General features: G+C 43.6%; 2 protein-coding genes and 1 pseudogene across 6 annotated transcripts; 2 read left to right on the forward strand and 1 right to left on the reverse strand.

Annotated features, from left to right (window-relative positions):
• The first annotated feature begins 4,030 nt into the window (after positions 1-4,030).
• On the forward strand, positions 4,031-94,701 carry TARBP1 (TAR (HIV-1) RNA binding protein 1). Of its 2 annotated transcripts, XM_042907750.1 has the most exons (30): positions 4,031-5,014; positions 10,610-10,707; positions 12,208-12,277; positions 14,504-14,652; positions 15,546-15,598; positions 17,110-17,207; positions 20,376-20,511; positions 21,112-21,208; positions 22,375-22,464; positions 28,767-28,908; positions 34,490-34,589; positions 35,562-35,734; positions 41,496-41,593; positions 45,486-45,647; positions 51,795-51,982; positions 52,207-52,468; positions 52,587-52,775; positions 54,084-54,274; positions 54,688-54,759; positions 56,432-56,552; positions 63,455-63,565; positions 67,218-67,367; positions 74,934-75,020; positions 83,228-83,424; positions 87,918-87,999; positions 89,866-90,037; positions 92,936-93,127; positions 93,306-93,430; positions 93,860-93,996; positions 94,308-94,701. In XM_042907750.1, the coding sequence occupies exons 1-30, from the start codon at positions 4,075-4,077 to the stop codon at positions 94,474-94,476; spliced, it is 4,851 nt and encodes a 1,616-aa protein (XP_042763684.1). In that variant the 5' UTR covers positions 4,031-4,074; the 3' UTR covers positions 94,477-94,701. The 2 variants fall into 2 exon arrangements, with proteins under 2 accessions (XP_042763684.1, XP_042763685.1); XM_042907751.1 differs by lacking the exon at positions 67,218-67,367.
• A 6,884-nt stretch (positions 94,702-101,585) lies between these two features.
• Positions 101,586-111,597, reverse strand: LOC122202105 (cytochrome c oxidase assembly factor 6 homolog). Of its 4 annotated transcripts, none has more exons than XM_042908306.1 (4): positions 111,558-111,597; positions 108,458-108,594; positions 107,622-107,781; positions 101,586-101,902 (listed from the first exon to the last, which is right to left on the reverse strand). In XM_042908306.1, exons 3-4 carry the CDS (start codon positions 107,763-107,765, stop codon positions 101,807-101,809), a joined length of 240 nt encoding a protein of 79 aa, XP_042764240.1. In that variant the 5' UTR covers positions 107,766-107,781; positions 108,458-108,594; positions 111,558-111,597; the 3' UTR covers positions 101,586-101,806. The 4 variants fall into 4 exon arrangements, with proteins under 4 accessions (XP_042764240.1, XP_042764241.1, XP_042764243.1 ...); XM_042908307.1 differs by lacking the exons at positions 108,458-108,594; positions 111,558-111,597 and adding exons at positions 107,919-108,066; positions 108,276-108,427; XM_042908309.1 differs by lacking the exons at positions 108,458-108,594; positions 111,558-111,597 and adding an exon at positions 108,276-108,427.
• An 8,451-nt stretch (positions 111,598-120,048) lies between these two features.
• On the forward strand, positions 120,049-120,947 carry LOC122202535 (annotated as a pseudogene).
• Positions 120,948-133,012: the final 12,065 nt, after the last annotated feature.

The raw sequence follows: 133,012 nt of genomic DNA on the forward strand, positions 1-133,012 counted from the left end.
GCAGCGGGCACGGGTTCGAGTCCCCTCTGCTGCTTTTTTGTTGCGTGACATTGGGCAAGTCACTTAACCTCGCCCATTCTTGGTTTACTTTTCTGTAAAGTGAGAAAAATAATAGCGCCTCATTTATGAGTTGTTTTGAGAGTTAAATGCAACAACACATACATAAAAATGTTACTATGTGTTCTTCATCGTAAGGATAATGGACAAATTATTATTACGAAATGGAAGATTTGGATAATACAGAACTGGGCATTGGGAACAGCTTTCCGGAGATGCCTTGGAATTTGGGTCCTCGTGGAGGAGTTGGAGATGGCTAGTCAGTCAGTGAGCATTTCTGGAGCGCATTACAGCGAGAGATGCAAGGAGCCAGATTAATGTGATTAAAGACATAACTCCATTCCTCCTCCCCACCAATTGCTCATGGTGGGGAAGTGGGCAGAAAAGTGAGCCTGCGATGATATCACTGCATGACAAATGCTGTGGATGTGCCAGGGTGTTTTGGGAATTTGGAAGAGGGTCACCTACTTAGGTGGAGTGGGTGTTGTTGGTGGGAGTGAGGTATTAAGAAATGACTTTCTGGAGAGATGACATTTGAACTGTATCTCAAAAGGGCTACAGGCACCCGATGGTTTGATTTTAGGAAGATCATCATGGTAGCAACATGGAGTATGTACTGGAGTGGAGGGTGATGCTGGTAGGAGGTTGTCGCTGTTATCTTAGTAAGAAATGACATCAGTCAAAAACTCAGGTTATTAGTCGGGGACAGAGAGGCGGGGACACTAGAGATTTAGAAAGATCCACGGATAGATTTGAGCAGTGATCATACGTGGCAGTCAAGGAAAGGAGCGAGAAGTCTACAGGGTCCCGGGGTTTTTGACTTGGGCAGCTGACTGAAAATGGCCATTCCCCTAGATGGGAAATACCTGGCGAGAAGTAAGGATGCTGGGGAATGAGGATAATAGGCTGACGTCTGAAAAAGTGGAAACTGAGACTGATGCCCTGGTGGTAAGCCAAAGGAGATGTCTGGTAGGCAGTGGATAGACAGGTTTGGAGCTCAGGAGAGAGATCTGGGTGGGAGATATAGATTTTCCTCCCCGCATTGTTAGCATGTAAATGGGAGCTCACTTTAGTTTTAGTGACGTTATTCAGGGAAGACTTATAAAGTGAGAAGAACAGAGGCCTGAAGATGTAACCCTGGAAACAGGCCAGGAAGAGAAAGAGGAGTCTTCCTCCAAAGAGGTGGAGACGAAACAGCTGGAAAAGTCGAGAAAAGCAAAGAGGAGGAAGAAGTTAGGTCATGAGAACCGGAGAAAAACAGTGTTTCAGGAAAAGGAAGTCCTCAACCGTGAAGTACCACAAGGACAGAAGAGGTGGCTTTTGTGGTGAGGAGACCCCTGCCCTCCTTGATGAGCCAGGGAAGCGGTGACTGGGGGAGATAATTCGGGCAGAGAGAATAAGTAGTACAAACATGTGGCAACAGAGGAGTTCCATGTGTCTGGAACCATGGGCAGAGTAGGGAAAATTAGGTTATGAGGCTGGTTGGCTTTCACTGGATGCCCAAGAAGCCACCAGTGTGCTCTAAAGTTGGGCGTTATTCTGTAGGTAATAGGGAATGAATACATAGGCCAACTTATGAGTGTATTTTTAATAAGTCATTTTTTTAAAGGTTGTTTTTAAAATTTATTTATTTTGAGAGAGAGAGAGAGAGAGAGAGGGAGCGCTCAGGTGGGAAAGGGGCAGAGAGAAAAGAGAGAGACAGAATCCCAAGCAAGCTCCATGCTGTCTGTGCTAAGCCAGAATGGGGGCTCGATCTCATGACCCACAAACTGTGAGATCATGACCTGAGCCGAAACCAAGAGTCTGTTGCTTAACCGACTGAGGCACCCAGGCGCCCCAGTAAGTCATTTTTAAAAACTGAGGTAGGGGTACCTGGGTGGCTCAGTCGGTTAAGCGACCGACTCTTGATCTCGGCTCAGGTCATGATCTCACGGTTTGTGAGTTCGAGCCCCTACACGGGGCTCTGACAGCACAGAGCCTGCTTGGAATTCTCTCTCATCCCCTCTCTCTCTCTCTGTCTCTCCCCTGCTCTCGCGTGTGCTCTCTCTCAAAATAACTAAATAAACTCTCAAAATAAATAAACTTAAAAAAAAAACCTGAGGTAAAACTTACATGCAGTGAAATGCATAGATCTTGGGGATTCAATTCAAGGAGCTTTGACAAGTGTGAAACCTGGTGTAACCAGCACCCTAATCAAGATAAAATACTTCCACCACCTTAGAAAGTTCCCTTGTGTCCTGTTTTAATCTCCACTCCCTACAGGTAACTACCATTCTCATTTCTACCCAAAAGATTACTTTTGTCTGTTCTTGAATTTCATATACCTGGAATCAGACCGTATGTAAACTTTATTCTCTGGCTTCTTTTGTTCAGCATGAGGGTTTTGAGATTTAGCCATGTTGTTGCACGGATTCGTAATTCATTCTGTATTGCTGAATAGCATTGTTATATGAGTAGGTCACAGTTTGCTCATCTGTTCTTCCATCGATGGACATTTAGGTTGTAATAAACTTTTGGTAACGACTAAGGTTGGCAAAAACGTTCATGCACAAGCATTTTTGTTGGGGTATGTTTTCATTTACTTCAGGCAAATACCTAGGGGTGCAATGGCCGAGTCATCAAGGAGATACATTTTAACTTCATTAGAAACAGCTTTCCAAAGTGATTGTCCCATTTACACGCCCACCAGTAATGTATGGGAGTTCCAATTGTTCCACGTCCTTGCTCTTTTCCGCCTTTAAAATTTAGCCATCCTGATGGGTATGAAGTGGTATCTCTTTGATGGTCTAATTTGAATTTCTTTAGCAGCCAATATTGAACACCTTTTCAGAGGTCTACATTTGCGGTTAAGTGTCTGCTCAAGAGTTTTGCTCATTTTTGTTTGCTAGGTATATGAAAAATGTAGATTGAGGGAAATTGATATTTACTGGCATGTGATATGTCGAAGGCAATTGATATTTACTGACACATTCTTAGTGGGTTTACAACAGAACCATTTATGCATTCTATTAACAGAAAACTGAATGAGTCTGAAATACAGAAAACATCTTGCATATAGGATGTCCGGTAACTTCAAATTATGGAAAATCAGAAATGTAAAAATAACTCAAAATTATATACAAAAAACCTAACTTCAAATAACTTTCTACCTCATCAATTATGTTTAATACACGTCAAGCTCTTTGAAGATGGGCTTGTGTCCTCCCCCATTGACTGCCAGAGAGATCTTTATGGTTAGAAGGCAAAGAAAACCCATGTGATAGATCGTTTGCCTAGGATTAAGCCAGGAACCAAACCAGTAAGGTACATGCTAAGGCGCGGTTTTCTGTTTTTGCGGGTAGCTCTAGATGCACAGAAAATACACAGATGGGCAATTTTTGAGATCGCTCGTTGGAGCACAAGCACTATGTGGAAACATCTGCATGTTACATCAGCTTGGGCATTTACCGCAAAGGCTGGCGTTGGCATCGTTTTCTGCCCTGTCCCTAACACATAGCTGTAGTACTTTTCAGGGCCTCTGAATCATTCTCAGTTTTCATTTTACGGCTTTTTGGTTTGGTTTGGTTTGGTTTTTTGCAGGTGTCCGGAACCCATTTCAGACCCACTGCGTCAGTCTCTTTGTGAGCGGTGTCAACCTGCGCCTTTTTGCAAACGAGCTTCTAGGAGACTGAAGTACACCGAGGTGTGCTTCTGGCCCACGGTCGCAGGCACGCCTGCTTGATTTAGGGCCCTGGGGCAGGCCCATCCCCAATTAGGAATTGATGGAGCTGATGCCCTGACGACAGTGACGTTTAAAGAGGGCTTTCTTTCACTACAAAATAGTAAGGGAGGGGCGAGAGGGATCGGGTTGCAGGCGGTGCTGCTGGGGGGAGCCCCAGAGCGCGCAGGGCCGGACCTGGGCGGGCTGAGGGCCCCCTCCGGGCAGGCGTGAGCCCGGGCCAGCCGCGCACGCGCACGCACTCGCGCACGCCGGCCCCTCATTTGGGCGCCGGGTGTCGGCGGCGCGCGCGGGGGCAAATGGAGTGGGTGCTCGCGGAAGCGTTGCTGTCGCAGAGCCGGGACCCCCGGGTCCTGCTCGGAGCGCTGTGCCGCGGGGAGGCGTCCGCGGAGCGCGTGGAGACGCTGTGCTTTCTGCTGCAGCGACTCGAAGACGAGGAGGCGCGCGGCGGCGGCGGCAGGGGCGCGGGCGCGCTCCCGGAGGCGGCGCGCGAGGTCGCCGCGGGGTACCTGGTGCCGCTGCTGCGGGGCCTGCGCGGGCGCCCCGCGGGCGGCTCGGACCCCGGCCCGCCGGCCCGCCACCGCCGGCGCGTGCTGAGGGCGGCGGGCGCCGCCTTGCGTTCGTGCGCCCGCCTCGCCGGGGGCTCGCAGCTGGCGGCCGCCCTGGCCGAGGAGGCGCTGCGCGACCTGCTCGCCGGGGGGCCCGCGCCCGGCGCCGAGGCGGCCGTGGAGGTGCTGGCGGCCGTCGGGCCCTGCCTGCGGCCCCGCGAGGACGGGCCGCTGCTGGAGCGGGTGGCGCAGGCGGCCCTCGCCCTGGCGCTGGCCGCCGACGGGGACGGGGGCGAGGCCGGGCCCGCGGAGGACGCGGCGGCGCTGGCGGCCGGGCGGCTGCTGCCGGCGCTGGGCCAGTGCGGCGGGGCGGCGCTGCGGGCCGTGTGGGACGGGCTGGGCGCGGCCGGGGCGCCCCCGGGGCCGGGCCGCGTCGGGCCGCGGCTGCTGGTGCTGAGCGCCCTGGCCGAGAGGCTGCTGCCGGAGCCCGGCGCCGACCGCGACCCGCGCACGCGCGAGGAGGGCCCGGACGCGCGGCGCTGCTGGCGCTTCTGGAGGACGGTGCAGGCGGGGCTGGCCCAGGCCCAGGACGCCCTGACGCGCAAGCGAGCGCGCTACCTGCTGCAGAGGGCGGTGGAGGTGTCGGCGGAGCTGGGGGCCCGCTGCGCCTGCGGCCCCCAGGAAGGAAACGGTACTTGCCTCTTTGCCCCCGGCCCCACCCCGCTTGGCTTTCCGCTGGGGGGGAGGCCCCCCGCTTCGGAAACCCAGCTCTCCGCCCTCCGTGCCCGATGTGCCTTCCCTTGACCTTAAAGCCCGGACACCTTGGGAGGGAGCCTCACCTCGAGAGGATGTGCTCCAAGTGTCACCAATCACTGCAGCTGACAACAGTCAGCGTTTCTTAACCTTTCTGACCCAGAGCGGGGCGGAGCCCTGCGTCCGTGGAATAATTAGGAACAGGACTGAGCCCCTTCAGGATTTTACAGACCACGTTTGCGCGATCTCGTGGTAGGTCCATCCTAACAGCAAGGAAGGGTTCGCTGCCATCAGACTGAAAGAAAAATTATTTCCCTGCCCTGACCGGTGCATTGAGGTTTGAGTGTTAGAACTCTGAAGCCGAAATCGTCACACTCTTTGAAAGTTTCTCTTGGCGATTCTCTGTCCGGGAGTTACTGAAGTTGGTTAAATGTGTAGTCCTTAAGTCGACCTTTTGAGGGTATTTTTGCTGTTGATTTTAAGTAAATTTTTTTTTTTTTTTAAACCTTTTGAGCCTGGGCTTCCTACAAGAGTAGTTGAAATAACCAGGACTCCCTTCCATTTGGTACTTACTGTTAATTGGTTTGTTCACTGAAATGGGTGGACGTGCCCTTCGGTCATCTTTTTGAGGTCTCCAAGACCGGAAATAGATTGATTCAACATTGTCTCAGTAGACAGAAAATTTCTACTTTGTCAGCTCTAGCTGCCTATTACTGGTAAAGGATTTTTGTTCTGTTGAAGTTGCGAGTAGATTTTCCTGTTTGTCTAAAACATTAGATGGTAAATATTTTGACAGGCCACGAATTGGTGATCATCTAATTAGAGTTTTCACTGGAGCAGACTTTTTTTTAAAAAATATTTTATTTGTTTTTGAGAGAGAGCTCAAGGAGGGGCTGGGCAGAGAGAGAGAGAGGGAGACAGGAGCTGAAGCAGGATCCGAAGCAGGCTCTGCGCTGACAGCGAGCTCAATGTGGGGCTCAAAGTCACAAATGGTGAGATCGTAACCTGAGCTAAGTCAGATGCTCAACCAACTGAGCCACTCAGATGCCCCTGGAGAAGACTTTAAAAATACCAAAATTAAAGCCATTTATTTTAAAGAATCATTCTGCAGAGTTTTAAAGATAAGCAATAGTTTTTCTCTGCTCTCCCGCTTCTAGTTTCCATTTCAGAAAACAACGTCTTGTACCCTTTTAATGGATTATTTTGGTACTTACCTCTGTGTCTTCCAATGATCTGGGTAAAGCAGCATCCATTGTCATAGTTACCCTTTGGTTAAATGTGAATTCAACATTATAAAGGTATGACTGAAATTACTGTTCACAGGTGATCTATGTAGTAAGCTACGATTTTTTTTTCCTTCTTGCAAGTTTTTCCTGGAATTATGTCATTTAAAAATCTGGTTCTCTCTGTATCACTAATTCAGCCTCAGATTTTGAGCTAGTTGTCTCAGTTTTTCTTGTACAAAATTTTCCTGGTTTTTCTCTTAGATTTCTTTGACACTTTTTTTTTTTGTTTTTTGTTTTTTTAATGTTTATTCATTTTTGAGAGAGACAGAGACAGCGTGAGCAGGGCAGGGGTAGAGAGTGAGAGAGGGAGACAGCAACCAAAGCAGGCTCCAGGCTCTGAGCCATCAGCACGGAGCCCGATACTAGGCTTGAAGCAACGAACTGCAAGACCACGCTTAACTGACTGAGCCCCCCAGGCGCCCCTTGGATTTCTTGATCATTTCTTGATCATTTCTGTTAGATGCCTGTAGAAGTTCAGCCTGGTGCCCAGCTTGCCATTCTTAGATCTGCCTTCACCTGAGTCCTGTCTTGGAACTCTTGTTTCCTGGGGTTCTTACCTTCTCCCTTTTTGATTTACTCACTTGTTTTGATGTACAGCATTTTCCAGAGATCGAAATTTTTTTTTAATTTTTTTAACATTTATTTTTGAGACAGAGAGAGACAGAGCATGAACGGGGGAGGGTCAGAGAGAGAGGGAGACACAGAATCTGAAACAGGCTCCAGGCTCTGAGCTGTCAGCACAGAGCCCGATGCGGGGCTTGAACTCACAAACCGTGAGATCATGACCTGAGCTGAAGTCGGACGCTTACCCGACTGAGCCACCCAGGGGCCCCCCGGAGATCGAAATTTTTAAGAGCATATCTGATGAATCCATCAAAGAATCCGTTGTGTCTGATATGTTTTTATTTCCATCATTCCTATCTGACACTTCCGTTCACTGGGAATCCCCATCTGTTCATACATGCTCGCTGCCTTCTCCACTAGGTCCTTTAACATCTTCAACTTACTCGTCCTAGTCATGTGTGTATGCATGGGCCATTTCTAAGTTTGGTTTGGGTTTTTGTTTTATTTCTTGGCGGTGGGGTCACTCTCTTCAGTAGAGACTGAAGTAAATATTTATGCATAGAGAAGGCCGCTCCTCTGTTAGGCCATTAGTGCTGGGGGTTGAGTCACACTAGTGTGTATTTGGATCTTGTTGTTGCTGTGGTTGTGGATTATTGCTGGCTTACGTTCAGTGGGAAGTCGGGAGTACCCAGGGGTTTGGTCAGTGTACTTGTTTTTCTGAGGCCCTTGATGCTAACACCACAGCTGGGGTCCTTCCCTCAGGGGTAGACCGCTGATGTTTGTCCCTCGGTGCAAGGCTGGAGGTGGAGGGTGAAGAGGGGTGGGACTTTTCATATCTTCTGCGCCAGCCTCTTCTCAGGCCCCATGTGCCTGAACCTCAGGGTTCCAGCTTTCTATGCCATCTCTGCCCCCACCCCCGTGGCCAATAACCTCTGTCTCCTACCCTTTTTAGTCTGTGTGCTGCCGAAGCTAGCACACCTCTGCCTCCCGCTTAGTGGAGGGTTTAGAGTTCCCTTACCCTGTCCTTGGGTGGCTTCGTTCTGCTTGTATCTGCTGTCTTGGCTGCTGGTTTCCTGCCCTCTCCCAGCAGCAGACCTGCTACCGGTCCCAGTGCAGGACTCTGGGCATGAGACGGTCTCCTCCTGTCGGTGCAGGTTTCTGTCCATCCTTCAGGGCGGCCAGCTTTTGCCTGGTATCAGGACTGTGGCAGGCATGGGGACGTGCGAGGCTTTCCCCCAGCGGCAGACAGGTGTGGCCTCTGGTGTGAGGGGGGGGTCCAGGGCGCAGACAGGCTTAAGCAGCTGACCACCGTCTTGTACCCTTGGAGGGCTAGGGTGGGCTTCTCCAGTTAGTCTTGCTGCCCCTTCAAACCTGGGTGGGGCCCGCATGCTTGTGCTGCAAAGTCTCTTCTTGCCTTTCCCACAGTCTTTCTCAGAACAGCTGGAGGAGGCCTAAGGGAACTGAGCTGGTGAATGGTTGTGGATTCCCTTTGCGGTTCTCCAGGTGCTAGGCTGTTAAACTAGCCCACACCTGGCCTTGAGAAACTCCCCAAACGTTCGTTGTTTCTTTGCCTCTCTATTTTTCAAGTTCCTTTATTTATTTTGAGAGAGAGAGAGAGAGAGAGAGAGAATCCCAAGCAGGCTCCGTGATGTCAGCGCAGAGTGGACGTGGGGCTTGATCCCACGAGCAGCGAGATCATGACCTGACCCGAACTCAAGAGTTGGATCCTTAACTGACTGAGCCATTCAGGTGCCCCTCGTTGTTTTTTTTAAACTACTTTTTGGTGACCACCTCTTCCTGCACTTGGCCAGAGGTAGGTCAGTTTGCGTGTCCTGTCTGTTCTTGGAGAGACTTTCTGCTCTTTGGAGTTCAGATCACTGGGTTGCTCGACAGCCTTAGGTTTCAGGAGTTCAAGATTCTGTGTGTTGTCCAGCTTTTTCCCTTTGTCAGTATGGCAGGAATGTTCTTCTGTGGCTTTCTATATCCTAAGTGAAAGCTAAGACCAAGCATGTCTAAATGCCTTTGTTTTCCCATCACATTTGATTTATGGTTTGACCGGGGGTAGGATTCTAGCCTGGAAAACGTTTCCATTCAAAATTTTGAAGGCATTGATCTATTGTCTTCGAAGCTAGAGCTTTCGTTGTTGCTCTTGCGCAGTCTGAAACCATTCTGAATCATGTTTATTTATATGTGCTGGGTTTCTTCTCCGTGGAAGTAGGGACTGTGCCCCCATCATTCTGAAATTTCACAGTTTTGGCTTGGGTCAGTTTTCATCCCTGTGCTGGCCACTGGTGGACCTAGTCAATCTGGAAATCATGTTCTTCAGTTCTGCGAACTTCTCCTGAATTACTTTATTTCCTTCCTTCCTTCCTTTCTTATTTCTGTTCTCATGTTGGATATTGAAGCTCCTGGACTGGTTAGCAAAGCATCTTCTCTCCTGTTTCCTATGATTTTGTCTCTTTGTTCTATTTCTTGGGTGACTCTCTCAGCATGATGTCTGGTCCTTTCTCTGTGCTTCTTGTTTTTTGCTATCAAATTTTTATTCTCACGTGATCTTTCTTGTTCTTACAATGCACCCTTATTAATCGTATCCTTTTCTCACGGCAGCCTGAGGTTTATCTTGTTCCCCCTAGTTGTGTTTTCTCCAAATCTCCTCTGTTTGGTCTTGATCTTTAATGTGCACGTTCCCGCAGACATCTGGTGATCCTTAGATACCTGTTTCTATTTAAGAATAAGGAGCCAAAAACCAAGTTTAAGTCTCTAAGCACATGAGCAGAGCCTGCATGAACTTCACTGCAAGGTGATCTCCCATGACAGGTCTTTCCTCTTGGGCTGGCCAGATTCCACGGAGACCTTCTAGTCTGCTGCTGCATAGTGAAGTCCTGGTCAGCACTCTGGGACCTGAGGGGCTCATGTGGTAGAAGGGGCAGGTAGAGGGGGATCTCAGCACCCGGGTGCTTCCATGGTCACTTAATTCCCGGCTTCATACGGCACTCATTCCTGACCTCAGCAGAGTCCAATGCCTCTCCCTTCAGAGACCCACAGTTTTACCTTCTCCGGAGAATCACTTCCAGGCTTTTTCTGGCTCAGAGCACAGGAAGGGGCACCAAGGCTCTGTTACTTAAACACACTGAACACATCCTCTTTTAGTTTATCCTCGGTTTTTGCTTCTACTTACAGAGTTAGCTTTTGCCGGCAATTCCTTAGGTCTGGGGAAATTTTTAAAGTAGAAATCAATTTTTTTCTTGGCTTTCCCCGTGGGTACTTAATACTCAACTTTTCTTGAGTCTGCTTAGTTTTTCTCTAATTTTTCAAACTAAGCTTCACTGCTGTTGTCTGCTTCCCTGTTTTCTCCACACTTCTGGGCTTTTGCCTCTGAAAAATCTTTGGCTGCTACGGCGAGGTTCTCAGGGAGAGAGAGCAGGGTTTATGACTCTTACCCAGAACTCCAAAACAGTAATCTTATTTAAAAGCAAAGGAAAGAAAAAAGAACAAAAAACACAACTCCTTTTGAGATTCTTGTTAGCCTGAGCTTCCTCTCTAGGCTTTGATACAGTGGTACCCTGCATTATTAGAGGATACAGTGTCTGGTAACAGTGGCAGGATTTTAAAAATGACTGTCATTAAGAAACCTAAGAAATACGCAAAAGGAGGAACTAATTTTCCTTTTTAAACCACATCAGGCCCGAGTCTGTTTTGGTGGTCCGAGAAGAAAAAGGATGAACTTCTCAAGTTTTGGGAAAACTATATTTTAATTATGGAAACTCTAGAAGGAAATCAGGTGGGTGTTTTCATATTTTAACAAATCCTATGTAGATGCAGTTTTAATTTTTTTTTTCAAATGTTTTGTAAAAGCAGCGCAAAAAAGACGAATTTGGATAAAGCATAATGGGATACAAGTGCCCTTTGTTCTCTGGCATAAATGCAATTTAAAACTGTTAACTCAGGAAATTAAAGCGTATTTTTAATCGACTTAAATTGTGACTCAGAGACTTTTAGCCTTGTTTATTCTTCCCTTGACATTTCCTTCTAAAGTGTTAGTTTTTACTTTCTCAGTGTTCTGAATAATCTCCAAAGAAATACACACTGAGGAAAATGTTACTTAAGGTGATTCTGAGATGAATTGTTGTTAAATAAATAATTGCCCTTTAATTTTGTAGGCCGGTCTCCCTTCCTTTCTTCCTTCCTTCCTTCTTTCTTGTTTTAGTTCTTATATCTGTGTGTACCTAGTCATGCAAGTGGAAACTTGAAAAGTCATTTTCAGTTAACTTTGAGTTAGTTTTTGTAGAATCATGGAATTTTTAAGGTGAGAGGAATCTCTCAGAGAGGGAGAGATTGTGCATGTGTGTGGGAGGGGCAGAGAGAGAGAGAGAGAGAGAGAGAGAGAGAGAGAGAAAATCCCAAGCTGGCTCCGGGCTATCGGCATGGAGCCCCAAGGGCCAATCCTGAACTGTGAGATCATGACCTGAGCCAAGATCAAGAGTTGGATACTTAACTGACTAAGCCACCCAGGCACCACTAAATTTCTAAATTCGGGGCATCTGGGTGGATCAGTTGTTTGAGCATCCAATTTCGGCTCAGATCACAATCTCCTGGTTTGTGAGTTCGAGCCCCGCCTCAGGCTCGCTGCTCTTCATGTGGAGCCTGCTTTGATTCAGATCCTCTGTCTCCCCCTCTCTCTGCTCCTCTCACATTTGCTCGCACTTTCTCTCCCTCTCAAAAAAGAAATAACCGTTAAAAAAAAGCATTTCCAAATTCAAATCAACTTTTATGGTTTTCCTTAATCAGTATATACATAAGATCCCTATAATTTGTTTAGAAACTCTGATTTACCTACCGTAGTCTAAGTAGTTGAACACTGAACTCTGAACTGGCCCTACTTCTAAATGTATGGCCTTGAACAACTTGAGCGACTAGAGAGAATATTTTTTCCCTTTTTTGTAATCTGTTGGTATTACCAGCTCTGCCTGTTTCCCAGCACAGCTGAGGATTACATGACGTGGTTTATGATTCTCACTGTACAAATGTGACGGTCCCGTTACTCTCTCCTAGGCTGTGATCGTTAGCCTTGCCGTACTCGGTCTCATACACCAGAATTCATATGATTTAACAACTGGAAGAATCTGGCACCTTCTGCATAGTTTTTCTACGGGGAGAAAAAACAGAAGGGCTACTGTTCTATAAACGGATGAAAAGCAGATATATTTTCTTTTTTCAAGTTCACCTCGAAGTTTTCAAAGGTGAATTTTTATTTCATATGGTGTTGTGTTTTTGTTTTCAGATCCATGTTATAAAGCCAGTTTTACCAAAGCTCAACAGTCTGTTTGAATATGCGGTGTCCGAGGAAAATGGTAATGATTACTTTTATTTTGACTCTTGTGACATTTAGAGTTTCTTTTTTCCTCCTCGTTTGTATGCCTGCCTCTTACTCATTACAGAGAGTTGGGAAAAACTTTAAAAGTGTAAGGAGGATGATGTGAATCTGCTGCCACCAAGAGAACGGCTGTTAACGTTCCAGACCCACGCCTCTGGATTGATTGATCATAACGTTTGTCTCACTTAGGCTTGTGTCCAGACGCGTTTACCTATATCCGTAAATAGTTTTTGAGAACATAATTTTAAATGACTGCAGAGTTTTCTGTGAGTCGGAGGTATGGTTAACTCTGTAAACTTTTGGTGACGGAACACTTCAACCCTCACAGAAGGAGGAGAATAGCGTGTAAGATGAACCCCCTCTCCCAGCTTCGGACAGTGATCAACACGTGGCCAACCGGTGCCTTGTATCCTCTCTCAACCTGTCCTGCTGCTTCCCCACCGGGGACTGCGAAGCCACCCCAAGACAGCGTATCATGTTGTCTATAATTATTTCAGCGTATAGCCTTAAAAGATAAGGGCTCTTCAGTAATGTTTTGATGTCGGTGTGGTCTACGTTTTTAATAATAGCTCCTTGGTATTATCTATTTTAACTGCTCTCCGTTCTTATTCTCCAGATCCGTTTCATTGTTTGTTGGTTACTTTTTGGGGGGGTTCAATTACTACTCTGTCACTTGGACTTCTTAGGAAGATTCCAAGACAGAATTTGGAAAACGGTTTTTTAAGCCCTTCCCTAGTACTGTATTTTGAGAGCCTTTTAGGAGACACAGAAGGAAGCGGAGCTTCCTGAAATTATTTTATGAAATGAAGTTTGAGTCAACAAAACCGCTAAATGCAGGCTGACAGTAGTTAGTATGCATATGAATGATAAACTGTTACATTATCGTGTTTACCCGTGAGAATTAACCTAGGTAAATGGGTTTTAGTGCCTTCTCTAGATAATTACAACTTTGATAGTTTGACCCCTTAGGAGTTGAGCTTTTATTCAGCCAAGCGCTGTAGTTGTTTTTGGATACACTGGGATTTTTCACGGAGCGAAAGAATCTGTAGTCACCTGGGGCTAGAATTTAATTGAATCCCGTTGTGATTTCACTTATGCATTTACTATTAAAATGATTCTCTTATTACCATGTTTTGCCCACAGCTCTTGGCAAGCCAAATCAAATAGCAGTGACAGATTTTGAAAAATTACCATTGCCAAAGCATTGAACAAGCGTCTTGGCGTAAATTACAAATAATGGACCAATTTATTTCTAGAATGCCAGGAGTTAAAAATGCTGAATAATTTTTTTTCCTAGAAGCATTAAAGAATATTTCAAAAGAGTTTAAAAAAAAATCTCTAAGGTACATATTTATTCCATTTTTTTGTGTGTTTTTGCCCTCATTTATATATTTAACAGAAATTCCTTAGTGTCCAGTATATGCTAAGTGCTAGGAAAAAAGCGGTGAGACAGATGTACTATTTTTGATTTAACTTTTGTCTCTTTTCCGTGAAAAAAAAGTCTCGTGATAAGTTCTGTAAAGGTACCAAACAAAGGACTGAAATGGAGTATATAGTGAGCGGGGCAGGGAAGGCCTACCTGAGAAAGGACGTCCAACTTCAGAGTTGAGGCGACACTGTGTACAGAAGCCCTGAGATGGGAACAGGAGAGAGCAGCAGAGAGAGAGAGAGAGAGAGAGAGAGAGAGAGAGAGTCCTAAGCAGGCTGCACACTCAGCGCAGAGCCCGACACAGGCCTCGATCTCACCAACCGAGAGATAATGACCTCAGCCAAAATCAAGAGTCGACTGAGTCACCCAGGTGCCCCGTTAAGATTTTATTCCACGTATGAGAAGCCACTCAAGGGTTTTAAGTGGAGGAGGGACAGTTTCAGGTTTCTGTGTGAAAAATGGACTGAAGTAGGGTGACAGGGATTGTTTGAAATGGCCCCAAATCTAAAGTCCCAACCCTGTGCACCGTAGAGGTGGTAAAGTTGCCTGTGGTCTCTCTAAGTGAAACTATCTGATCATGGAACACTGAAGACTGAAGTCCTTTTGGTCACTCGGTGAGCACCCTTGGATATGATTTAAAAACTCATTGCTGTAGTGTCCTAATGAAGTTAACGTATCTGTGTGTAAATGTGTTTATTTATGAATCTATAGTCTGTGTGGCACGACATAATGTGAGAATCAGCTGTCAACAACATCAGGTGTTTATTTCCACAGGAAATTGGCTCTTTCACCCATCCTGGCATATGTGTATTTATAAAAGAATGTTTGAAAGCGAAAATAAAATCCTGACCAAAGAAGGTGTTCTCCATTTTTTGGAGCTATATGAGACAAAGGTTCTTCCGTTTTCGCCAGAATTTTCTGAGGTACTGACAGCTTCTCCCCACCACCCCACCACCCCCCCCCCCCGCCCCCGCTCCCTTTGTCAAGAGATGAGAGGAAAAGGCATTTGTTGCATCATAAGTGATCTTCAAAAAATCTGTATATTGGGGCTCTCACATAGCGAGTAACACTTTATAGATTTGCATAACGATGCTGCTTCCACAGTTCTGAATCCCTGAATTAGTCTTAGCTATTGTATTAAGCAGAGATCGCCTTTTGAGCTGTATTTATTAGCATCTATACGTCCATTGATCAGAAATCACACAAAGCGGAGACTGAGAATTATAGCCGTGATTTAAGTCTTACGGTGCGGTGAGTCACGTGATCACTGGGTGCACAGTGATTTACCCCTTATTTGGAGACACCCTAGTAAACTTTCCTAATTGAGGACCTGCTGTCATGTTTTGAGATGTCTCATTTTCCACATTCTCCTGTCCTCCCTGCGCTTCCTAGACTCTTGCTTTTTTGGCCCTATGTCGGGTAATATTTTTGAAAATATAATTTTCCCCCCATTTTATTTTCCAGGCATAGGAGCCTACATTTTCTCTTGAGTATCTTTTTTGTTTTTTTCCTCTGTAACTGTGCTTATTTTCCATCGTGTATTTCTTCTTGGGGTTTGTTTCTTCCTTCCTGGCCCTATATGAACGCTCTTCCTAAGTTTTTATCAGGTGGGAAAATTCTGTATTTGTTGTGGCAGTGGACTTAAGGGACCCTCCGAGGTTAGCATGGAATTAGCCTACAGGGTAAGAGATCAGCTTTGCATAGACCAGCTCGTCTGCATCGCTACTGGGATATGCAGTTAGGGCAAAGCTGACTTTTCAAAGTTGCAGCTGTAGCTTAACATTGATTACTTTTTTTCTTTTTTCTTTTTTTTTAGTTTATTATTGGACCATTAATGGATGCACTTTCAGAGAGCTCTCTATACAGCAGGTAAACAGGCAGTATGTAACCTAGCAGCAATGTAGGAATATGTACTTGATGTATAAATTTAACGTGTTTGTGAAATAGGACCAGGCAGTTTAATGCATTTGGTACATCTTACGTGTTGCTGAAGAGACATGAAACTTTTTCTTGTTACAACGTCCCTCTGTGTTTGTGGTTCTTCTTGTTCTCTATTAGCGTATCAAGTGTTCCTTCTTTTTCTCTTATTTCTTACCTTGAACCCTTCCACTCTTGGGCTTCTGGAAAGTATAGGTCACAGAGTTTATTTACTTTCTTCCCCTTGCTCTGTTTTCCGCCCTTTTGCAAATTATAGTGACTTTGACTAACCAGCAGCTCTGTCTGCTGGGCGGACTTACCCATCTGTGTCCTTTTCAGGGTCGGTCTGTCAGTCTGTCTGTCCATTTGCCTCTCCATCCACGTGAAAAGCCAGGAGTTCACAGCAGCACCTCCGATGCCAATCTGATACCACAGGGCTCACTAACCTTGCCGTTTCCAAATCTGACAGCGGCTGCCATTGTCCAGAATATATCACTTCCTGCCCCCTCTCCACTTTGAAAAGTCAGACAGCAAAAAGTTTGTCATTGTGCGATGGCCTCAGTTTTTCAGCATTATCTGTACTCTTGAATTATACCTTCAGAATTTCCCCTTGCTTTTGAACTTACGTTGTCTTTCCAACATCGATGAAGTAAATTTATACTTGCAGGTCTTCTGTTCGGTGTACCTCTAAACAGAAAAACACCCACTGCCAGTCTCTTTGAGATGTTTAAGTTAGTTTGTGCTGCTGTTAATATTTAATCCCGTTTAATAAATATCAAAAGAACATAGCAATGCTTGATTTGCCAATTAGTTTTCAGATAACTCATTACTGTTGAATAGTTCTGTGAAGCAATTAGACAGCTGGAGAGCAGTAAAACCTACTTGGTGCCTCTAAAGGAGCCGGCAGACACATTTATTACGAAATGCCTTCAGTTTTCGCCCACCCTAATGTGTTCAATTAACAGATAATGTCCCTGGCGGAAGCATATAGCAAAAAAAACCCACGACTTTAGTAGATGCGAATAGTTAAATGCTCTTGCAGAAGTAATTAATTACCCATATATGTTTTTCTGGGAATGTTATTTCTTTTATTTAATACTTAAAGATTTGAAATCATTGGATTATATGTTGGAAACAATGAAGTATAATTGAAAATGATCATTTTTAGACTTTTTAAAAACTGACGCTGTTTAGCAAGATTCATATATGCGTGTCAGGGAAATTATCGCAAAAAGGAAATTCGCGGCTACTTAGTATGTTACGTTATTAACCCATGTCCGTTTTCCTAGAAGACCCTGATGTTTCTGTAATCAGAAGGAGCTTCAAAATTTCACTGAAAAATAAAATGCAGGTTCAGAAAAAGATGTTTGTTGTTGAAAGACTTTTGAGCCATAGTTCATCTAGTTTCAGTATCCTTATTTGTAAATTTTAAATATTTGTTTCTTTCCCTCATTTGTCTATAGGTCCCCAGGCCAGCTGATAGGAAGTGGTTCTCCATTGGGACTGAAATTACAGAAGTTTTTAGTCACTTATATTTCTCTTCTTCCAGAAGAAATAAAGAGTATGTGTTGGCAAAGAGTTTTTTAATTTATTAGCTTTAAGGCTTAAAAAATTTTTTTAGTATATTGGTGATAAGCACTATCCTATGACTATTATAATCAATATTATCAAAGTAATTTCCTTGTTTCGGAATTTACCTATTTTGTCAGAATTATACAGGTGTTTATTGTAATTGAGTGCACACTTTTGCCTTTATATATAATACGTAATTACTAGCATTGGCATGAGTAAAGTGGAAGTAATTAAAAAAATTTTTTTGTTTATATTTGAGAGAGCGAGAGAGCAAGCACGAGTGGGGGAGGGGCAGACAGAGGGGGAAACAATCCGAAGCAGGCTCCAGGCTGTCAGCACAGAACTCGACACAGGGCCCAAACCTATGAACCGTGAGATCATGACCTGAGCCAAAGTTGGACGCTTAACCAACTGAGCCACCCCAGGCGCCCCAACATAGAAGTAATTTTAGAATGGGTGCTGCAGTTGGCTGTCTTTTCTAGTTTTCTCTATTCGTTTTCTAAAAATCAGTAAAATTGTTTGAAGAAAGAGAAGCCTGGGTTTAGGAAAAAGTTGTAAACAGAATATCCATTGTGGCAAAACTGCCCATCTATAGATAGGATCTTAAAAGGTCACAGAAACATACAGTTGTTTTATGTAAGACCTTATATCTTAGAAATACCCGTTCACATTGGGGTTTTATTTTCCTTTCTGAGGAGTTAAGTTGATAAGCAAAGATCAAAACCAGTGTTCTTTCGTTTGCTGAGCAGAAAGACTTAACTCTACTTCCTGGGTCCTTTTCACTCGTGGCTTTGTGGCTTGTAAAGTGAACCTGGGTATGAAATATATGCACGTTTCCTTTTGTATTTCATCTGCAAGTATAGTGAAACAAATGACCAATGGTAATATCTACTTAAAAGTCAGGAGAAAAGGGAAAAGATGATCTGTATATCTCAACTTCAGATTTATGGAAAATTGATTACTTTGATTGCTTTTGTAAAAAATCCGCTCCTGGAGAAGGTAGCTCTGAGACGCTCTGTTGTTTGCCCGAAGTCAGCCATACGGAGATTACTGTGCCGACCACATTGGCACATCCCAGATCAGCGCCGAGCGAGGGAGGGCATGGGGGTCAGCGCCCCCGGGGTTTCAGTGCCTGCTGTCTGTGGCCATAGCCAGCATGCAGAGGATACCTGTAAGCATGTCGAATGAATGTGAAATGGAAGCGTGGCCATCGCCATCTTCTGTGCTGTGAGTGAGGTGTTAGGCAAAAGGGGGAACTTAATTAGTCCCACAAGAGGGCAGGTAAAGTGTTTGTTTACTCAGGTTTTACTTGGTAGTTTTTTAGTCAACAATTTCCAGTGAGTATCTTAAATGTATCTAGTTTTGTGCTAGATACTTTGGAAGATACAAAGTGCATGATATTTTATAAATAAGTAGTATAAAGTATTATTTTATAAGTAAAACATGAAACACAAGTTCCTTTCAGCAGCTTCCAAGGATTTCTTAAGTCATTCTATAGGGATGATCAGAGGAAACAGACATTTACGCTAATTGCATGACTTAAGGGTCCTTTAAGAAATCACATATTAGCAGAGAAGGCAGGACAGAGCACCTGATGTTTGTATCTCAAAATAGAAAAATAAATAGTGATTAGATCCATTCTTTTTTTTTTTTTGAAAGCTATGAAATGTCTTTTTTTTTTTTAATTTTTTTCTAATGTTTATTTATTTTTAAGAGACAGACTGTGAGCAGAGGAGGGGCAGAGAGAGAGGGAGACACAGAATCCAAACAGGCTCCAGACCCTGAGCTGTCAGCACAGAGCCTGATGTGGGGCTTGAACCCACAAACTGGGATGATGACCTGAGCCGAAGTCAGATGCTTAACCGACTGAGCCACCCAGGTGCCCTGATTAGACCCATTCTTACCCTGTTTTTCTTTAATATCTCCAACAGAAGAATGGCTTTTAACAGTAAAAAGTTGATCTTTTACCTTAAGCTTTTTTTTTTTTTTTTTTTTTTTTTTTTTTTTTTTTTCTATAGCTGCATGGTTATCAGAATCTTTACAATAGAGTAGAATACTTATAGGAATGCAATTTTAAATAACATTGATTTTTTCCAACAGGTTTGTTGAGCTAAAATTCACATACCATAAAACCCTTTTAAAGTGTTCAATTCGTTTATTTTTTAGTACATTCACAAAGTTGTACAACCATTACTTCTAATTCCAGAATATTTTCATCACCCCCAGAAAGAAACTCTATGCCCATCATCAATCAGTTTCCACTAATCTCCTTTCAGTTCCTGTCAGCCACTAATCTCCTTTCTCTACAGGTTTGCCGATTCTAGACATTTCATATAAATGGAATCATACAGTATGTGGCCTTTTATTTTATGTCTGGTTTCTTTCATTTAGCATAATGTTTTTAGATTAATCCATGATGGGTCATCCAATAATGACCCATGTATCAATATTTCATTCTTTTTTGTGACTGAATAATACTGTACTGTATAGATATCTCACATTTTATTTATCCTTTTATCAGTTGGTAGACATCTGGATTGGTTCCACTTTTGTTTTTTAAGTTTACTTATTTATTTTTGAGAAGGCGAGTGAGCACAAGCAGGGCAGGGGCACAGAGAGAGGGAGAAAGAGAATGCCAGGCAAGCTCCACGCTGTCAGCACAGAGGCCCCACTCAGTATCAAACTCATGAACCCTGAGATCATGACCTGAGCCGAGATCGAGAGTCAGATGCTTAACGAACTAAGCCACCCGGGTGCCCTGGTTCCACTTTTGAATATTATGAATAACTCTTCTGTGCATATTCAGATACACATTCTTGTATGAACGTATGCCTTCAGTTCTTTTGAGTATATGCCCAGGAGAGGAATTGTTGGCTCCTATGGTAATTCTCCGTCTAACTCATGGAAGAGCTACCCAGCTTTTCCATACTGGCTGCACCGTTGTGCACTCCCACCAGCAGTGTGGGAGGGTTCCAATTTCTCTGTGTCTGTGTCAGCACTTGTTACTGTTTATCCTTTTGATTGTAGCCCTCCTCGTGGGCGTGAAGTTCTGTCTCATGGTTTTTGATGTGCATTTTCATACCTAATGACTGCTGACGTTGAGAAGCTTTCCAGGTGCTTATTGGCAACGGTGATATTTTACAACTTTTTCTTTCAGGCAGTTTCCTATTAAAGTGTATTCAGAAGATGTCAAGTAGACATTGGTGTGCCATTCCCATTTTGTTTCTGTCAAAGGCTTTGGCAAATGTCCCACGATGTAAGGCCCTGGGTATCGAAGCTCTTCTTGCTCTCAGGTAATTTACTTTCTGCTCACGTACGTTTGTGTGTTCACATATGGTTATCTGCCATAACTGTCCGTCAGTAAATTTTGTTTTCCCCCCTGCTTTCATCTATCGTGAGTGGTTTTGGTTAATACTGACTGGCCTTGGGACTTCTGAGCCCTTAATTTTATATTAAGTAGTAAAAAAAAAACCTGTGTATGTGGTTGAGCTTGCTTTGTTTTTATGAATTACTGATGTAAGTTTGTGCCATGATACATGCTGTTGGATTTTGATGATTTTGAAACAAGGCCAGTAAGGTTCTCTTCAATTACATTGATAATGTAGGAAACTAGGACTAAAATATCAGACGGTAATATTGATTGTAAAGTATTTCAAAAACTGTAAACTTCTTATTTGAAAAGTGTCATTCAATAGTCTTTGAAAGAGGCGTGTTTCATAGTAAATTGAGTTCTAGTAGAGACCTCATGGAAAATAATAGCCTTGAAGTTGCACTGACAGTGACTTTCTGCAATGGGAATCATAGATACTAGAAATCAACTCGTCAATATTTACGAGTTATCAGAATTGTCTTTGAGAACATGGAAACGCATTGTTTTTGTTTTTTGACGTCAGGGATGTTCTTCAGTGTACCATGATCACCCATCAGATTCTCTTGAGAGGGGCGGCTCAGTGCTACCTTCTTCAGACAGCCATGAATTTGGTAGACGTGGTAAGTTTGTCTTCTTTACTCACGATACTTCAATTTACAAGTCTTTCTCCATGAGCAGGTGTGCAGAAAAGTGTCAACATAGCAGGCCTGTGGTGCTGTCATTAGAAAGCCCTGCTCATAAGGTCAGCCCGGCCCTCGCTCATGGCTGGGAACTTGGATTTCAGGAGGTTTCCCCCTATCCTCACTGGTAAGAGCGATGTACTGTGCCTCAGGTGTTTACACACACAGTCGTCTATACTGAACACCTCCTCCTTCTTGGAGTCTGGGGTTTCGGTAGGTGCTCTGGAGAGATGGCTGTGTGATCAGCTCCCAGTAAAAACCCGGGGCCATAAGTCTCTTCCCTGGTAGACAACATTTCGCATGTTGTTACAGCTTGTTGCTGGAGTAATGGATTAAACCTGTTTCGGGTGATTTCACTGGGGGGAGAGGGGTTTCCTCTTCACATCTTCCTATAAATCCACCTTCAAGGAATGTAGGGTATCTTTGTTTTTTACAGAGCCACACCACTACGATTGCTAAAAATAGGGGTTAGCAAACTTTTCCCGTGAAGGGCCAGAAAAAGTCCCATTTTTTAAGGTTCTGTATGTATCTGTTACAACTTAAAAGCAGCCATAGACAGTTTATAAATAAAGGGACTCTGTACCACTAAAACTTTATTTACAAAACAGCTGCGAGTGGTTTTGCTGACTCCTGGCCTAGAGCAAGGTATCTTAATTCAAGATGTACAGTCTCAAGAGAATGAAAAGACTTAGGTGGTTTTCATAAGGCAGGGTGTCGTTTCATAAAGCAGGGCTTAGAAAAGGAAGCATCACTTTTCGACTTAAGTAATTTCTTATAGAATGTTTTTGTTTTGCTTTTAGACTGTGACCATCTTGTCTTTAAGGTAGTAGCCTTGACTGTAAGGAAAATAGATGTATAAAATAATCATTGACTTTATATAACGATGTAACGTTTGTAGTCAGTATCTTCATTTCTAAGGTTGAGTATTTTCTTTTTAAAAAGATAGCTTTCTTTTGATTTAGCTAGTAGTATTCTACTTTAAATAGTATGCTTTGCTTTTACAGTGATTTCATTTTATTTGATTAAAAATTTTTAAATGAGTGATTTTTTTTTTTTAACTGCCCTGACACCTTCTCCCTGACTCCCCCCTCCCCGCCATCTTATAGGAGAAGGTGTCACTCTCTGATATTTCAACTTTTCTCATGTGTCTGAGACAAGAGGAGTCCTTAGGACGAGGAACCTCATTGTGGACAGAGGTGAGATTGAAAATAATTTAATGATAAGGTCTTTGAAATGTTATAAAAATTTTGTTCTAATTCACTATTCACTACTAGTTTCTTACGTAACATACAGTGATGGCTTTGTTATCTACCAATAGAGGTTTCCTTTTTCTTTTTTTTTTAATGTTTTTTTTTGAGAGAGATAGAGTCCGAGTGGGGCAGGGTAGAGAGAGAGGGAGACACAGAATCTGAAGCAGGTTCCAGGCTCTGAGCTATCAGCCCAGAGCCTGACGCGGGACCCAAACCCACGGACCGTGAGATCATGACCTGAGCTGAAGTCGGTTGCTTAATTGACTGAGCCACCCAGGCGCCCCTACCAACAGAGCTTTTAAAAGATTGTATATTTGCTTTCAATGGACCTAACAGTGCAGCTAGGATTCTTATGGGGAGACAGGAGAATGTTGGGGATAGAGACAGACTTACTTAGAAGAGAAGGTAGGGCTCGTGGGCAGATCTCGACTCTGGATGAGATGTATTAGGAGTCACGATAATTCAAAAACAGGAACACAGACCTCCTCTTTTGGTTTTTGTTCTGTTCGTTAATGGCAGTTCCATCTACCCATTTGCCCAAGTCTCACATTTTGGTAATTCCTGATTCTTCCTGACTTTATGCATCGAACCCACCATGAAATCCTCAATGCCTTTCCTTTTCTGCCACCCTTGCTCTTGTGGAGACCCTCAACTAGTACTGCCTCACCCGCGACAGCCTTGGCAGCCTCGGGGTGCCACTGTGGCCTCACGGTGCTCCTTTTGTCCGTGCGGTCTTCATTGGTCTGTTTCCTCCTCTTTGCTTTGTCTGAAACCATGGGACTCCATCCACACTACTCACGTCAGCTCATATGATGGGTCTAGCTGGTTGAATTCTAATCTTATACAGTTCTGCAGTTGTTTTTTTTTAAATTTTTTTTTTTAACGTTTATTTATTTTTGAGACAGAGACAGAGACAGAGCATGAACAGAGGAGGAGCAGAGAGAGAGGGAGACACAGAATCTGAAACAGGCTCCAGGCTCTGAGCTGTCAGCACAGAGCCTGACGCGGGGCTCGAACTCACGGACCGTGAGATCATGACCTGAGCCGAAGTCAGACGCTTAACCGACGAGCCACCCAGGTGCCCCACAGTTCTGCAGTTTTTGAGGACAGGGAGCTTTTTATTTATTTATTTATTTTTCAACGTTTTTTATTTATTTTTGGGACAGAGAGAGACAGAGCATGAACGGGGGAGGGGCAGAGAGAGAGGGAGACACAGAATCGGAAACAGGCTCCAGGCTCCGAGCCATCAGCCCAGAGCCTGACGCGGGGCTCGAACTCACGGACCGCGAGATCGTGACCTGGCTGAAGTCGGGCGCTTAACCGACTGCGCCATCCAGGCGCCCCGGGAGCTTTTTAAAAAAAGAATTATATTTCTCCCAATTACTGAGATTACCGAGGGCAGGGATGTGATTAATTTATTTTAGAAAGCAAGTTTGTCTATGTATGCTCAGAAACAAGAGAAATCAACTTGAACCATGTTAAAATAATTTAGGTGTGAAATCACGAGGGCATAGAGTAGGGTAATGCAATGAAGAAGGAGGAGAAAATCGGGGCCTTTAAAAATTAGAATTTCATCGTATTTTCTTGATCACACTGCATCTAATTAGGTGGAATCTGAAAAATACAGAAGCATACAAAGAAAATAAAAATAACCTGTAATGCCTGCAACCAAATTAAATCCATAATTTTTGCCTTAATTATTAATGTTTTCAGTATATGTATTCTCAGTCTTGCTTTCTCACCTCATATACATATAATAACATAGTAGGGGCGCCTGGGTGGTTCAGTCGGTTAAGCGTCCGACTTGATCTCAGTTCAGGTCTTGATCCCAGTGTTGTGAGTTCAAGCCCTCACACTGGGTCCCATGCTGGGCATGCAGCCTACTTAAAAATAAAATAAGATAAAATAAATATTAATATGTGTGATTTTCTAAACAAAGTTACAATTATGCTGTTCCGAATTTTATTTTTCATCTTCACGTACATTTGAGCATTTTATTTTATTTTATTTATTTTTTTTTATTTTTTATTTTTTATTTTTTTTTATTTTTATTTTTTTTAATATATGAAATTTACTGTCAAATTGGTTTCCATACAACACCCAGTGCATTTGAGCATTTTAACATGTTGCTAAATAATCTTCCACCATGTGATATTTAAAATTTCAGGTGATTAAATCTTTTAGAATTTATTTAATCAGTTCTTTTTGTTGGACTTCTGTGTCAGATCTTATCATTTCCTCTAGAAGTATGTGCTGCTAAAAGATAAGACTTTAAAAGGGGCTAAATAGGGGCACCTCGATGGCTCAGTCGGTTAAGCGTCCGACTTTGGCTCAGGTCATGATGTCGTGGTTCATGGGTTCGAGCCCCGTGTCAAGGCTCTGTGCTGACAGCTCAGAACCTGGATCCTGCTTTGGATTCTGTGTTTCCCTCTCTCTCTGTCCCTACTTGACTCACACCCTGTTTCTCTCTCTCTCTCTCTCTCTCAAAAAATGAATAAATCATTAAAAAAAATTTTTTAAAAAAGGGCTGAAATAGGCTCTTATCATACCTAAAAATGTTCATGATAATTTCTTGATTTCAAATATTCGGTGTTTAAATTTCTCCAGATGCCCAGTAAGTGTGTCTGTACTTTGCTTTTTGTTTGTTCAAATATTCAGCTTTGTTCAGATATTCAAATGAGGTCACTTCATGATGTGTACAGTTTGTAAATTGTGGTGGATCCATCTGAAATTTACCTTGGGACACGGTATGAATGGTAAGGTTTCAGTGAGAAATGCTTGATCCACACTAAGTCTGACACACTCTACCATTTTTGTCCTTTCCCCTCTGACCGGCCGGATGCTTGTTTTATTTGTCAGCGAGGAGCCCCCCTTAGATTTCTTAATTAGTTCCACTTATTTTCTCCATTCTCTGAGTCATTCCTATGTCTTCATCTTTTTCCTTCTTTTTAACTTTCTTTTGGTCTGTTTGCTTATCCCTTAATGTCTTGGTTTACTGAAGACTCTCGTGTGCACACTTTGCACACACTGGACTCCGTGCTAAGTTTTGGGAATTCGTGGTCAGCAAGATACACATGGCCGCTGTCCTCACAAAGCTTACAGGCTGGTGGTTTATCTGAACCTGAACTTTAATTCTTTCTGTTTAAAAATAGAAGCAAATATGTATATATGTACCTTAGCTTAGTTCTGGCTATAGTGCATATGGGGTAGTGTCCTCACTGCAGTAGCAATCTCTATTATGTTGAATCACGTAAAATCATTGATATTCAGTCAGTTTTAACCTGTGGAAATGGCATTTCCCTATAGCTCAACCTAAGTAATTTTTAAAATTCAAGGGCAGTATTAGGTTCACAGAGAAACTGAACAGAAGGTGCAGAGAGGTCCCTACACCTCCTCACCAGTCCCCTCCTCCTCCCTCCCTATTATTAACATCTTGCGTTAATGGGATATATTTGTTATGATTGATGAGCCAGTATTGATACATGATTATTAATTAATGTCCATAGTTTACATTGGGGTTCACTCTTTCTTTTGTGTATTTCATGGACTTTGGGAAGTGTGTAATGACACGAATACCATTACCCTATCACACCGATGAGTCTCACTGCCCTAAAAATCCCCTGTGCTCCACCTACTTGTCCCTTTCTTCTCTCCCCCCAGCCCCAAACCCTGGGCAACCACTGATACTTTCTCTGCATCCAACGTTCTGCCTTTTCCGGAATGGCCTCTAACTGGAATCCTGTGCTGTGAAGCCTTTTCCGATTAGCGTCTTTCACTAAGAAATATGCATGTCTTTTCATGGCTTGATAGCTCGCATCTTCCTATCACTGAATAACATTCCATTGTCTGATATACCACTGCTCATTCATTCATTCACCTCCCGAAAGACACCTCGGTTGTTTTTAAATTCTGGCAATTACGAATAAAGCTGCTCTAAACATTAACATACAGGTTTTTATATGGACATAACGTTTTAACTCATTTGAGTGCATACCAAAAGGCACAGTTGCTGTGGATTATGTTAAGAGAATGTTCAGTTTTTTAAGGAGAGCCCAAATTGTCTTCCGAAGTGGGTGTACCATTTTGCATTCCCACGAGCGGCGAAGGAGACTTCTGTTGCCCCACATCCTTCTCAGCGTTTGGTGTTGTCAGTGGTTTGAACGTTAGCCATTCTGTGAGGCGTGTGGTGGTATCTTGTTTTTTAATTTGCAGTTCTCTAGTGATGTGATGCTGAACGTCTTTTCATATGCTGTTTGCTCTTTGTGTATCTTCTTTGATGAGGCGTTTGTTCAGATCTCTGCCTATTTGTAAAAATCGGGTTATTTGTTTTCGTAACGGTAAGTTCTTTGTCTATTTTGGATACCAATCCTTTACCAGAAATGTGTCTCTTGCACATAGTTTCCTCCCAGTCTGTGGCATCTTCTCATTTCCTTGACAGTATCCAAATAAACGTTTGAGACTTGTATTTTAATGGGAAATCAAGGGAACCTGTCTCCCAGAGACTGCTAGGTAGATGCCATTTTAAATCATAATTCTGACATGAAAACTCTTTGAAGAAGACAACATTCTGAGTCTTGTGACATTTGATGGAAGGAAGAAGCAGATATGAATTTGAGTTTACTTGTCTGTCGGTTATTTTGTCATAGTAGGATGCCGCTTGTGGGAAATGCAAGATTTGGAAAACCTCACACGTTTTACAGCAGTAATTAAGAAACGTAGCCTGACCAGTGTGAGAGGAATATAAAGAAAAAGTATATTCTGTTGAGAGATCGGTATCCTCGCTGGCCTCCCTGTGAGATTTTACAGTTCTCTGACTTGATAATAAAGACCTACACATTGGTGTTTCTGAACTGCTCATTCATTGGCACCTATGGGATGTTGGTTTTAGTCTTGACTGATTCATTCATTCATGAAGTTTGTCTTTGGTCAGGTGATGCATCACGGTCTCCTTGCATGTAATTTTGGATGACCTCAATAAGGAGAAAATTCTAAGAAAATTCTTATTTTTTAGAAAGACTTATTTCATAATGATTGACTTCGTATTTAAATTCGTATGTTGTGGGGCACCTGGTTGGTTCAGTCGGTTAAGTGTCTGACTTCGGCTCAGGTCACGATCTCACGGTCCGTGAGTTCGAGCCCCGCGTCGGGCTCTGTGCTGACAGCTCAGAGCCTGGAGCCCGTTTCAGATTCTGTGTCTCCCTCTCTCTCTGCCCCTCCCCTGTTCATGCTCTGTCTCTCTCTGTCTCAAAAATAAATAAACGTTAAAAAAAAAAATTAAAAAAAAATTCGTATGTTGAATGTGTACAGTAAGAGATGTGCTGTAAAAGGAAAACCTAGAACATAATTAGATTTCAAAACAGAATTCACAATTATGCGTGATCAAAGTTGAATTCTGTGACTTGTAGTTTTGTACATCTTCCAAAAGATGTAATGGGAAAGGACTAGTATTTCTCTTTTTAATTCATACAGTTCAAAAGGTACGTATGATAGAAAGTAGCCTTGTCAGGAAGGTGGGAACTTTAATTACAACTTAATACATTCTGCATTCTCTCAAACATATCTTTATTTTTGTATGTGAAGTTGGAATGAATTTTAAGGTTGTAATTTGTTTTACGTAATGTGTCACTTTTCACAGAGATGTTCTTTAGAAGGCCCTATCAAAATGTGGACTATATATTAGGTACTTAAAAAAAATTTTTTTTAAGTTTGTTTTGGGAGAGAGAGAGTGTGGGCGTGCCTGTTGGCCTGTGAGCGTGGGAGGGGCAGAGAGAGAGAGAGAGAGAGAGAGAGAGAGAGAGAGAGAGAGAGAGAGAAAATGAGAATGAATCCCAATTGGCTCCATGGTGTCAGCGTAGAGCCCTATGCGAGGCTCAGTCTTACAAGCCGTGAGATCACGACCCGAGCCAAGATCAAGAGTTGCACGCTTAACGCACCGAGCCGCCCAGGTGCCGCCGTTCTTTAAAAATTCTTGCCTGTTAATGAAGTTTACGCACTCTCTGAGGGAGGTTGAAACACCCACATGTGTATATACACAGATACCTACATATATATACATATACACATTTTTTTTTTTCTGTCTGCACTATTATCTGTAGAACTCCATCATGACTAAATATTTTATTACTTTGTTGTGTTCAGTTATTTAAATTCAGTTTATTGTGGAAGAAAGAAAATTGGCTTAGGGCAATTTGAAACCCTTTGTTCAGGTAGGTTTTTAAAATAAAATAATAACTATTTTTTCTTCCTAGCTCTGTGATTGGTTGCGTGTTAATGAAAACTGTTTTAGGAGAGCCTCAGATTGTAGTTGCGTTGGACTTCCTGAGACGTCCTCTCTAAATGCTTACGTGAAGAACCTAGTTCAAGAGTATATGAAGTCACCTGCTTTGGAAAGTAAGTCTGAAATCATTTATATGGATTGGTATCACCAAATTGTCTTCAAAGGACTTTTAACTAGGTTTTCAGATCAAGATACACGCTTAACGAAGAAATGCGTGATTTACTGGTATCCAACTCCTATTTTCAGCCAGATGTGAATAATGGAAAGTAAAAATACGTTTCCTACTTGTACTTTATCTGTTCTAGGACTTGAGGTTTTCAAACTATTTTTGTATGTTTTAAGAAACTCGTAGGTTGCCAAAGTAGGAATTGGACACAAATTTATTCTATAATTACTGAATCTTCACAGGCTCCATACCGCCTATGTGTTTTTAGAGCCTCTGTAAGTGGAAATATTTGTAGATAAATATGGGTAGCTTTTATGTGTTTGTTTTCAAGACATCACATGTAATATGAACTGATTTTGAAAAGTAGTTTTAGAGAAAAGTTATGTTTGAAAGGGTGGTTTTGTTAGTTTTTTTCTTTTTACCAGATACTTAGCCGATATCAATTTTCCAACTTCTTTGGGGAAACGTGTAAGACTACATAAGGGAAGAACTATTAGCAGATTCATTAATTAGGATTCTTCTTACATTTCTAATGCTTCTTCATTAAAGTCGTTAGGGATAATTTGGGTAAATTACATCTTTGAATTTAACGTGTCTCAGACTAAGTTGTGTTCATGTACTGATTTCTCTGACCATGGAATAGGTTTTAAACGATCAGATAATTATCCTTCCAAAATATGTGAGTTCATCTCTTCTTCCTTCGTAGAATATTTCTCTTTTGTATTTTATTCTATGTCTAATAATTCTGTGCTGTTACTTGGAGGATTCTTTTGTTAGGCCTACAAAAGTAAATACATTTTAGTTCCTACTGCAGGAAACACACGTTAAGCTCCCTGAAATATCTATAGAACTTGTTTTATAATTTAGAGTATATAACAGTGTCAGATCTGATTAGATACTCAAAATCGGATGAAACCATATTTTTAGAATTTCTTTAATATTTCTAGAACTTAAAATATACTATTTAATATATATAACATGCTATTTTAAGTTTTTTAAAAAATTAAAACTTGATTTCAAGTGCAAAGGAAGCATTTGTGTTTGTTTTAATATTTTTGTTTGTTTGATTTTTAATGCCCTTGGCTAAGTGCCTTTATGAAGTTTAATTGACAGTTACTGGGCAGTTCTGAGACCAAATGAATAAATTCCAAAGCAAACGATATTTATCTTGAGTTTCTGAACGTAAGATACATATAATATTCACATTCATTTTTATATAAAGACTCATTGGCCAAAACACTATTTTCAGTCAGGTTCTACATCTAAAGTAGCTTTTTCTTTGGCTTTTGGTATATAGTTAGTACAGGTAGCTTTCATACTATTGATTCAGCAAGCACATATCACTTGTTTTCTATGTGCCAGGCATCGGAATTACAGAGATAAAAGCTGTATCCCTTGCCCTCAGAAGGAGCATCATCTAGCAAGGAGGTTGATAAGTAAGCAGATAATCCTAGCACAGTGCCTTGAAAGCCATAAGCACTGGGATGGGGAGCCTGTACGAGCAGTTGTCTGTTTAGAACAGGTAGACCAGCAGAGGTAGAGGGACGTCACCAGGGGGGTGATGTCTGACGTGTGAATAGAAATTAAGGTGAAAAGAGGGAAGGAGCATCCCACAAGTCTTGGATGAACTTGCGTCCGGGGAGCAGAAAGTAGGCAGACAACTATCCATCTGTGTATTTGTATATCTGTGTATCTTTCATCTGTGTATTTATGACATGGAGCTCAAGAAAGAATGGGAAGAGGTAAGGATGGATATGAGGTACACACACACACACACACACACACACACACACACACGCTCTGTTGTTCACACGATACCTAAGACAATAGGACAAAGCAACAACAAAAACCACACAGAACCAGCATCACCTACAAACAAACAAAAATGTTAAAGAACTTTCAGAAATTACAGAAAGTGCAACAGTTTGGAAATAGCACCAAAGGCTTGTCAGAACTTGGATGTGCTAAGATTAACCAGAATGTGAAATACATTTGAAGAAATTTGTACTGAAATCAAGCGGTCCTCAGAAAGGATATTTGATAGGTGAAGATTTTGAGGTTAATGTACTACTTGAAATGTAACTAAGAGGTTAATGTACTACTTGAAATGTAACTAAGAGGGGTGCCTGGGTGGCTCAGTCGGTTAAGCGTCCAACTTCAGCTCAGGTCACGATCTCACGGTCTGTGGGTTCGAGCCCCGCGTCGGGCTCTGGGCTGATGGCTCAGAGCCTGGAGTCTGCTTCCGATTTTGTGTCTCCCTCTCTCTCTGCCCCTCCCCCGTTCATGCTCTGTCTCTCTCTGTCTCAAAAATAAACGTTAAAAAAAAAAAATTAAAAAAAAAAGAAATGTAACTAAGAAATGTAGAACTATGGAATAACCCCAAAGTAGTATATTATAGTTGTACAACAAATGATAAAAACAGCTTTGAGGTATAATTGATGTATGTTAAACTGCTCATACGTAAGCTGTAGGGTGTGATGGGTTTTGACCTATGTATATATGAAACCACCAGCATAGCAAGGTGTGACGAACATAACTGTCAGGCTCAAAAGTGTTTTCGCACCCCTTTATAATTCTTACCTCCTGCTTCTACCTCTTTCTCCTCCAAGCACAGACGATCCCTGATGTGCTCTCAAGACATTGGATTAGTTTGCATTTTCTAGAATTGCACTCCGTTTTTAAAATTCACGGTGGCAAGGTTTGACTGGTGATTCAGGGCTAAGTTGCATTAAGGTGATTAATAATAGCCAGCGATTCTTTTGTTTCCTTAAAACCACTGTTGCCTCCATTTTTCTAGCTCCAGGGAGAGAAAACGGAGCATAAATAGGAATTCTCTGCCAGTTGTTTGCAGAGTATGGTTTCCAGACCAGCCATGCCAACATCACCTGGCAACTGTTTCGAAATACAAATTCTCCAGCTCTATCCCAAACCTGTTGAATCAAACTCTGGGTAGGAGCTGACCCTCTGTATTAATAAAGTCTCCAGTTATTTTGAAGTTTGAGACCCACTGCACTGAAGCATGGATCTGCTTAGTATGGTGACAAAGTACTCAGGAAGCAACCTGCCGCAAAATTCCCTGCAAAGGTGTGCCTTCCTCTGGAGGAGTAAGGCGCCCAGTTATTACTGGCCTCGTACTGTGAATTCCTTGACAGCAGAAGGCACTAAAAATCCACTAAACTTCTCATTTACAACCTTCCCTTTTGGTATCCAAGGTGAAAAATTGCTCAAGATTTCAGACAGGGTCTGTGCTTCTAGAACTGTGCTCTTGGTATTTTGCCGGAGGAAGTGAGAACTGTCAGGGTAGCCACTTTGAGGACCCAGCATGTGCTGTTCATACCCAAACGTGTAGTATTTACATCCAAAGGCTTCCTGCTCACATGCTGTGTAAGTGGAGAAGATGCTTAAGGGCCACTGCGATTTGGAAAGGTTTCCTTCTTAAATAGCACCCCCACCCCTTCCACCTCCTGTGAGGTCAAGGGTATCTGATTATATAAATGCTCTTCAAAATAGAGGGAACTTAAAAAAAAAAAGCATAGAGGGAACTGAAGAGCATATTGGCATTTGATTTCATTTTAGTCTGTGTTTATAAATGAATTTTCAGTGTAAATGTGGGATGTAAAGCATTAATGAGAAAAAATGTTGCAGAGAATAAGTTTGAATAACTCATCTTTACACTGATAAATGTGGCTTACTTAATTTTTCTAGATAGCACCAACATTGGGATTTTTTTTAATAAATATGACCAGATTTTTTATTGACAGCAACTAAGTGCCATTTATAAGATTTTTTAAAATATCTAACAAAGTTTTTCCTTTTGTTGTATTTTTTAACTGAGTTCTCCTACATGCAAGCATGTTTTTACTGTTGTCCATCTTCTGTACTATTCCAATAAATTTGTATCAAAATAAATTATCCCCAAAATATATTAGAGTGTTTAAGAAAATGGTTTAAGTATTTAAACTCCTGGGCTGGAAAACTAGATCTCTTGCCAAAAACTTTCTTGGAAATTGAGGTGAAAAGTGTGACCTCACTATAGTAATATACCACGAATAAAGAAGAAATCTTCTCTTCATGCCTTATTTTAATTTAACTGGCTTTCAGAGATGGGAAATACTCATTTTATCTGTTAACCATGTTCTCTCTTCCAAAACTTATTCTAGAAACTTTGCATGTATTTTTATAATAAACCCAAGGAAAGTCTTATTTGTTAGCTTGATTTCATAGAAGGTGACCTAAACTTTTTTTTTTTTTTTTAAAGTGTAGTTGACACACAGTGTTAGGTTAGTTTCAGCATAGACCTAAGTTTTCTGAGAGGATAAGCAGTTAGTTATTCCAGGGTGCCACAGCTAACGAGCACAGGACTCGGGTTCAGATGCGGGTCTGAGGCTCCAGAGCCTTTGTGTCCATACCTATTCCATCCTCCTCCTGGTTGCATTTTAGGGAATTTTCTTCTCTCAACTGAAATACTAGAATTGTCTCTTAACCCATCCACTTGAATCTCCTCTTGCTTCCCCTACAGTCTGTCTCCCACATTGTGCCTGGAGAAATCTGTTCAAACTACTAATTTGGATCTACAGATGTTTCCTCCCTTTGTTTTATATGCCTTCACTTTAACCTCCAGTGGCTTCCCTTGCCTTTAGGGTCAAGACAGGAATTCTTTGCATGGCCTGCTCAGTCTTCTGGTCTCTTCCCTGGCTGTTTCTGCAACCTCATCTTTGGCACTCCTCGCACTTGTGAGTCCCTGCTGCATGGGCGCCCCTCTATCTCCTGGAGCATGGCTTGCTTCAGAGGACCCTTGATGTGCTCTTCCTAACTTGGGAAGGCCTTGCATCCCTTCAACTACTGTACTCTTTCCCAGCCTTTGTGCTCAGCCTACTCGTTCTTCAGGGGACTTTCTCTTTACTGCCCAGAGAGAGGAGGGCATAGCCTCCTAGTGTGCACTTCCCTCGTGACATTTTATACCAGTCACTACAGTTGTCATTTTACATTTCATTGTTCTTTGACGAATGTTTTTCTCCTCTAAGGCAACGTAGATTCCGTTAGCACAGGAGCCATTGTGTCTTCAGCACCTAGGTCAGCTCCTTTATCTGTGTGCTGCTGAAGGCATTGGTTTTGTTTTATTTATTTTTTAATGTTTATTTTTGAGAGAGAGAGAGAGAGAGAGAGAGCGCGAGCGTGAGCAGGAGAGGGGCAGAGAGAGAGAGAGAGGGAGACACAGAATCTGAAGCAGGCTCCAGGCTCTAAGCTGTCAGCACAGAGCCCGATGCAGGGCTCGAACACACGAACTGTGAGATCATGACCTGAGCTGAAGTGGGATGCTTAGCTCACTGAGCCACTCAGGTGCCCCTGTTTGTTTGTATTTAAACACGTATAACGATGAGCTATACTGTAAGGTGTTGTCCTGCATTTCATCTCAGCTCTTATAATCTGATATTGATAAGACATAATCATTTGGCTGTTTTGTTTTGAAACCTCATCTTTGAAGGATTTTGTTAACACTTTGCAAACCTTGACTATTATTATTCAAGCAGGAGAAAACTGCTTTATGCCTGACTGGTTTGAAGCCAAGCTTGTTGCAATGATGGTCTTGTTGGCTGTAGATGTGGAAGGAATGAAGTCTCAATACAGGTAAGTGTTTCCAAGCTAAAAAAAAAAAAAAGGCTAATCAAATTTATGGTACCTGTTCAGACTTTTCCATGATTATTTGTATGGAGTTGATCACAGGGTATTAAAAGAAGAAACTAGAGCATTGTCAGTACACTAAAGAAATGCCTAAAATTAACAATAAATTAATATGAATGGGGGCCTTATTAGGCTTTTAGGTTAGTAAGTTCAGCTGTTCGAGAAGGTCAGAAACACTATATACAGTAATCACTGGTTTTATATAAGAATATTAGAACAGATTTTAAGATTCTCACATATGATTGGGTAAAGAAATTTACTGGGTTGGTCAAACCCAACACATTTGTAAAACGTGTACTTTTTATTAATGTAATAAAGATAAAGCAGTCTCATTTATATTTTGAAAATGTGCACAGATCGGTTCTCACCAGATTATGATTGTTGCAGAAAGCAACTTCCACTTGCTAGTGTGTTTGCATGATATGCAGTTAATTCGATTAACATCAAATCTCTTTTCTAGACAAAGCTTTAGTACTAAAGTTGGTTATGATGTTTTTTTTTATAAATCCTTAATTCTTTGTATTTTTTGTTAACATCTCATTTCCTTGGCTAGCATATGTTTGTTTTGTTTTGTTTTTAAATTATTGTAGCAGGGTCTCAGCATGTTAATTTCCGAATGAATTGGGTGTAGGATTCCCTTTATACTTGTGCTTAAAGTTGAGTGTGGAACGTTCTTCCCTGTGCTTTCTTTGTGAGTGCAATGCTGTACTCCCTGAGAAAGCACAGACTGGAGAGGTCAGCGAAGAGGCCGGAGGGAGAGGTCAGTCCTAACAGGTGCTACGTGTCTGCATCATCTATAAGACTAATTCTGTCTAACTGAATCCATTAGTTATATAACCAGTTCCGCAAGTTATAGATGGAAACGAATTTCTTCATGGTTTTGAAATGCTTGATTTGGGCATGTCTTTTAATATCTAGTGAAAAGCGGAGAACACAGAATGTATTAAGGATATTCTTAGATCCTCTTCTGGAATCCCTTATGAAGTTGGGCACAAATGCCTACATGCCCTTGCTGAAAACTGACAGATGCCTGCAGTTGCTGGTGAAGTTATTGCACACTTGCATGTTGAAAGGTTCCAGTACCCAAGATGGTGAGGACAAATAGTTTCTGTTGGTGTCTTGCTTGGTATATTGTTGGTGTTTGGAATGAGAGGACATTCCTGCCTCTTTGAAATAAGAGGATTACTTTATGCATTCACCAGATATCGACTATTTCCCGGTGGTACTGGGGATCCAGCAGTGAAGGTACAAGCCCCCTGCCCTCATGGAGCTGAAACATAGCCTTTACATATGTGCCAGTTACTGTTGATTTTACAACCTGATCTTCTTTGCTTGTCTTTTTTTTTTTCCCATTTATGCTCAGTCATTGATTTCCAGACCATGAAAATGATCCCTATTTCATATATGTTACAGCAAGATCCCTTTCTCATGGCCACTATGATAGATGTTGCAGAAATTAAGCTAAAGCGTGAGAATGGTAGTCATTTTACAAAGAGTTGTTTTCAAATACGTTGGTCTTGACAGTACCTTTTCTTTTTTTTTAATCTTTATTTTTCAGAGAGAGAGAGAGAGAGCACGAGCAGGGACAGGGGGCAGAGAGAGAGGGAGACACAGAATCTGAAGCAGGCTCCAGGCTCTGAGCTGTCAGCACAGAGCCAAATGCAGGGCTTGAACCCATGAACCATGAAATCATGACCTGAGCCGAAGTCAGATGCTGAACTGACTGAGCCACCCAGGTGCCCCTCTAAGTACCTTTTTTTTTTTTTTTTTAATTTTTTTTTTTTTTAACATTTATTTTTGAGACAGAGAGAGACAGAGCATGAATGGGGGAGGGTCAGAGAGAGGGAGACACAGAATCCAAAGAGGCTCCAGGCTCTGAGCTGTCAGCACAGAGCCCGACGCGGGGCTCGAACTCACGGATGGCGAGATCATGACCTGAGCTGAAGTCGGCCGCTTAACCGACAGAGGCACGCAGGCGCCCCTCTAAGTACCTTTTAAGTAGAAAATAATTCATACAGAAAGTGTGGTGGTAATGGAAACGTTGAGTTCGTCTCTCCTTAAACAAAGATATATGCAGAACAGTAGCTGGAAACCACAGACACTAGAGACAAGAATATTCATGGATGAGCCTTGATTCCCAATCCGTTCTCACCATTTAGAAATTTTAGAAATTTGCTGTGTGAAAATCCTAGAGAAGCGCTGCTGTGAGGCTAAGCCTGAGGAAAACACTAATGGGATTATATTTTAACGTGTGCCTGTGAACTTTTAAAGCCAGTTTCCAAATTCTGATATTTTTGATACTGGCAGGAGAATCAGGTGCTGGACGCATGTAATGGTAACTTTTTATAAGCTTTTCAACTCGCTAAGGCCATAAATTTGGGTTCCTTTGACATGTGTTGACTGTTTGTACTAAGGTCAGTGCTTTCAAGTGCAGGACTGGGTCATAGGCACCATTTGGAAAACTGTGGTATTTGACACAGACACGAGTGTGTGATGTTATATGTAAGTTACGATGCCCGATAATCAAACACCTGTGAACTTACTACCCAAGCTAAGAACGATGTTACCTGTTACCCCCCAGTCCCCTCTGTTTGCCTCCTAATTTTGACTTTTGTCTTTATCACTTCCGTGCACTTTAAAAAATGGGTTTATTTCATCTGTAGATATTCCTCAACAACGTACTGTCCAGTTTTCCTGCTTTTGAGCTTTACAGAAATGTCACTTCACCGTAGGAAGTCTTCTGTAACTTTTGCCACTTCACGTGTTTCTAAGCTTCCTCCACATCCTTTGTTAGACTTCGTCACTTTCCCCGTTGTGTAATCTTTCGTATGATGGCACCACTATTTATGCGCTTTCCTAGTGCTGGACGTTGGAGTGTAGCTATGACTGTCACATGTGTGCTGCCACCAACACGTGTCTGCATGTCTTGTGGGCCTGGGTGTGTCTCTCTCCAGCGTTGTGTACTGGTTCCTAGGGTACGTGCACATTCAGCTTTATAAGGTCGTGAAAAGTGTCTTTCTTTCCAGCTTCGCGTCCCTAAATGTGTACACGCTTTATATTCTTTCCCGCAGAATGTCAGTGTTCCTGTTGTACCTCAGGCATATCTCTCTTTACGTCACCAAGGAAGAGCCAGGGAAATACTGTCTGATTTTGATAGCCGTTGGCTTCCATTTGACTGGTAAACCATATCAAGCTTCGTTAACTGTAACTAGACCTTAATCCTGAAAGATTTCGTTTATGAAGGAAGAGGAAAATAGAAAAGAGTTATTTCCATTTTATAAATGAGGAACCAGTCTGGGAATTAATTACCAGTACCAGGGGCAGTGAAGAAATAAGGGTAAAGTCAGAAATACCCAGGTAGACTTACTGTGAGCTGCTGGGATTGAGGCTTGGCAGTATGCTCTTTGGGGCAACTTTGACCGAATTGTGTTTTAAATCATTTATTTAAAGTTTGTTTATTTGTTGTGGAGAGAGGGAGAGCGAGCGCAAGTGGGGGAAGGGCAGAGAGAGAGGGAGAGAGAATCCCAAGCAGGCTCCTCAGTGCCAGTGTAGAGCCCAATGCGGGGCTCAATCTCATGACCCTGGGATCCTGACCTGAGCTGAAATCAAGGAATTGGACACCCAACTGACTGAGCACTGAGGTGCCCCGTGTTTAAAATTTTTTAAATTTGGGGCCCGTGGGTGGCTCAGTCAGTTAAGCATCAAGTGGAAGCAAGTGGGAGAGGGGCAGAGAGAGAAGGAGACAGAATCCCACGCAGGCTCCACGCTATCAGCACGGAGCCCGACGTGGGGCTCCAACTCAAAAACTGTGAGATCATGACCTGAGCCAAAATCCAAGAGTTGGACGCTCAACTAGCTGAGCCACCCAGGCGCCCCTGTTGATTTTTTTTTTTTTCCAATTTCCTTCCTGTTTTTTGTTTGCTTCTGTCTGCTTGCTTTTAGTTTATTTTGCCTATTTAAAAAAAAATTAAGGTGGAAGTTTAGGTTGTAGATTTTAGGTCTTTTTGAAAATGACCTCTCATGCTATGATTTTTTTTTTTTTTTAAGTTTTGCTTTAACTGCATCCCAAAACTTTTGGTGTGTTGTATTTCAGTGCAAAGTATTTTCTAACTTTTCTTGAGACTCTCTCTTTTACTCATGAATCACTTAGAAATGTGTTTGGAGGTTTTCTTATCATCTTTCTGTTATTTTTACTCTATTCTAGGCAGCGAGCATACTTTGTACGCTTTTCAGTTTTTACAACTTCATTAAGGTTTGTTTTATGATCTAGGGTGTGGTCTGTCTTAGCTACTGTTCCACGTGTACCTGGAAAAAATGTGTATTCTGCCGTTGGTGGGTGGAGTGTCCTATAAATGTCAGATCCAAGACTTATGTGGTGCATCTCAATTTTATATACTTGATGTGTCTGTTTCCTCTGTTACTGAGAGGGGAGTGCTGGAGTCCTCAGGTCTGAGTTTGAGTTTGCCTCTTTTCCTTTCTAGTTCTGTTGGTTTGGCGTCCTGTATTTTGCAGTTCTGTTGTTAGGTGCCTATGTGTTCATGTTGAGAAGAGTGTGTTTTCTTGGTGAGTTGACTCTTTCCTCAATATGTAATACCCCTTTTTATCCCTGGTTATTTCCTCTACTCTGAAGTCTAGTTTGCCTGGTAGTGATATAACCACTCCTACTTCCTTCGGATTAGAATTTGCATAGTATTATTCCCTGGCTTTTTTACTTTTATTCTATTCACATCCTTAGATTTGAAGTGAATTTCTTACAGACAGCATATGTCATGATTTTTTGGCCATTCAGACACTGTCTTTTAGTTGGTGTAGACTATTCGCATTTAATGTAATTACATATATGTTTGGGTTTAGGTCTGTCATTTTATTTTTTGTGTTCTGTTTATTCCCGTTTTTCATTTCCGTCTTTCCCTCTTTTGGCTTGTTTTGGGCAGTTTGAACATTACTTCATATTCCATTTTAATTTACCCATTGTGTTTTTTACTAAACATCTAAAGCTTTGTGTGTGTGTTTGTGTGTGATTGCTATAGGGATTACAGTGTGCATACCTAACACTCTGTTTAGAATTAATGTTTTACTGCTTGAAATGAATGTAGAAACTTGACCACCGTATGGACTCCCTTTGCCCCTTTCTCCCCCATGTATTATAGCTGTCTTCTATCTGCATTTACTGAAAACTGCCAGACAATGTTAGAATTTTTGCTTTTAACCATCAAAGAGATTTTAAAGATTTCATGAGTGTAGCCTATTGTATTTACCTAGATGTTTGTGGTTTCTTTTGCTTTTCTTTCATCCCTGATGCCCCGTGTTTTCCTGGGGCATCATATACTTTGTGTTTGAAAAACAGCTTTTAGCATTTCTTTTGGAACAGGTTTGCTGCCAGTGAATTCTTAGTTTTTTTTTTTTTTCATCTGAGAGTGTCTTTATTTCACCTTTTGAGGAATATTTTACTGGATATAAAATTCTGGTTTGACGGGTCTTTTAGCAATTTAAAAATACTGCATTTGCTTCTGGCTGCCATTAGAATTCTCTGGTAATTCCAAGTGTTCTTTGCGTAGGTAGTAACACTGTTTTTCTCTGCTTTCAAGGTTGTTTCTTTGTCTTCAGTTTTTAAGCAGTTTGGTTATACTCTATCATATTGCATATGATTTATTTTATTTTGTTGGTCTGTTTTCAAGTTCACAAACTCTTTTTTCTTGCATCTCCTTTCTGTTATTGTTCCCATGCAGTGAGTTTTTAAAATTACAGTAATTGTACTTTTCAACTACAAAATTCCTATTTGGTTTTTGTGTATATCTTACATTTCTTTGCTGAGACTTTCTATTTTCCCATAAGTTTCCAGAGGGTGTATTGATTGATTGTTGAAGCATTTTATCATTAGCTGCTTGGGAGTCTTTGTCAGATTATTCTAGAGTCTGCATCATCTTGTTGGCTTTTGTAGATTGTCTTTTCCCTCGTGGGGTAGGAACTTCCTGATGCTTCATGTGCCCTCTTGTTTTGGATCGTATCCTAGAGATTTTGAATATCGTGTTAGGAGACTCTGGGTCTTGTTTACATCCTGTGGAGAACGTTGATATTCTTGTGTCGATGACAATCAGCTTCAGGTTCAGCCCCAATTCCTGATGTCCCATCTTCTGTGCACGTTCGTTCTGCTGTCACTTTTGTTTTCCGATCCTTTGTCGTGTGGTCTTGACCTTGACATGTGATCCTCCCAGTGGCCAGTCTGGGACGTGGGCAGCTGTCTCTCTGTTAGTTGAGTTCCGAAAGTCTTTGGGATGCTGCTTAGTAGCCGGTCCATGCAGGGCAGCTCGGGGGGAGCCCAGCAGTTCACAGACCACTTTCTGGGGCTATTTACCTGAGTACCTCTCTCTCAGGAATCTCCTAAGGACTCATTGTCTGCTCCTCTGGGGTTCCCCCCTTTTCATTCTCTGATGAGAAAGTTAGGGCCCATCAGGCTGCCTGCTTTCTTGACTGCTCCTGCACGTGGTTCCAGTCTGCAGGAAGACCAAGGTCACTGTGTGTGGTGTTACTGCTTTCTGAATCCCTCCACTACTTTCTGCCTTGTAGAGTCTCCACATAGCTGCTCAGTTATTCAGTCTGGGTTTTATAGTGAGAGAGGCTGGTGTGTCCCTGTTCCATCTTATCCAGAACTAAAACTCCTAAATGAGTTTTAAGGTGAATTAAAGATTTCCCCATAATACTAATGACTGTTGTTTTATTGGAATTCAGTTTTGGTTAGTGATTCACTCACGTGCTTAACATAGATGTACTTTTACTAGAAAATCTGGCATTTTTCTTGTACCGAGGAACTTAACATCTGTCATTCAGCTGCACACTTTTTTTCCTGTACAGATGAGGTGTCTACTCTTCTTCAGAACTTTGTCATGTCTACTGCAGAGAGCATTTCTGAATTTATTCTCCGACGGCTTACCATGAATGAACTGAGTAGTGTAAGTATTCCTAGGAGTCACTTTTCATTCTTTTCGTCAATATTTGAGTGATTACTTACTGGCAGGCATTGTATTAAATCGAGAAAACTAATGTGATAGTTTCTGGAGAAGACACCTTAGGAAGCAGAAAAAAACACAAGCTTCGGAGTCTCCTCCTTACTTTCATTCCATCTGAGTCATAACCAAGTCCTTGGGAAAGTTATGTAGCTTTTCTGAGCCTTAGTTTCCTCATCTGCAAGATGGAGATAATACATCTACTTCCCAGGGGCTAGGGAGTTTTGCATGGTGTAACATATCTGGAATATTTAGCATATTCGATGTGTATTTGGTTTGTAGGATCCAGAGATTCTGATTTGGGATGTTTGGGGTGGGACCAGGTAATAGTCCATGTATGTTTCCAAAGCTCTGCAAGTGATTCTGAAACACAGAGTAGAAAGCAGTCAGTTCTGAGGTAAGCGTCCTCCTTACCTGCTCTGTCTCTATTCTCCACAGACTGTTCCTTCTAGGACAGCTGAGAAAAATAACACCCGAAACTAATATAACACTGTATGTTAACTATGCTGGAATTAAAAAAAAGGAAAGAAAGTAATTTCCCTTTTTCTTCAAGAATATTTTGAAAATGCCAATTCATGTAGGAATGCTTATTCTTCATTTTTTTTTTTTTTTTGGTTGAAATCTCTAGGGATGAATGTTAAGGGTTTAGAATCAATAGATTGTGAACAAAGCATGAAAATATGCTTATTTCACCTTTTCTTTAGAATACTCACTTAAGTACATTTGAAAGCCTCATGGGCAAGTGTGAAAATACAAAAAAGGCAAGTTTTATGCTGCAAGACCTGAATTGTTACGACAGGAAGGCAAAGATATATGGAGAAAAAGCCCCTTGGAGTGGGGGCGGGGGGGTGTTTAGCTTTCTTCTTATTAAGCAGTTGCTCATAGTGGCATTGCTACACATATGTTCCGAAGAGGGCGGTTCATAAAGAAGTAACTCTTTGGGTTTGTTTTGCATCAATATCACTTTATTACCACCAGTATTACATTATCTTTCTATTAGGGAAATTTTCAGACATACACAAAAGAAGTATAATGAGCCTCCATATACCCGTTACAGAACATAACTGTTTTGGTTTGTTTGGAATTTAAAGCTAAAAATAGCTTTGAAAGGGGAAGGACTAGGGGCGCCCGGGTGGCTCAGTTGGTTAAGCATCAGACTCTTGATTTCCACTCAGGTCACGATCTTGTGGTTTCATGAGTTCAAGCCCTAAGTCGGGCTCTGGGCTGTCAGCACAAAGCCCACTTGGGATTCTCTCTCTCTCTCGCTCTCGCTCTCGCTCTCGCTCTTGAGGTCTCTCTTGCTCTCTCTGCCCCTCCCCCACTTGCATTGTCTCTGTCTCTCAGAATAAACAAACTTTTAAAAGAAAAAGGGGGAAGGATTAATGTGATTTTATTTAACAACCGGCTTTCAGGGAAAAAAAAGACAGGTTCGTAGTATCACATCAGTTTCCATGGCTGATTTCGAGTTGCCTACGTGAGGCCGTGGAATCGGAGCGAGGGAGGACCCTCGCTCGGCTGCAGGCTGCTCCGGCGCACTGCCCCCCCTCAGGCACACTGCACCCCCCCCGGGGAACGCTGCATCCCCCCAACGTGGGACCAGCAGCTGCCACACCTGAACCCATCTCCCGCCTTCCTGGGTTCCTGTAGAGCACAGCGGTCTGCACTGTTCCATCCGTTCAAGAACCTTACGGTTGTCCATCCCCTCTCTCCCTCCCTCCCTCTCGCTCTCTCCCCTCCCTCCCTCCTCTCTCTGTCTGTCTCTCTGTCTCTGTCTCTCTGTCTCTCTCTCTCTCTCTCTCTCTCTCTCGTTCCTCTCTCCCTCCCTCCCTCTCGCTCTCTCCCCTCCCTCCCTCCTCTCTCTGTCTGTCTCTCTGTCTCTGTCTCTGTCTCTCTCTCTCTCTCTCTCGTCCCTCTCTCCCTCCCTCCCTCTCGCTCTCTCCCCTCCCTCCCTCCTCTCTCTGTCTCTCTGTCTCTGTCTCTCTGTCTCTCTGTCTCTCTCTCTCTCTCTCTCTCTCGTATTTTCAGCCTCTCCTTGTCTCTTGGATTTTTTTTTTCATGAGCACTGAAACAACTTAAGAGCCCCTCATCTTAAAGACCCTCTCAATTCCACGGTCCCTTCAGTTTTCCTCTCTTCGTCAGCTTGTTTATAAACACGACCTGCCACTCTGTTCTCTGATTTCTGCCTCTTCTGTCACACGGAAACAGCTGTCTCTAAAGTTGTCATAAACCAAATGGGTGCTTTTCAAGTCCCAGTTTCCTTGACTCCTCAGCCCTGCTGGACACATCAACCACTCCCCCCTGGAAACACCAGGCGTCCTCAGCGTCTGTGACACCTTCCTGTCCTGGTTGTGGCCCCATCGCTCTGCCATCTCCCCCACTTCTGTTTGAACGTCCGTTCTCTACTACGTAGACTTGAACGTCAGCACTTTTAGCGTTTTTTGTTTTGTTCTGTTTTGTTTTGAGAGAGAGAGAGCGAGAGAGAGCACGAGTGGGGGAGGGGCAGAGAGACACACACACACACACACACACACACAGAATCCGAAGCAGGCTCCAGGCTCTGAGCTGTCAGCACAGAGCCCGACACAGGGCTTGAACCTGTGAACCATGAGATCATGACCTGAGCTGAAGTCGGACGCTCAACCCACTGAGCCACCCCGGCACCCCGAACGTCGGCGCTTTTGTAAGGGTGACCCGGGCCCTTATTTTCTCAGTCTCCTCTGTTGAGGGAGGCCCTCTAGGCTGCACCCCCAGCTTTGGTGGTGCCAGGGACCCTACCTCTCTGTCTTCACCGCCAGCTGCTTTCCCCAGCCTACCGCCCCGTCAGCCTAGAGCTCTTTGATGGCCCAGTTGCATCTGTCACACTTAAGCCATTCAGAACTGAAGCCCTCACCATTCCCTTCTCAGTGAATGTACCACCATCCGGCCAGTTTCTAAGAATCCTCCCTGGCACTCTGTCCCTCAGTCTCACCCCAGTGTCCGGTCTCCACCAGCTCCTGCAGCTGTTCCTTCCTGTCTGCCCGGGGGCCCGGCCCTTGGAGTGCCTCACATGTGGTGGTTGCTCAGTAAAAACTGATTAAATGGATGAATTCTGTGCTTCCTGGTGTGGTGGAAGGCCTCCGAGGATATCATCCGTAAAGAGCACGGTAGTAATCATCAGGCCCGCCATTCGGGGCTCCTCCACTTAGCATACTTTCAGTTGTTTCAGAACCCCCGTGACGGGTGGACGTTACCCTCCGCATTTTGTGGATGAGGGATCAGGCCTGCGGAGGTTAGATCACGGGGCCGGTGGGTGGTAGAGCTGGACTGAAGCACGTGTCTACGAGTCTCAGATACAAGGCGTTCAGTTCCACCTCTCCTACACACCAGCCCTGAGATGCTGGGTGAGCCGTGTGTCCTCTCTGAAACTCAGTCATCGTCTTAGGGAGGTGGGACCGCAGCCTTCCTAGTAAGAACAGAGTGTCGCAATCTGCCTGAAACAAAGGCAGTTTCCTTGTTCTAGTTGTCATTATTTATGACGTGTTGGCCCTGGGACGCAAGAGTTGGTAGGACACAGTCTCTGCCTTCCAGGGTCTCGTGATCAGAGCGCCAGCAAGAGGAGTAAATGGTGACGTGTGCTGCAGTTGCGTTGAGTGCAGTCGCTGTGTCAGCACAGGGAAGGAAGTCTTCAGCTCTGCTCGGGGAGATTATGGAGGGCCTCTTGGAGGAGATGGCTTGTTTTCTCTTATTAGTATCTTGTTTTACTGCATTTAAATAAGGTAATTTATTTTCTGTCTGAACTCTCACAGGTTGATGAAAACCACGAGCCCTGCGTGTTAACGTGTTTTGTTGTCTGTCTTAGGTTTCCGATCTGGACCGTTGCCATTTATACCTGACGGTATTAACTGAGCTTATAAATCTCCATTCGAAGGTTGGGTGGAAACGAGGCAACCCCATTTGGAGAGTTATTTCTCCTTTGAAAAATGCATCCATTCGGCATCTTCAAGAGATGGACCATGGACAGGTAATCCTTGATTCAGGGTGTATAGTTCGGTTGAATGAGGCGTATGTAGAATACGTATTTGATTATCATACAATATTCTGACATGAAAAGTGTCTGCTGAAATTTAACTTTAACATAGTATCCTTTGTTCATAATATTTGATGAAGACTGGGACTCCTGTCCTAATATTAGGTATATAACAAAGGCGTGGTGACTTCAGTCTTAAGACCATTTAGAGGGGCGCCTGGGTGGCTCAGTCGGTTAAGCGTCCGACTTCGGCTCAGGTCACGATCTCGCGGTCCGCGGGTTCGAGCCCCACGTCGGGCTCTGGGCTGATGGCTCAGAGCCTGGAGCCTGCTTCCGATTCTGTGTTTCCCTCTCTCTCTGCCCCTCCCCCATTCATGCTGTGTCTCTCTCTGTCTGAAAAATAAATAAACGTTAAAAAAAAAAAAATTAAAAAAAAAAGACCATTTAGATACAGATTGTGGATTTGCACTGAGTCTTTGCCTCCATACCAACCAGTAAGGGACACGTTAATGTGTCTCAATGTATACAATATATGGGATGTGACATATACATAATATCTGATATATGACATATAACGTGTACTAACACATCCAGCATCCCCCATCCTTGCCTCTCGACCCCATTGTCTGCCCTGGTCTTACACTGTTCCCCCTCTACTCCTCCCCCAACCAGTACCATTTTGCTGTAGTCACGCTAGGCCACCTCGTAGAGCTTCACGGACGACAAGCACATGCCACATCCTTCCCCATCTAGGCTTTCTGTCCGCTCCTTCCACTGACAATGCTTGTCAGTAATCTGCTCGGTCCTTATAGGGCCCAACTTGGGTCAGTGACTCATTTATTTACCTATTCTTTATGCCTCCATTGTAGTATTTGTCTTTCTTGTTTTGGGAATAACTTATGTGTATGTGTATTTTCCTCTAGATTTTAGTACCTATAAGTTTTTCTTAAACATGGCATAAAACTGATTCAATTTCTTCACTGGTTATGGGTCTGTTCAAGCTTTCTATTTCTTCCTGTTTGAGTTTTGGAAGTGTGTGGGTGTTTAGGAATTTGTCCATTTCTTCCAGGTGGTCTAGTTTGTTGGCATATAATTTTTCATAGTATCCCCTGATAATTGCTTGTATTTCTGAGGGATTGGTTATAATAATCCCATTTTCATTCATGATTTTATCTATTTGGGTCATCTCCCTTTTCTTTTTGAGAAGCCTGGCTAGAGGCTTATCAATTTTGTTTATTTTTACAAAAAACCAACTCTTGGTTTCATTGATCTGCTCTAGTTTTTTAGATTCTATATTGTTTATTTCTGCTCTGATCTTTATTATTTCTCTTCTTCTGCTGGGTTTGGGGTGTCTTTGCTGTCCTGTTTCTGTTTCCTTTAGGTGTGCTGTTAGATTTTGTATTTGGGATTTTTCTTGTATCTTGAGATAGGCCTGGATTGCAATGTATTTTCCTCTCAGGACTGCCTTCGCTGCATCCCAAAGCGTTTGGATTGTTGTATTTTCATTTTCGTTTGTTTCCATATATATTTTAATTTCTTCTCTAATTGCCTGGTTGACCCATTCATTCTTTAGTAGGGTGTTCTTTAACCTCCAATCTTTTGGAGGTTTTCCAGACTTTTTCTTGTGGTTGATTTCAAGCTTCATTGCATTGTGGTCTGAAAGTATGCATGGTATGATCTCAATTCTTGTATACTTATGAAGGGCTGTTTTGTGACCCAGTATGTGATCTATCTTGGAGAAGGTTCCATGTGCACTCGAGAAGAAAGTATATTCTGTTGCTTTGTGATGCAGAGTTCTGAATATATCTATCAAGTGCATCTGATCCAGTGTATCATTCAGGGCCCTTGTTTCTTTATTGATCCTGTGTCTAGATGATCTATCCAATGTTGTAAGCGGTGTATTAAAGTCCCCTGCAATTACCGTATTCTTATCAGTCCAGGACCAGATGGCTTCCCAGGGGAATTCTACCAGACATTTAAAGCAGAGATAATACCTATCCTTCTCAAGCTATTCCAAAAAATAGAAAGGGAAGGAAAACTTCCAGACTTATTCTATGAAGCCAGCATTACTTTGATTCCTAAACCAGAGACCCAGTAAAAAAAGAGAATATCCCTGGCCAATATCCCTGATGAATACCTCAATAAGATACTAGCAAATCGAATTCAAAAGCATATAAAAAGAATCATTCACCATGATCAAGTGGGATTCATTCTTGGGCTGCAGGGCTGGTTCAACATTTGCAAATCAATCAGTGTGATACATCACATTAATAAAAGAAAAGATAAGAACCATATGATCCTGTCAATCGATGCAGAAAAAGCATTTGACAAAATTCAGCATCCTTTCTTAATGAAAACCCTCAAGAAAGTCGGGATAGAAGGAACATACTTAAACATCATAAGTAGGCATTATGAAAAGCCCACAGCTAATATCATCCTCAATGGGGAAAAACTGAGAGCTTGCTCCCTGAGATCAGGAACACGACAGGGATGTCCACTCTCACCGCTGTTGTTTAACACAGTATTGAAGGTTCTAGCATCAGCAATCAGACAACAAAAGGAAATCAAAGGCATCAAAATTGGCAAAGATGAAGTTAAGCTTTCACTTTTTGCAGATGTCATGATATTATACATGGAAAATCCGATAGACTTGGCAAAGATGAAGTTAAGCTTTCACTTTTTGCAGATGTCATGATATTATACATGGAAAATCCGATAGACTCCACCAAAAGTCTGCCAGAACTGATACATGAATTCAGCAAAGTCACAGGATACAAAATCAATGTACAGAAATCAGTTGCATTCTTATACACTAATAATGAAGCAACAGAAAGACAAATAAAGAAACTGATCCCATTCACAATTGCACCAAGAATCATAAAATACCTAGGAATAAAGCTGACCAAAGATGTAAAAGATCTGTATGCTGAAAACTATAGAAAGCTTATGAGGGAAATTGAAGAAGATATAAAGAAACGGAAAAACATTCCGTGCTCATGGGTTGGAAGAATAAATATTGTTAAAATGTCAATACTACCCAAAGCTATCTACACATTCAGTGCAATCCCAATCAAAATTGCACCAGCATTCTTCTCGAAGCTAGAACAAGCAATCCTAAAATTCATATGGAACCACAAAAGCCCCCGAATAGCCAAAGTAATTTTAAAGAAGAAGACCAAAGCAGGAGGCATCACAATCCCAGACTTTAGCCTCTACTACAAAGCTGTAACCATCAAGACAGCATGATATTGGCACAAAAACAGACACATAGACCAATGGAATAGAATAGAAACCCCAGAACTAGACCCACAAATGTATGGCCAACTAATCTTTGACAAAGCAGGAAAGAATATCCAATGGAAAAAAGACAATCTCTTTAACAAATGGTGCTGGGAGAACTGGACAGCAATATGCAGAAGGATGAAACTAGACCACTTTCTTACATCATTCACAAAAATAAATTCAAAATGGATAAAGGATCTAAATGTGAGACAGGAAACCATCAAAACCCTAGAGGACAAAGCAGGAAAAAACCTCTCTGACCTCAGCCGCAGCAATTTCTTACTTGGCACATCCCCGAAGGCAAGGGAATTAAAAGCCAAAATGAACTATTGGGACCTCATGAAGATAAAAAGCTTCTGCACAGCAAACAATCAACAAAACTAAAAGGCAACCAACAGAATGGGAAAAGATATTTGCAAATGACATATTGGACAAAGGGCTAGTATCCAAAATCTATAAAGAGCTCACCAAACTCCACACCTGAAAAACAAATAATCCAGTGAAGAAATGGGCAGAAAACATGAATAGACACTTCTCTAAAGAAGACATCCAGATGGCCAACAGGCACATTAAAAGATGCTCGATGTCACTCCTCATCAGGGAAATACAAATCAAAACCACGCTCAGATATCCCCTCACGCCAGTCAGAGTGGCTAAAATGAACAAAACAGGAGACTAAGATGCTGGAGAGGATGTAGAGAAACGGGAACCCTCTTGCACTGTTGGTGGGAATGCAAACTGGTACAGCCGCTTTGGAAAAGTGTGGAGGGTCCTCAAAAAATTAAAAATAGACCTACCCTATGACCCAGCAGTAGCACTGCTAGGAATTTACCCAAGGGATACAGGAGTACTGATGCATAGTACTGATGCACTTGTACCCCAATGTTTATAGCAGCACTCTCAACAATAGCCAAATTATGGAAAGAGCCTAAATGTCCATCAACTGATGAATGGATAAAGAAATTGTGGTTTATATACACAATGGAGTACTACGTGGCAATGAGAAAGAATGAAATATGGCCTTTTGTAGCAACGTGGATGGAACTGGAGAGTGTGATGCTAAGTGAAATAAGTCATACAGAGAAGGACAGATTCCATATGTTTTCATTCCTATGTGGATCCTGAGAAACTTAACAGAAGACCATGGGGGAGGGGAAGAAAAAAAAATGGTTAGAGAGGGAGGGAGCCAAAACATAAGAGACTCCTAAAAACTGAGAACAAACTGAGGGTTTATGGGAGGTGGGAGGGAGGGGTGGATGGGTGATGGGTTTGAGGGCACCTGTTGGGATGAGCACTGAGTGTTGTATGGAAACCAATTTGACAATAAATTTCATTAAAAAAAAAAAAAGCCAACATGGCATAAAAAGGCGTAGTGGTTATGAGCACAGGCTTTGGGGTTAGACTTCCTAGATGTGGATCCTGTGTTTAACCTTGCTAGCTGTGTGACCTTGAGGAAGTTACTTAACGTCTCTGTGCCTCATTTACCACCACTGCAAAATGAGGGTTACAGAGTTGATCATGAGAGTTAAAGTGAGCTCATACATGCTAAGACTTTTGAACAGCGTCTGGCACACAGAAAGTCCAGGCTGCTAATTAAAACAGAGAATGTACATGATTGCTTTAATAATGTAGTTTTTAAAGTTGTTTTTAAGAACTGTCCCAAAAGAAAATGATAAGGAAGCCTGATTAGTACTTCCACATCTTGTCCGGTATGTATTAATGCATTCGCACCGTGAGAGGACTTTGTGAGCTTTGAATGTAGACCAAAACCATGAACCCTATCACAGTGATTCTTAAAAGATGGCTTGTTTTAGTAATTCACTGAACTATGTTAAGGTTAACAGGGACCATACTGACTAAAAGTAACACTGAATTTTACTTCTTGTGGTGACAGTGTCGCTACGCACAATTTATCCGTAGAGATAGTGGATTTATTTTACGGGGGGTTGGGGGGGGGAGGAACGGAATGAGTAGCAGAGAGGTCCTCTCGGGCTGGTAGTATTGGGGAGCCCTCTTTCAGACTCTCGATGCAGCTGTTTTCCGTGTGTTGGGTTCTGGCCTGCACTCCTGGCTTCTGTGGTGGTGGTAGTAATGGGTTTCCCGTCTCAGTGCGACGCCAGGCCGTGTTGGTTTCCTTCCTTTGCGCTCCTGCCTGTAGAGCATCAAGTGCTACCCGTGAAATCCTCCCATCTGTTTAACTGTCACAGTAACACTGAAGGGTGGATTCTATTATTGTCCCCATTTTACAGGTGAGAAAGCTAAGGTGTGCCGTGTCCACAGGCAGGCCGGTATTGAGTTCAGAGCCGGGATTCAGACCTCTTCCCCGTGGTTCATGAGTAGCTCCTGGTCGCTGTGCCGTGTCCCCTCTCCCGAGGCAGCTAACAGCTGAGCGGAGGAATTATTTGCATGTACGCCTGGAGCCTTGTTTCCCTTCACACACTCCAGCCAGACAGTGAAAGCGAGACTCCCCCGTAGAAATGTGTCCGAATGCGTACGTGGGTAGGAAAAAGATGGAGAAGTGCTGCTTCACGTATACTCGCGGGCTCTGTGTGCGGCTCATCCGTCATGGGACTGCTTCCAGGGACCCACCCCCCAAATCGAAGCGATCCAGTTGTCTTCTTAGTCGGAACTGCTGAATTTTTATTGCCACCTTACATTTGTTCACCGCCCATGTGTACGGAAGTGGCGAAGCGAACGGACCGAACCTGACGGGCGGTGTCGGGTTCCCCCTTGTTCTCACTGATGGGCGGTCGCCGGGAGGGGGACGGGAGGGTGTGAGGCGTCCGTAGGCTGGGCTCTCGGGTCCTGCCTGGGTGGGACTGGCCTACGTGAAATAAGATTGTTCCGTTTCCCCCTCAGGAGCCCACGCTGGGCACGCAGGTCCAGAGGGTCATTAGCATGGCTGCCTTGGCCACGGTGTGTGAGGCCACCGACCGGACGCCGGAAGTGCAGCTCGGCTCTCTGGAGGCTGGGCCCACGGAGAGGTGCCTCTCCGCTCTCCCGCTCAATCACACGCTGCAGAAGCCCCACGCAGAGGAGGAGAGCAGGTAGGCGTGTGCACCCTGGAGGACAGCTGCTACACGAAGGGCGTCTTTCTGCTCCCGTTTACAGTTTCAGTTTTGTTTTTAGTCATTGAGATAATGAGCGATGGCCCAACCTTATTTATCGGGGATGGGGATTTGGAGATGAGCTGAGGATAGTGCACTACATGCAGGAGAAGCCGACACAGACTGGCGGAGGCCTGGGGCAGTGACTTGATCTTTTGTTTCAGTCTTTGCGAAGAATCCTCGTCTTCCCAAGGATGGGGGAAAATAGTTGCACAATATCTCCATGATCAGTGGGTCTGCCTCTCTTTCTTGCTGAAGAAATATCACACCCTGATACCAACCTCAGAGGGTGAAGTTCTGGAACCCATCCTACCTGCCGTCCAAATGCCAGTAAGGACCCTGCAGGCCGCTCTCGAAGCCCTCACGGTCCTGCCTTCGGATCAGGTCCTGCCTGTGTTCCACTGCATGAAAATTTTGGTTCCCAAGGTGAGAGAAAGTGAGACCTGAAGTGAAGAATAACTACAGAACAGAGATCAGTTTCTGAAATTAAGAGATAATTACGTATTTCTTTTTTTTCTTTCTTTCTTTTTTTTTTTCCTACCAGCTTTTGACCTCCTCTGAATCACTCTGTGTGGAGTCCTTTGACATGGCTTGGAAAATTATATCTGCTTTAAGCAACACTCAGCTGATATTCTGGTCTAATTTAAAAGCTTTTGTTCAATTTGTTTTTGATACCAAAGTTCTTACCACTGCTGCAAAAATCAAGGGCCAGGCATACTTCAAAATAAAAGAGGTAACTTTTTTTACATTGGGGTAAAAATGCATAATGTAAAATGTACCTTCTTACATTTTTCGAGTTCAGTAGAGTTAAGTATGGTCATGTTGGAACAGGTCTCCAGAACTTTTTGAACTTGAACTGGAACTCTGTACTCATTAAACAGCTCCCCTTCTCTCCCTCCCCTGGCAACCACCGTTCTACTTTGTTTCTATGAATTTGACTACTTTAGGTTAAAAGGAGGTAACTTTTTGTTTTTTTAATTTGTGTGACCTGTAGCACGTGAGGAAGAAGAGAGTTCTATTTGTGATTACGTATTAGATTTGCTGTTATGTATTCATTCAGTCAGTATGTATTTTTGAACCTTCTTCAGTGTCATGAGTAAGAACAGAACCTGTTAAATGGAAGAGATGTGCAAAAGGGTAGCCTGTGAACCACACGTGCCACAGAAACTTACTTTGATTCATATAATGCTTAAAAAGTTTTTTTAATTAGTTGCCAACTTTTAAGAATTAGGCAATTTGCATGAAAGTCTGTTTCCCTTCTCTTGGAATGCTGGAGAATTGGATGACCTGGCCACTCCTAGGAGCTGCCCGTCCAGATAGGGCACGCCCCTTGCATTTCTCCACAACCAGTCCTTGACCATCCTGGAGACCAATGGCAGACGGCAGGTGCCCTCTGTCACCACATTTATGCTGTTGCTTTTCTTGTATAAAGGAACAAGTCTCTGAATATAACCGTAATCAAAAGGTCTTCCTGGTTCCTGAAGGCATTGGCGTTTCCAACCACTGATACATGGTAGGGGACGTATCGTGGTGGAAGGACGTCATGTCTAGGAACTCGTGTAGACCTTGTTATCCAGGGGGGAAATGGAAAATGAAGTCCTTTTATGATGCTGCTGTCCCTGCACTGCCTCTCTGTCCTTGCCTGTCCCACAGCACACACCTAGAGACCAGGGTCTTTGCTGCCTCAGAGAAGGGAGGGAGGCGGTGACAAAATGCAAAGGAAACTGAAAATATAAAGGGTGAGAGATTTTTCTCCCTTCCATTCTATTACTTTGGGCAGTTTTTTCTTTTGGAGAGTCTGGGGAGAATATCACTATCAGTGAAATTGCATTTAGTTTTATTACCGAGGAATGAAAAATAAGCATTCTGTGATTATCAATCATCTTGCAAAACTTTTAACGATAAAGAATTTTTAACTTTTTATCCTCTGTGGTTAGGTTGAAACTGTCATTGGAAGCCATCAAACAAGTTGTTTTAGCAACACTTTTTTTTTTAACCTAAATGGGTCAAAGAATAAAATGACCATTGTATTTCATTCCAGATTATGTACAAGATAATTGAAATGTCTGCTATAAAAACTGGAGTCTTCAATACACTGATAAGTTATTGCTGCAAATCTTGGATAGTTTCTGCTTCAAATGTGTCCCAAGTGTCTTTATCAACTGCTAAAAATTACAGCGAACTTGTCCTTGAGGCCTGTATATTTGGAACTGTGTTTAGGCGTGATCAAAGGTAAAAGACACCATTTTCAACCTGTCTTCATTTCTATTAAGTACCTACTTGAGTAGGATTATGTCTTTATCTTGAGGATTTCAAATTTTTATTTTATTTATTTTTTAAGTTTATTTTCAGAGAGTGAGAGAGGGGGAGGGGCAGAGAGAGAGAGAGAGAGAGAGAGAGAGAATATCTCAAGCAGGCTCCACACTGTCAACATGGAGCCTGATGTGGGGCTCGAACTCATGAACCGTGAGCTCATGACCTGAGCTAAAATCAAGAGTCAGACGCTCAACTGACAGAGCCACCCAGGTGCCCCTACTTTGAGGCTTTCAATTAGACAGATATAAAGTATTAGTTAACTTTAAATTTGGGGTTTTAATATTTTCCTGTCTAAAACCTGTTCTTTGTCAAATATTTTTTATGGGAAGACTTATTCAGGATGTGCAGACCTACATAGAAAATCTTGGCCATGATTGTGCAGCCAACACCGTTATAGAAAAGTAAGTATGGTGGATTTTCCATGTCTTGATATAAATGGAATATTCAAAATTTAACATCAGATGAGAGACATCTTGTGTTTGTTACATTTAATGTTTCCCAGTGATATCTATAAGATAGTGAAAGAGCCTTCAAAAGCATGTTAGAAATTACATTCCCTAGCTAATATATTTTCTCTAAATGTAAAACTTTTTACTAAAATTTGATAAGCTCAAAAAATGTTTTGAAGATGAAGAAAAAGTGAGAAGAAATTATAACAAATGACATTAGAAGACATCTTTTTACAATGTTATCACATTCTTTTTTTTTTTAATTTTTTTTTTTAATGTTTATTTTTGAGAGAGACACAGCATGAGTGGGGGTGGGACAAACAGAAGGAGACACAGAATCTGAAGCAGGCTCCAGGCTCTGAGTTGCCAGCACAGAGCCCGACGCGGGGCTTGAACCCACGAACCATGAGATCATGACCTGAGCCGAAGTCGGATGCTTAACTGACTGAACCACCCACGTGCCCCAATATCACATTCTTGACGGGAATAAATGAGAATTTTCTTGGAGAAAAACACATTTTACTGCAAAGTCCAGTATAAATAAGAAAGTGACTACGGGGATCACAAAACCCCAATCCCTTTTCTTTTTTAGGTGGAGGGGTGGTCATCAACATACACATAGTATTCTCTTAGTTTTGGTCACAACTTACCATTTAACAAGTCAACATACTACACATAAAAATAAAATTACTTCTGGAATAGGCCCTAAAGTTTTGATTTCTAGGGTAAGACCGTTCTTATCTAACCTCTGAATTAATTTTTTTAGAGCTTGTCAAGTAGCCTTTTAAAAAATTTTTTTTCACGTAATTTTCAAAAATGTGTGTTTAGATGTTCATAAAAAATGCACAAATGATAATTGCATATAGGTATCACAGTGTTAATTATTCCAAAAGTTATAGCTGTTTTTTAAATCACTTGCCACTCTTATACTTAATACATTTTTCATTGTTAATTGATTAACTGATTTTTTGTTTTCTTGGCTGGTTGAAAGTAGCAATAAAAGTGAAATTTTTTATTTGATGGTTTCAAATACTTTGGTCTCTACTAGACGAATGTTTTGTTGTTAAAGTGACATTTGCCGACGTTATAACAGCTCTAATGAGCTTTGGAAACATGTATTGACAATGTCACTTAACTGATCTTCCCACATGTGGATACTGAACATACAGGTTGCTCAGAGCGTGCACTGCTCCCGAGTCTGCCCAGCACTCGGAGAACGTGCATACACTGTGTGCACAGTAAAGACAAGTGATCGGGTGTTTGATGTGCGTTCATGGCCCCCAGCAAACAGGTGTCCGTGGTCGTCTTTAAGGAACCATTTCATGAGCTGTGATCTGTTCTGTCCACAGAGATCTGACTGACCCAGGATGGGTGGTGTGTGCACTGTTTTACCAGAAGTCTGGGTGAATTTGTGCTCATTCGGACCTTCAGTACAGGCTCTCTTTTTGATATATCCATTTGTCATCTTGCATTATCCTAAACTACAAAAAAGCATTGTCATCAAGTACGGAGCTCCTTAATTTTAGAAATCTTTGGAAGGTTTTGATATTTTGAAACGAATACGTGACCTATTTTTCTGTTTTGAAAATGTATTAACATAGTTTGTCATTTTACGTTTTTTTAGTACTAAGAGAGAAGACCATTATGTGAGAATTTGTGCTGTCAAATTCCTGTGTTTATTAGATGGCTCAAATATGTCTCATAAGTTGTTTGTGGAAGATCTTGCAATCAAGCTATTAGATAAAGTAAATATGCCTTATTTTATACTTTAAATCTTTGTTCTTGATAGCTAACTATGTCAACACGGTAGTATTCTGAATATTTTTTATCAAGAAAAAAACACGTTTTTAGTTAAACATTAGCGATTGTCCAATTGTTTGGTTTTAGAGAAGAAGAATATTTTCCCTGTACTGTCTACACTTTGCTCAGTGTATTTCCTAGTACCAGTCAAAAGCGGTTATGTTTAGAGTCATATATCCATACATTGCTTTATATAAGAAATGGAATAAAAAGGTAAAAAATTTAGGAAGTGGCGTGATTTGAAGAACTGATTTTTTTGTTGTTTGCCAAATCATTTATAAATCTAGGAAGAAGATAAAAGGAGTAAAGTTAAATCTAATGCTCTCTTCTGAATTTGAGGCTGAGATAGATGGAGTCCCGGTCTGCTTTGTCACCTCTGGGCCAAGCTGGGTTATAACTGATGGCCATAGCACCCACTTAAGCCACTTGTACTGAAATAACAGTGTTCATCATGCATTTATGTTCCGCACATAGCAGATCAGCGTCAGGTACAATCTAGGAAGTGGGGCTTTTTTAATGTAAAAATTCCCTTCTTTGCACTGTTGGAATCGGTGGGCATGTCTCTGAGGAAATAGTGTTTTACTGGTTTCCTGAAGGATGAGTAGACTTTAGAGTTGCAGGATACTCCGTCAGATAGAACACACAGATGTATCATAGTGAACACTGATACGTGATATGAGATATAAGAGTGTTTCAAAGAAAAGCAGAATAAGGACAAGGGACAGCTATTTGGAGGGTCAGAGAGGGTCTCTCTGATAGGTGACATTGGACGGAACTCTGGGTGCATTGTCAGTGAGGCTGGAGGACTCCGGGAGAGGCTGGGGTCCCCAGGCCACACGAGGGAAGTGCTGGCTGGAGGCGTGGAGGGACACGAGGATGCCCGTCGTCCGTGGGATTCGGCAAGAAGGCCGTCATTGGCCGCCTCTCCAAAGACCTTTGACTGGGATGGTGAGAATAAGAAGCCTCGATGGAAGGGCTGAGAAGAAAATGGTTGTGGAGCCAGTGGAGATGAGCAGAGGCACTCTTGAGTTCGCTCTGATGAGAGGGGGTAACGGGATGGTGTCTGGAGGAGGGCGTGGGTCAGGGGTTGTTTGTATGTTGAAGGAAATGATCGGGGTGGGGGGCGGGCGGATGATAGTAGTGGAGAGGCCAGGGTGGTCACACAGGTGAAGTCCTCGAGTAGCCTCTTCGCATCCACCAGGCTGGCTCTTAGAAGGTTCACGTTGGTGGACCTTGAAGTCGTTGTCCTAGGTGAAAAGAAGCCCCTCATAAAGGGCCACATACCGTGCGATTCCATTTATATGAAGTGTCCAGGATGGGGAAAACTGTAGGGACAGAATAGATGAGTGGCTGCAGGGTCAGGGTGAGAGATCGGGAAGCGAATGCTAATGGGCACAGGACTTCTCTTCAGAGTGATGAGAATGTTCTGGAATAAACAGTGGTGATGGTTGCACAGCTTTGTGAATACACACAAACCCACTGAATTGGACACTTTAAAATGGTGATTTTTATGGCACACGAACTATATTTTTAAAAAAATCCTTGAATAGTCTAGTCTGTTGGCCCTAATGTCCAACAGAAGGATTAGCTTTATTTAAGAGCTGGAAAGGTAAAGACAAAAAAGTTATGTTAGACACTTGCTCAGGCCCAGGAGTTGTTTTTCGAAGGTGAAGAAAACTGAGCAGAGCAAATAATACATGAAAAAGGTAATTTGAAAATAAAAAATGAAAGAATAATCCTAGAGACAGTGGAAAAGGATCGTACTCAGACCGGGGTGGGCTGGGTAGCTGTAGTCCGGAGGGACACCGCGTCCTCCGAGCTGGGGAACGGAGCAGGGGGACGGCGCTGAGTCTGTGTGAAAGGAGGGAACGCCTGACGCGCTTGTGTTCTGAGCCAGGAGGCAGGGTCGTTTCTAGAGGGAAGACGCAGAAACACGGTTGGCGTTTGAAAACCGAGGTGGAGGTTGAAGTTGTAGCGAAGATCTCGGTTAGAATTAATACACGGTCGTGGTTAAAGTGCCGGAGCCACAGAGGGTGGAATTCCACACCGCCGTGTCACTGCTTAGACAACCGTGTGTCTAACGTGTCATCGTAGGTGACACGCACGTGTGTGGACACGCACATAGTTTCGAGTGCATGGACGGATAGAGTGAACCAGAGCAAGAGGACGTGGTGGCCGCCTGGGCAGATCTTCAAGGGCCGCCTGGCGCCACGGAAGACCTGCTTTGGAAAGAGGCGCCGTGAGTGCGTCGGGCCCCCGCTGCCTGGCTCCAGGCTCACGGCGGCCTGGCCACCCCGTGGGCAAGCGGCTACTGAGCGCCTGGCCTTTGCAGCCCGCTCGCTCTTCTTCTAGTTCTTTAGGCTTTACTGAGGCCTGTGTGCATAGCTCTCTGCTTACCTTTTACTGGGAACTTGCAAAGATTTTGTCAAAGTAGCTTCCAAAGTGATCAGTTCCTGGCCCAGTTATCAGCGATGGACAGTCTTGTCCGGTCTGACATTCCCCCCAGCACACATCATTTTGAAGCCAATCCCAGACGTGAGTTTCATTTCTAAATATTTCAGTATGTATCTCAAAAAGATGAGAATTCTTTTTTTAGCCACACCCACAATACCATTTTCACACCTGAATTCATAATTCCTTAGTATTATCAAATAATCCAGTCAGTGTTTAAATCTACCTGATTGCTTTACATTTTTGTCAGTTTGGTTGAAACATGACCCCAAATAAGGTCCGTTCCTTCGGTTGGTTGAGATGTCTCTAATGTCCTTTCATCTACAGATACCCCTCCTCATTCTTTTTAAACTTGAATGTATTTTTGGCAGAAAGCGGATTGTTTTCATTGTAGAGACTTCCACAAACTGGATTTTGCTGTTTGAATTTCTGTGGTGCCATTTACGATGTTTTTCTGATCGCTTCATACAAGATGGTATTGAGATCTAGAGCCTTGATCAGATTTAGGTTTGATTTTCCTTTTGGGGGTAGAGGTGGAGCAGAGTGTACATCCATCAGGAAGCTTAGAGTATTTGGCTGTCTCTTCTTTTGGGATGTTAGTCATTGATGAATTGTCTCATTCCATTAATTCTTTCAAAATGGTGATACTCTAAATTTTTTTTTTTTAACGTTTATTTATTTTTGAGACAGGGAGAGACAGCTCATGAACGGGGGAGGGTCAGAGAGAGGGAGACACAGAATCTGAAACAGGCTCCAGGCTCTGAGCTGTCAGCACAGAGCCCGACGCGGGGCTTGAACTCACGGACCAGGAGATCATGACCTGAGCCGAAGTCGGCCGCTTAACCGGCTGAGCCACCCAGACGCCCCAAAATGGTGATACTCTAATTATTTTATTCCTTTTTCATTTATTGGCTGAAGTTCCTGTGACCCAAATATGAAGTATTTAGATACCCTGAGGTATGTTTCCTATAGGAAAGGCAGGATAAACGCTTGCTTTTTTCCTGTTACTTACCAGTTTTCAAAATAATGAATTAAATTAGCTTCCTAGTGTATTCTAGTTTCTTCTAATGGTGATCAGTGATGTTTTTTGTTTTGTTTTGTTTTTTATTATTATTTTTTTTTAACTTAAACATATTGATGTGTTTCAGTCCCTTATCCCAATTTCGGTCAGGTGAACGAGAAAATCTGAGAATGTAACTTAGTGTTGGGTATATGACATTTGAGTTGCGTTGGGGCCTCCATGTGAAATTACCCAGTAACAGACAGGAGTATGATATTTAGGAAAGAGATGGAAGCCATCCTACCTGGTGATAGCTGAAACTTTGAAGACAAGAACGTCTAGGAGGAGGCTAAAAATGGGAATTTAGAAAACACTGACATTTGAAGTATGTTGATAGGAAAAAGAACCAGAGAAAGATCATGAAAAAGAGGTCTGAGAAAGGAGAACAGAAGCAGAATTAGATGGTGCTGGCCTGGTGCTGCTAGTGTTCTTGACTGATCTCATTTAAAACTCTTGTCTACAGGGGGCGTCTGGGTGGGTCAGTTGGTTAAACGTTGACTTCAGCTCAGGTCAGGATCTCAAGGTTCGTGAGTTTAAGCCCTGCATCGTGCTCACTGCTGTCAGCTCAGAGCCCGCTTCAGGTCCTCTGTGCCTCCTCTCTCCGTACCCCTCCCCCTCCTGCTTTGTCTCTCTCTCTCTCTCAAAAATAAACATTAGAAAAAAGAAAAACCTCATCTGTAGAAAATTTGGCATAGAAACCTCTATGAATTTGTCCATGATTATAACCTTTAATCTCAGAGCACGAGTTCAAACTCAGAGCCTCTTCTTTTCCACCACAAGCTGTGTCTAGGGGCTGTTACCAGTGGCATCCACCGTAGCTGAGAGCAGGTCGGGCGCCGAGGAGAGAAGCTGGGAGGCATTTCTGAGATTTCGGAAGCCCACTGGGTAGGGCCGGTCTGCAGTAGAGTGAAGGGGTAGCGGACATGCACAAAACGCAAGAATTGTACTTTTAAAAAACTGATTTGATGAATCTCGGAAGGAAACCCAAAGACCTTTCTTCCTCGCATACGAGAAGATGAAGGCTGGAGACAGAAAGTTGAGTGAGGAAGGTTGAAGGAGGATTGTTGAAGTGGGAAAGATCACATGGTCAGAGTAAAAAAACCGGACCGGGTTCAAGGCTTTGGGAAAGTAGGAAAGATTTTAACTTGTTTTTGTGGAAATAGGAATGGGACGAGACTTGAGAAAAGCAAAATGATGGTCGAACACAGTAATTCTTTCTTAATTGGGTGTAGTTGGCACAATGTTAGATTAGCGTCAGGTGTACAACTTAGTGATTGGATAGGTTTCTACGTTATGCTGTGTTCACAAGTGTAGCTGTGACCTGTCCTGCTCCATCACTCTTACCATGTCATTGGCTATTCTTATGGTCTGCTTCTTATTCCACAACTTATGCCATAACTGGAAGCCTGTATTTCCCTCTCCCCTTCACCCGTTTCACCAAGCCCCCCACCCCCATTCCCTCTGGGAGCCATCAGTTCTCTGTATTTGGAGTTCTCATTCTGCTGTTTGTTTGTTTGTTTTGGTTTGGTTTTTTTCGATTCCATTTATGAGTGGAATCATTCTGAAAGTGTGTTCTCTGGACTGGCAGCTTTAATCACCAGGGAACATGTTAGAAATGCAGATTCCAGGGCTCCATCCGCCTTCTGCTGAATCAGAAGCTCTGGGGGTGGGCCAGCAGTCTGTTCGAAGGAGCCCTCAAGGTGATCCTGAAACTCTGTAGACTTGGAGACCACCGGTCTAGTGGCGGTCAGGGCCCAGAATACATGCTTTCGATGAAGTCGGTTGGAGCAGATGATTTTTCTTTTCTTCAGCAGTGCCTGGCAACTTGAAAGTAGGATCAGATTACATAAGACCACTGGGTTGTTTCAAAAGTAGGGAATTTGCAAATGGGTTTGAGGGTGTAGTGAAAGAAATTGAATGTGCTCTTGAAGATAGCGTAGAGATTGTTCTTGGGCCCAGGGTGGGTCAGGAGGTGCAAGAAACTAGAGAGATTGACGGACTGGCAGAGAAAAGAAAAGTGTTTTTGAATAAAAGAGTTCATTGAGTGGAACAAGTGAAAGGACAGGAAATTTTGAGCCGAAGAGGGAATGTTAGCACTTCCAAGTGAGGACGGTGACTCCAGTGAGGCCCCGGTGGCAAGTGTACTGGGCCAGTGATGCTCCAGCGTGCTGTGTGATCGCCCTAGTGATGGTTCCATTCTTAGCTGCATCCGGGCTGAGTAGGACGTGAAACCTGAATCACCTCTTTCAGAAGAAAACGTCCCCAAAGAAATCATGGCAAGAGAGGAGGCTGTGAGATCTTAACCGTCGTCAGGAGACATTAAACTCTACGTTAACTTAGCTATTGTCATGAAATTGTGTACATATTGACATGCATAGGATGGGATCAGTGAAGAAAGATCACAGAATTTATCAAGTAGATGAGGATTGTCTACATTCGATGACTGGGTTTGGAGATAGCAGATGACCTACTTTTTCATTGCTAGGACATTTGAAAATGTTATCACACTTTTTAAAAAAATTTTTTAATGTTTATTCTTGAGAGAGACAGAGTGTGAGCAGGAAAGGGGCAGAGAGAGAGGGGGCTCTGAGCCGTCAGCACAGAGCCCTACACGGGGCTCGAACCCACAAACTGTGAGATTATGACCTGAGCTAAGTCGGACGCTTAACCGACTGAGCCACCCAGGTGCCCCATGAAAATGTTAGCACGCTCTTTATTGCAATCATAACTCAGCAGCTAAGCACTAGTAGTTGTAGAACAAAAGTCAGCCTGGCAGTTGGCTGAATTTAGACAGCACGGACCATCACAAGCAAGAAATGGAAGAGTCCCCCTGCTGCCATTCTCTGGTGTCTGCTGAAGGCGTGGACCGCACTGCCCTCCCTTGATGGTGTTCACATCAAATTGCAGATACCATTACCGCAAACTTCCACAGGACACCGAGGCAGCAGCTGAGAAGCGCGTATATTGGTACATCGTAAAACATGTCAACTGTCTCCATCTCTCCTCACCCCCGTGACCCCGTATCTCCACATTAAAGTGGCCACAAAGGCACAGACAGATATTTCCAAATACTTTTTGTGCCAACTGCAGTTTTATGATCTCTTTTCTAACTTGAAAAGCAGATAAATTAACAAAAGCAACTAAACTCATGGCGTTGAAGGGAAATCAAGTGTTCATAAGAAAGCGTCTTTACTTACCTTCCTTTCTGCCTTTGGGGAGGGGTCATGAGCGCCTCTGCACTGTTGACACCTTTTAAATTTGAAGTTGTCATTGGTTTTGTTCTCACTGATCACAAATTCCGTGGGTAATGTGATCCTTGTCCTCTCCCCACCCCAGGATGAGTTGGTGTCCAAGTCCAGAACCCGATACTATGTGAATTCTCAACAGCACAGAGTGAAGAACCGAATATGGCAGGCGCTACTGGTGATTTTCCCCAGGTTTGATCAGGTATAATTTGTATTCCATCGGTACCTTTAAGCATGATATTTTGATACGGAACAAAAAATAGTAAAAACTGTCATGTGCTGTTTTAATACTGAGAAAGTAATCTTAAAATTTATTCTTCAGTTCTTAAAATTGAAGTTATTCATTTGTTTTATTTTGTTTTTGTTTCTGTTTTTGTTTAGTGGAAAGAATCCTAAGGCAATTAGGCATCGTAGAAATAAATTGGAAACTAGTTTACATGGCACTACTTAATGTTTTTTCTTCTTTTTTTCTTACCTAATGTAAATAACATCGTAACTGTTTAATGTCTGGTGTGCCATTTGATTAGAAAATATAGGTCCGCTCACTTCTCGTTTCCCACAGCTAAGTTACTTTGGAGTGCTGTTGTTTTGGATGAGATAGTCATTTCCCATGGCTGATTTTCCCCCCTTAATTTCATGAATTCTGTGATCATATAAACCAGCTAAGGCAAGGCCAAGATCTTAATCTATTACAACAGTCTTCGTCCAGTTACTTTTCTCTTCCCTGAGGAAGAGTGAATGGAATCTGATTTCTCTGATCATCTTTGCTTAGGATTCCTGTTAAGAAAATAGATCATTATTGGAAAGTTAGGTATATCTCACACAATTTTAAAAAGCATTTTTGAATGCAAAAAGTTTTCCTCTGATCTCAGAGTTTACTGTTCTTCCCTCCTAAGGTCTTTTTTTTTTTTTTTTTTTTTATGTTTATTTATTTTTGAGTGAGTGAGAGAGAGACAGAATGCAAGCAGGGGAGGGGCAGAGAGAGAGGGAGACACAGAATCTGAAGCAGGTTCCAGGCTCTGAGCTGTCAACACAGAGCCCGATAATGGGGCTCAAACCCACGGACCGCGAGATCATGACCTGAGCCGAAGTTGGATGCTTAACCCACTGAGCCACCAGACACCCCGTCTTCCCTCCTAAAGTCTTTTAAATGTTTCAGAGAGTTTTAAAAACATAGCAAACTCCTTTTTAATACAACTTATGAAGCCTTCTATCTGTGAGAGATAAACACTTAAGTAACTATAAGTACAGAAGTATGTCCAAGTAAATTGTTTGGATAAATGTAAGAGGAAATGGCTAAAAGTGTCCTTTCTGGGGAGGAATCTTAGCAGATGTGTGGGGGCTGCTGATTTTCATCATAGGCCTCTTCATGTTATTTGATTTTTAAAATACCGTACATATTATAAACACTAAAATGCATTTAAAAAGAAACACTAGAAAAGTTTGACTAGGTTAACTGAGAATGTTTTTTTTTTGTCTTGGCACAGAAGGGCCCCGAGGATGAGGGGAGTGTTGGGGAGAGATGGGGGGCACGACAGAGCAGGTGGGCTTGTCAGGAAGAACTTCAGCATGTCTGCGAGGGAGCAGCCACTGCTGAGAATTTTAAATTCTTGTACCTTGTGGTTGCACTTAACTTTCACACCCATCGTGCAAGGCAGGCCACGTGTGTGCCCCTGTTGCCTAGCAGGGCCCTGGAGTTCAGGGAGGCGGGTGACCTGCCTGCACGATAACGCGGCGGCTGAATGATGGGGGTGGAATTTCACAGCCGGCTCTACCCGACTCCAAGCCGGATTTTACGGAGCTGTCTCAGGGCCCACAAATGAGCTTGTCTGCTCCTCTTCTGCCAATTAGAAATGTTTTGAAGATAGATTCTTCTTTAAAATAAAGAAGTATACATCATAAATGTGTTTATATGTTACAGAAGTATGTATGTGTACATATTTTTACCTGCTACTTAGGTATGGTCCCTTACCCAAATGGAAGTATAATTTTGAAAAGAAGGCTGGGGCGAGCGAGGATGATGTGGGAGCTCAAGGTCTTGGCCAGAAGAACTGGGGAGGCTGTAAGGGCAGGTGATGTGCAGTCCAAAGGGAGAAAGGAGCCCCCGGACCTGCTTCTCCTGGGTCTCGTTTACCTCCTGCGGACTCTGGCATCAGTCCTTCCTGTTCCAAGTTTTAAGCCCATGACATCTTGATGGATGCTGGTTTGAATCTGAATTCTGCCACCTGCCAGGTTTTGAAAAAATATTTAACTTTTCTGAATCTTTTCTTTTCCCTATGAAAATACAGAGCAATAACCTTCCTCATGGACTTTATGTCCAAGCAAATTATAAAGTACCCAGGAAAGTACCTTATCATTATGATTCAGTAAACAGTTTTTAGGTTTGCTGTTTAGAGAGTTGTAGATCTGATAATTACTTAAAATTTTAAGCTGTTTCAGGGTTCTAGTCGGTAAAGCATGCAGCCCTTTTTATTTTTATTTTTTATTTGTTTTTTTAAGTTTATTTATTCATTTTGAGAGAGAACATGCATGCAGAGGCAGGGGAGGGTCAGAGAGAAGAAGAGACAGAATCCCAAGCAGTCTCTGTGACATCACCACAGAGCTCAACGCGGGGCTCAAACTCACACCCACCTCCCTGAACTCCAGGGCCCCTCTGGGCAACAGGGGAATACACGTGGCCTGCCTTGCACGGTGGGTGTGAAAGTTAAGTGCAACCACAAGGTACAAGAATTTAAAAATCTGAGCCCTGGCTGCTCCCTCACAGACATGCTGGAGTTCTTCCTGACAAGCCCACCTGCTCTGTCGTGCCCCCCACCTCTCCCCGACACTCCCCTCGTCCTCGGGGCCCTTCTGTGCCAAGACAAAAAAAACATTCTCAGTTAACCTAGTCAAACATTTCTAGTGTTTCTTTTTAAATGCATTTTAGTGTTGAGCTGTAATATGTACAGTATTCTAAACAGGCTCAGACTCCTGTTCCTGTGAGATCCTGACCTGAGCCGAGATCAAGAGTCGGATGTTCAACCGACTGAGCCATCCAGGTGCCCCAACATGCGACTCCTTTTAAATGTTTAGTTATTCATTTTTGAGAGAGAGAAAGAAAGCACAAGCTGTGGAGGGGCAGAGAGAGAGGGACACAGAATCCAAAGCAGGCTGCAGGCTCTGAGCTGTCAGCACAAAGCCTGACGTGGGGCTTGAACTCACGAACTATGAGATGGCCTGAGCCGAAGTCAGACGCTTAACTGACTGAGCCACCCAGGCTCCCCAGGCATGCAACTCTTGATCTCAGGGTTGTGAGTTCAAGCCCCCACATTGGGTGTAGAGCTTAATTTAAAAAACAAAAACAAAAAAAACCCTTGAAGTTATTTTTTTTTAATGGTGACTATTTAAGTTCGAATTAATAGCCTTTTTCTTTTTAAATTTTTTTTTAATGTTTATTTATTTTTGAAGGAGAGAGAGAGAGAGAGAGAGAGAGAGCTTGAGCTGGGGAGGGGCAGAGACAGGGGGAGACGCAGAATCTGAAGCAGGCCCCGGGCTCTGAGCTGTCAGCACAGAGCCTGATGCAGGGCTTGAACTCACGAGCTATGAGATCATGACCTGAGCCAAAGTCAGACGCTTAACTGACTGAGCCACCCAGGTGCCCCAATAGCCATTTTGGAAGTTGCTACAAGACTGTATCTTAATTGTTCCCGCCTTGGTCATGCCGTGGTGGCAATCATATTGCAGTTCATGAGTGTATCAAATCAACATGATGTACACTTTAAACTTGAGTGTTATGTATCAATTATATCTCAGTAAAATAAAACAGTTAATCACCATAACATAACCATTTAATTTATGAACTTTATTTTTCTCAGAATTTCTTGAATAGAATTATTGACAAGATTTTCCATGCTGGTTTCATCAATAATCAAGCATCCATAAAATATTTTATAGAATGGATTATTATATTGATTCTTCATAAATTTCCTCAGTTTCTTTCGAAGTTCTGGGATTGTTTTTCTTATGTAAGTAAAAGGGATTTTTTCATAATTTTTGAAATTCAAATATTTTGGCTATGCTGGGAGATTTGTTTCATTTTAATAGTTGTGTTTTTGCCTGTCAGTTGTCCTGTGCCTGATGTATTGACTTCCTGTGTTCTGTTTTGCAAAATCTGAATTAAATGAAGAGACAGAGATCCCTGGCATTCCTCCTGAGTTATCAGTCTTCTGTTCCCACAAAGTAAAGATGGAAAAGGCTTATGTTACTGGGAAGTCAAGAGAAGGTGCCTTCTCTATCCTTATTCACCAAGCAATGTCTGTGTTTGTTTTTAGAAATAAGAACAGTGAGGGGTGCCTGGGTGGCTCAGTCAGTTGAGCGTCTGACTTCGGCTCAGGTCACGATCTCACAATTCCTGAGTTCGAGGCCCATGTTGGGCTCTGTGCTGACAGCTTGGAGCCTGGAGCCTGTTTTGGACTCTGTGTCTCCCTCTCTGTCTCTGCCCCTCCCCCACTCATGCTCTGTCTCTCTCTTTCTCTCTCTCAAAAATAAACAAACATAAAAAAAAATAAGAACATAGAGGAATTAAATGCAGTCTTTACATTTTAAAAGTTTTTTAGTAGGGAAATTCCACACAAGCCAAGTGGAGAGAGTGGGAGGGAGCCCCCTCACCAGCTGAGAACAAATATCCGCTGATTTCCATTCTTACTTCACCTCTACCCTCATCCCCCACCCCCACCCCATTCCTCTCGGCCTGACATTTCTTGTATCTTGCAAATCATTTTTAAGGCACGGATAAGTGATAGGGTTTACAATTGCAGTCTCCTGGCAAATAATGAACTCTTTCTAAACATCAATTCTAAATACTTGCCCTGAATGGTTTTCGTTGGTTCCCCAAAGCAACTTCCTTTTCTTTTTTTTTTTTTTTTTTTTTTTTTTTTTTTTAATTTTTTTTTTCAACGTTTTTTATTTATTTTTGGGACAGAGAGAGACAGAGCATGAACGGGGGAGGGGCAGAGAGAGAGGGAGACACAGAATCGGAAACAGGCTCCAGGCTCCGAGCCATCAGCCCAGAGCCTGACGCGGGGCTCGAACTCACGGACCGCGAGATCGTGACCTGGCTGAAGTCGGACGCTTAACCGACTGCGCCACCCAGGCGCCCGCAACTTCCTTTTCTTAATACAAATGACCTTGCTTTCTGCTTTGTGTGAAAATGGAGATACCTTCCTTCCTCAATGTATCTTTCTGTCTCTTCCTTTCTGTTTCTTTTTTTTTGGGAGGTGGGGGGAGAGACCACATTCATATAACTTTTATTACAGTCCAGTTATAATTGTTCTATTTTATTTATTTATTTATTTATTTATTTATTTATTTAATATGAAATTTATTGTCAAATTGGTTTCCATACAACACCCAGTGCTCATCCCAACAGGTGCCCTCTTCAGTGCCCATCACCCACCCTCCCCTCCCTTCCACCCCCCATCAACCCTCAGTTTGTTCTCAGTTCTTAAGAGTCTCTTATGTTTTGGCTCCCTCTCTCTCTAACCTTTTTTTTTTTTCCTTCCCCTCCCCCATGGTCTTCTGTTAAGTTTCTCAGGATCCGCTTAGAGTGAAAACATATGGTATCTGTTTTTCTCTGTATGACTTATTTCACTTAGCATAACACTCTCCAGTTCCATCCATGTTGCTACAAAAGGCCATATTTCATTCCTTCTCATTGCCACGTAGTACTCCATTGTGTATATAAACCACAACTTCTCTATCCATTCATCAGTTGACAGACATTTAGGCTCTTTCCATAATTTGGCCACTGTTGAAAATGCTGCTATAAACATTGGGGTACAAGTGCCCCTATGCATCAGCACTCCTGGATCCCTTGGGTAAGTTCTTAGCAGTGCTACTGCTGGGTCATAGGGTAGATCTATTTTTAATTTTTACAGTGTGGAGGTTCCTCAAAAAATTAAAAATAGATCTACCCTATGACTCTTACTTTCTGTTTCAGGGGAAGAAATTGTTATCTTTGTCACATCTGTCCCCATCCTTATTTGTATTTCAGGGGGACTTCATTCTTCATTCTTCTTCTGTTGACTTTTCTTCTGTCCAGCCATTGTCTTAGTGCCATCTTTCCCTTACTGCAGCCACCCCTCATTTTGTTGTGATTTGCTTTGTTACGTTGCACAGACACCGCGATCCAGACAAACGCAAGGTTTGTGGTAACCCTGCATCCAGCACGTCTCCTGGTGCCATTTTTCCAACAGCACTTAGTCACAGTGGGGCTCTGTGTTTGCATTTTGGTAATCCTCACCATATTTTAGACTTTTTCATTATCACATTTATTATGGTGATCTATGGTGATTTTTGGCTTTCGCCGAAAGCCCAGGTGATGGTTAGCATTTTTCAGCAGTGAAGTATTTTTTTTTTAATTTTTTTTTAACGTTTATTTATTTTTGAGACAGAGAGAGACAGTGCATGAACGGGGGAGGGGCAGAGAGAGAGGGAGACACAGAATCGGAAGCAGGCTCTAGGCTCTGAGCCGTCAGTCCAGAGCTCGACGCGGGGCTCAAACTCATGGACCGCGAGATCGTGACCTGAGTTGAAGTCAGACGCTTAACCAACTGAGCCACCCAGGCGCCCCAGCAGTGAAGTATTTTTTAATTAAAGTATGCACATTGCATTTTTAGGCATAATGGCTACCAAACACTTCATAGTCTACTATAGTCTGGTGTAGATGGAGTCTAGTAAATGTCACCTTTATATGCACTGGGGAACCAAAAAAGTTGCTTGACCCCTGTTATTGTGATACTTGCTTTGTTGGGATGGTCCAGAACCAAGCCTGAAGCCTGTGGTGTTTCCCAGGCATGCCTGAATTACACTTTCGGATGTGTGAACTTTGCCCTCCTCTCTTCCTTTACGTAAACGACTGTGGTCAGCGACGTTTTCAGAAATCCTATACTGAGGATTTCATTCGCAGCTCCAGACCGCCTTTTTCTCTGTCTCCGTCTTCCTTACGTTTCGTGCTGGCACCTGCTTTCTCTACAGCTGACGTCCGCTGCAGTGAACCATGTGGCCCCTTCCCTGTCAGGTTGATGGACGGCTTCCCTGTTTCTTTGATGTGTTCCCTTTCCTTCCCTCAACCCTCACGCTTGGTTTTATCTTAAGAATCCTACACTCGTGGTGAGCAAAGCATAATGTATAAACACGTGGAGTCACTAGGAACTTTAATCCCTGAAACTAATGTAATGTGATGTGTCAGCTGTACTCAAATACAAACATTTGTTAATAAAGAAGAGAAGAGATCCGTACAAGAACGCCCCGTCCACATTGTTTGGAATAAACTGAAATCTCTCAGTATGAGAACAAGAAGAATCCTTATTCAGCCCCTGGTGCTTCTCTTTCTGCACCCTGCTCTCTAAACCCACGTGTGTGGCTCCCTGCCCCTCCAGCCACCGGCCGGGCTTTCTCACAGGGTCACTTCCGATCCACGTGTAAACCTGGCCTGATGATAGCACCTTTCCCTGATATCGATCTCCTTTCTCTCGTTCTTTTCTCCCAGTCTCCTCGCTTGAAACCCACGTGTCCCTAAAGCCAGGGGCTCCTTCATCCTGCTCCTTCAGCCTGAAAGATCTGTCGGGCTTTTCTTTTCTTTTCTTTTCTTTTTTTTTTTTGTTTTGTTTCTTTTTCTTACAATTTACTTAGGAAGACACTGAAGTTTAGAGAGATTGACTTGTCACACCAGTAAGAAATGACACAGCTTTAATTCAAACTCCATTTAATTTCTGAAGCTGCGTTCTTTTTCGCTGTTGTGAGATTCCCCGTCTGGCTCCGCCTTCCCCTTTTCGTGTACGTGGAACTAAGAAAAACACTCCATCATTTTCCCTTGAATTGCTTCCCCTGTCTGCTGCTTTATTAATGTCGTCTACTTTGTCTGCTCTCCGGTGGGGAGGCTCTGCCTCAGGAAGTCTCAGGAAAGGCAGGTTGGCTCTGGTGTCCTTCTGAGACATCCTGTCTCTCCTGTAGCCCCAGCAATGCCAGCAGTTCTGTGACGTTTTTCCACTTAGTTCAGTCTCTCTCTTCATAAAGAGCTTTCAGACCTTGTATCTTGTCTTCAGGTCTCTTTCTCTGGATATCAGTCAGGGGTATTCCTTGTAAGCAAATAAAACAACTTTTGATTGAATCAGGAAGGGACTTTGGGCACCTGGGTGGTTCAGTTGGTTAAGCATCTGACTCTTGATTTTGGTTGAGGTCATCATCTTACGGTTCATGAGATTGAGCCCTGCATTGGGATCTGTGCTGGGCTTGGAGCCTACTTGGGATTCTCTCTCTCCCTCTCTCCATGCCCCACCCCCACTGTCTTGTGCATGCACGTGCTCGCTCGCTCTCAAAAAAGAAGCGGGGGGGTGGGGACTTAAGCAGAGGAGGAGCAGGGAGTCAGGAGGTATGCAGAATGCCCAGAAAGCTGGAAAATAAGAATAAAGGAGGTTGAACGGCCCACAGCTGCACCATAGCCATGCCATGGAGCTGGTCCATTGGCGGACGTTGGTTTACCCCACCGGAGGTGACGTGCCATCTAACCTGTTGTACGCCTATTGCCTCCATGGGCTTTGCCCCTATAGGTTAAGAGTTCTCGATTCAGAGTTCAGGGTGGATGCTTCTGGATCCAAGTCTCAGGTACCTTCTCTTTAGCTGCCAAGAGGCTGGGAAGAGGAATGTATGAGGCATTTTTCGCTTCCCACAAGACCTATAAGGTGGGAGAATTTCCTAAACTCGGAAGGGGATTCAGGATAGATACCCAAATTCAGATAGATAGAAGGCAAATATCCACTACACCCTTTTCTTCCTTCATTGGAAGCCAAGGACCTCAACTTTTATTTTTTAGAGAAAACAGAAGTCTTCACACAGGATACCTTTACCTTCTCCACAGCGGTACACATTTGCCTGTGTCCGTATCCATCTGAGACTTCTTCCCTCCTTGTATCATAAAGGACCTGAATCTTTGTTGAAGATCATTCTTCTGCTTTTTCTCTGGCTCCTCTTCCCCTGCCTTCTCAGGAACCTTCTGTTTTCAGTCTGTCTTCTGTACTCAGTCTCTCCTTCTTAACCAAATGGTTTCCATTGCTTTCCATGTTCTCACGTCTCCTCCATTGTTTATGGATGTCTGCACTGCACCACCCGCCCCTCCCCTGTGGTCCCCCTGTCTCACTCCTGTGTTGTAGTCAGACCTCCTGCAGGGGGCATCCGTATTCCACAGCTGGGTTTCCCACTTCCTCCCACTGACCCTGCAGTCCAGCGCTGTCGCTTTGCAGAGGACACTGTCCAGAGTCTGTCGTCACCCTGCTCTTTCTTCTTTTGGCCCCATCCACGCTCTTGATGACTTCCTTGGTTTCGGTTCATTGACACGCTCTCCAGGTTCCTCTCGTCCCTCTGTTTCCTCTTTCCTGTGTCCTTTCCAGCCTTTCCCTTCCCATGCAACCATTAAATGTCTGTGCTTCTCAAGGCTGGGCCTTTTTTTTTTTTTTTAACCCCCCTTCATTTTTCCTTGTTTTCTAGTTTCAGGTGTATCTAAGGTACAGTTTCACTTATCTGATGTAATGGCTAATTTGTATTGATTCCAGACACCTTCCCATAAGTGCTAAATCAGGGGTTGGCAAACTACAGCCAAGTTCGGCCTCATGGTTTTACTGGAACACAGCCTTGCCCATTTATTTACATACTGTCTCTGGCCACATTTGTGCCAAATGACAGAGTTCAGCGGTTGTAACAGAGTCTGTGCGGCCCACAAAACCACGTTTTTAGGACCACTGTTTGGTCCTTTACAGAAGAAGTCAGCCCACCCTGCTCCAGACATTCTCCTTGAATGTTTGTAGATCATCTGGAACTTGGATATCTGACACCATGTGCCTCAAATTTTCCCCACACTTGATCTTCCAACTATGTGAACAGCACTACCCTCCATAGAGTTGCACAGAACAGAAACCTTGATCCATGACCAGCTCCTATGGCCCTTCCGTCCCAAGGGTTTCTCCTTTGCCTCCCTTCTGTCTCTAGCATTCTGTCTCGGTCCAGGCCGCCGTGACCCAGTGCAGTGCTTCTTTCACTGGGCCACCTGCGTCCATTCTTGCCTCCGTTTGAATCCATTCTCCATGCTGAAGCCAGAGCAGGCTTTTCAGAATGAAAATTTGGTCAGGTTACCCACTTGCTTCAAACATTGCTCTTGGAATAAAGACCAAGAGTCTTCAGAATGGCCTGTGGGTCTCAGGTGCTCTTACACTTCTACTGACAGTCTCCCGTTTTCTGTTGCTGGAACAGTCCAGAACACATGAGTGTAGGCAACAGTGTTTTATTTTTCACGATTCTGGGTCACATGGGCCTGGCTGGGCACTTCTGCTCCATGTGGTGCCTGCTGCGGCTAGAACTTCTAACGGGCTTCTTCTGACCGGCAAGGGTGGCTGGACCTCTTTCTGTGGTGGCTCAGGGCTCCCGGAACGAGCAACCCAGGAGGACGTGTCGTGGCGTGCATGTGCTTCCCCAGCTTCTGCTTGCATCCTGCTCGCTGATGATGCACAGGCCAAAGCAGATGGTGCGACCGAGCCTCAGACGGTGGGCGGGGCCTGCATTAGGGCATGGGCACAGGGGAGCCGGGGTCACTGGCAGCTACAGATGGGACCGAGTGTCACTCTGACCTTTTCTGTCACATGTCCTTTGGCTCTCAGGCTATTTGCATGAGCTGTGCCCTCTACCTGAACTGCCCTTTCTCGTCTTCATCTACAGAACTGTTTCTCTTCCTTCTTAAAGGAAGAGTGGTTTGGAGATCCCCTGATTAGAGGTCTTTGTAGCACATAAATAGTGCTTGTTATAATGGGGATTTTACTTTATTGGGTGATTTTGTCCTTCTTCCCCAATAGACGAAGGTCCCTGAAGGCAGGAACCTTATCTAATTTTGCTTCCCCTGATTTCTGGCATTATCCCTGGCACACGGAAGACCAGTAACTGCCAGGTGCATAAAGAGGTTAATCATCTTGTTTGCCTTTGGAGCAATTTCTGGACTGTAGGGTCTGTAGTCTCTTTCCTTTCCAGTCTGTCTGGGGTTCATCAGCTTATTATCACTGGAATGTTGTGTTCTTCCAAATCCCTGTTATTGGGAAGGTTTCTGAACCCCAGTTGAACACTCTTATGTAGCTTTTTGTCCTGGCTCTAAAGTCATCTGCAAGGTCCTGTCTTACTTTTGAGCCTGTTGCTACCATCCACCCCCCTCCCCCCATCTCTCTGCCTCACCACCTCTGCCTCCCCATCACCTCAGACTTAGTGCATCATGTTTACTTCTCACAAGTTCTTTTTCCTTCCTGCCCTCCCCGTGCTGCCCACGTCTCTTCTGAGGTGAGTGTGTCCTTGGCCATACCGCTTACTTCACAGTTAAATTCCTTTTAACCTTGTGGTGTCTGCTGAGTGTTGTGTTGGCATTCGGCTCTAGGAAGCTATTTCCTTTCATCCTAGATCCCCACCCAGGCCCGGCCACCTCACATCCCGCCTCTGTTCTGGGCCCCACAACGCCACGGTGAGCCTTGAATGACTATTTTATTTATCTGACTTTTTTCCAGGGTGAAGAAAATCTTAAAACAAGCATTTGTACATTTTTATCAGTTTTGTCACATTTGGACATCATTACGCAAAATGTTCCAGAAAAGGTGAGTTTAAATGTGCCTGTAAGAGGAGTTTGAGCAGTCTATCAAAATAGAATTGTATAGATTTGGACTAATTTTTAAAAATATTTTTAATGTTTATTTATTTTTGAGAGAGAGCAAGCGAGCAGGGGAGGGGTAGAGAGAGGGGGACAGAGGATCCAAAGGTGGCTCTGTGCTGAGAGCAGTGAGCCCAGTGCAGGGCTCGAACTCACGAACCGTGAGATCATGACCTGAGCCCAAACCGGACGCTAAACTGACTGAGCCACCCAGGCACCCTGTACTATTTTTTTTTAACGTAAGTATTTCTTGTGATTTTTGCTACTTCTCTCCCCTTGTACTACTCCGTTAGTGTGCACATGTATGACACAGATACGCAGGCAGGTGTTACCCACCTGCACACATACACACCGAGGGATGCCTGAGCCTGTATTAAATCTGCAGACAAGTAATGGGCAATTTCTAGTGATAGGTCATCAATTTTATGCCGATATTTACATACTATTATTTAGGTAGGAATTCTCTTATTGCATCTTTAACTGTTCCTTGACTGACATAGTTATCGAGCATGTGCTCGTGCAGGGAGCTTGCATGAAGGCTGTTGAGCTGTGGTCATCATCGTTGGGAGCGTGAGGCCAGTCTTTCGTCTTTCTCAGGCTTTGAGCCGTCTCTGTAGCGCTGTACCCCACAGACCAGTAGAGATCGTCGCTAATTCTGGTTAATCAATTTGGCAACGCCGGTAAGAATTCAGGAAAACCTGCCAGTAAGATTTAGAGCAAGATTCTGCATTAATGAACCCACAGGAAAGAGCACACTGAGATGTGAACTCGAGGAGAAAACTGAGTATGTCGAAGAAGGAGTATTGTTTGGTGTTAAAAGTGGAAGAAAAGTACGGGGGAAAAGGGTTTCCTAGAATTTCTCAGAGTGTTCTTGTGTTCCTGTCTTTACACTGCTTACACAGTGGTAGCAATCAAATTCAGTTGTTAACCTGTGTCATCAGTTCTAAGACTGACATCCTTTTCCCCCACCACATTTTAACTCCTCAGATCATGATGATCTTAAAATTGCTCGTGTCTTACAGTGTCTGTCAGCCAGATGGCAGTGTGTGAGTTACAGTTACGTAAAAACTCATGTTAACACCTTCTGGAGAGATCAGGCAAGCTCGAGCATCGAATAACATCACATGTTATCTTTCTATTTTAAATATGTGCAGGAAAGAGATGTGCTTGCAATCTACCACGAGAGGTAAGACAGACAAGGGACTGTCCTGTGGCAGGGTGGCTGGAATAGCTCAAGAATCGTTCAGGCAAGTTCTGAAAACGAATTCATCTTAGAAGATCTCCTGCTAGGTCTGTTATAAATAACAGGCTATTTTTCCACCCAGCCCTGTTTGCACCAGGTGTATATTACATGTTTTAGGTTTATTTTTTACTTTTAAGCATCCAAAAGAAGGAATGCTGATTAGCAGACTAGAATAATCATTTCGGGCGCCTGGGTGGCTCAGTTGGTTGACCGTTCAACTTTTGATTTTTGGCCCAGGTCACGATCCCAGGGTCATGGGATCAAGCTCCATGTCGGGCTCTGTGCTGGGTGTGGAGCCTGCTTGGATTCTTTCTCTCCCTCTGCCCCTCTCCCCTGCTTGTGCTCTCTCTCTATTAAAAAAAAAAAAAATCTAAATTGAAACATCTAAGTAAAGACCAGACTAGTTTACTTTTGTTAGTCTGTTTCCACACCCCTCACAGTGTCTGTTGTAAAGTCCATTTTTAATTGGCAGATGTGTTTTTGTTTAAAGACCTCTTGGAAACAGTCTCAAAACTTCCCATTTTCTGCAAGGTATGGAAACATGTGCACTTAACCTTATGGGTCTGTGCTAAGTAGTCCGAGAAGATTCGGAACTACCATCAAACAGGACAGAGGTCAGAACCCTAAATGTTCTATGGAAATTAAAAGCAGAGGGGGGAAAAATAAAAAACCCCTTTCTCCAGTACACACATCGTTGTGTCGTCCTGTCTTCTTGTGCGGTGTGTCCAAACCTCGTCGGCTAATACGAGGTGGCGTTGCTGGTGTTCCAGTGTGAACGGTGTGTAGCTCAGTCTTGGCCAAGGCAAATGGTCACAGGCAATGCCAGTGGATCTTGAGCAGTGTTCATAAAAGCATTCCTTTCCCTGTTGAGAATTCTACTGGATTTTTGTTTCGCACTCACGAGTAATCTGTACCTCACTCCCAGATCTTGGTTTCTAGTATCATTGTCTCACACAAGGAACCAGGGCTTCTTGGAGAAACCGCTGATTCTAGAACTGGGGCAGACAATACACAAGGCAAATCTGGAGCATCTTGTAGTACCAGAAAAGAAGTGCTTGCCACACACACTGACACGGGGTGGGTCTGCAGAGGGGCACAGGCGCTCCCAGTTGCTAACACTGAGATCAGCAACACAGTAGAGTCATACTGGATTACAACCAAAACATAAACTAAATACCTATGAGTTCATACTGATACAAATAAATGACTGACTAAATAAACAAATGGGAAAGACAGATGTGTAGAGTCCAGACACCGCAAGGAGGGGGCGCATAACCCGCCCAGTCCTTAAGCGCGGGCTGCCCTGGTGATGCCCTTCCGAAGACTAGAGCGTGGAAGGGAAAGTGACCTTGCAGCGGGGGCACCCACGACAGCGGTCCGTCGTACGACAGTCTGTGCCCTTGATAGGATGGGATGAAAATGGCCTCTGTGGTTTTCCTCCCAAAACACCATGACCCTGGCCTCATCATGAGGTTTTAAGAACATCCCCCAAAGCCCAGCCGAGCAACATTCCACAAAATCCCTGCCCACTGCTCCTCAGAACTGACAAGATCGTCAAAAACCAGCAAAGTTTGGGAAGCTGTCACAGCCCAGAGGAGGGAGGAGGGTAAGGGGACACGACCACTAGATGTACCGTGGTGTCTGGGGTGCAGTCGGGATCAGGACAGGCACATCAGTGAAGACTAAGGGAATCTGAACAAAGCCTGGAGTGAGGATTAAGGTTATAGAGGAGCCGTAAGAAACTGGGAAGGGAAGGCAGGCGTTTGGACTCGATCCCTTCGGGTTTCCTATTAGGTAAAGTGGACACAGTACTATCTACTTGGCGGGATGTTTGTGAGGATTAAATAACACAGAAGGTACTTTCTCTCCTGTCATGGTTGTCCTTAGTCCTTCCTGATTCCTGTCAGAGTTTGGGATCAAGGCTTCCGTTTTTCTCATTCATTCATTCATTCATTCATTCATTCATTCAGAATATGTTTTAGTGCTTCTTGTAACGAAGCACAACACTAGACCGTGGAGGTTTGGGGAGGCAAGACGCAGATCTGTGCAGACCAGCGCGGCGTGCACGAGACTGCGGGGTGCGGGCGAGACCTCCCAAGTCTCGTAGCTGAGCGCAGAGGTCTGCACGGCAGGGAGGGGAACAGGCTAGTGCAGGGGAGCCTGGTGCAGTCGGGATCTGGAAGACACTGGCTGGGGTGGAGGTGGAGGTGGGGCTGCAGGGGGGGCAGGGCCCAGCACGGAAGGGCCCTTGTCAGGCAGGTGGAGGAGGTGAGCCCAGTGCTTGAGTGAATGGGCCCTGTGATTGGATCTTGGCTCCACCTCCTATGTGGTGTGTGAACTCGGTCAAGTAACTCAACGGTGGTGTAGACGTACAGTAAATACTCCGTATGGGAGGAATTTGGACTTTATCCAGAGGGCACTGGGGAGATGCTGCTGAACTTCCAGCAGAAACGTGACATGAGCAGACTTGGTGTTGTGAGTGTGGTGTGTAGGATTGGTTCGGTCACGGGGGTAAAACCGGAAACCTCTGGGAAGCTACCTTCATGCTTCGAGCGGTGCTGGGATGTGGCATGGAGGTCGCGGGTGGATAGACGTGACGGGTACGTGCTAGCGAGAAACGCCAGAGTTTGGAGGATGGCTTTGGTGGAGGGAAGCAGGGAAGTGACCTGGGCTGGCAGGGGTGGTGGTGACTTTCACTGGAACAGGGCAGTAGTAGGAGAGTAGACCAGGATGGGGGGAGGGTGGCGATGAGTGGATGGGATTATGAGTGTGTCACCCGCAGGGTGTCCCATAGGCATGGCAGGCAGCAGCCGCGTGTAGGTCTCTGAATAGGAACTACAGCTCAGAAGCTGTCACTGGCTTTGGGACCACAGCTGCGAGACCAGGAGGGGCGGTGTGTCAGATAGATGGGTGCTGTTGCCAGTGTATCTCGGAGGGTGTTGAGGGGCTGCAGGTGAACCGGGGTGCCCTAGTGTCCCTGCTGAAGATACGGGGAGCCGTGGGCTGGGGTTCACCACATTCTGTGTCTGGTGAGCCCTGGGCTGTAGCGCCCGAAACACAAAAACCTCTATTTTGAAACCGTCCTGTAGCCAGGGCTCCAGGTAACCCCCAGCTTAGTGGTGCAGCAGAGAGCGGAGCGCCCATTTCTTCAGTGCCTCAGTGATTCCGTGGTGAAGACCCATTTCTGCCAAACTGGCCGCCAGAAGCTCACCTCGGACAGATTAAAATGCAAATACATATTTTTTAATGTGTGTTTTTGAGAGAACGCAAGTTGGGGAAGGGCACCGAGAGGGAGACAGAGGATCTGAAGCGGGCTCTGCGGCGACAGCACAGAGCCCGATGTGGGGCTCAACCTCACGAACCAGGAGATCATGAGCTGAGCCGAAGTGGGACACTGAACCACCCAGGCGCCCCCGAATTCAAATAGTTTTCGAAACCCTGTGCCAGTTGTATAAAAAATGGGTGTGGGGAGAGGAGCGTGGGAAGGAGGCGGGTGGTTACAAAAGGACAACAGGAGGGATCCTTGCACATCGGAACCGTTGAGTATCGTGACCGTGATGGTGGATGTGAACCCACACGTGTGATAAAATGGTGTGGGACTGAACACAGACACACCACACACACAAACGAATTCCAGTAAAACTGAGGAGATCCAGGTTACATTCATGGGTGATGTCAGTGACGGCATCCTGGCTGTGACACCGTACTTTGATTTGCCACATGTTACCAGGAGGGGGAGCTGGGCAAAGCGTACGGGGCACAGAGGGTCTCTCTATCATTTCTTATGACTGCACGTGCATCTACAGTGATCTCAGGAACGTGTCGGTTAAAAGAAGAAAAGGAGCTGTGACTCACAAGCTTGGGAACCGTGAATGGACTGAAGCCATGGAAACAAATGCAGACTGTGTGTGTGTGTAGCCTGAGAAAATGAGGAAGCCGAGCACAGAGCCCAGAGGTGCACCAGCATTTACGGGACAGGAGAGGAAGAGATTGAGAAGAAACAGGAAGAGGACGAGGGGGGCAGCCTTAAGAATGGGGTGTTCTAAGGGTCATAGGAAGAGGTCTTCTCAAGAAGAGAAAGGTCAAGAGAGTGGGGTGCCCTGGAAAGGTCAGGAAAGATAAGGGCTTTATCCATAGTGTTCAGCGGCAAGGAGGTTGTGACTCAGATGAATTCCATGAGTACAGGAGGCAAAGAGGTGCGGTGGCCAGGAGAGAGACTGCAGACAGGTGCTTTGGGTCAGCGGTAGGAATACCTGATTTTCAGATTTTAGAAAAGAGAACAGTTACAGGTTCTCTGTGACAAGGTGTGGGCCGTGGCTCTGGGTAGAAAAAGCCGGGGCTTTTTCTTTGACGTTGGAGAAGTGACGGTCCAGAAGTCACGCTGAGGATTGGAACAGGCGCAGACTTTCTCATGACTTAGGGAGGTGGGAGAGAAAGGTTAGTGAGGGGCTGGAGGCCATGCCTGGGAGGAGGGCTTGGAAGCTGCAGGGGAAGAAGGGATGAGAGGGGAGGGGAGAAAACTCTGAGGGAGCCGGGAGAAGCCAGACCTTGGAGTAGGGGTGTATAGTGCAGGCAGCTGGCCGCAGGCCCCGTCAGAGGGGTACTTTGGAGCAATTCTTCCTCCCCTCCCCCCTCCAGTGTTTGTCCTGTGCCTTCTATGTGTCCTGGTGGGTTGTTCCAGGCCCTGGGGATTCTGCAGTGAACAGAACCATCTCTACCATCATTCTGGTGCGGGGAGAGATGACAAATAGACATGATACTGTCAGGTGGTGACACAGGCTTTGAAGAAAAAAGCAGAACAAGGGGCTGAAGATTGGGTGTCTGGGGCAGGATGGCTATTTCAGGAGGTGGGTTCAGGGGAGACCTGCCCAAGGAGGTGATCCTGAACGTGTACCCAAAAGCAGTGAGTGAGCAAGCCACACGAGGGTCTGGGACACTTTCCAGGACAAGGGAACAAACAGCAGGTGCGGGCCGTAGGTGAGTGGTCTCGTCCTCCCTGGGAGGTCACAGCAATTGGCATGGAATAAGGGAGGCGGCGTGGAGGCAGTAGGACCCCACATAGGTTGTGGGAGAAGTCAGGAGTTCGGTGTTGGACGTGTCGTGTCTGGGATGCCGGGCCTTGTGCTGATGCTGTTCTGGTACACGTCATCTTCACACGAGTTGTCTGACCTGGAGCTCGTGGATAGTAAGACCCACGTTTGAAGCTGCGCGTGTTACAAACACCAGCAGTTACAAACACCGGGGTTACGTAACACCAGCAGTAGTGTTCATGGTTAGGCGCTCACGCGTGTATGCTTCGTAAAATTGTAAAGGACTGTAATATATTAGTAATTAATAATCAACATTCTCTTTCCCCTCTTTTAATTTTTAAATTCACTCCTCATGGTGTTCCGGTTGTCTTGGATAACCTGCCTTGGTTTTCAACTTGTAAAATACAACTAAATACCCAATCATGTATCATTTGGAAGTTGCCTCTTTCCTTTGGTGCCCAGATACTTCTCTTCATCTTCCTCCTGGCCAAGTAAATATATTTTCTCTGCACCGCATGTCCTGGTTTTCTCGGCTGTACATGTGGTGTGCCCCTCAGCTCCCTTGCTTCTCTTCTTAAAACTCGTTCTTCCTTGGGGTGCCTGGGTGGCTCAGTCGGTTAAGCATCCAACTCTTGATCTCAGCTCAGGTCTTGATCTCAGGGTCGTGAGTTCAAGCGCCGTGTTGGGGAACCTACATGATGCCTTTTTGCTGGACCCCATCTGACTAGTTACCGCACTTTGCTCTACGTAAACATGGTCTTTGTTGGTTGCTCATCACACAGAGAGGGTCGTTTACGTATTACGGTTTCTTGTGTGTGTACTTTCACATATCCCAACAGTGTCCATGTGATGCTGGCAGTACAGTGACCTTTGATAGCTGTTGACCATATTTTGAATAAAGGAATGAAATAAGAGGATCATATATATCTGTATTTTGTCCTTCTCTGAGGAGCTTTGGGAAATTGAAGTGAGCTGTTAACCATGCCCGCGTATTGGTAAAAGTCTTCTGTGAGCACAGTTGTTTCAGTAGAAACCTCAGGACTCTTGGCTAGGTGCAGCTTTGCAAACATTTACAGATGACCCACATGGTAGAAGCAGCGAGGTAGCTCCTGACATTTTATAAAAAGTTTCAGTCCATCTGGTTTCCACGTTAATCTACGTCGCTTCTGTGGCCTTTCGATATCTGTGGAACTGTGTGGTTTTGGAAATCAGGGACTGGCATTGCATGAAGTCTGCAGGCTGTGAAGATAGAACAGTCTGTGAATTCACAGGAAAAGACTACAGGGAAGTTTAAACTGCTTTGTTACATTTCTCCCCACCTTTTAATTTTCCTGCCACCACTCAGTGCCACATGAGTCCAACAGTACCATTGGGGAAACAGTCATTCACATCAAAGACGAGGAGGAAAAGAACGTTGTGTGAGATGCCTTGCTCTAGAAGCACTTTGGAGTGCACCGGAAGTGGGGCTCTTAGAGAACATTCTGACTTTTCCAGCCCAGGGAAAGGTCATACGTGATGGGGGCTGTCGTTCACCCATTGTGGGAAAGCAAGGGTTGGCGTGGAGGTGCTGTCCACAGTACCTCAGGTGCTGGAGTGTGGGGAGGATGTATTGTGGGAAAGTAAGGGTTGGCGTGGAAGTGCTGTCCATGGTACCGCTGGTGCTGGAGTGCGGGGAGAATGTACCGCAGCCGCGTTGTAAGCAGAACCTGGAGCTGTGAGGAAATTCTCCCTCGAGGAGACCCGAACCCCAGCATTCTGGGTGTGTCTGAGGAGCCCCGCTAATGCAGAACCGGCAAAATCAGATCATCTTCTGTCTGCTTTGTGGTTCTACAGTCAAGGGCCCGGGTTTACATTTGAAGAATCTTTGCCTTTTCTTTTCAGAAACCAATTCTGAAGCAAGCCTTTATCATCGTCCTGCAGTGGTGCTTCAGTCACAATTTTAGTATCCGCCTGTACGCATTAGTGGCCCTTAAGAAAATCTGGAGCATGTGTAAGACATGGCACGTTGAAGAATTTGACGCTTTGACTTCTGTTATTGAGTCCAGTCTTAGTCAAGTGGAAAACATGCCTGGAGCAGGGTAAGCAGACCCCCTCCCCTTCACTTTACTTCCACTAGAGCAGAGGGGATGAGGAGGTGCCTCTGTCCCGTTAACCTGTCATCACTCCGTGCGTGGATATCGGAGCTCGGATAAGGTGAGGCGTGGGCAGAGCACTGTGGGATGCCTCGTTTCGTCACACTTCTCAATGTGGTCAGCTCCATCTCAACCTTTTTTGTCGTTGTTGTTTTCTTATCCTCGATCCTTTATTTTACAGTAATGTTTTACATACCTTTAGATATTCCTTTTCAGTAGAGCTGAATGTCCCCATCCTCTGTTGTCAAAGAAGCTCTGGGAAGCAGAACGATCTGGCTTTAAAGACGTGCTCCCAACTGCCCAAGTGTACTAATTAAAGATGGAAGCTTTTCTCTTTTCCTTTTTTTAAGCGAGTGTCTCTATTTCCCAAACAAAATCCTGCACAGAGGCTCAGTATCGAACAGATAAAATGCCACTGGTACAGGATGGGGGAGGGGGGCCACCCGGCTCAGTATTCTATACAGGCCGCTTCTCCCACACCCAGCCCTGTTCAATTCAGTGCACAAAGGCAGGCTCGAGTATCCTGTCTCCTGGTATCTGAACTTGTTTCCCCGGCTCTAAGGGAGTGTTGTTGTTTTATTGTTTCCTCATTATCATTGATTATCATTGATTATCACTATCCAAGAACGCCAGGATTTTTATAACTTCCAGAGACCCAGGCAATATCAGTCAATACATAAAAAGTTTCTTTCAGAAGCTCAAAAATAGTCACAAATTCTTATAAACAGACAGATAAAGGTTTGAGGCAGCATGTTAAGCACATGAAATAGTGTTTGGAAAACCAGTAACATATGGGGGGGGGGGTCTTTGACCATCAAGCTAACAGATGGTGTAAATAAGACTGAGTCCTTACGAAGCTTCGTGTGGGGCCAGGACTGAGGTACTCCTGCGGCCGCAAAGTACCCGATAGCCCTTCTGCCTGCTTTTACTTCCCATACATTGGTTGAAAAGAGGCATTTAGGTGATTGAGTGGGTGAGGGAGCTTTTGGCGTCTCAGGAGGAAGACACTCAATTCAGCAAATACAAATACTAAAATATAATTGCGTGAGACACAACAGGGAAAAACCAGAAGAGAAAATTAGGTTGGGGACACAGGGCAGGTTCATAGGTGAGGGACAAAAGTGCAAAGGAAGGCACTGGTCACCTCTGACACATTGTACACAGTTCGTTGTATAGAAATTCTGGTCACAACAAAGACTGATCATTAAAATTAGTAGCTGACCAAGCAGTGCTTAGAGTTCCTACCTTTCCAGGTATGTTGTGGCAGCTGGAATCCCTCCTCTTTCTCAGGCAGTCCTGCAGGTCTCCTTTCCCCTCGGTGGGTGGGTGGGTGGGAGCACACCACCTTCCCCTAGCGGAAGGAAGTTTGAGGGAAATGAATACATTTTACGTGCGGATAGGCATTTGTCCATTTACGGTTTTCTCTATGATGAAACCAGGGCTTTATCATTTGCTCTTGGGATGTTTGGGTTGGTGGTTGATCTTGGTCAGAGTTCCTGGGCAGCTGTGTTTTGATTTCTAAAAACAGTTGGGTCGGCTCCTTTCTTAAGCAGTAAAACACTCTTCTACAAAGTAACTTAATTCTGGGGCGCCTGGGTGGCTCAGTCGGTTAAGCAGCCGACTTCGGCTCAGGTCATGATCTCACGGTCCATGAGTTCGAGCCCTGCGTCGGGCTCTGTGCTGACAGCTCAGAGCCTGGAGCCTGTTTCAGATTCTGTGTCTCCCTCTCTCTCTGACCCTTCCCTGTTCATGCTCCGTCTCTCCCTGTCTCAAAAATAAATAAAATGTTAAAAAAAATTAAAAAAAAAAACAAAGTAACTTAATTCTTTTTAAAATCCTCGTACCAGGTAGGAGATTTAACCAATAAAAATAAGGAACCCTTGGCATCGGACCATCTCTGCTCTTCTGATACATGGCAGAATCGGTTCTGTGACCGATGCAGGCTGAGTTGTGGGGCATCAGCGGCAGGCCAGGTGGACACAGTTCTCATCTCCGTGTGGCTCCCAGTCAGGTGGATGGGACATCAAGTAAACACTCATACAAATAATAAATTAAATCATGGCAGGTATTCCAGTGGAAAAGGAAGGATCGTGATGAGAAAATGCGGCCTCTCCAGGCTGGGTGGGTGAGGGGAGGCCTTTCTAAGTCACATGATGTTTCCATTACCATCTGATGGGATGGGCAGGGACTGGGCAGATGAGGAATGGAGGACGGTGAAGTCTGGGCGGCCCCGAAGCTGGTGTGCCGGTGTGCACGGTGCACTCAGAGCCCTGAACAGGGCTGGTCTGCCCAAAGGCAGTGCGTGCAGGGAGCGAGGGGCAGAGGCCAGGCCAGTTGGGCTTCTGTTGAGTGAATTATTTAAACTCAGGAATGACATCACTGGGTTTGCTTTTGCATTTTTTAAAGTGTGAAGAACAGATCAGGGGACTGCAGGAGAGAATGGGAGGAGAGGCACCTGGGTGGCTCCGTCGGTTAAGTGTCTGACTCTTGATTCGGGCCCAGGTCAAGATCCCAGGGCCGTGGGATTGAGCCCCATGTCGGGCTCTGCGCGGACAGCGCGGAGCCTGCTTGGGATTCTCTCTCTCCCTCTCTTTGCCCCTCTCCTGCTCATGTTCTGTCTCTCTCTCTCTCTCCCACAATAAATAAACTAGAAGAAAAAAAAAAAAAGAATGGGAGGAAGTCATGTGTTAGGTTACTGGGGGGTAGAGAAATGGACAGGTTTGAGGTAAGTTAAATGAGAGCCTAAAAGCACCTGCTGGATTTAGGGGGAGCCATTTCAGTAGCCTTATTGGTGGGGCAGAAACCAAATTAAAGTGGATTAGGAGTGGTTAGGACAATATATTATGTTAAATCCGGTGATGGGCTCATTGCTGCCTATTAGCTTAGTTTCTTCACTTGCATATTTGAAATACATCATGTCTTTAAAAGACAATGAGGAAGGTAAAAACACAGCCATGTTGAGGGGATAATTCTCTCCCAAAACTCTTCTGTGAACTGTCATAGAACAGCTGTAGAGGATGTGGTGTCAAGGAGGGCTTGTATTTTATCTTTGGTAACATCAGTTTTTTTATTAAAAAAAAATTAATGTTTATATTTGAGAGAGACAGAGAGTGCAAGCAGGGGAGGGGCAGAGAGAGAGGGAGACACAGAATCGGAAGCAAGCAGGCTCTGGCTCTAAGCTGTCAGCACAGAGCCAGATGACGGGCTCGAACTCACCAGCTGTGAGATCATGACCCGAGCCGAAATTGGACGCTTAACCGACTGACCCACCCAGGTGCCCCACTTTAGTTGTTTTTAAATAAGGATTTGTGGTTAGGAAGCTGAACAGTGCAGAAAGGTGTCAGATAAAGGCAAGACCGTCTCCTTCTCCCCGTCCCGGCCCCCTGCCCCCCAAAGGAATCCCCTTGTGCGTGGGTGTCCCCTTATGTGGTGGGCCTCAGGCTAGCTCTCCAGCCCCACCTGATGGCGCTTCAGTATGGTTCTTTTTTTAAGATAAGACACGGAGCCCTTTGACCAGGCTAGAGGAGCCGGGAGGGGACAGTTCAGGGGCCCGGGTCTAGGAGACTCCTGGGGTGGGGAGCCAAGCTGGCAGGTGGTAGGAGGTGCGGGATGTGAGAACTCTCTCCTCTCCCCGCAGTGCCCGGAGGCTCGGCTGTCAGAGCGGGTGGCGGGGTGGGGGTCTGAGGGGTAAGGAAGGCACACCGGCCAGGCCAGCGTGGGAGCCTCGAAACTACTTGGCTTATGGGCTGTTGATCACGAATTCACACTGCAACCTGCCACCAGCTGGGTTATGAGTTCTATCCCTACCCCTTTGCCTTTGAAAACGTGGCAGATGTGTTAAGACTTTAAAACCTTCCCTATTCTGTCTGTGTGGTTTAGGAGCTCCAGTGGTTTGGCATGCGTTGTGAATCTTCGCGGTAGAAAAAGCGCTTACTGCCAGGTGGGGACTTGGGGACTGTCCTCTTTAAGGACAGTTTCTCACACGGTTCCCTTTTAGAGCTCTTTTGCCCCGAGCACGTAAGTGCTACATGTCACAGGCTGCTCCTGTGAGGGCTCCCCATCACTGCCAACCGACAGCCATTTCCGCATCCCATCAGCGTTGATGGAGCGCAGGCCTCTGCACCGTCTATGGGAGTGATCCCTGTATTTTTAAGCGCGGAGACCTGGCTTCGGGTCCTGTTGAGTCATTGTTGTGGGACTGTGAAACAGTCATTTCTTTGACTTTCATTTCAAAATGTCAAATTCAGTGTCAGTTTGTGTGACGTACGTTGATCTGGGAGGTAGGCAGGGGGTGTATAAATCTTAGGATAAAATTCCCAAGATTTTCCGCGCATTCTAACCTCTGCACTCCCTAGGATTATCTGACTGATTCCCCCTCCCCGCCCCCCACCAGAGTTCTCTCACTTGTCTGGACCTCACACCGTATCTTTACTCCTTAGGAATGCCAAGAAGAACTGGCAACGCATCCAAGAGCATTTCTTTTTTGAAACATTTCACCCGCTTAAGGATTATTGTCTGGAGGTGAGTGGAGAGTGTCGTTTGTAAATTCCCTACCGTGTCTTTAATCCTGGCGCTCCCTTTCTGCCACAGTTCCTGGAGGGTGAGGTGAATTTTTCCCCCTTACAGCATCACCCTCATGGCGTAAAGTCCTAAGTTTAACTTTGCCACTTTGTGTAGATGACTCTCGCTCGCATTTCGCTCATAGGCAGTGAAAATTGGCCAGTCACCGTCACTTTCTATTTCTCAGGCTTGTAAATACTGGAAGGGGGAATATTTAACTGTAAACAGAAATCTGTTCTGACATTAAAAGGAGATGGGTGAGAACGTTTGTGCAGGTGAGATTTTGCTGTGATGAAGCTGTTTGTGAAAGCGAAAAGATCTGTCCCTTTGTCACTCGCATTTTCCCGATGCTGGGTGACTAGCACACACACACCCCTGCATTCGTTGTATCCAAAGGTGTTCACTTAATTTTAAGAATCATAAAACACGTTTATTACAATTAGCATGTGAGTGAACTTAATATACAGATTATTAAAATGTGTGTAATACAATCGTGTCACTTTCTCCAGTGTTCTGCCTTTGAATTTAAAACAGGTGACCTAGGGTTTTTCCACAGTAACTTGAGCTGCTGTGCATATGCAGTTGGGGGGATCGGTTACTAATAAGCTGGCCTTTAAAAGAATATTAATCTTTATATTGTGAGATATTCGCTCCAGAATATTAACGTGCGCTTCTGTTGCTTCGTCGCAAAAAATGTAGGATTTTTCAATTATTTTAACATGCTCTGTTCTGTGTTCTTTAGTGCCCAGAATGCTTTGTTTGACATCTTTCTGAAGGACTCTTACTAGCTCTCTAGTGTTAAGTCAGCACTCTCTATTCAGTTCTGCACCAGGAGTAAGTCCCTCTTCCCTCTTTCCTTCCTCCCTGTCCGACTCCTCACCGCCTCCTTTCTGTGTATTCTGTACCCCGTGAACGATAGGAGCTGTACTTGTATGTGTAAATAACACAGCGGCTCACAAATTCCGCCTCTTTCTGCATTTGGACTGTACTTGGTTTCTACTCCGTGGACACCGTGGGACGGTCCTCACGCCAGTTTAAATTCGTACAAGTAGGGCCAGCATGAAGGCTTCGCGTTGTTAGGTGTTCGTCATTTCATTTTTACATTGCCTGTTACTCGTGCTTCTGTTTTGTGTGTGCCTTTTCTCCTTTGATGATTCTCTGGTCCTGTTTCTTTTTGTAGGTAAAGAAAGGAAAGGGGGATGGTTTATGTAATGACTAAATAATTACCATGTTCAGTGGTGTCATAACGTGCAGTTTATAGACACCTCGATGTGCCATTTGAACCTGATTTTATCCTCATTTTACAAATGAGGAAGTTGAAGCCAAGAAAGCCTAAGTGGTTTGCCTAACGTCACAGCCAATCTACGGCCAATGCAAAGTTTAGATTCCAAATTTGTCTCGTGGTAACAAGAGTAAAGATTTGGCATCAAGAGAGCTTGACTTTGACCGCTTATGGAGGTGTTCGGTTATCAATAAATAGCACTTATCTAAATGTTGCCACCATGAGTATTGCTCAATCCTACCGAACACTTTTTGCTTTTATCAAGCACAGAGTGGTTTATTACACAGAAGTACCAGGGTGGAAGATGTGCCTGCCCTCAAGGCTTTCCTAAATGAATCCCCTGATTCTTTAGAGTAGATGAGAAATATGTCGAGAGCGTTGCTACAAGAGAAAATGTACATGAAAGTACATAATAGGATCGTTGTGGTAGTTTGGGAGAATACATCAGTGAGAGTAAGTAAAAGTTGTATTGTAGACATGTTACCATGTATTCCTTTGTTATTTTTGAAGGAAAAAAATTTGAGATTTTACCATTCTCTTTTCAGACCATATTTTACATCCTTCCACGCCTCTCAGGCCTTGTTGAAGATGAATGGATTGCCATTGGTAAATTTGCCAGATTCACGGACATTCCTTTAGACTCAGGATTTCAGTGGTATCTTTCTCCAACTCAGCTTTGTGAACGGAAACCAGGTGACTGGGCTCAGCAGGACATAGGTAAAAAAAAATTTTATTTTTCCCTCCCCTTGTTGACTTGGTTCAGCTTACTCAGTTCAGTTACTGAGAACACATAGTTGATAAGACCACTTTTCACTGAAGTGAACTCTGCCTGATGGCTTAGAGAAAAGACTGTGAAAAAACGTGGTATAACTAACTAGCAATTTTAATTTGTTAGCTTTGCTCTAAAAAGCCAAGAGAGCCTGATTGCGTTATTATATCAGGCTAGTAGCTTTTCTTTTTTTTTGAAATATTATTACTGTTTATCACTCTCCCATTATATATATTCCTGTAAAAGTATAGATTTTAGAAAGGGCCAAATTATGAAATCTCACTTCTTGGCCCATTTAGGAGTAAAGCAGAGCCCTTGATTCTAGTCCCTTGTGGGGACTGGTTGGACCTCACCCGTTTGTTCGGCCTTCTTTCTCCTGTCTCCCCAACTTTCTGTTACACTTACTGCTTCCCTGGGGCCTTTTTCTCATTTCCTTCATTGCTCATCTCCTCCTCTTCCTCCCATCCAAGGACCAATGCCACCTCTTCTTAAACCACAGCTGATCTGAGTGACTGGAGCCAAGGTCCACTGTCCCCACGCTTGTCACAGTGCCGCTGCTTGCTCTGGCCCTCCCTGACCCACGACCACTGAAGCTTCTTTCAGAAAATCAGAAGTGGTCTTTTCGCCTCCTCCACAAAGTCTAAGGACTGCCCTTTATGGGGCATCTATTTGCTAGCGTCTTGCTATGATTTTCCTCCTCAGTCTGACTCTTTGAGCCCCTTCAGGAGCTCCCCTCTTTGTCCCTTAGATCTGTACTTCTCTAAAATGCTAATGTTTTCAAGAATCCCTTGGATAGCCTGTTAAAGTACAGATACTGGGGGGCCACCCTTAGATTTTAAGTCACTATGCCTGGAGAATTTTTTTATCTAGATGGTTCGTGAATACATTTTTCGACCTACCACCTTAAGTTTATTTATTCCTTCAACAGAGATTTAGCGATTGCCTCCTGTGTGCTAGATATAGACCAAGTCCCTGCCCTCGAGGAGCTTACGTTCCTATGAAAACAGTACCATGAGAGCAGAGCAGATAGAGATAGTGACAGAGGATCAAGGAGACGTTTCTCAGGAGTTGACAATGAGCAGAGACCCATGTGAAGGGAGAGCAGGTCGAGCAGAGATCTGGAGGAAGGGCTTTCCCAAAGCAGGACATCAGTCAGGGAGATTTGGGGGCAAAAGATGGCATCAAAAGCTAGTTCATCCGTGTAGTGGGGACGGCCCCGCCAGGGCAGGCTGAGCAGAGACAGAGGAGAGACAAGGACGACGTATGTGGGCAGCTGATTTGAGCTGGGCCACAGAGCGGAGCTGAGAAATCAGGTGTTGTTTGGTTGGAAAAAGGCTGAGGAGGTCTGTGTCTGTTTTGTTTGGTGTGTGGTAAGGAGAAGGGTATCACAGTGCGGTATTTGTGGCAGGACTAGGTGTTCGTATCCCCTGAATGTTTTCATGGGCCTGGTCTCCTTATTCTGCACGCTCTCCCTGAACATTTTTATTAATTTCCACAATGCAGAACCACTGCCAGTTAGCAGAACTTCTAATCTGTATCTCTCTGTGGCCTCTTTCCTGAGCCTGCTGGACATTTACACCCAGATACACCATAAACTCTTTAAACTCAGCATACACAAATTGGATTTCCCTCTTTGCCCAATCTTGCCTCCTCTATAAACGCTTTCTATTACGGGTGTCACTGGATCATCACAGGGGTCATTCTTTTCCCTCGTGCCAGCCACATTGATCTGTTACTGAATCGTGGTAATTCTGCCTCCCAGATCTGGCTGCTTCTGCTCTTGCCTTAATTTAGACTGTCTCTGTCTTTGCCTGGATTGGTACAAAGGCTCCAGCTGATCTTCCACCTCACTTTTATGAGGGGTTTTTCCTAAAACACAAAACCAGTACTGTTCTCCCCCTTCTTAACAGCCTCTAATGGCTCCTACCTGTAAATTCTTTATCATTGTCTACATGCTTTTCATGCTCTTCGCATGGTCTGAGCCACCTCGTTCCATCCTGGCAGGCTGTGAGCTTATACCAAAGTCCTGCCACTGCCCGTCATCTTCGTTCCACGTCCTGTGCCCATGCACACGCCGTCCCCACAGTCAGTGCTGCCCTTCCCCCTCTCTGTTTGCAAACTCTTATTTCCCTTGAGTCTTCCTGGGTCTCTGCGCCTCCCTCCCTCCCCCAGCAGACATTACCTACCCTCACTGTCGTACCGTATTCTAGTATTTGTGTGTCTCTTCCATCCCCGTGAGCTAAGTGCTCCTTGATGGTTCAGTGAACACTGTTGAGTGGAGCAGTTGAGGAAGAGCCTGGAAGGATAGTCTCAGTCCTGCACTACAGCTCACAACACTGCATGAGAGAGGTCAACAACATTCTGTGTACTCGGTGCATCGCTTCGGAGAATATCCTTTGTTTTAGAAAAGTTCGCCCAAGTACTTGTCCAATAATTTAAGATAAAGACTATTTGTTTTCAGGAATACACTATTTCTACAGAAAATTCCATACTAATACTCTGTTGTTTTTAAGATACACCATTATTTTATGGACCTCTAAGAAAAAATGTGAAAATCTTACCAAACTATGAGACCCTGTGGATACTAATATGCTTCCTAAGTTTGCATATGCTAAAACGTAAACAACAGTGCATCTTAAATTTTCATGAAATGTAGTATTGGTTGTTAGAGCTGAATTGGAACATTTAAAATTACTATTGAAAATGGCAGTTGTGTCCCAATCCAAGTAAAGTTCTTTAGTTAATGAATCTCATCCTAAACTATCATTTTAAACTCTTAAAAAAAAAAGTGTGTATTTAAATAAATAGATTTTTAGATACGGGATTATTTTCTTTTTCCCTCCCAGGTTCTAACTCAGGTGAAGCAGATGACCAGTCAGAGTGGACTGATGTTCAGAAGAAAATTATCCCGTGGAAAAATAACGTTCCAGATTTAGATCTGGAGCTCGTGTTTCAGGATCGTGTTGCCAAACTTGGAAAGTCGATTAGCAGACTGATTGTAGTGGCCTCACTCATCGATAAGCCAACTAATTTAGGAGGTAAAATTAGTTTTCCAGGGGGGTTGCTTAAAATCTCTGGATCCTGAAAACCTACAGTCAGTCCCATGCCACTTGGCCTGGCTTTTCCACATTTAACCGTCCTTGGGAGCTTTGGAGGGATATGTGGGCCACAGTGAGCGCGGCACCGTGCGAAACAGTAATGCGGCCCGTTCTGCAGGACTGTGCCGCACCTGCGAGGTGTTCGGGGCCTCGGCGCTCACAGTAGGCAGCCTGCAGTGCACCCGAGACAAGCAGTTTCAGTGCCTGAGTGTTTCGGCCGAGCAGTGGCTTCCTTTAGTGGAGGTGGGTAGAAAGTAACTTATGATTAAAATGTTTCTTCACTAAAATCTTTCATAGCCCTCTATCTTCAGGGGTCCATCCTTTTGGAGTATTTTACAGTTGTCCGGCCTTCAACAGCTTAAAATAAACTTAATATACAGCCCCCTCTGTTCTCCTAGTCCAAATTATCTTTCACATTGTGGTATTTTTAGAGATCCTCAATAACATAGAATTCTTTTCAGTAACATATGTCCTGTGAGTTGCAACTCACTCTTAGGAATACTTTTATAAATATATATGATGCTGGGGAGAATTCTTTTCTATGGCGTATAATTCCTTTTCCTCGTAAAAAGACTTAAGAGTTTCAAAAAAACTTTTATGAAATTGATTTTACTCCAGACAAGGCTATAAATGAATAATTTACTACTCTTCTGTTTTAAAACTCACTTTAAGGTAAGACCACCTCAGCTAATCGATTTTCTGCAACAGAAGAAAGCGGAAGGTTACACCGTCATCGGTGTGGAACAAACCGCCAGAAGTGTAGACCTAACCCAGTACAGCTTTCCTGAGCGGTCTCTGCTCCTGTTGGGGTAAGAAGATGCGTTGCAGTCAGTCTGGAAAATGCTTCGGAAATCTTAGGATTCACCGAGACTCCTGATGTTATACCCACATCAGGACTTCTCACGTGTCCTGCTTATGGAAAGACCTCTGGTTTTTGTTTTCTGTCACCTGTTTGGGATGGTCAGGTGAACAGAGATCAACCCTAAAATGTCCGTGTTGTTGCCCGGGGCCACAGACTTCGTTTTGTTAATCTGGCTCTGTGCTGACGTTCATGACCGCTAAGAAAAAATTAGTGTCTTACACAAAAACTAACCTTTCTTCTCTCATTTTTCTTCATCAGAAACGAGCGTGAAGGAATTCCAGCAAACCTGATCCAGCAGCTGGATGTTTGCGTGGAAATCCCTCAGCAGGGTATTATCCGCTCACTCAACGTCCACGTGAGTGGGGCGCTGCTGATCTGGGAGTATACCAGACAGCAGCTGCTCAAGCATGGGGACACCGAGTCATGAAGCTTGTGCCTTATCAGGGATGGATTACTGGTGCTCTTGAAACATTTTCTAAAAACTACGTGTGCTAATGTAATAGAGTCTGAAATTTACTGGGGTAATTTGTATTCCTTTTCTTGCAACTTAATGCCAAAACTTCTTCATGTGCCTTAAATACATTACTATATATCGTCCCCTTTAATAAATATTTTTAGCTAAATTGCATTGTTTTTAATAAAATATTTTAAGCAATTGTGGAAATAAAACAACGCGTCTTAAGATTTATTTCTTTCCTAGGGGCTAGCATTGTCGGAAATGTGGACAGTGATGGGACTAAGGCAGAATGACAGCGGCTCTTATCTGTGAACACCACCCCTGAACGTCCCCGGGAAGCACGGTGGGGTGGAGGCCAAGGTCCTGCACGGGAGAGGAGTCCTGAGCCTCTGTTTGCTGCTTTTTTGTCGCCTTATTCCCAGGGAGGGAACCTGCTCGGCAGGATGTTGAGCCAGCTCCCCTCCTGAATGCGTAATACTCAGATAATAGGCCATTATCATTCATAGGAAGTTCTGGGAAATTTTTCATATACTACTTCTGGTCACAGAGTTCACAGTATTCTGGGGCGCCTGGGTGGCTCAGTTGGTGAAGCATGTGACTCTTGATTTCAGCTCAGGTCATGATCTCACAGTTCTTGAGTTTGAGGCCCCGCATTGGGCTCTGCACTGGCAGCACGGAGCCTGCTTAGGATTCTCTCTCTCTGCCCCGCCCTCCTTCCTCTCTCTCTGCCCCTCCCCACTCTCTCCACCCAAAGACCGTGAATTTTTCATGCACATCATCACCAAGAGTGAGAATGGAGCCCAAGAAGGCTGATTTTCTCTCTCTCTTGTTCTGATCTCTCTCTTGTTTGATACTGCAATTACCTCAGTATTTAATGGTGATCATTTATCACCATCCAGCAATGAACTTCAGTCATGTCTGGGTCCTTTTTAATAATATCTAAATTTCAGAATCTGTTACCAGTATATATGTTTCCTTCTGTAGGTTTATTAAAATAATTTTTGTTTTGCAGAAAAGTTGCAAAGAAAGTACACAGTTTCCATATGCCCTTCGCCCAGATGCCTGTAGTAGAATCTTCTCCAACTGTGGACATTTATCCAAACTAGGAAATTAACTTTGGTAACGGTGCCGTTCACTAGCTGCAGACTACAAATCTGACCTATATTCAGATTTCTTACTTGCCCACTGACGTCTCTTTTCTGTCCCAGGAGCCACTCCAGGACGCTACATCGCTTTAGGGTTTCAAGTCTCCTTAGTGTCTTGTGATCTGTGATGGGGTCTCCATCTTTCCTTGTCTTTCCTGACCTTGACACTTTTGAGGAGTACTGGTCAGGTATTTTGTAAATGTCTCATAATTTGGGTTTGTCTAGCGTCTTCTCATGGACTGAGGCGTCTGGGGTTTCAGGAAGGACACCGCAGGGATGACGTGCCCTCGTCCTCACATCGCAGCACGACCATCACCTTGGTCATTTGTTGAAGGCAACGTTTGCCGTGTTCTCCTCAGTGAAGTTGCTGTTTTTTGCTTCCCGTGGTCTCTTTGTTAGAAGTGGGGTCACTAAGCCTAGCCTATGCTCAAAGGTAGAAGATAAGCTTCAACCTCTGCTGGGGGCACCTATTAAAACGACCATGGTAATTAATACTGTGGGAGAGATACCTGGGAGGCTATGCTGATAGGTGGCTCCTGAGTGTGTTGCCCACTCATTTTAGTACTTGTCAGTGGGTACTGCCTGCCGTGTTCTCACGGCGAGAGTCCGTCTCCCTCATTTCTTCTACATCCATGACCTGGGATTCTGCTATAAGGAAGACTAGTCCTTTCTTATGCAGTCATTTGTTTAGATCAGCGTGGATGGCTGGCTCCTGTCCTTTTGCCCTGTTCCCATTCTTCCATTCTTTTTTCTTTTCTTAAACCTTCCTTACTCTCTGGCAGTACACAGTGCTCCAGGCTCTTTTATTTCTCCACCCTGGTTCTAGAATCAGACATTTCTCCAAGGACCACTGGTTCCAGATGTGCCCGTTGCTGCCCGAGTATCCCTGCAGGCCCTGCCGGCGGCTGGAGCTAAGGAATCTAGGCGTTTGCAACACATGTGCACAGAAATACAACATCTACGTCTGAATGTAAACATGAATTCTTGGAGCTCTCGGACACCAGTCCAGCTCTACAAGGTTAATTCTGACACAGCTTATTTTTAACTGCTTTTTCTGACTTGCACATGCTTCTCATTATTGTACTTTGAGAGTCGCTAACCTGGAACCTGTGAAATTTCGCAATTTCTGTAAGTTCTTTTTGTCTTGAGCCTTACAGGATCCAGTCAGATCACCATTTTTCAAAGTCACATGGGTCAGCTCCTCTCTTAGCCATCCCTTCCAGTGAGTATATGGCATATGTTTCTAATACGAGTAGACTCATTTGTCATTATCTACCTTCCAAACCGGAATCCCTCCAAAACCTGGCTGATTTTAATGTGCATACAGAGTCACTTTTTAGTGTGTACAGTTCTTTGGGCTTTGACGAGTGCATACTCACGAATCCCCCACCACAGGGCCAGAGAAGACCCTTTTCCCCATTCCCAACCACTCATCCGTTTTCTGTGCTAATTTTAACCTTTCCCAGAATCCTGTAAATGGAAGCATATAACACATAGCCTTTTGGGTCTGGCTTTTTACCCATAGAAAAATGCATGGAAGGTTCGTGCCTGTTGCTGTGAGACTCAGAAGTTCAGTCCTTCTTATGGCTGAGTGGTATACCTGTTTTTCTGCTCTGTTCTAGGAATCTGGGTTGTTTCCAGTTTTGGGCAATTATAAGTGAAGCTGCTATAAACACAGGTTTTGTTTTCAGTTCATTTGGTGAACTACCTAGGAGTGTGATTGGTGGCTCATAAGGTAAGCAGATGCTTAACTTTATAAGAAATTCCAAACTTTTCCAGAGGGGTTTTATTGTTTTGCATTCCCCTCAGCAGTGACTACGAGTTTCTGTTCGGTCGTGTCATCTGCACTTGATACCATCAGCTTTTTAATTTTAAGCCATTCTAATAGGTGTGAGAGATCATCCTCATTTTAATTTGCATTACTCTACTAACATGGAGCTTCTTTTCCTAATGTTATATTCAACACTATGAGTAGATATGCAACAATATTCACATAATCTGCCCATTTTTTAAAGCTTGGGTGGGTGATTTTTGTCAAGAGTTGGAAAACTTCTTTATTCTGTGTACAGATTTTTTGTGTGATTTGTAGATATTTTTTTCCCCAGTCTGTAATTTTATCTTTTTGTTTTCTTAATAGTATCTTTCACGCAGCATTTTTAGTTTTCATACAGTTTCAGCTTTTACAAAACTTTTGTCCTTTTCCAGATTGTGATGTCATTACATAAAAATGAAAATGCAGAATTCCTCTGTATTTTCTTCTAGGAATTCTGTAGTTTTGTATCTTACATTTAGGTCTATGATCCATTTTGAGTTTGTTTTTAGTAAGATGTGTGGTGTCAAGGTTCGCTTTGTTGTGTGTGGGAGGACATTCTCCAGCACCACATGTTGAAATTCTTCTTTCTCCACTGAACTGCCTTGTACCTTTGCTCAAATTCAGTTCACTTTATTTGTGTGGGTGTCTTTCTGGACTCTTCTGTTCCACTGAGCTCAGTGGGATTCCTTTGCCAATACCAGTTTTGATTACCGTACCTTTATAATAAGCCTTGAAATCACGTAACATGAATCATCCAACTTTTTGTTCTTCTCAAAATTACTTTGGCTATCTTAGGTCCTTTGCCTTTCCATGCGAATTTTAGTATCAGCTTTTGTCAATAATTACACAAAAAAGCTTGGGATTTTGATTAGGGTTGTGTTGAACAAATTGGGAGGATTTAAGAGTATTGAGAAAATTAAGACGAGTTTTCTAAATCTTGACTACAGTATATCTAATTAGATCTTCTCTGACTTCAAATATTTTGGGCTTTGTAGTTCTCAGATACAGTCCTATACGCAGATTTATGTCAAGTATTTTAATTTTTTTAGTGCTACTATAAATGGTGTTTTTTATTTTAACTTCCAATTATTCATTGTTGGTCTACAGGAATAGGATTTTCTTGCGTATACTGACCTTGTTTCTTGCCGTCTAAGATTTGCTCGGTTCTAGGAGCTTTTTGGTCAGTGCTTTGAGACTTTCTACAGAGACACCATCATTGCCACAAACTGAAGTTTGTGTTCAGCAGGACTTTAGGCATCGTATTTCCAATGCTCTGGTTCACTTTGTGTCTGTCACGTTTTTGTAATTCTTGTAATATTTCAGACTTTCTCATTATAGTATTTATTACGGTGATCTGCAATCCGTGATCTTCGCCATCACTATTGAAATTGTCTTGGGGAGCAGTTAAGCATGCCCACGTAAGACGGTGAACTTACCACATTTGTCAGTTGTGTCTTAGGTTCGTAGAGCCGGTTTCATTTCTTCCTTCCCAATTTGTATGCTTTCTCTTTCTTTTTTGTCTTTGAAGCAGCTAGGAATCCAGCACAATGTGGAACAGACATGAGAAGGGACTTCCTTACCCTACGGCTGATTTTAGGGAAGAAGCATGTATTATCTTCCTACATTAAGTATGATATTAGCTGTAGGGTTTTTTTTAATAGATGGTCTTTGTTATTTTACCTCTATGTTTTAAGTTCGACTTTTTTCTTCCAGTCTTCATTTTTTTTTGTGCCTATATTAAAATGCTTATTCCCAGGACACACACCAGCCGACTTTCTTCACTATCTTAACTATAGAGGTATACTTCGTTCTATTGCACTTTTCAGGTACTGCATTTTTTTAGACATTGGAGGTTTATGGCAACTCTGTTGAGCAAGTCTATTGATGTCACGTTGCCAACACCATTGATTCCATGTCTCTGTGTCACATTTTAGTAATTCTCATAGTATTTCAAACGTTTCCATTATTATATTTGTTACGGTGATCCGTGATCTTTGGCGCTACTATTGTAATTGTTCTGGGGCACCATGAGGGTGTCCATAGAAGGTGGCAAACTTAAAGCTGTGTGTGTTCTGACTGTTCCACTGACTGGCTATTAAGAACGAACGAACAACACTGAAATTAGGCCAGTTAATAACCCTACAGTGTCTCCCAGCGAAAGGAAGAATCCTACATCTCACCTTAAATCAGAAATGATTGGGCCTGGTGAGGAAGACAGGCCAAAAGCTGGGTCTCTTTTGCCAAACAGCCAAGTCGTGACTGCAAAGAGCAACCCTTGAAGGAAGTTAAAAAGTGCTGCTCCAGTGAACACATGGATAAGAAAGCGAAACAGCCTTACCGCTGATACGGAGGAAATCTGAGCGGTGTGCAGGGAATATCAAACCAGCTACGACGTTCCCTGAAACTGAAGCCTAATGCAGAACAAGGCCCTAATTCTTCCGTATTATGAAGGCCAAGAGAGGTGAGGAAGCTGCAAAGGAAAAGTTTGAAGCGCGCAGAGGCTGGTTCATGCGGTTGAAGGAGAGAAGCCATCTCTATAACCTCAAAGTATAAAGTGAGGGAGCAAGTTATCCAGACCTACCAAGATCATCAGTGAAGGCGGCTACACTCAACGACAGATTGTCAGTGTAGGCAGAACTGCCTAACTTCTATTGGAAGAGGCCATCTACGATTTCTCTAGCTAGGGAGCAGGAATCAGTGCCTGGCTTCAAAGCACAGGCTGCTTGTCTCGTTCGGGGCTAACGCAGCTTTAAACGCAGTGCCTTTAACTAAAAGCCTGTGCTGGGGCGCCTGGGTGGCTCAGTCGGTTGAGCATCTGACTTTTGATTTCAGCTCAGGTCATGGTCCCAGGGTTATGGGATCAGCCTCTGTGCTGAGCCTGGAGCCTGCTTGGGATTCTCTCTCTCCCTCTCCCCCACTCTCTAAAATCAAATAAAGTAAAAAAAAAATAATAAAATAAAGGCCTGTGCTGTATAAATGGAACAGAGCCTGGATGACAACACATCTGTCTACAACATGGTTTTACTGCAGGTTTTAAACCTACTCAAAAAGTTTCCTTTCACAATATTACTAATTGGCAATACACCGGGTCACCTATGAGCTCTGGAGATGCACCCAGATCGTGGTTTTCATGCCTGCTAACACAGCATCCATTCTGTAGCCCGTGGATCACGAAATTTCAGCTCCCAAATCTTATTAAGAAATACACTAGAGCTGCCGGAAATAGTGAACCCCTCTGACAGATTTGGGCAAAGCACACCTGGAAGAGGACTCACCCCTCTAGGTGCCATGAAGAATATTCATGACTCATGGGAAGAGGTGAACATCATTAACGGAGTTTAGAAGAAGTTGACTCCAGCCCTCCCGGATGACTGTGAGGGGTTCAGGACTTCAGGGGAGGGCGTTGCTGCAGATGTGGTGGAGACAGCGAGAGAACGAAAATCAGAAGCGGAGCCGGAAGGCGGGACTGAACGAACGGCTGCAATCTCATGTTAAAACTTGATAGAAGAAGCAGGTGCTTCTTACGGACGAGCCAAGTGGCTTCGTGAGGCGGAATCCACCCGTGGTGAAGATGCTGTCAAGTTTCTTGAAATGCTAACAAACAGCAATAGAATATTACAGAAACTTAGTTGATAAAGGGGCTTGAGAGGATGGACACCCAACGTGGAAGAAGCGGTACTGTGTGTAAGATGCTATCAAACAGCATTAAGATATTACGGGAAATCGCTTATAAAAGGAAGAGTCAACCCGGGGCAAACTTCATTACTTTTAAGAGAATGCCACCACCCTGATCAGCCGTCCACATTAAGACCAGCCCCTCCACCAGCAGGGAAAAAAAAAGTACAGCCCGCTGAAAGCTCAAATGATGGTTATCTTTTTTAAAGTACATGCATTGTTTTTTTAGACATAATGCTCTTGTACACTTGAGACTTCAGTATAGTGTAAACGTAACTTTTATGTACCCTGAGCAATCATTCGTCTGACTTGCTTAGTTGTGCTCTTTGCCTTATCGAATGGTCTGGAACCGAACGTGCGCCATCTCCAAGGTCTGCCTGTATTTGTGTCTGTCATATTTGCCTACTACTGACGCTCCAACCAAAACAAACAAGAGTACATGGGTTTTTATAATAGGCTTTAATTTTTCTTAAAATATAGATTTCTGACTACATTAAAACTAAGCATACTTCATACCATTTCGACTCTTCATAGTGTGAATGATGGAATCTGTTACTTGACCATTTGCGTGTGGAACAAGTACTGATGGTGAGTCCCATCATTGCCGCGGTCAGCGGAGCCTTGGAGAGAGAATCGTTTCAACCCTTCTGACAAGTTCAGGAATAGCCTAGGACTTCACAGTAGGTTTTGAAGGCTGGAATTGTCCTGCTTCAAATTTTTCTTTGAACTTTAAGTAGTCTCTTCTTTTATCAAAATATTTTATCTGTTGAGGAAAAAAAAGTGAAGTTAAGGGAAACTTTTGCAGTTTAGAAGAAACAAACGCACAGATTTAGTTGAGTAAGTGGTATAAGTGATTTGCATTCTAGAATCATTTTGAATCCATGCATATGATATATGAGTCTCCAAAGAGGATGTAAACCAGTGAGCCCTGACCCCTTTTGAGTTATAGATTCTGTTGAGACTTCAAAGAACCCACGAATCTTCTCGAAAAATGCCCCTGTGCCTGGATGTATGAATCTTGCCATGCAGGCTGAGAGAGTTCATAGGTCATAACACTCATGATTTAAAGACATTGTACAAGTTTTTATCAACTGTAGTTTCAATAAATTTTGTAGTTCACCAACCATATTTTTAGCAAGGTGATCTCATCCAGAAACACATGGTTAAAAATTATACTTATAAATTTTACTTATAAACTAATTTATTGAAATTTTACCATCCAAAGACGTCCTCTTATTTACATCCTCCTCTTGCCTAGGGAATTTGAAGTATCTTAAAGCCCCATATCCTGAAACAGTAAAATTCCAGCAGAAAATCAAGGTCAACCACAAAACTCTCCGTGTCTATATCTGAGCTGCTCTGCAGACCAGGCAAAGGCAGAATACTACACGTCTTCACTGTCAGAATAAACAACACTAGTTCTTTTGATAAAAGCCCTCCTTAGGCTCCACTAAATAATTTAAGAATTAAATCCTAAGTGAAAATCAGACTGAGAATGTAAACCTATCTCCAGCTGGAATGAGAGACACAGACCATTTCTCCCCAGGACACCGCAGCCACAGAACGTCCTGACAGACCCCGCTAAGGGACTACTGCTTTCTGCCTCACCAAGAAACCTTGTCCTCTGCAACCAGAGACTATCAGAAATTTGCTGTTAGTGGTTCTATCAATAACAGTGAAACCTTTTACCTTTGCCTGGAGGATCTAAAGCAATCTAACACAAAGCAGCAGCCTTCATTTCCAACCCAGGGGCAGGATCTCAAGGGATTTCTGAACACGATGTTCATCTTTAAGAAAACAGGACCCTTGGTCCCCTTCTCAGTCCGGAGCTGACAATGACCTGTTTAGATGCAGCCCTGTTTCATTTCAATTTTGCCTGTATCCCATCCTGCCCCTATGCCTGGGGAGGACTCCTTTCCTCCGGTTGGTGAGGTGCCCACAGTTCCTCTGATATGTGGCCTCCCTCCCCAGTTATGTGTTAATATATCTGTCAGACTACAGATTCACCCCTGGTGGCTGGGACGGGTGTTCTTTATTAAAGATCCCACAGGAAGAAGTGGACAGGGTCTGGACATCTGAGGCAAGTTAACAGATCTTTGTAACATCTGTCACATTGCCGACCACTTAACCGACAATTGCACGTAGACGTCCTACTAACACCTCGGTCCCAGCCGCCGCTTCAAACGCGTCTGTCCTCTAACACTTCAGTGGATGCGCCCGTACGCACCCCCACACTTCGATCCCGCCCCCTCCTCGTCGCTACAGCACAGGCCCTCCCTTCTAGCTCGGATTGTCCCAACAGCTCCCGAACTGGGTTCTTGACCCTCCTTGATCCGTCTGTCGTGCTGCTGCCAGGCATGATCTCTCCCCAGCCCACAGCTGGTCCCATCCCTTGCTAGAAGGTCTTTCCGGGTATCCCTGCGCTTAAAGGTCCACCTCCAAACTCCTCAGCAAGACAGACAAGGCCATTCGTGGCTTGGTCTCTGTCCTCCCTGAATGTGCCACCAGTCCCGGAAATGCCGGCCCAACAGAGCCCCTCCAGCTCCTAGACGCGCTTCTTTCTTGCGCACTCTACTTCCAGGCCTCTGTGCTCCACCCTCTGCCCGAACCGCTCTCTTCCCAGGCCTTCCCCTCCTCGGTTCACAGTCCAGGATCCTCGACACGGCGCACGCGCTCTCTTTCTCCAAGCCAGTAAGCCAACGAGCAGTTACCGAGGACCGTGTACGTGAAATGCTAGCATCCTCTAAGCCACTACATGAGATAGGGGACAGCAGTGCGAACGCCAACGCTCTGGAATTTCTACAACGTATCAAAGGTTTATACGAAAAAGACAGTATCTGAAATTGATAATGGGATCGGGTCTCTCGGATGATGCCAGAATGATGGATCTCATCCCTGCTCCTTCCTCTGCTGAACCGACAGGAGACTTTACACGGGCCTGTTACACACGTTAGGCTGACGAGCGCCATTAAAAGCCACAAAGCAAGAGGGAAGAGTAATTCGTTGTGGTGACAGCATTTCAGCTGTTTGCCACGCTTCTTAGGTAACAAAGGTCCTTTTCGTACTTGACCTCAGCTGATCTTGGACAAGTCACTTCACCTTTCTAAGCCTTAGGTCCTACCGTGTAAAACAGACACACAAGTACTCACGAGACTGAATGAAAAATAAAGCTCATAAAAAAAATGTCTCACCCAGGATGGACCCAAACGATACTTGCATTTCTGACCCCTCCCTGCCCACGTACCCCCCCTGCCTTCTCACACACCGCTCCGGAAAACATCTTTCCGTTTCTAGACTCTGGCTACTGGGGTAAGGCTGCAACAGCTGATACCTGCACAGAGCGCTCCGGTGAGGCGGGAGGTGGCTGAGAAAGAGCACCGCACTGCAGAATCAGACCGTTTTAACCAGGAAAGTGGCCACCACGGTCAAAGGCTGCAGAAGTCAATTCCAATATTTTGCTGCACTACCCACCACCCTCCTGCATTGGGGTTGGCTTTGCAGGCTACGCTCATTCTCTCCACCAACACTCCCGTCCTAATGCTGGGGGGGGGGGGGGGGGGGGGGGCAGCGTCTGCGAGGTCAGTCCTTCCGTGGCCCAGGCCTCCCGGCTCCTTGACCTCATCCGTGACCTTGTCCCCCAACCTTCCTCCCAGGACCAAAGTGTAGGCCTCGGCCTTCCCAATAAATCCAGCTTTTCCGCAGTCCCAATTCTGAGCATCCTGCTCTCCAACCACCAGCTCTTCCCTTTCTCTGTGAGACCCAGACGCCAATAACCCACTCGCCACCTTGTCACTGGCTCCCTCTCCCTTCCTCATGCCGCCTCACTGCCAAACTCCAAGCTTTCCAACGGCTTCTCGCAGCACTCAGAGTAAATGCCACGGCCCCTGGCCTCCGGTCACCTCTCCGACCCTGACCTCCGCTACTCCCTCCTTGCTGTTCCTTAAACAGCAGGGCCGTTGTGTTGTCCCGCTGCCCTCCTGAGGATGCTCCTTCAGTACGCCCCGCAGTGAAGGCTGACGCCCCGCTCTCCGGGCCTGTGTCGATGCAGGTGGCCATCACCGAGGTGAGGGGCACGGGAGGAGAGGCCTGCTGGGTACAGGATGGGGACGAGTTCAGTCCTGTGTACGCAGAGGGCAAGGTTGGTGCTTGTGAACATCTAACTAGACCGCTCGACAGGTGCCTCCAGAGCTGGAGCTACAGATCGGGCACCAACTAAGACCAGCCTGCCCCGGGAGAGCGGGCACACCTTAACACGCGTAGGCAGGCGTTCCAAAAGGCGTGGCTGCTACACACGCAGGGGGAACTAGGGCAGTGAACCCTAAAGGCGCCCAGGGAGAAGGGGCTCTTGCGTTTCAACGGACCGGAAACTTAGGACTGAGGTTCAAGAACAGCAGGAGGCTCGTGCAGGCTACTTTCAGGCATCTCGGTGTCGCGGGGCAAGCACAAGCGGCAGCGTGTGGAGAAGGGGAAAGCGTGGGGTCTGGACTCAGACTCCTGGGCTCAAATCCAGGCTCCGCGCTTACAGGTGATTTCCTTTCAATGTGCCCGGGGTCCCTGTCTGCAAAACTAGGTGACAGCTGCTAGGAGGAACACATCCGAGATGCTCAGAGCCCGTCCTCAGTAAATAAGAGGCGTGACCGGGACACAGGAACCTGGGGAGAGGGCTGGCCCTCGGGCTGCAACATTCAGCCAGGGTCAGAATGGAAGGGACACAGAATGAAGAAGCAACTGGCTGGCAGTAAAAACAAACGAAAACCAAAAACCAAAACAAAACCCGTTATGATGCAGAGAACAGAAGGTGCCCTGAAGGTAGGGGAGGGAGAGGGTCTGCCAAACCCTGGGTTGGAGAGAAAGCAGTGGGTTTCCATGGAGAAAGGATAAAAATAGGACTGTAGTGCGACTTTGCCAGGGGGACCGTGATTCCCAAGGGTGGTTACTGTCAGAATCACCTGTAGAACCACAGCCAGTCTGAAAAGCTCAGGTTCTATTTCCAGACATTCAGCAAATCGGAGGTGAGGTCTGGGACATGGCTGTTCAGCAAACGTCCACATGATTAAGACGTAATCTGAGTGGAAAATCAGGGCAACACTTGTCAAAAGACCGGTCTAGTGACAAAATTCTCCTGAGAAAATGCGGGGGTGGGGCGAGAACGGAACCAACACCCCAGTTGTGACCCGCCTGGGTGGGGGGAGGGCTAGTCCTGCCCTGTTCTCAGCAACCCCTTGTGACCGCGGGGCGGAGGGCCCAGTGGGAAGGGGGCAGCACAGGCAGCAAAGGGATCAGGGCCTTCCAGGAATCGGGTTTGATCAGCCCAAACTCCCACCTGCTAGTTAAACCAGGGAGTTCACAGTGCATTCGGCTAGTGGGCAAACCAGGGAGGTATAACATTTTTTTTTTTTTTTTTGCCTAAATCATGATGCAATCTGATCACAAAGCCCCACATTTATCAGGTTTCTGTTTCTGTGTCAAGTTAGACATCGACTCTCCATGGGAATCCCATGAGGTACATGGCATGATGCTGATCTGACCAGGAGCTCATCTAAAGCAGGTTCTCGGACTGCCTCACTCCCTGCCCAGCCCTCCGGTAGGACCCCCCCCAACCCCCGCCACCCTCCACCTGGTCTCCAGCACGCCTCCTGCTCCTCATCTAAAAATGTGGCAAAGACCCTAAAAGCACATCTCATCTCTAGGATGATCTGTTCGCACGCTACCTAGCACACTCTGCAGCAGCACGATGGGAGTGAAAAAGCACAGACAAATTCAGGTTCAAATCTGCCATGGGCCAGCGGAGCCTGACTTCGAACTGCAGTTCTGCCACTGACGGACGAATAGAGTAAGTTATTTCAATACCCCAAACTTCAGATGCCTCCTCTGGACACATTGCAAACCGCCCATCTGAAAGGATGCGGATACAGGAGTGCCCACCACTTAGGACCATTTGCTGAGCTCAATGTTAGTTCCCCTCTCCACCCACTCCCAGAAGGGCAGGCAGTACAGAGCAGGGAAAGGCCTGTCAGGGAGGCATCTGGGGCGGAGGGTGGCAGAAGCCATCATAAGGGCATCCTCTTCTATTTTCTAAACCATTCTCAGAGCATTTTGGGTTTATGGCCCTATGATTTGGGGTGGGCGACAGGGAATGCTTTATTTCCGACAGTAGCTCTAGGCCCATGAATTAGCAAACCCTTGCCCAAGATTCAAGACTCTTTAAGATTCTGGAGAAACCTACCCATGTAGTGGGTGGCAATTTTTGGTTACTGTCTGTATGTTTGTTTTCAGTGATCTTTAAAGCGTCAGGTAACATCTCCCAAATGCCTCCCTGATGTAAGTGCACAAAACACGCCTGGATTACCAGAGGTCTCTCTGCTGCTCACAGAAACTAGACGTGACACGCCTCGGACAGGGCTTCATTTGTCATCGACCACTCACCCTGTAAGCTCTATGCATTTTAACAGCGGAGAGAAACGCATCCGAGTGTGCCTTACCCACTGTTGGGGACAACTCGATTCAAAAGAGCTTCTTAACTTCTTGCACTGAGAAGCGTCCTCTGTGTTCTCATCTAAACACTTCCAGTACTCATCCCGGGCTCCCCAGCAAGCCTGCCTTTCTTTCATAGAAGGGGCCGCCATTCCCAGTGGGCTCCAGCTGTCGGCCGAAATAACATGTGACATTAACGAGGAACTGGTCAATTCACAGATAACGCCGCAGTTCCCTCCCACCTCCTCTTTTTAATGATGCAACTGACATCAATCAGTTCTAAATTAACGATCCCATGAGAACACCTGCTTTTGAAGCTTAGCTCCTACTCCATGGAACCGCATCCACTGCTGGGTGACAGCCTGGTCTCGGGAAGCCCGAGTTAGAAGTACGGCTCTGGCACGGGGCTGTCACTTAGGGGAGATCATTTATCCTCTAGGACCTGCTGCCCATCTGTGAAACGGGGTAGCAGTGCCTAGTTTACAAGGTTGCCGATGGAACCAAACTTCTGCACAAACAAGTGCACGGGGACAAAATCACCCCGCAAGGGCCAGGAGTGCTACCCAGGCCTGCAGAAGAGGAGCGCGAGGAGCGCGGAGTCGGTGACTGCCGCGTCCTCGTTCCACGCTCGCTCGCCCGCCCGGACCCAACCACGCGCTGACCTCTCACCCGCCCAGAACCAGGTTCCCTTCGGCACCGACGGGGGTGTGGGGGGAGGCAGGGGTCATGCAGCCCAACAAACTGGGGGAAGAAGGCGCGGTGCCGAGTCCTGGCGCCGGAGGGTCGCCTCGCCCGCTGGGGCTCGAGCGGCGTCAGAACACCCCACCCTGAGAAAGCAACTCACGCGGTGAATCCGCCCTCCAGCTTGGAATGACCCTTACGGGATCCCGTTCAGGGTTCGAGGAAGGCGGGACTTCCGGCTCCGCTCTCTCGTACTGCAGCTACTTCCTTCCGGATCTCCGGTGTTGTGGGAGGCGGTGCCTGGGGGTGTGGAGGTGGAGGCTGGGTGTGACTCTGTCACCGCTCAGAGAGGCCTGAACCTTACTGGTGTGTAAAGCCACCCCCCCCCCCCCCACCCCTCAGCTTTTAGAAGTTGTGAGGAATTGTGCTCCTTTCGTAAATATCAATGGCTATGTATATTTCCTCTAGCGCTGCCTGGAAGGCTGGACTCGCCAGCCCTGCGGGAGAAGGCAGTTTGGGGTGGAAATTTGCCCCTGAGGGATAAGAGCTAGACAAAGTGTTACAGATGAAAAGCCTGACTCATCGCTTCCTAGAGAGAGATACGTAGAGAGACAGAGATGGAGATGATAGAGGGAGGGAGGGAGGGAGAGAGAGAGAGAGAGAGAGAAAGAGAAAGATGGGAGGGGAGGTGGGGGAGAGGAAAGAGGGGAAGAGAGATGGGTAGAGAGGGAAAGGGACACGACCCAGAAGACTTGGCAAAAAGTGCATCAAGCTGCGAACCCTAGGCTTTGAGCTCCTAGCCCCCTGGTTGAGATTTCATCCTGGTACATTTCTCAACATCACCAGCTTGCCTTGAACCCTTGAGGCTTGCTTCTGTGCAAAGAAAATGTCTTTTTAGTTGGTATTTGGAGACATCTAGTGAAAGAATGTGAAAGCAAAGTGTCGTTCGGCTGAGATGTGATAGTTAAAATGTGAGCCTTAAAATGTGAGATTATAGTTTACAGATAGGATCTGTGGACTTGGATATAAAATTTGTGGAAAGGTGGCACAAATTGGTCAGGAGAATGGAGAAAATCAATATCTGTAATATTGATTTAGTCTTGTGGCTTTTTACTCCCCAAACGCCAAGGTATCTTAAAACAGAATGAAAAGAGCTGCTCCAGATATTTCAAAAGTATGCTTTTTCTAATAAACAAGTTAATATCTCTGAGCAGAATCTTTAAAAGCATGTTTATGGATAAAGATCAGTCAGTCATCTGCTGTCTGGTTCTCTTAACATATTCCACCTGCATCATCTAATCCTGTTCTGAAGTGCTTACAAAACTCATAAACAATGTACAGTTCTGCATTCGATGCAGGTGTTTGATATTTTCCAAATTAAATATATGCAGATTTTCAGGGCAGCTATGTGAAGCTAAGTACTACCAAACATATGTTCTACAATATGGGAAGTATTTCTGTAATAGTTAATGGGCTCAGATGATAGTGGAACGCTTTATCTTTACCGCAGCCACTCATTTCTTTTACACTATGTCTATCAAAGATAGTTTATATAAAGATAATATCTTCTAAGTATGACTGATGAAATATAAAAAGGATGAAAAGAAAAAAGAATGGGTCTTGGATGACGTGTGAGTTGAAAAAAAATACATTTAAATTTTTAAAAAATTTAAGGTTATTTGCACTTAATAATAAATATATAAAAGTGAAACTTGACTGAATTACAAAGAAAAAATATTAAGTCCTATTAGGTTATTTTAATAAGCCTTTCTCAGTGATTTTTAAGACAAGACAAGTAAAAGAAAAGTCAATAAGGATATAGAAAATTTGAATAACATGATTAATAAACTTGACTTAATGAATATACACTGAACACAACCAAAATCAGAATGTACATTTTTTCCAAAGTAAACATGGCATGATTCCCAAATCAACCACATACTTAGCTGTAAAGCAACTCTCATCAAATTTTAAAGATTGAAATCATTTGGTATGTGTTTCTTGACCATGACACAATTAGGCTAGAAATCAATAAAGAGCTATAACAAGTCCAGGGTCACCTGGGTGGCTCAGTCGGTTAAGCATCCGACTTCGGCTCAGGTCATGATCTCATGGTTTGTGAGTTCCAGCCCTGCATCAGACTCTATGCTGACAGCTCAGAGCCTGGAGCCTTCTTCAGATTCTGTGTCTCCCTCTCTCTCTGCCCCTCCCCTACTTGCACTCTCTCTCTCCCTCAAAAATAAGTAAACATGAAAAAAAATTTTTTTAAAGAACTGTAACAAGTCCATATAAAACCTAGTTAAATAAAGAGTCACAATGGTAATTAGAAAATATTTTGAGCTGAACAATAAAATACAACAGCAATGCCTGTGGAGTGAGGCTAAAACAGAACTTAGAGGAAAATTTGTAGCCTTAAGTATATTAGGAAAAAGGCTAAAAGGTTTTTAGCTAAACACCCCTTTTCAAGAGTTAGAAAAAGGAGAGAAAATTTAAAGTAAAAGGACAAAAAATTAAAGTAAAGGACCAATAATTTTAAGAGCAGGAATAAATGAAATGGGAAACAAAAGTAGTGTGCTAGAGACAGTTGGTACTGACTCAGGAGAGCAAATTGTGCACACCTCTCTCCAGCTCCATGGTCACTAACATCAAGTTAGTGGTTTGAAATTGCCCATGATGGTAATATTCACACAATAAAAGACTAATAAAATTGACAAATATCTGAAAGCATTGAACAATAAAAGAAGGGATGTTAACCGGTATCAGTAATGAAAACTATAGACATCCAAAAAGTTAGGACATCTTATAAACAATTTAATGCAAATAAAATTTAGATAAATGCGCAAATCCAAGCAAAACACAGCTGGCTGATTCAAGAGTGGAAAATATGAATCTGCCTAAACCATAATTTGAATCAGTAGTAAAAAATTTTCACACACAAATTCCAGGTCCACAGCTCCACCAGTAAGTTCCTCTAAACTCTGAAATAATTACATTCTTCCTGTATGAGGCTACCATAACTTTTGTGCTAATTACAAAATCCCCCACTTCTGAAACACCAAAGTATTTGGAACTCATTAGGTGAAAATGTGACTTAGTGACATGAGGCTCTTTATAGTCCTATATAGGCTCTTTATGTACTTAGGTGATTACATGTTTGGCTGCAGAAATAGTAATGTTTGAATATTGGTTATTGACTATAGGTGCTCTCCCAGTTCCTGCTGAGAGTGTTACATAAATAATATATATTGTATTTTCCACAGTACCTTTCCAATGTCCAAAAAGTCTGTATTCCAAAACACATCCAGCTCCAAGAATTTCAGATAAAATGCATAGGCCTGTATGGAAAAATGTTTTTATGACTTAGGGGTCAAGACGTATTTTTAGCCATAAAAGAAAAGATCAATAAATTTGTATTAAAATGAAGAATTTTTGTTTACCAAACAATACCATAAAGCAAGTGGAACAGACAAAACCACAGTGTGGGAGAAGTTTGTAAAACAAAGAATTGGTGCCCAGCATATATAAAGAACACTTAGAAATCAATAAGAAAGAGACAATGTAGTTTTTAAAATAGGCCAAAGCTTACATAAGCACAGAACGCAAGAGGAAATACACATGACCGATAAAATAAAATACCCATATCCTTGTTAGTAACCACGGACTTGAACTTTCAAATCACAATGCAATGCTGTTAGACACCAACCAGACCAAAGAGTGATTAGTTAGAGAATCTGACAGTAACAAGTTTAGGAAGAATGAAGCAAAAAGGATCCTCATACACAGATGGTTATATAAATCGATGCCATCACTTTGGACAACAGTGTGGCATCATCTAGTGAAGTTCAAGATACACATTCACTATGGCTCAGCACTTCTACAGACTGACTTACACACGCACATGTCTGTTATAGCTAGAGACCATATACAACCTAAACTTATATCAACAATAGAATGGATAAAGTGTGGGATAGTCATACTATGACACATGATGCAGCAATGAAAGGAGCATTTATAGTCCACTTACAATAACAGGATGTATCTCGTATTGAGAAGCAAGTCAACCAAAGAATAGATACCTACCTAAGGTTCAAAAACCGGCAAAACTGAGCTATGTTTGGGACACATAGACGAGTAGTAAAACTATTAACGAAAGGAAGAGGTGAACAGGGGCCTTCTGAAGGGCTGACAAAGTTTTATTTCTGGACTTGGGTGCTTGCTTTCTAATTATTCTTTAAATAAATGGTACAAGTATGTTTTATTCACTCTTCTGTATGAATGATATATGCCACAATTTTTAGTTTTTATTTCTTAATTTTTAAAAATGTTTATTTAGTTTTGAGAGATAGAGACAGAGTGTGAGCAGGCGAGGTGTAGAGAAAGAGGGAGACACAGAATCTGAAGCAGGCTCCAGGTTCTGAGCTGTCAACACAGAGTCCGACGCAGGGCTCGATCCCACAACCGTGAGTTAGTGACCTGAGCCGATATCAAGAGTCAGACACTGAAGTGACTGAGCACCACCCCCCCCCCCAGGCGCCCCCAGTCAGGAAAGTATTACTAAAGAGGTTCAATGAACTAAAGTAATGGTCCCCACCCTTACCTCCAAGGAGGTCCGTGGTTCACCAACAGAGAAAGCCCAATTTATCCAACAGAGCACAAAACAACTAGGAAAGAGACACTTTGAGAGGCTGACAAGACAAGCCAAAAATGACACAGGCTAAGAACTGCAAAAGCCAGACTCGCCTCATAAAATCTGGAAGGCTGTGGGCAAGGAAGAGAACGGGGCTGCCAAAAGATGATTTCACATGTGTTGTCCTGCCACGAAGGGAGTGTCGTCTCCCCGCGTGTATGGAGGAGAGAGGGGGCGAAGAGAGGTCCGCGTGAACAGGTGGAAGAGAGCTGTGCTGGCTGTTGCCATCCGGAGGAAACTTCGTGTGGGTGTATCTCTAGTCTGAGCTAAGTCGATCCCCAAAGCACGGCTGGGCAGGGCCAGACAGACCCCGGAGCACGGAAAGCGTATGTGTTGTTTCTCTGTTGCTGCCCACAGACTTTTATTTATAATCTGCACTGTTGTACCAACCAGTGTCACGGACACCTACGCAGGCACACAAACAGGAGAAAGCCTCCCTTGACTTGAGTGTTGCTGCAGAGATCCTTGAGAATTTCCCGGCGATCTCTGCGCCAGCCCCTGGTCTCTCTCCTCCCGTGAACTACAGATCTGCTCTCCAAGGCGCTGGCCTTCTTCCTTCTTCATTTTTTCCTGTGCTTGCATTTTCTTTGCTCTGTTTTCCTTGGCGAGCTGATTCACTCTTATCAGAAAGACCTGTTGAGCCTACAGTTTCATCCTAAGGGAACCTCTGTGCCACTTTTCTCTTTCCAAGTCCCTACTGGACATCCCCACTTGTATGTCCTTCCATTAGTCCAGTAAGCTCAAAACTGGACCCATGGTGTCTTCTCTCCAGAACAGTTTTTCCCTTTTCATTGGTTCCACAAGTCTTTTGTCTGCTAGTCAGGGACCTATGAATCCTCTGTCATGCTTCCTGCTCTGTACTCACGCAGCCAGTTTATTTCATAGACATTAGGCACCTGCTCAGTGCCAGGCACAGTGCCAGGCTGTGGGGGGAAAAGATGAACGAGGACAGGTCTCAGCCCTCGAGAAGCTCAGTCTCAGTCTAGTGGGGGACGGGGGGCACGTTGTCCTCTAACACACGGGAGTGAGAGCTATGGTAGAGGCATGCCTGTGCCCAGGACAGTGGGAGCTCACATAGGAGTTCTCCCAAAGACATCCAGAAAGGAAATATAGGCTGTAGTAGAGGCAGCAAAGTGTAGATTCTGGAGCCAAGATGGCTTGAATCCTGCCTCCCCCGAAGACAAGCTACGTGACCTTCGGCAGGTTACTGGAACTTTGCCTATGTTGGTCTCCTCAACGGAGAATGTGAATGGTAGTCCTACTTACCTTAGGTTGCTTGTAAATGTTACATGAAATTATCCCGGCAAAGCACTCAGAACAGTGCCCGACACACAAAAGGATTTCACTCGTCTGCTTATTCTGTGTGTGCCAGGCGCTGGTCTAGGGGCTTGCGAGACATCAGGGAACGATACAGATGAGCACTCCTGCCCTCGTGGAATGTGCATTCTAACAGGGAGACAACGAACAACAAACATAAGAAAGAAATTTTATAGGTAGTACTATAGAGAAGTATTACAGGACAAAGAAAAAGGTAAGTGTAAGTTATTAATGTTGTATTTGAGGTCACTTGACCTTGGACTTCAAGGAAGAGAAGTCCTTTGAAGAGAATACCATGTTTCACCAAATCAAAGATGCATTCATTATAAATAATTTGCACCGTTATTTTATGTTCCACTAAGAAAAGAAAAAGCATTCCCAATTAAACCGTAATGCAATTCCTTTTTCTTAACTAGGGTTCTAATCTTAAATTTAGTAAACTTATTTAGGCATATTTATGTATGAATTTTTAAAAATCATATCACATACACACATAAGAAGGAAAACAAAAGCAGAAATTGACTAAGGTATTGTATTCCTAAAGCTTCTTTATATTGAGAGCTCTAGTCCCTGGAGTCCCTCTCTGACCTAGTCACCAATGTGTTTTTCCACCAATCTCACCACCTATGCTTTTAAGCACTTTGAGCAAGTCCTCATCTTCTCCCCTTCCCTTCTCTTGGCCCTTAAAAGTTTTTTTGTGTGTTTGCTGTTTTTTTAGAGAGAGAGAAAGAGAGAGAGAATGGGGGAGGGACAGAAAGAAAGGAGAGAGAGAGAATCTTAAGCTGATTCTCTCTGGGGAAGCCTCCCAACACGGGGCTCAAGCTCACGACTGTGAGATCACGACCTGAGCAGAAGTCAAGACTCAGACACTTAACCCACTGAGCCACCCAGGCGCCCCGCCTCCCTGGGCTGTGAAAACTTTTCAGAGCCACAAAAGGGTGATGAACAATGCTGCCCACTTTGTAAGTAGGTATGAGGCGCCCAGTTTTCATTCCTATTTTGGGGATGTTGCTCAACAAGCTGGAGTTGCCCTCTGCCCACCCCCTTCCCTTAACATTTTGATTGGTAGAGGTTAAGAGCGCCCCCTTCAGATCTCCCAGATTTTCGTCTAAGCCACTGATGCCGCAAGTTTGGATGGCTAAGGGTAGGCAGTCGGTGACGACTATGTTTTATAACTGGGATCTGGGGACTCTACTGTCAACTGTAGGACACATCCAAGTGTCCAAGAGGCAGAAATGCGGGAACAAAAATGGGAGTAGTAGAGTCCATGAAATACTGCAGTAATAACGTGGTGATCTCTTTTCTGAGCATTTGCTCAGGCAAACATTTGTCAGGCACTGGGCTAAACATTTCTGAGCATTTGTCAGGCACTGGGCTAAACATTTCATAATTATGATCCCATTTAATCTCTCTATAAGCACCCCCTGAAGTAGGAGCTCCATTATCCCCCTTTCATAGGGCTGCAACTTTACAATTTCTAGTAGCCACATTAACACAGTACAATAGGAAGAGACGAAAATAATTGCAGTAATATATTTCCTTTAACCCAATATATTTAAAATATTATCATTTTATCCTGTAATTAATCAGGTAGTTTACTTTTCTTTCATACTAAGTCTTCTTTTTTTTTATTATTTGAGAGAGAGAGAGAGAGAGAGAGAGAGAGAGCACGAGCAGGGGAGGGGCAGAGGGAGAGAAAATCTCAAGCAGGCTCCACGCTCAGCACAGAGCCTGACATGGGGCTCGAACCCACAACCCTGGGATCATGACCTGAGCCGAAATCAAGAGTCAGATGCTCAACAGAGCCACCCAGGTGCCCTTCATACTAAGTCTTCTAAATCTAGCATGTATTTTAGCTTAAACACATCTTTAAAAAATTTTTTTTTCGATGTTTATTTATTTTTGAGAGAGAGACAGAGCACAGCTGAGGGAGGGGCAGAGAGAGAGAGAGAGGGAGACACAGAATCCCAAGCAGGCTCCAGGCTCTGAGCTGTCAGCACAGAGCCCAACGCGGGGCTGGAACTCATGGACTGTGAGATCACGACCTGAGCCGAAGTCGGACGCTTAACCACCTGAGCCACCCAGGCGCCCATTAACTTAAACACATCTTAACTTGGACTAGTCACATTTCAAATGCCCGATAGCCACACACGGCCAGCAGCTGGACAGCAAAGTTACAGACGGCAGGTGTAAATTGTAAGACTCACATTAAGTATGGGGCAGAGTTGTGCTTGACAAAAGGTTGTGCTTCTGGCCTGCCTCCTACAGGAGGGAAGAACCTTCTAGGCAGAGCAAGAGGGGATACAATTGTTCAGAGTTGGGGCAAAGCAGGTCTCTTAAAATTGTAAATAGCTGGCTTTGGCTGGGACATTGGATATGAGGTCCCCTCCATCACTGGAGCCCATCTCAACTCTTTCTGGCCCAAATTCTGACCCTTTCGGTCACCCACTCACATATCAGCAGACATCTCTTCAACCGTGCCACCGGTCTGGGGTTGCTTCAGTGACGCAAACGTAGTCCTGGCCTCAGGTTGCCTCCCTGATGCCATTCTCCTCCCCGCTCAGCAGCCTATCCCATACATTCTGCCAGACTTAGCTGACAGAGATCCTTCCAGAAGCCTGGGGGATAGGACACCACATTCATTTTGTGCTGTCAGTTAACCCTCGCCACTCCTTTCACGTCTGTCCTTTGATCCTCCCAGCTCTACCCAGAGCAGAGGTTGATTAGCTCCCGGTTATTCCGCATGGCACAGAGACCTTGCCACTGCCCGCAGAAGGCACTTAGGAGCACACTTGCCACTTGCACGCAAGACAGGAAACAAGTAGCCGAAAGAGGACTTGCATCGCTTAGTACAGGACGTCCCTTGCTTGATCCACAAACACTTCCTTAAGGTCTCAGGTACCAAGCCTGACCTATGGGGAAGCAGAGCTGAGTCCTTACCTTTCCTTTGTTCCTAGTTTGGAGGTGGGAGTCAGGCATGAAATCCACAAGCTACAAGGTGATCAATGCAAATACCGAGCTACGTACGGGCCAAGTGCTGGGAGCGCAAAGGACAGAGGGACACATCCTTCCCGGGAGAGCTGGGGACCTTCGCTGAGGACGTAAACTTTGAGCTCAGCTTAAAGTGTGCGTGGACATTTTCCAGATATGAATGGGAAAGAGGGCATTTGCAGCAGAGAGACCCACACGTGAAAGGCCCGGAGCTGTCTGTCAAAGGGATTTACGGACCATCTTATGGTTCTTCAAACTCCCTAAGCACTTCCCTGCTTTAGAGCCCTTGTGCCGGCTGGCCCCTGGAGTCCCTCTGCCTGGAACATTTCCTCCCAACCACCTGTTTTCCTCCAAGTCTTTGCTCACCAGATCCTATCAGATCTCCCCAAATGGAAATCTGCGCCCACCTCCTTCATTCCATTGTCCTATACCAGTATGAACATTCCATTCTTGCTGCATTGATTTAAGATCTCAAATGAATCCATGGGTGTTTGTAATATTTATAGCCTCTGCGGGGTAAATCCATCACTCTATCTACTATATATGTATACATGTATCTATTTATATATCTATGAATCTATTATCTATTATCTAAGCTTACACTATGTTGTTCACTCAAACCCCATGCATTTCTGTTGTTATGAATTATTTGTTGATTCCTTGGAGAAGTATATTAAAGTATGTCACTATAATTATGTATTTATCTATTTCTCTTTTTTGTATTCCTAAACCATTTTAATAGCTCACAGTTGTCTTGTTAGGTGTATAGAATTCTATATTCCACAAATATGAAGTCCCTATTTACTTGTTTAACATTTCTGGCCTTGAATGATATTACATTATCTGATATTATCTCATCTTTCTTTTTTGTGGCATTTCCTCAGTACATATATTGTTCAATCCTTTATTTTTACCTTTTTTCCCTAAGATTTTGTGTTCATTTTACCTACTATGCCCAGCCTACAGTGACATTTTAAAATCTCATCTGAGAATCTGTTTTTAAATGGGCGATTGCAATATGTTTTCATTCACAAGGATTATGAATATGTTGCACATTATTGCAGCCTATCCTGGCCTGTTTTTAGGAATTTGGAACAAATGGGAGCCCGTGTTCATATGGCTAGTAAAGATTATGAATCAAGCTGAAAACAAAATATGTTCTATCCTTTACCTTGATAAGTATGGCTTCATCATGGCAACATTACACAGTACATTTAAAGGTATACTTTTTATATGACTAAAAGTTGCAAAAAGTCAAAGATGGATGAATTAAAATCTTGCGTATCTGCGAGTCCTATTGGTGGGTATCTGTTCAGACTGCTATAAGAAAACGCCACAGACTAGGTGGCTTATAGACTACAGAAATCATTTCTCATAGTTGTGGAGGCTGGAAGTCTGAGGTCAGGGTGCCTGCAGGGTCAGGTAAGGGTCCTCATCCAGGTCAGACTTCTCCTGTACCCCCACATGGCAGAAGGAGCTAGGAGCTCTGTGGGATCTCTTTTATAAGGGCACGAATAGTATTCAGGAAGGCTCCTCCCTTGTGACCTAATCACCTCCCAGAGGCCCTACCTCCTGAGGGGTTAGGATTTCAACATACGAATTGGGGGGGGGGGGGACACAAATATTTAGACCTTAGAAATGGGTTAGTGGTATTTGACTAACTTATACAAAAGTATATATTTATTTTACAAAATGTGTTTTCTTGCCTTCATTTCAGCAAAATTATGTTGCTAAATAAGTATTTTCATGAGAGATGGAGGAGGATGGCAGAGGAGAATCCTGAGCTGACCTCATCCCACAGACACACCGAGCTAACGGCCACATTTGTGCAACAAACTCTGGAAATGACCCAAAGACCCAACAGACTGGAAAGTGTGTTAAGACCTTCCACAGTGAATCGTGGAGATGAGGCCACATTGAAAAGGGTAGCAGGGGAGAAGCAGCTGGGAACCAAACCCCAGGTAAGAGACCACAAGCCGAGAGAGCAGAGGGTCAGACCCCACATCGGCACCCTAGGCACTGGAGATCTGCTCTGGGAAGGTGAGTCCCCATAACTTCTGGCTTTGAAAACCAGCGGGTCTTATCTCTGGGTACTTTAAAAATCAGCAGGCTTAACTCGAAAAGAGTCAGAGTGAGGTAGGAAATGGAATCTATGTCCTTAAAGAGCCAGCATATGTAACCACCTGGCCTGAAACACAGCACTGAAGCAGCAACTTGAAAAGCACCTGGGGTATACGTATACATGAAGACCTATTTACTAATCTCAAAGCATGTGCTGGAGGGGCAGGGATTGTTAGGGGACTTCTCCAAGAACAAAAATGCTGGTAGGTGCCTTTTCTCTTCCCCTCCCCCAGCCTAGGTAGCAAGATGCTGGAGCATCTGGTTCTGGTGACTAGGGGGCATTGTGCTCAGGGAACCACAGTACCTCTTTTATACAAGGCCACTACTTTCAAGACCAAGAGACAAAGCTGGCCTCCCTAATACAGAGAATCACACAGAGAGTTAGACAAAATGAGGATATGGAGGAATATGTCCCAAATGAAAGAGCAGGACAAAATCACAGCAAACAGCTAAGTGAAAGGAAGATAAGCAATATGTCTAATAAAGAATTCAAAGTGATGATCATAAAGACACTTACTGGACTTGAGAAGAGTGGAGTTCTTGGACTTCAACAAAGAGATAGAAAACATAAAACAGAACAAGTCAGAGATGAAGAATTCAATAACCAGGCAGTTGCCTCCCTCCTCTTTCCTTTCAGCATGACAGATGCTGCTGTATCCTTCATTGCCAAGGACTTCCTGGTGGCTGAATTGGCCGTGGCCATCTCGAAGACCACGATAGTTCCCATCAAGCAGGTCAAGCTGCTGCTGCAGGTGCAGCATGCCAGTAGGCAAATCACCACAGATAAGCAATACAAGGGCACTATAGACTGCATGGCTCATATCCCTAAGGAGCAGGCAGCCCTGTCCTGGTGTGGTAACTTGGCCAATGTCATCAGATAATTTCCTACCCAGGCTCTCAACTTTGCCTTCAAAGATAAACACAAGCAGACCTTCCTGGGTGGTGTGGACAAGAGAACCCAGTTTGGGTGCTACTTTGCAGGGAATCTGGCATCAGGTAGTGCTGCTGGGGTTATATATCCTTGTGTTCTGTGTATCCTCTTAATTTTGCCCATATGCGTTTAGCAGCTGATGTGGCAAAGCTGGAGCTAAAGGGGAATTCAGAGGCCTCAGTGGCTGCCTGGTTAAGATCTACAAATCTCATGGGATTAAGGGCCTGTGCCAAGCATTTAGTGTGTCTTTGTAGGGTATCATCACCTACCAAGTTGCCTACTTCGGTATCTATTGACACTGCAAAGGGAATGCTTCCAGATCCCAACAATACTCACATCTTCATCAGCTGGATGATCACAAATTCTGTCACAGTGGCTGCTGGGTTGACATTCTATCTGTTTGACACTGTTTGCCGTCATATGATGATGTAGTCAGGGTGCAAATGAACTGACATCATGTATGCAGGCTCACTTGACTGCTGGAGGAAGATTGCTTGGGATGAAGGAGCCAAAGCTTTTGTCAACTGTGCACAGTCCAATGTTCTCAGAGACATAGGTGGTGCTTTTGTTCTGGTCTTGTATGATGAAATCAATAAGTTCACATAGGTTATTTCCTAGCTTATCCCCCGTGTGAACAGGCATGCAATATTATATAACATATCTTGAGCATTCTTGACACATTGTTGGCTATTTATCAATAGCAACTATTTACTGGTCGAAAATGGGAGGGAATGATATTCATCTGGCCAGTTTTCTCTTAAAGCCATTTCCATGATGATGGGACGCAAGTACAGTTTTTATTTCAGTTACTCCTGATAAATAAACTTGAAGAAGTAAAAAATTACCTGAAATTTAAAAAAAAGAATTCAATAACAAAAATAAGAAAAAACACTGGAGGGAATCAATAGCAGATTAGAGGAGGTAGAAGAATGGATCAGTGATCTGGAAGACAGGTTAATGGAAAGCAACCAAGCTGAACAGCAAAAAGAAAAAAAAAAGAATAAAAATAAATGAGAATAGGTTAAGGGAAGTCAGCGACATCATCAAACACAATAACATTCACATTAAAAGGATCCCAGAAGGAGAAGAGAAAGAGAAGGGGGGCAGAAAACTTATCTGAAGAAATAATATCTGAAAACTTCCCTAATCTAGGGAAGGAAACAGATATTTAGATCCAGGAACCATAGAGAGCCCCTACCAATATTAATCCAGGGAGTTCTATACCAGCACACATGATAATTAAAATGGCAAAAAGTAATGATAAAGAGAGAATTCTTAAAGCAGCAAGAGAAAAGAAAATAGTTACATACAAAAGAAATCCCATAAGGATATCAGCTGATTTTTCAGCAGAAACTTTGCAGGCCAGAAGGAATGACATAATATATTCCAAGTGCTAAAAGGAAAAAACCTACAACCAAGAATACTCTACCCAGGAAGGTTATCATTCAGAATAGAAGGAGAGATAAAGAGTTTCCCAGAAAACAAAAATTAAGGGAATTCATGACCACTAAGCCAGCCTTACAAGAAATGTTAGAGAACTGATTTGAAAGAAAAGACCATAACTGGAAGAACATTAATGAAAGTTTAAAAATTCATAGGTAAAAGCAAACATAAATAAAGGTAGTAGATTAATCACATATAAAGCCAGTATGAAGGTTACAACACAAATGTAGTAAAATCAATTATATCTACAAAAATCAATCAAGGGATATATAAAATAAAAAGAGGTAAAACATGCCATCTTATACATAAATGTGAAAGTCGGTTAAATTTTAGTGCTTTTAGGATGTGTTCAAAATTAAGTAATCATCAACTTAATATAGACTGCTATACACATAAGATGTTATATATGAACCTAATCGTAACCACACATTAAAAATCTGTAATTGATATGCAAAAAATAAAGAGAAAGGAATCCAAATATAACACTAAATAAAGCCATCAAGTAAGAGAAAGCAAGATAAAAAGAAAGGAACAGAGAACTACAAAAACAACTGGAAAACAACTAACAAAATGTCAGTGTATATATATATATATATATATATATATATATATATATATATATATATATATATACACATATATCTATCTATCAACAATTACCTTAAATGTAAATGGACTAAATGTTCTAATAAAGAAACACAGGGTGACTCAGCTATGTGATGCTTAGAAGACACTCGCTTTACACCTAAAGACATGTACAGACTGAAAATGAAGGGCTGGAAAAAGCATACCATGCAAATGGAAGAAAAAAGAAGCTGGGGTAATAATACTTACTTTAGACAAAAGACTTTAAAACAAAGACTGCAGTAAGAGACAAAGGGCACTACATAGTGATAAAAGGAAAAATTCGACAAGATGATATAACAATTGTAAATATCTATACACCCAACATAAAGCACTTTAACATGTAAAACAATTATTAACAGACATAAAGGAGAAACTAACAATAATACAATAATAGTAGAGGAGTTTAACACCTCACTTATATCAATGGATAGATTATCCAGCCAGAAAATCAACAAGGAAACAATGGCTTTTAATGACACATTAAATCAGATGGACCTAGCAGATACATACAAAACACTTTATCCAAAACAGAATACAGATTCTTTACATTTGCATACGAAACATTCTCCAAAATAGATCACATGTTAGGCCACAAAAAAGTCTCAATAAACTTGAGAAAACTGAAATCACATCAAGTTTCTTTTCTGACCACACCCACATGAAACTAGGAATCAATTATAAGAAAAAAAAATCTGGAAAGAACACAAACACATGGAAGATAAACAATATGCTAGTAAACAATGAATGGGTCAACCAAGAAATCAAAGAGGAAATTTTAAAATATGTGGCGACAAATAAAAATGAAAACACAATGGTCCAAAGTCTTTGGGATGCATCAAAAGCAGCTCTAAGAGGGAGGTATATAGCAACACAGGCCTACCCCGAGAAATAAGAAAAATCTCAAATAAATAAACTAATATTACAACTAAAAGAGCTAGCAAAAGAACAAGTCCAAAGCTAGCAAAAAGAAGAAAATAATAAAGATTAGAGCAGAAATAAGTGAAATAGAGGTTAAAAAACAACAGAAAGGATCTATGAAACCATGACTTGGTTCTTTGAAAAGAGTGACAAAAGTGATAAACTTTTAGACAAACTTATCAAGAAAAAGAGAGAGAGGACTCAAATAAGTAAAGTAAATATAAAAGAAATGAAAATAAAGTAAAATGAAAAAGGTGCAGTAACCAGCAATATCACAAAAATAAAAGGGATTATAAGGCAGTACCACAAAAAATTATATGCCAACAAATTGGACAACCTAGAAGAAATGGATAAACTCCTAGAAACACAATCTTCCAAGACTGAATCAAGAAGAAACAGCAAATCTGAACAGACTTATTACTAGTAATGAAATTGAATTGGCAAAAAAAAAAAAAAAAAAAAAAAAAAAAAATCCCAACAAATAGAAGTCTAGGACTAGATGACTTCACAGGTGAATTCTACCAAATATTTAAAGAAGAGTTAATACCTATCCTTCTCGAACCATTCCAAAAAATAGAAGAGGAAGGAAAACTTCCAAATCCACTGTATGAGGTCAGCATTACCCTGATACCAAAACTATAAAGACACCTAAAAGGAAAAAAAAAAAAAAAAAAAAAAAAAAACCAACTACAGGTTAAATATCCCTGAGGAATATAGATGCAAAAATCCCCAACAAAATATTAGGAAGCTGAATTCAACAATACATTAAAAAGATTCACCATGGTCAAGTGGGATTTATTCCAAGAATGCAAGAATAGTTAAATATCCTCAAATTAATCAACAGACTACACCACATTAACAAAATGAAAGATAAAAACCATATGATCATCTCAATAGATGCAGAAAAAGCATCTGACAAAATTCAACATCTGTTCATGATAAAAACTCTCAAGTAAGTGAATTTAGAGAAAACATATCTCAACATCATATATGACAAAGCCACAGCTAGCGTCATTCTCAACTGTGAAAAGCGGAATGTTTTTCCTCTAAGATCAGGACCAATACAAGGATACCACTCTCACCACTTTTATTCAACACAGTACTGAAGGCCCAGAGCAAAATAGAGAGCTTGGCAATAAACCCACAATTATATGGTCAATTAATCTATGACAAAGGAGGCAAGAATATACAATGAGGAAAAGGCAGTCTCTTCAATGAATGGTGTTGGGAAACCTGGATAGCCACACACAAAAGAATGAAACTGGACCACTTTCTTACACCATACACAAAAAATAAATTCATAATGAATTAAAGACCTAAATGTGAGACCTGAAACCATAAAAAAATCCTAGAAGCAAATATTGGCAATAATCTTTTAGACATTAGCCTTAGCAACATTTTTCTGATATGTCTCCTCAGGCAAAGGAAACAAAAGCTAAAATAAAATACTGGAATTAAATCAAACTAAAAAGGATTTGCATAGCAAAGGAAACCATCAACAAAATGAAAAGGCAACCTACTGAGTGGCAGAAGATATTTTCTTTTTTTTTTTTTAAAGAAGCACTTCTTTTAAAGTTTATTTACTTATTTTGAGAGAGAGAGAGAGAGAGAACCACAGACAGAATCCCAAGGAGGCCCTGCACTGGCAGCACAGAGCCTAATGCAGGGCTCAAATTCATGAACTGTGAGATCAAGACCTGAGCAGAGATCAAGAGTCAGATGCTTACTTAACTGACTGAGCCAACCCAAGAAGATATTTTAAGATCACATATATGATAAGGGGTTAATATCCAATACATAAACAACTCAGACAACTCAACACCGAAAGATCCTGAAATAATCCAGTTAAAAATTGGCCAAAGACCTGAATACTCATTTTTCCAAAGAAGACATATAGATGACCAACAGATATGTGAAAAGATGCCCAACATCACTAACCATCGGGGAAATGCAAAACAAAATCACAGAAAAATATCAGCTCAAACCAGTCAGACTGGCTATTATCAAAAAGGCAAGAAATAACAAGCGTTGGCAAGGATGTGGGAAACGAACTCTCATGTGCTACGGGTGGGAGTGTAAAGGGTGCAGCCACTATGGAAACCAGTATGGAGTTTCCTCAAAAAAAATTAAAAAATAGAAATACCATATGATCCACTGATTCCGCTGCTGGATATTTACCAAAGAAACCAAAAACACTAATTTGGAAAGATATATGCACCCTCACCTTTATTGCAGCATTATTTACAACAGACAAGATAGGGAGCAAACTAAAGTCTACTGATAGATGAATGGATAAAGAAGATGTGCACACACACACACACACTGGAATATTACTCAGCCATAAAAAAGAATGAAATCTTGCCATGTGTGACAGCATGGATGGGCCTACAGGGTTTTATGCTAAGTGAAAATAGTCAGGTTAGAGAAAGGCAAATCCCATATGATTTCACTCATGTGGGGAATTAAAAAAAAATAAATGAATAATCAAACAAAACTGGAAATAGACTCAAATACGATGAACTAGTGATTGCCAGAGGAGAGGGGGAGGGGGGATGGGCAAAATAGGTGAAGGGATTAAGAGATACAAACCTCCAGTAATAAAACACGCAAGGCACAGGGGTGAAAAGTATGGCATAGGGAAGGCCGTCGCTAATATAGTAATCACTTTGTATGGCGACAGATGGTAAGGACATTATAAATGGTAAGTTTGTGTGGTGACAGGTGATGGGGATGGTGTAAAGATAGAATTGTCCAATCACTATCTCAGACATCTGAAACAACTATACTTCAATGTTAAAAAGTAAACGTAATTTATTCAAAGTGTACAAAATTTAAATACACATTTGCAACAATGTAGCTTGAAATCCATGTAAAGAAGTGAAAATTAAAATTATTTTTAAGTACATTCATAGTAAAGTTATCCTAAAATACTCAAACTTATCTATTAAAGTTGAAAAGGTGAAGCAAATGATAATCAATGGCTATGAAACAAAAAACTGTCATGAAAAGAGTTACATTGTATTTAATTTCCCAAAAATTTAAATATTTATCAAAAAAACTTTTTAGTGTTTATTTTTTTTTGAGAGAGAGAGAGAGAGAGAGAGAGAGAGAGAGAGAGCACAAGCAGGGAAGAGGCAGAGAGAGAGAGAGGGAGACACAGAATCCAAAGCAGGCTCCAGGTTCTGAGCTGTCAGCACAGAGCGAACTCACGAGCGGTGAGATCATGACCTGAGCCAAAGTCAGATGCTTAACCAACTGAGCCACCCAGGTGCCTGTCAAATGTTTTTATGATACTATAGCTTTTTGCAAGTTTAGCGTCCAAATTTCACCCCGCTGCCAATGTAACAAGTTGGTATCATGTTTCACTCGTGTTAAATCTAGACCACTATGCATATACCTGTGAATATTATCAATTGCCTAACATTGAAAATGTTCTTTGGTCACCAAGCGCAACTGTTATGAATATTACGCTAAATTGTGAGTGTCTTCAAAATCATGAATTGGGAATAAATGGGCTTTCCCCGCTCCTGGGAAAAGACATTTTGTAATACAAGAATTTATTGCATTTATGGTACCTCACAAGAAGGAGTTGACAATTTATTTTTTTCTCGCACCTAAGCGCTTCTGCCCTGCAGGTCCTCCCCGCCCAGCAAAGCATCTACATGCTGATATCAACAGTGGCACAACACAAAGCTTTCATAACATTCGGATACGGCTTCGGATCATATTTGGATCTGTTTCAAGGACGTGGACCCAGTCACAAGAGATGATGTTTAGGGTTGCATCCCAAAGTCAAAGGCTGGATCCCGTGACTGACCAACCCATTGTTATTTTATGCGATCCTCTGAAAATACTAGTCCTGCTTTGTTTTAAAAAGACTTCCTATGTTCATTCGATAGATTCTTTTTCTGCGAATGTCCTTCTGACCTCTGGGTTTCATGACTTCAGTGTCGCGTTTGCTTAAATAAATGCTCGGTGAACCTTGTACTCTATCTGTTTGTGTTTGTCATTGCTAAATTATGGTTTAGCCCGTGCCCTGGCTCTTTAGATTGGGGGGATTCTGCATGTGGGATCAGAACTTCTCCTACAGGGAGTAATCACTGTGTGTCTGAGATATCTGCATCATTTCTATTTCTGCTTCAACTTGTCAGGGTTGAGGGGGCCCTGTTAGCTCACCTTAGCTCTGCTCCCGTCACCATCTCAAACCAATATAGTTTTTCCCTGCTAGGTTAATCCCTCAGGTTAGCAAGCATTCTAGGACTTACCCCTAGGGGCACATGCCATGACTGCCTGCCTTCCTCTGGCCCAGCTGTTTGCCTTAGGAGGCATTGCCTAGTTTTCATCCTAGTGTGGTATTTCTCTGGAGCTACATAGGAGCGATGGCTTCTATGCTTGACTATATTTTCTCTGGAGTGTGTTTTGAGTTGCAGTTTTATTTGCTTAGTTTTCTTTCCATAAGTAAAATCCCATCTTGTTTCTATTCTCAAGAATTCTTCCACACTCCTGACCCTCCATTTTCAGGACTTGGGATGGGAGAGGAAGTATGGTTCAGCCTAATCTCTTTCCTTGTTGGAGAGGGGAGAGGGGAGGGGAGGGGAGGGGAGGGGAGGGGAGGGGAGGGGAGGGGAGAGGAGGGGAGAGGAGGGGAGAGGAGGGGAGAGGAGGGGAGAGGAGGGGAGAGGGGAGAGGGGAGAGGGGAGAGGGGAGAGGGGAGAGGGGAGAGGGGAGAGGGGAGAGGGGAGAGGAGGGGAGAGGGGAGAGGAGGGGAGAGGGGAGAGGAGGGGAGAGGGGAGAGGAGGGGAGAGGGGAGAGGAGGGGAGAGGGGAGAGGAGGGGAGAGGGGAGAGGAGGGGAGAGGGGAGGGGAGGGGAGAGAGGGGAGGGGAGGGGAGAGGGGAGGGGAGGGGAGAGGAGGGGAGAGGAGGGGAGAGAGGAGGGGAGAGGAGGGGAGAGGAGGGGAGAGGAGGGGAGAGGAGGGGAGAGGAGGGGAGAGGAGGGGAGAGGAGGGGAGAGGGGAGAGGAGGGGAGAGGGGAGAGGAGGGGAGAGGGGAGAGGAGGGGAGAGGGGAGAGGGGAGAGGAGGGGAGAGGGGAGAGGGGGAGAGGAGGGGAGAGGGGAGAGGGGAGAGGAGGGGAGAGGGAGAGAGGGGAGAGGAGGGGAGAGGGGAGAGGAGGGGAGAGGGGAGAGGAGGGGAGAGGGGAGAGGAGGGGAGAGGGGAGAGGAGGGGAGGGGAGAGGGGAGGGGAGAGGAGGGGAGAGGGGAGGGGAGAGGGGAGGGGAGAGGAAGGGAGAGGGGAGAGGAAGGGAGAGGGGAGAGGAAGGGAGAGGGGAGAGGAAGGGAGAGGGGAGAGGGGAGGGGAGAGGAAGGGAGAGGGGAGAGGGGAGAGGGGAGAGGAGGGGAGAGGGGAGAGGAGGGGAGAGGGGAGGGGAGAGGAGGGGAGAGGGGAGGGGAGAGGAAGGGAGAGGGGAGAGGAAGGGAGAGGGGAGAGGGGAAGGGAGAGGGGAGAGGGGAGGGGAGAGGGGAGGAGAGAGGGGAGGGGAGAGGGGAGGGGAGAGAGGGGAGGGGAGAGACTTTTTTCAGAGCAGTTTCAGGTTCTCAGCAAAATTGAGAGGAAGGTACAGAGATTTCCCATTTACACCCTGCCCCCACACATGCCCAGCCTCTCCCATTATCAACATCACTAACCAGAGTGGTGCTTTGGTTACGACTGATGACATAATGATCATTCAAGGTCCACAATTTACTTTAGGGTTCAATCTTGGTTTTCTACATTCTATGGGTGTGGGTAAACACATGACATGTATCGATCATTATAAAATCATACAGAATATTTCCACTACCCTAGCAATCCTCCTTGCTCTGCCTATGCATCCCTCTCTCCCCCAACCCCTGGCAGCCACTGATCTTTTTACTGCCTCCACAGTTTTGTCTACTCTACAATGTCACACAATTGAAATCATATAGTATGTAGCCTTTTAAGATTGGCTTCCTTCTCTTGATAATAATATCCATTTAAGGCCCATGTCTTTTCATGCTTAATAGCTCATTTCTTTAAAATTTTTTTTAACGTTTATTTATTTTTGAGAGACAGAGAGAGACAGAGCACGAGCAGTGGAGGGGCAGAGAGACAGGAAGATACAGAATCCGAAGCAGGCTCCAGGCTCTGAGCACAGAGCCTGATGTGGGGCTCGGAATCACGAACTGTGAGATCATGACCTGAGCTGAAGTCTGTCGCTTAACCGACTGAGCCCCCCAGGCACCCCAATAGCTCATTTCTTTTTAGTGCTGAATAATACCGTGTGGATGGACCATAGTTTGCTTACCCATTGACCTACCGAACAGCATCTTGGCTGCTTCCATGTTCTGGCCATTACAAATAAAGCCAATACAAATGTCCATGTGCAGGTTTTTGTGTGGACACACAGTTTCAACTTTCGACTGTCTGGTACTTACCCAAAGAGCACAATGACTGGATGATAAGGTAAGCCTTATGTTCAGCTTTGTAAGAAACTGTGGAACTATGTTCCAAAGCGGCTATACCATTTTGCATTCCCACTAGCCATTGATGAGAGTTCCCATTGCTCTACCTTCTCACCAACATTTGATGTTGTCAGTATTCCAGATCTTGGCCATTCTAATAGCCATGTTGTGGTATCTCACTGTTGTTTGAATTTGCATTTCCCTGATGACATATGATATGGAGCATCTTTTCGTATGCTTATTTGCCACTGTATATCTTCTTTTGTGAGGTATATATGAAAACCTTTGAGTCCTTTTAGTTTTTTTTTTTTAAGTGAGTTTTAGGAGTTCTTTGTATATTTTGGGTAACAATCCTTTATCAGATGTGTCTGGTACAATTATTATATCCCAATTCATTGCTTGTCTTCCAGTTCTTTGACATTGTCTTTTGCAGATAAGTTCTTAAATTTAATGAAATCGAGATTATCAATTATTTATTTTACAGATTGTACTTTTGGTATTTAAAAATTCATTACCATACCCGAGGTTATCTAGATTTTTTTCATATATTATCTCCTAGGAGTTTTATAGTTTTGCATTTTACATTTAGATCTATGATCCATTTTGAGTTAATTTTTGTGTAAAGTCTGTAACTAGATTTATTTTTTTTGCCTATGGATGTCCAGTCGTTCCTACACTATTTGTTGAAAAGACTATTTTTGCTCCATTGTATTGCCTTTGGTCCTTGACAAAAATCAGCTGACTGTATTTCTATAAATAAATCTATTTCTGAGCTCTCTATTCTGTTCCATTGATCTTCTTGTCTACCCTTTTGCCAATGCCACGTGATCTTGTAGCTTTGTAGTTAAGTCTTAAAATCAAGTACTATCAGCCCTCCAACTTCGTTTTTCTCCTTCAATATTGTGTCATCTATTTTGGGTTTTTTGCCTCTCCATGTAAACTTTAGAATCAGTTTGCCAACATCTACGACATGACTTGCTGGGATTCTGGTTGCAATTAGATTGACTCTATAGATCAAGTTGAGAAGAACTGATGACTTGATAATATTGAGTCTTCCTACCCTATGAACATGAAATATATCTCCATTTATTAAGTTCTTTGATTTCACTCATCTGAGTTTTGTAGTTTTCCTTATGTAGATCTTGTCCATATTTTATTAGATTTATACCTAAGTATTAAATTTTGGGAGATGCTAATATCAATGGCATTATGTTAGGGGTTTTTTTGTGAAAAAAAAATTTTAATGTGTATTTTTGAGAAAGAGCATGAGAGGGGGAGGGGCAAAGAGAGAGGGGGGAACAGAATCCAAAGCAGGCTCCAGGCTCTGAGCTGTCAGCACAGAGCCCAACATGGGGCTTGAACTTACACACTGCAAGATCATGACATGAGCCAAAGTCAGATGCCCAGCCAACTGAGCCACCCAGGAGCCCCATAAATGGCATTATGTTTTAATTTCACATTCCACTTGTTTACTGCTGGTATATAGGAAAACAATTGTTTTTTGTCTATTAACTTATATCCTGCAATTTTACTATAATTATGTATTAGTATTCCAGTGGTGTTTGTTTGTCAATTCTTTTGGATTTTCTACATAAACAATCATGTTGTCTACGAACAGAGTTTTAGGTCTTCCTTACCAATGTGTACATCATGTAGTTCCTTTTCTTGTCTTACTGCATTACCAAGGACTTCCAGTACAATGTTGAAAAGGAGTAGTTGGGACATCTTTGCCTTGTACCTGATCTTAGTGGCAAAATTTGAATTTATCACCATTAAGTATAATGTTAGCTGTATGATTTTTTTCTTTTATCAAGTTGAGAAAATTCCCCTCTATTCCTAGTCTACTATTCTTATCATAAATAGTTGTTAGATTTTGTCAAATAATTTTCTGCATCTATTGATATGACTATATGCTTTTTCTTTTTTCAGACAGTTGATGTAATGGATTACATTGATTGATTTTCAAACATTGAATATGTTTTTGCATACTTAGGATAAATCCTTCTTGGTCATGGTGCATAATTCTTTTTATACATTGTTGGATTCAATTTCCTAATATTTTGTTAAGGATGTTTGAGGCTATGTTCATGAAAGATTTTGGTCTGTAGCCTTCTTATGTCTTCACCTGGTTTGGGTATTAGGAGTAATAATATTGACCTCACAGCGAGTTGGAAAGTATTTATCCTCCAAAACAGATTGTAGAGAATTGGTATCATTTCTTTCTTAAATGTTTGGTAGAATTCACTAGTGAACCCATCTGGGCATGGTGCTTTCTGGTTTGGATGGTTATTAATTATCATTTCAGTGCCTTTAATATGTATAGGCATATTCAGATTCTCTATTTCTTTGCATGTGCGTTTTGGCAGATTGTGTGTTTTGAGAAATTGGTCCATTTTCCTCCAGATTACCAAATTTGTGGGCAGGGTTGTTCATAGTATTCCTTTATTGTAATTTTAAATTTCCAGGGAATCTGTGACAATATCCCCTTTTTTATTGCTGATGATAGTAATTAGTGTCCTAATTCTTTTTCTTAGTTAGCCTGGCTAGAGGTTTATTTACTTATCTTTTTTAAAAGCCATATTTTTGTTTTGTTGATTTTCTATTTTCAATTTTATTGATCTCTACTCTAATTCTTTTTCTTTCTGCTTATTTTAATTTGCTCTTATTTTTCTACTTTCCTAAGGTGAAAACTTAGATCACTGATTTTAGATCGTGCTTCTTTTCAGTATTTGCATTATGATATTTTCCCTCTATGCACTGCTTTTGCTGCATTCCATAAATTTTGCTCAATTCTGTTTTCATGTTCATTTAATATAAAATATTTTAAAATTTCTTCTGAGATTTCTTCTTTGATCCATGTATCATTTACAAGTGTTTTGTTTAATCTCCACATATTAAGAGATTTTCCAGTTTTCTTACTGTTACTGATTTCTAGTCTAATTCCATTGTGGTCCAACTACAGGCATTGGATGATTCATATTCTTTTAAATTTGTTTGGGTATGTTTCATGGTCCAGATGAGGCTTATCTCAGCAAATGCTTCATGTGAGCTTGAAAAGAATATGTATTCTGCTGTTGTTGGATGAAGTAGTCTATAGATGTCAATTGATTGATGGTATTGTTGAGTTCAACTATGTCCTTACTGATTTTCTCCCTGTTGGATATGACCATTTCTTGTTGTGGGTCACCTGAGCATAAGAATCTCTC

The sequence above is a fragment of the Panthera leo genome, chromosome D2 (genome assembly GCF_018350215.1).
Source record: "Panthera leo isolate Ple1 chromosome D2, P.leo_Ple1_pat1.1, whole genome shotgun sequence".
NCBI classification, from domain to species: domain Eukaryota; kingdom Metazoa; phylum Chordata; class Mammalia; order Carnivora; family Felidae; genus Panthera; species Panthera leo.

What these genes read in the sequence shown, in the direction of transcription:
- LOC122202105 (XM_042908306.1), bottom strand. Translation starts at nt 107,765, where the DNA reads ATGGCGGCCCCTTCTATGAAAGAAAGGCAGGCTTGCTGGGGAGCCCGG. An exon ending in CGAGTTGTCCCCAACAGTGG is followed by an intron (nt 101,903 to 107,621) that starts GTAAGGCACACT and finishes TTTCCTCAACAG; the next exon opens with ATAAAATATTTTGATAAAAG.
- TARBP1 (XM_042907750.1), top strand. Translation starts at nt 4,075, where the DNA reads ATGGAGTGGGTGCTCGCGGAAGCGTTGCTGTCGCAGAGCCGGGACCCC. An exon ending in CGGCCCCCAGGAAGGAAACG is followed by an intron (nt 5,015 to 10,609) that starts GTACTTGCCTCT and finishes AAACCACATCAG; the next exon opens with GCCCGAGTCTGTTTTGGTGG. An exon ending in GAGAGCTCTCTATACAGCAG is followed by an intron (nt 15,599 to 17,109) that starts GTAAACAGGCAG and finishes ATTTGTCTATAG; the next exon opens with GTCCCCAGGCCAGCTGATAG.